The 140,467-nt window shown below is 45.9% G+C and overlaps 5 protein-coding genes, 1 long non-coding RNA gene, 1 other non-coding gene and 2 pseudogenes across 15 annotated transcripts in view; 7 read left to right on the top strand and 2 right to left on the bottom strand.

Annotated features, from left to right (window-relative positions):
* GARRE1 (granule associated Rac and RHOG effector 1) overlaps positions 1-512 on the top strand; it is an 85,896-nt gene extending 85,384 nt beyond the window's left edge. For 5 of the 6 annotated variants that reach the window (XR_008615533.1, XR_008615532.1, XR_008615536.1 and 2 more), the window contains 2 exons: positions 1-65; positions 429-512. The exon at positions 1-65 is cut by the window's left edge and continues 3,074 nt beyond it. The gene's annotated coding sequence lies outside the window, so the exon portion shown is untranslated. Of the gene's footprint in view, positions 341-428 lie in introns of those variants that run through there. The other variant, XM_055079045.1, reaches the window with a different exon arrangement.
* Positions 513-665: 153 nt separating this feature from the next.
* Positions 666-2,930, bottom strand: LOC114484045 (uncharacterized). The gene is made up of 3 exons (XR_003676529.2): positions 2,253-2,930; positions 1,525-1,653; positions 666-968 (listed from the first exon to the last, which is right to left on the bottom strand). It is a non-coding gene; the product is annotated as an uncharacterized lncRNA (long non-coding RNA).
* A 3,937-nt stretch (positions 2,931-6,867) lies between these two features.
* Positions 6,868-33,197, top strand: GPI (glucose-6-phosphate isomerase). Its single transcript, XM_024132824.2, has 18 exons — positions 6,868-7,077; positions 8,037-8,127; positions 8,464-8,532; positions 9,965-10,084; positions 15,119-15,202; positions 15,339-15,485; positions 16,302-16,373; positions 17,041-17,085; positions 18,379-18,432; positions 28,902-28,962; positions 29,386-29,429; positions 29,566-29,718; positions 30,558-30,687; positions 30,842-30,918; positions 32,098-32,226; positions 32,451-32,526; positions 32,602-32,668; positions 32,779-33,197. The coding sequence occupies exons 1-18, from the start codon at positions 6,956-6,958 to the stop codon at positions 32,912-32,914; spliced, it is 1,677 nt and encodes a 558-aa protein (XP_023988592.1). The 5' UTR covers positions 6,868-6,955; the 3' UTR covers positions 32,915-33,197.
* A 4,653-nt stretch (positions 33,198-37,850) lies between these two features.
* On the top strand, positions 37,851-61,460 carry PDCD2L (programmed cell death 2 like). 2 transcript variants are annotated; one of them, XM_007126435.4, is made up of 7 exons: positions 37,851-37,986; positions 38,100-38,266; positions 38,422-38,482; positions 39,788-40,161; positions 41,336-41,446; positions 45,458-45,606; positions 61,008-61,460. In XM_007126435.4, the coding sequence occupies exons 1-7, from the start codon at positions 37,879-37,881 to the stop codon at positions 61,136-61,138; spliced, it is 1,101 nt and encodes a 366-aa protein (XP_007126497.2). In that variant the 5' UTR covers positions 37,851-37,878; the 3' UTR covers positions 61,139-61,460. The 2 variants fall into 2 exon arrangements, with proteins under 2 accessions (XP_007126497.2, XP_023988596.1); XM_024132828.3 differs by having other exon boundaries at positions 37,866-37,986; positions 39,791-40,161.
* Positions 61,461-66,507: 5,047 nt separating this feature from the next.
* UBA2 (ubiquitin like modifier activating enzyme 2) lies at positions 66,508-98,012 on the top strand. Of its 3 annotated transcripts, none has more exons than XM_007126436.3 (17): positions 66,508-66,712; positions 68,571-68,654; positions 69,557-69,627; positions 70,831-70,895; positions 72,254-72,354; positions 73,919-74,040; positions 79,713-79,780; positions 80,231-80,352; positions 83,734-83,833; positions 84,737-84,903; positions 86,638-86,731; positions 86,825-86,937; positions 89,351-89,506; positions 90,917-91,013; positions 93,777-93,882; positions 95,457-95,593; positions 97,152-98,012. In XM_007126436.3, the coding sequence occupies exons 1-17, from the start codon at positions 66,575-66,577 to the stop codon at positions 97,331-97,333; spliced, it is 1,923 nt and encodes a 640-aa protein (XP_007126498.1). In that variant the 5' UTR covers positions 66,508-66,574; the 3' UTR covers positions 97,334-98,012. The 3 variants fall into 3 exon arrangements, with proteins under 3 accessions (XP_007126498.1, XP_028333482.1, XP_028333483.1); XM_028477681.2 differs by lacking the exon at positions 66,508-66,712 and adding an exon at positions 66,807-67,090; XM_028477682.1 differs by lacking the exons at positions 66,508-66,712; positions 68,571-68,654; positions 70,831-70,895.
* Positions 75,265-75,337, top strand: TRNAR-CCU (transfer RNA arginine (anticodon CCU)). Its single transcript has one exon. It is a non-coding gene; the product is annotated as a tRNA-Arg (tRNA).
* A 6,284-nt stretch (positions 98,013-104,296) lies between the features above and the next one.
* LOC112067316 (60S ribosomal protein L30-like) lies at positions 104,297-104,639 on the bottom strand (annotated as a pseudogene).
* Positions 104,640-106,837: 2,198 nt separating this feature from the next.
* On the top strand, positions 106,838-130,439 carry WTIP (WT1 interacting protein). Its single transcript, XM_024132710.3, has 8 exons — positions 106,838-107,516; positions 112,818-112,919; positions 125,195-125,262; positions 125,422-125,484; positions 125,651-125,781; positions 126,567-126,618; positions 127,321-127,389; positions 130,278-130,439. The coding sequence occupies exons 1-8, from the start codon at positions 106,838-106,840 to the stop codon at positions 130,416-130,418; spliced, it is 1,305 nt and encodes a 434-aa protein (XP_023988478.1). The 3' UTR covers positions 130,419-130,439.
* A 6,489-nt stretch (positions 130,440-136,928) lies between these two features.
* LOC112067302 (beclin-1-like) lies at positions 136,929-139,181 on the top strand (annotated as a pseudogene).
* Positions 139,182-140,467: the final 1,286 nt, after the last annotated feature.

Below are 140,467 nucleotides of genomic sequence, written 5' to 3'. Positions count from 1 at the left end.
CACTGGATGATGCCATCCTGCTAATGGAGAAGGAAAGATTGCAAAATGGGAACCACAAAAGGCAGGTGGGTTACAGGGGAATTTCAGCTCATTTTCATTTACAGCAAGACAGCATTTGATTGAAACTTTTTTCATGAACGTAGGATAATGGAGTAAGTGAGCATTAATATATAACCTACCCGTACAAGTACCACTCAGGCTTCTTTCTGCTGAGACGCCTAAAAGCTGAGCATGAGGACTTAGTCCTAGAGCCTTCTAAGTGCACCTCAGGACAAGGCTGCTTAGGAACAGCCATGTTGCATGGGTATGCCAAGGAAGACACTGGAAGTTCATATTAAAATGCTAGACAGAAAAACACATTTCATTCAAACGTGTTCCTATTTAACACTATTACCTGGTGCTGTTCCCTGACTTCTGATTCACAACAGTGGTGGAGACAGGAGTCCCGTAGCCCCAGCTCCATGCCAGGTGGGTGGGGATGGAAGCAGGACAGATGTTCACCAGAGCCCCAAGAAGGTCCTTGGAGGCTTTGGCTCAGCCGAGAAATGGAGGACGACACACAGGTAGGTGAGGTCCTTATGAAGACGGTGCCCCTCCTTTTCCACCTGGGGGATGCTGGGAGAGTGGGGCGTCCAGCTCTAGGAGCGTAGCTGAAACACTGCATTCCAGCCATGGTGCTGTGGAAGGACGTTCGTCTGTGCTCTGTGTGACCCCTCTCGTGATCTGCTTCCTGTTCTGGAGACAGCTCCTCAATTACCAAAAAGCCATGTATGTGGACAACATGACTGTCAGGCTCCCAACCATATGTGCGTGGGAGTCTGAGGAACCTCCAGGGACAGGCTCCTGGGAGTAACACAAACAGCTGGCCTTATGATTCCACAGGGGTCTGCTGACTGGGCACAGGCCTCTGCTTGTCTGTGAGGGGAACTGGATGTGGCTTATATTGGGACTGAGTTGGTGATGTGGACCTAGGTGAGGAGGAAGGATTGCTTCAGGAGTGTCATTCATTTCAACATTTACTATTGTCACCTAGGGGCGAGGCCCTTGCTAGGATGGGAGCCAGGGCTGCATAGAAGATGCAGTCTGTGACCGTAAAACTCAGTCTTTTAGGGAAGACAACCCCCTCTTTCCCAATCTTGGTAAGAGGTGCCACTATTCATCCACCCAGCGCTCAGGCAGAAATCCTAGAAGACATTCTTGATCATCTTTACTCTCCTCATTCACTTAAGCAGCAAGTCCTACAAGTGCATCTGCAAGCACATTTAAATTCCACCATGTTCTTACATCTCCACTGCCATCAACCTGGTCCTCCCCTAGCTCCTGCCTTTCCTTCTCAGGCCCCAGGGTGTCCCATACAACCCTGCTACCTCAAGGAAGCCTCCCACCCCCCACCCCCCACCCAATGCCCACCTGCCTGGGCCTCTCCAGTTCTGTTGGGCCAGAGCCCAACCTCCCCCCAGCTTTGTTTTCCACTACAGCACTTGGCACTCCGCTGGAATGTGTGTTTGTATGTGTCTCTCTCACCTGAACCAAGGCCTCAGTAGAGCAAGGAGCGAGTCTCCTTCATGACCACATGTGCAGGGTGCAGAACAGCTCGAAGCAACTCAAGACAAGCCAGACGAAACGAGGTGTTGCTAAGGCCGGAGGCAAATGCTAATACAGCGCAAAAAATAGAACTAGCCTTAAAATAAATCGGTTCTCACGTCGGGCTGAAAGAATACACTATGACCAGTGTTTGTACTAGAGCTGCAAGGAGGGACTGACGCTAGGAGCTACGGGTAGGGCTCTGTAGCTCAACTAAGTACAGAGTTTTCTGCTGGAAACCCATGCCCATGTGCGGTGGGGAAATTCTTTTTAAAAACCTAACAGTGGATTCAAAGGGAAAAGTCTGTGGCGACATCCCGAAGCGACACTACTCGGCCGAATAGGCGAACAGCACGAAGCACGCAGCACGAGCTCCGAGCCTCCTGGGGGCGCTGACTCCCCCGACCTAGGGTCTCCTAGTCTGCGCATGCGCAGTCCGCCCCAACCCGGAGTATGCGCACTTGTGCGCACACGTCCATCCCAGACATGCGGGCAGAGGCATCTGCGACTTCCGCGGTCTGCCCCCTGTTCCCGTCCCGGCGCGGGGACATGCGCACACTTGCACCCCCGGACGTGCAAGCCCACACGCAGACGCGTGCGCACCTCCGCCACCCTCACTACCTGAGCTAATCCCGCTTTCCCTGCGCGTAGACGCATGCGCGCCGCACCTCCGGAGAGTGGGCCCAGTGCCAGGAGATCCCCTTATCTCGGCGAACCGCGATTTCTTGCCCTTTCCTGGTCAGCGTGACTCAGCACCCTCGGTGGGTGCGCCTCCCCGGAGCAGCTCGCGAAAATCCATCGGCGTGTATCGCCCCACACCCGACCTCCTTCAGACTCCGGCCGTCGCCCTGTCCCCGAACCTCCCTTTGCCCTTGTCCTGGTGATCCCCTGGTCTCCAGGTCCTGCCTGACCCCTGTCCAGCGGCCCTGAATTGAGGCCTGACTTAAGTCTACCCTTCAATCCACTCCTCTCCCGGGTCATACTATTTTGCTGAGGGCACTTGAAGGTGCCTGACTGACTGGAGCAGTCTGTTGAACTTTCTGAGCCAGGTTTTCTTTCGGTTGTGATTGTCAGCCCTTGGCCTGGGCGCAGATAACCCTCCGAGAGCTTCACTTCCCCTGGATTCTGAACCCTATACTGTGCGGTTTGCAGACAGGGCTTAGCACAGCATGTGGTGCCGATTGTGGTGACGGTGGTAGAAAACACGTTTAACGTTTGTCAACATAAAATTATCTTAAGTTACTATTTTTCCAAATTACAGGCCCCACTCCACTCCCCCAAGATTTGGTTAGAGAGGCCACCCCACACTCCAATGTCTGATCCATTCCACACACTGCACCTTTCCTGGTGAGTTTCTCCCTACTGCCCTACACAGATCCTTAGATCCACTCCAAGGAGACCAGCGTTAATCCAGTGGTTGTATTCTCCTACCTCTGTCTTTGCCCATGCTGCTGTCCTTTCCGTTGGAGATGTCATTCTTGGCCATTTCCACTTGTAAAATTCTACCCTGTCAATCAGATTTAATATCACAAAGGCCTACTTGATGTTAGAACTGGGATAATGGGGAGGGCAGGAAGGGATTGCCTGCTCCTCCACTTTCCCTGTACCTTCTCAAGGCTGAAGAGTCAGGAAGTGGCAGGCAAGGACAGGGTTGTGATTAAGAACAGGGCTCAGGAATGGGGCAACTTTGAGTTAATTCTCTACTTAGTAGCAGAATGGCTATTTTCAGATTTCTTAACCTGTCTTAAATGGGGAGGACAACAGGATATCCCTCATGGGGCTATGAAGGTTACGTGGGAGAGAATTTAGCACAGAGCTCTGCACACAGTAAACTGGTGGGAGGAGTAAAGTATCCATGTTAGTAGTTGGATGATGAATGGCTCTCAATTAATAATGGCTTGCCTTTGAGCTACTCCTTTTTTTGCATTTTCTCTCCTTAGCTACTGTGAGTTATGGTCCTCCAGATAGGAACCTAGTTTTCTGCTAACATAGAAAATCCACATAACTGGAATTTCTTTTTTTTTTAATTGGAAAACTCTATAGTTCTTTTTAAAAATTAATTTATTTACTTATTTAATTTTGGCTGCATTGGATCTTCGTTGCTGCAGGCGGGCCTTCTCTAGTTGTGGTGAGCGGGGGCTACTCTTTGTTGCGGCGCACGGGCTTCTCATTGCGGTGGCTTCTCTTGTTGCGGAGCACAGGCTCTAGGCACGTGGGCTTCAGTAGTTGTGGCACGTGGGCTCAGTAGTTGTGGCTTGCAGGCTTTAGAGCGCAGACTCTGTAGTTGTGCACGGGTTTAGTTGCTCCGTGGCATGTGGGATCTTCCCGGACCAGGGCTCAAACCCGTGTCCCCTGCATTGGCAGGCGGATTCTTAACCACTGCACCACCAAGGGAAGCCCAAGTCCCTGGAATTTCAAAGTACAATGTTAAACTTAAAATATTATGGGGAAATCTGAGAATATCTGGGAAATCTGGAATAGTTGAAGCTACTGGGAATCAGAGAGGCCAAACTGCTGGAGGTGTACATTATAGAATGTTAAAAAGAAGATGAAACCTTCATAAAGGTAATCATCGGAGGCCTCGCCTCCTGCCTCTTCAGTGCCCAAGCTGCTCCTATGGGTTTTGGGTGGATGAGAGAGGACACTGGGGAGGACAGTGTGGCAGTGGGCAGGTGAACACCCATAACATTTTTGGAAACACTTGCAGTTGTAAATGACAGCTCAGCTCAGAACAACATCATGTCCCCTGCATTGGCAGGCGGATTCTTAACCACTGCACCACCAAGGGAAGCCCAAGTCCCTGGAATTTCAAAGTACAATGTTAAACTTAAAATATTATGGGGAAATCTGAGAATATCTGGGAAATCTGGAATAGTTGAAGCTACTGGGAATCAGAGAGGCCAAACTGCTGGAGGTGTACATTATAGAATGTTAAAAAGAAGATGAAACCTTCATAAAGGTAATCATCGGAGGCCTCGCCTCCTGCCTCTTCAGTGCCCAAGCTGCTCCTATGGGTTTTGGGTGGATGAGAGAGGACACTGGGGAGGACAGTGTGGCAGTGGGCAGGTGAACACCCATAACATTTTTGGAAACACTTGCAGTTGTAAATGACAGCTCAGCTCAGAACAACATCAACACCAAGGGAAATAACTGATTCGAATTGTGTTCCAGCTGCAGACAGAGGTGACCTGGCCCCAGGAACTTGGGCCCTATGAGGTTCACCCTGACATCTCTTTGGAGGTCACACTCTCCATTGTTTTCCTTGAGACCAGGGGCTGAACCTCGGGTCTGCCCTTTCTGAAAGGCAGCTTAACACTACAGAAAACTGAGTTTCTCCTGCTGCCTTTGGGTCCCAGGAAAGAACCCTGTTTGGCGGGCTTAGGTCATGTGTTCATCTCTGATGCAATCAGGGAGGCAGAGGAAGAAACCTAAGGGTGAGAGGTAGTGGTTTCAGACAAAGACAACAGATGAACAGATGTCCACTGTGATCACCAAAAAGAGCCTACTAGAAAAAGGGAGTCAGTGGCTACTGCTGGGCTAGAGTCATCTGAGGAATCATAGGGCAAGTGGATGATGGGGTAATGGCTACTGAGACTGGCCTTCCTATTGGATGAAGTTCTGTTCTGAAACACAGGATCGAGGGGTGGGAGTGCTGTTCTGTGCAGTCAGATGCTTGGGTGGGAAACTCTAGAGTGTTTCTCAGAAACTCTAGTAGACCAGATGCTGTTCAGCAACTGTCAGGGTTGTGCTGGGTATGGGAAGCCAAGTTAAATCTCAGAGTTGACAGTTGACCCAAAACTCTGGCTAAATAAGGGCCTTGTGGACAGGGCTGTTCCCTGCAAAGTCCTGTGACCATTCATTTCTTCAGTCTTTGGCCACTCTGTTTTTTCCTTCTTTATCTTTAGGAACTCAAATAATTTTGGGCTGAGAGAGAAAAGTCATTTGCAGAGGCCAGATGTGGCAGCGACTGCATGGAACTGGGAGGTGGGCCAGAGGAAGACCTAGGCCTGGGTCTGCAGCAGAACAGGGCACACTCCTAGATGGATGGCATTTCTGGGGGAACTGGGTGATGGAGAAGCTCAATTTGAGTGCCCAGTTCTTGGACCTCTTCTCTCTGACTATATTTACTCCGTCTCACCCAGACTCTCATCTAGGTTCATGACTTCAAGCGCTACCTATTCACTCATGTCCCCCGAGTTTTTCCTCTTGCTTGAACCGTCTCTCTTCATACTCCAGAGGTGAACACCGAACTTAACGCTTCCGCTTAGACGTCTAATAGGTTTGGAAAACTTAACATGTCAAAAAACAAGATCATGATCTTCCCCCTAAAACTTGTATTTCTCCAAGATGCAATGGCAATTCCATTTTTCCAGGAACTCGGGTAAAAAACTGGATGTCATCATTGACTGTTATTTTTCTTTCTCTTAATTCTTCACTCAGTATATCTAGATCACCACAGCCAACTCCTCCTACCTTGACACCTTCATTCCTGGCCTGCATTATTGCTGTAGCGTCCTATCTGTTGTCCTTACTTTCATGCCTACTGAACTGTTGGTCTGATCCTTTGTAAAACACGTCCGATGATGTCCCTCCTTTGCTTAAACCCTTCAATGGCTTCCCATCTCTCTCGGAATAAAAACCAAAGTCCTCACGATGACTTACTGCATTCCTTCCCTCTGTGACCTCATCTTCTATCACTCTCCCCTCATTCACTCCCCCCTGCAGCCACATTTGCCTCTTGCTGTTGCTGAAACATCTAAGCATGCTCTCCTCGGGAATTTTGCAGTTGCTCTTCCCTTTGCCTGAACACTTCTCCCCCAGATAGCCAATTGGCTTGCTTCCTCACCTTCTTCTGGCTTTTGCTCAAATGTCACCTCATGAGTGAGTTTTGCCTTGACCATTCTATTCAGAATTGCAACCCCTATTCCCAGCACCCTTTCCAGCTTTCCTTATCTCAGTAGCACTTACCGGCATCTGATATGCCATATATTTTACTTGTCACCCACATAGCCGCAGCACCTGTAACGTTGAAGTGTTGGAAGGATTTGGGTTAAGTGGGTGAATGAACGAACTAATGAAGCAGGCCTCTGTTCCTCAGTCACTTCCAGGCAGAGGTCGGCAGAGCAGCAGCCCAAGAGGCCGCCGGTGGCAAGGTGAGACGAGCTGAGGCCCCCGAGCCTCGGCTGCGGACCAGGTTGCCCCTCGGGCACGGACCGCAGAGAGGAGGGCGGGGGCGGGGACGGGGCGGAGCGGAGCCGGGGGCCTGCGCCATAAAGCTCGCTGCGCTCGCCCGTCCTCCGCCTGCCGCGCGCCACCCGCCCAGCTTCCTCCTCCGTGCTTGTCCCAGTACGTGTTCTCTGCCGTTCTCGCCATGGCCGCGCTCACCCAGAACCCGCAGTTCAAGAAGCTGCAGGCATGGTACCACGAGCACGGCTCTGACCTCAACTTGCGCCGCCTTTTCGAAGGAGACAAGGACCGCTTTAACCACTTCAGGTGCGCGCGCGGGGCCAGGGGCGGGGCGCGGACGTGCCGGACCCGGATGCGGCGCGCGGGGTCCGGCTGTGCAGGGCCTGGGCCAGGAGGGCTGGGCGGCGGTCCCCGGGTGCCCCCGGCTACGGATCTGGGCGCAGGCCCAGGCCGCGCTTCGTCCTTGACGCCTCCTTGAAGCAGGTTTCCGGGTGCTCGCCGGAGGTCTCGGGGCCCCGGCAGCTTCGTCATGAGGATTGGGCCTCTCTGCCGCTTCCCCTCCACGGGGACATTTCTCTCCCCACCCCCTCCACCAGTCCCTGCCGTTTGAAGCAGCCCATCCCTCCGCGGTTGTGAGCAAGGGCCCTCGCCGACGCAGCAGGCTCAGAAGGGCTGCCCCCTTCCACTCGGTCCTGGCCGAGAGTGTGCTCGGGACCTTCTGCGGGGCGCGGTCAGGGGGGGACCGGCCCGGGGGATTTGCGGGGAGCCGCGATGGAAGGGTGGAGAGGTGGGACCGTGATTCCTGCCCAGGAGGCTAGGTCCGGAGACCCGTGAACGACCAGGAAAGGAGAAAATCTTGGGGGTTGGGAATGGTCACTGGCGCAGGGGCTCGGGAGGGGAGGTCTGTGGCCCCAGACTGGAAGTCCCTGTCATCTGGGTCCTTCCCTGAGTAAGTTGAGTCGCAGAGTGGAAGCTCTGGGAGGGCATTGTCACTCCCTGGCCTAGGCAGGGGCAGAGCACCCAGCTCTGTCTTCCCATCCCCCAGCTCAGTTTTAGCAGAGGAAGGGCTTCTCTCCAGGGGTCTGCATCTTGCCCTGTGCTGCTGCTGCAGGTCAGCTTGGGGGGCGGACAGGTGACAGACGACACCACTGTGCTGGCCAGCTAAGGCTTGTTTGGATTTGGCACAGGGAGGATTATTTTTTTGGAAGCATCTGGTCAGGGATCAGGCTGGGGTGTGGTCAGCCGCTTCTGCCATCTTTCTGCAGCTTGAACCTCAACACCAACCATGGGCATATTCTGTTGGATTACTCCAAGAACCTTGTGACGGAGGCTGTGATGCAGATGCTGGTGGACCTGGTAATGTTCTGCTTGGGGAGGCTTGACCCGTGACCCAAGGTGTTGTGGACGAGCTGGGCTACTGGCGTCCTCAGGTCCTTGAGCATCTTTACTTCCCCCTCTTAGTGGATCTCAGTAGTTGCCCCTGTGCCCCTGCCCCTGGCTCAGGTTCTGACCGGCATCCCAGGGGACTCAGTGCCTGATGTCTGAGGAGACCCTTCCCAGGCAGTGGGGGAGGGCACCAGTCTGCAGCCATTTGTCAGCCCCACCGGGGGCTGCACCAAGCCTTGTGCTTGGGCCTTGGACTCTTGGTGGCCAACGTGGGTGGGACCAGGCCTCAGTGTATTCTCTTCTCAGGCCAAGTCCAGGGGTGTGGAGGCTGCCCGGGAACGCATGTTCAGTGGTGAGAAGATCAACTTCACCGAGGTGAGCAGGCAGACTCCGTATACCCTCCACAGCCTCTTCCTTCCCTTTGGGGTTCGTCTGACTGTTAGCAGCATCACCCTGTGTCCGTACCCCTCCTCTTAGGCAATGCTTTTGCTTAACCAGGGGCCTGAAGGCCTGTTTCCTCAAGCAAGTTGCACAGCCTTGGGGTGTGTCTTCCCCAAGACTGCAGTCTAGGTCTGGTGAGCGTGGAATGGCTCCCGGTGTCTGCCTGGGGACAGCACCTCTCAAGGCTGCAGGGAGAGGGCTTCTCAAGGCATGCTCAGAGAAGTTAACTCTGATCCTTGCTACAAGTTTTGTTAGTGAAAAGAAGACTCATGTCAAAATCAGCCTTCAGTGGGAGGAGTCAACAGGAAGCTGTGGCAAGGCCAGGCCTTGGCCCCCCTGTGCCTGAATCGCTGTGGAACCCTGTAGGCATAAGAATCACTGAGCACTCAGGGTGTCATCCTCATGATGTTATTATCCTCGTTTTACACACGAGGAACCTGTAACTCAGAGGTCAAGTCACTTATGCAGTGTCATTCTGTAAGTGGCAGAGCCACTATTCAAACACCCCTGTCTTTCACTGCTGGGCTAGGCTGAGAGACTGCAATCAAGGAGGGCTTCCTGGAGTGGTGCATTTGTCTACAGAATGTGGCACAGGAGTGAGGTTGGGCGGGGTGAAGGCAGTGTGGCACGAAGCCCTCCACCTTAGTGAGCCTCTCCCTGCGTTGGAGTCCTGAGATCATCCCTTCCTGTTCCCCTGGAGTCTCAGACCTGTTTCTTTCAAGGACTCCTCTGCTGCCTCCAGCTTGATGGGACTGTTGCTCTCACTTGATAAGGCCAGCTGCCTGGAGCCTATCACAGACTTAGGGTCTGGTTTGGTTTCCAGTAGTGGGTGTGATGGGATGCTTGGTGAGGGAAGCTTGAGTTGCCTGTTTTGCTCCACTTCCAAAGGGCCAGGGACACTTTTCAAAAGGTGCCAACAAACACCGTGTACTTTCACCAGGAAGATGCGACTGGGCTTCATGAGCCTTGGTCCTCTGTAGCCATTCATTGCTTGTCTCTGACCTGTGTTGTCACCAGTCTGCCTTTGCTCACTCTGTTCAGCTTTCCTTGACTTTTCACGCCCTGAACATCTGTGGGTCGTTGGGGCCTGTCCCAGGCCTGTGCCGGTCTCCGTCCCCTTGCGACTGTCTGCAGCACATAAGGGAGCGGCACATGCCTTGCCTTCCCTCTAGGACCTGGAGTGGCCCCTATTTCCATAGCACACAGTGGGTTTTGAGTATGAGACCATGGTACTAGCAGACCTTAGGGCCTGCGTGTCCAGTGGATAAAGTGCTGAGCTGACTCTTGGGGCCACACTGCATCATGCCCAGCTGGGAGTGTGGCTGCCCTGCGATGGAGGCCTTCACGCGCTGACTCTCGCCCCCAGGATCGGGCAGTGCTGCATGTGGCCCTTCGGAACCGGTCAAACACACCCATTTTGGTGGATGGCAAGGATGTGATGCCAGAGGTCAACAAGGTCCTGGAGAAGATGAAGTCTTTCTGCCAGGTATGCAGCTGCTGGGCTGGACTTCCCCTTGGCCGTGTGTGTGCTTGTATTTGGGAATCTGGGGATCCTGATGGGCCGCCCTTCCACGCTCCTTGGAGAGGACCCCAGCCCTCAATGCAGCCTGAGGTGGCAGTGGTCTCTGTGACAGCTAGCCATGGAGGCTCTGCTAAGGCAGGAATTTCCCTGACCCTGTTCTCAGGGAACCCACCACCGGCAGCAGTAGAGCAGCCTCCTTCCTGAGCTCTAACACCTGTGGGCTCACGGTGACAATCTGGCCAGGACAGAGTTCTGAAAAGAAAAGTGAGGCCCCTGAGGGATGGGATAGTCGTGGAGAGACTTGCTTTTTCTAACCTCTTTAATCATGTGCCCTTATCGCCTAGTCGAGAACTAGACGAGATTTAAAGCGGAAAATTTTCTTGACCACACCCCAGCCAACTCTCCAGAGGCAGCTTTTATAATGCTTACTGTTAAATCTTCCAAAAGTTTCCTGTGCATGTACTAGCATGTCTGTCATCTCTTCTTTGAAACACATACAGGCACACGTGTGCACACACATGCAGCTTGTCCCTGTGTCAGCGTTAATGCACACAACTGTGCTTCCTTTTCCTGTGTGGGGGTGTAGGGGTTGCCTCAGAGACCAGCTAGAGATTTCCCCACATCACCTGCCATTGCCTCAGTGTCTACCCCACGGTGATTCTGCAAGAGTTGGTGGATGTCCTCAAGCCTGGAGTACAAGGGTGATGTGTGTGGGCTGGACGGTTTGTGTGGGCGTGTGCGTGTCTGTACGTGTGGGTTATGCATGTCTGTACGTGCGCTCTGGGAGTGATAATCTAGGCTCTAGTCAGCTGGTCCCTGAGAGCAGTGTCCCCCACGTGTGGCTGGTCATCTTCAGACCTGAAACGGCAGGAGGTGATCTGGGCATCCAACCTAGACGCTAGGCAGGCAGGTGAGTGGGACTTTGCAGGGTGAGGAGGGCTTGGGATCCTGATGAGAATCTGGATTCCAGAATGTCCCTTAAGAGTGGTTGGCGCTTGTGCTGGGCTTTGGATGGGATGTAGGCTTGGGCATTTCCAGACATCTGCTGTGAGTGGCAGAACTGATGTGTCTCGGAAGCATGGTGCTGTTTTTGGTCAGCCCTTGTGTGCTCGGGCATGCCATGTGGAGAGTGTGTGGCACTGGTCGTCTGGGAAGCTGTTTCCAGGAAAGCCCTCCCTTATAGCTGGCTGCTGGATACCTGACTCAGACTGATGGCCTATTTATAGTTCAAAACAGCTGCTGAATAGCAGCAATTCCATGGTAAGGAACACTCCCCATGGCTGTGCTCTCAGAAGCTCACCAAGATTGGGTGAGGATGTTCACCATGACCTTGATTGTCATGGCAAAAACCGAAAACAGCCTGACCTCATTTATCAGAGGACTGACCAGTAAAGTCAGTGTATGTTCATAAACCGTAGTCCTGGGCACCATTGGGAATTAGGGAGCTACAGTTGCATTGACCTGCTGTGCTGTTCAGGATATACTGTGAAGTTGAGAAAGGAAGTTGCAGAACTGGTGTGTTTTTGTAAGAACGCCTATCTGGTTAAATAAAGGGTATGTGTAGTAATAGTAAAGATACACAAGTTTTCCCTCTAGGATGCTTTATTATAACAAAACTCATGGTGAGATTGATTGTTGAAAAGCTGAGTAACTTATTTTCTTTCTGTATTGATGAAAAATTGCTCATGGCAGGGTGATTACTTTATTATCTAAAAGAAATAAAGTTACTGGGTCTTACTGATTTTGGGAAAGCCGTGTATACTAGTTTCCTATCGGTGCGTAACAAATAACGCCAGAATTGAGCAGCTGAAAACAGCAGTCAGCGTTTCCGTTGACTGGTTCTGGCTCAGGTCTCGTAAGGTTGTAGTCAAGATGTTGGCTCAGGGTTACATTCATCTGAAGTCTGGATGGAGGATCTGCACTCAAGATGGCTCACTAGCAATTAGTGCTGACATTTGGGAGGCTTTAGTTCCTCACCTTGTGGACCTCTCTACAGGTTGAATGTCCTCATGACAAGGTAGCTGATTTTTCCCAGAGTGACTGATCCAAGAGAGAGCAAGGCAGAGTGCCTCAACATCTTTGAATACCTTGAGGTAGCATCAGAAGTTACTCTTTCATTTCTGTAATACCCCGTTGGTTGTACAGGTCAACTCTGATCAAAGTGGGAAGGGACTACACAAGGGCATGAATGCAGTGCCGGGAGGCGAGGATAGCTGGGAACCATCTTAGAATTTGGTTATCATAGTCTGCCTTCTGGCTCCCAGTGATTCATCATGTTCCTTCCACATGCAAAATACCCTGTTCTCTTTCTCTTAAGGCCATGTGCCATTACCATATCAGCTAGAAGTGAAGAACCTCATAATCTAAATTAGGTACAGATATATCTGTATTTTCTTTAATACAACTTAAATACAGTTCCTTTTGATCTGAAGATATGTGAATTAAGTAGACAAGTTATTTATCCCCTACACACCTAACATAAAATGGTGAGATAGGCATAGGATAACTGTTATAGGATAATTCCTTTTCAAAAAGGAAGGAAAGTGGAAGGCACACAGGAAACATTGGTCCAAAGCAGTTCTTAAATTGAGCAGGGCACGTGTTGGCAATTGCTTGGTTAGGACTCAAGGCCTAGGAATTGTTCCTCAAGGCTTTTGGCTTTGCCCTTAGTCATCCTTTTTACATGAAAGGTAGTCTGTGTTTGTAATTGCCTAGTTTTTTCAGCCTTCTTACTGCCTATAGAAATGTGGGTTTTTAAAGATCTCTTTTCTGGGACTTCCCTGGCGGTTGAGTGGTTAAGACTCTGCACTTCCAATGCAGGAGAGCGCAGGTTCGATCCCTGGTTGGGGAGCTAAGATCACACATATACACGCCATGGCCTAAAACATAAAAATTATTGAAGATCTCTTTTCCTTGTTTATTTTTATTATTATTATTTTTTTGACCATATGCTGCATGGCATGTGGGATCTTAGTTCCCAGACCAGGGATCAAGCCTGCGCCCTCTGGCATTGGCAGTGTGACTCTTAACCAGTGGACCACCAGGGAAGTCCCAAAGATCTCTTTTCCTTTTGTAATATCTCTGTCACTTTCAGTTCAAGCTGTTAGTGTTTCTGACAATTCAGTTATCTTAAAAACTTTGTGGGTCTCCTGTGAAGCTTACTGCGGGGTGGGGTTCACTCCATTCGACAAAAGCTATACCCACAAATTTTTTCAGGATAAGTCCTTTCCTACAATTGCTTCTAAGACCACAGAGACAGTACTTTTAAGCTTTTTGGAAGCCTTACCTTTAGCCCAAATGTTCTCTCTGTTACCACCTTAGTTCTTTCTGAGGTCTTAACAAAGGATTTTACAGCTACATTCTCTGCTTTACCTTTTGAAGCTTTTCTTACAGTGCCCTGGATTTGAACTTTGCCGAAGATCCATCTCCTAATTTTAGCATCAGTTATTTTCTGGAGAGGCTGGGAATTTTCAAATCCAACGATTCCTGGCTTCTGTTTGTTTGAAAGTTCTTCATTAAGCTGTATTTTATTGTAAGCAGTAAGAAGCCAGGTAGTTCCTATAACACAGCCTGAAAATCTCTGTAGCTAGATCATAATAGATATCTTTTACTTTCCCCATTAATGCAGGCAACAGTGTTATTAAATTTTCTCTCTCTACATAACAAGGATTCTTTTTCCTACGATTTTCAGTAGTATTTTTTTCCCATTTTTTAAAATCTATACCAGCAGCCCCCTCGAGGACTATTAAACCTCTGCTAACAGTCTCTTCCAATGCTTGTTAGGCTTTCACTAACTCTCCTCAAGGTTTTTTTAGCTTTTACCCATATTTTTATCTTTTTATTTTTTAAAAATATTTATTTATTTATTTTGGCTTTGCCGGGTCTTAGTTGCGGCACGTGGGATCTTTTTAGTTGCGGCATGCGGGATCTTAGTTGTGGCATGTGGACTTCTTAGTTGTGGCATGCGGACTCTTAGTTGCAGCATGCATGTGGGATCTAGTTCACCAACCAGGGATCGAACCCGGGCCCCCTGCATTGGGAGCACGGAGTCTTACCCATTGGACCAGGGAAGTGTCCCTACCCATATTTTTAGATTTTTGTTGTGGTAATAACTCTACTTGTGGTACCAAAGTCTGCATTAGTTATTTATCATTATATGACAAATTCCACCAAAACTTGGCTTAAAATAGCAGTAAACATTTACTGTCTCACACGGTTTCTATGGATCAGAAATTCAGGCTTAACTGGTTGGTCTTGGTTTGGGGGTCTCTCTTGAGGTTGTACTCAAGATGTCGGCCAGGGCTGTAGTTATCTGAAGGTTTGCTGGGTTCTCGAGGATTCTCTTCCAAGGCAGTTCCTATTCATGGATGGTGAGTTGGCATTGGCTGTTGCAAGAAGGCCTCTGTTCCTCACCACACTGGCTTCTTCATACAACTGAGTCTTCTCGTAACATAGCAGATGGCTTCCCCAGGAGTGAGCTATCCAAGAGAGCAAGGCAGAAGCTGCGTGGTCTTTCATGACCCAGCTTCCGAAGTCACGCTCCATCATTTTTGCAGTATCCTAATGGGTGCCTAGTGAGCCCTGTACAGCATGGGGGACCCTACAGGGATGTGAATACTGGGAGGCAAGAATCCCTGGGGTCCATGTGGAGCTTGGCTGCATGTCTGTCATTTCTGTCCCTGGCACAGACCAGTCACAGTAGTTGACATTTCACATCTCTTGGCCTCTGTCATGTTAGGTTCTGCTGAAAGTTCGCTCTTGTTTCGCAGATTCTGACAATGTTGCCGTGAGGTGGGGATGTCACCCCGCTTACTAATGATGAGAAAAAGGGTCTAGTTGGGGCTGAGTGTGGCAAGGATGTGACACTGTGTCTCAGTAGGCCTCTGATAGGGCCTGGAAGTCGGGACTGAGGTGTAAGGATACAGAAGTAATGATGCATTTGAGCAGCAGTTTATACTCAGGGGTCTGGGCTGATTACATCTCCCTGCTCTGTGCCAGCGTGTCCGGAGTGGTGAATGGAAGGGGTACTCAGGCAAGTCCATCACGGATGTCATCAACATCGGCATCGGCGGCTCTGACCTGGTAAGGAGGGGGCTACCGTGGGATAGGGGAGGAGGGGTCCCATCCAGGGCCTTGGTTTCTCCAGAGATGGGACCTGGCCGTTCTCACCTCTCGTGGGCCCTGGAATCTTGTTTTCTGATGCTGCGTCTCCCCACAGGGACCCCTCATGGTGACTGAGGCCCTCAAGCCATACTCTTCAGAAGGTCCCCGGGTCTGGTTTGTCTCCAACATCGATGGGACCCACATTGCCAAAACACTGGCCACCCTGAACCCTGAGTCTTCCATGTTCATCATCGCCTCCAAGGTACGGCCCTCAGACCCGGCCTGACTCCCAGCCCTGTGAGTGTTGGGGTGCAGGGTGGTGGATGCTTTGCTACTGCCCTGGCCGCTGGACCCTCCCAACTGCTCTGAACGAGCCATGCTTTGTGGATCGGGTGGGCACAGCTGCCCTCAGACTGTTCCTTATCTGGTGGCAAAAACAGTTTACCTGATGAAAGCCTGAACTGGTCCATATGAGCCTTCATCTTGGGCCCACCCACTCACTTCGCTGAATGCGCTCAGCCTGGGACCGTTCCCATCTTTGTCAGAGATCTGTCTCTAACGTCTGCTCCTTTCTGATCCCAGAGCCATGCCCAGATAATGTAAGCGTTTTGTTTTTTGTCATCTATGCCCTGTTTACTCGTATCCATGCACATTAAATATTAAGAATTCCATCTGAGTTCTGAGATACAGCCTAGTCTGGGCTGAAGGGAGCCCCAGGTGTGTCCACAGCTGCTCTTCTGGAGCATGCTCTGGCCTTTGGCCTGTGGTGGGGTGGCAGGGGCGGAGGGTGGGCTCTGGGCAGGTGGAGGTGTAGCTCCTACTAGCGTTTCCCCTTTCTCTGTCTGTGAAGTCCTGGAATCACAGGATGACGTTGCTACTTCCAGGCCCCTGCCCCAGACACAGCCACTGATCGTGGCTTTGTGGACCACGTGGGTGAAGGTGATGGGGAATAACTCACTGACCTGCATGCACTGCTCCGTGTGGTAACTGGGCACGCACACGGCCTCCGCTGCTGAGCTCTGGCTCTGGGCCGTACCGACCCTGGCTGGGGACCAACTCCTGTGCTCTCTGCCTGCAGACCTTCACCACCCAGGAGACCATCACCAACGCAGAGACAGCAAAGGAGTGGTTTCTTCTGTCGGCCAAGGATGTGAGTGCTGGGTGGGCAGTGTGCGGGCTGGGAAGGACAGGGTGGGCCTGCCTGTCAGCCTGTATGGCCACGCTTAGCCCTGTAGCCCTATTTCCCCTGAAGTTGGCAGCAGGAGGCAGCCTTTCTGGTTAAGATATTTGGCTTTGGGACTTCCCTGATGGTCCAGTGGGTAAGGCTCCGTGATCCCAATGCGTGGGGCCCCAGTTCGATCCCTGGTCAGGGAACTAGATCCCGCATGCATGCCGCAACGAAGATCCTGCGTGTTGCAACTAAGACCCCGTGCAGCCAAAATAAATAAATATTAAAAAAAAAAAAGATATTTGGCTTTGCCAGCCCAGACAAGCCAAATGTGGCAGACCCTGCTCTAACTGCTGAGGGCCCTTTCCTTAAGGCCACTGGCCCTATGGAATCCTCTCTACCCCTGGCCCCTCCAGCTTTACAGGGGAGGCACCCTGGGCCTTGTGTGCCTGTGAGGTAGGCTGGGCTGCCTGGCCTCTGACCCCTCTGTCCTCTCCATCTTGACATGGGGCTCCTCCGACAGCCTCAGAACCGAGGACTGGGAGCAGTGGGTCCCCCCCGGGGCCTTGGTTTCTCCAGAGACGGGAGGGTCACTGCCCCTGGGGGGCCCCCTGGATGGGTGTGGTGTAACTTGGCTCGTCTCTTGCAGCCTTCCGCAGTCTCGAAGCACTTTGTTGCCCTGTCTACCAACACTGTAAGTGCCCATGAGGGTTTCCATACTACCTTCCTGGGAGGGCCCAGGCCAGGTCAGCGTCACGGCCTTTCCGAATATATCAGCTGAGGTGTGTTCCACAGGTTCAGGGATCTTGGCTCAGCTGGTGGGGTAGAAGGGTTAGTTGCCTCTGACGGATGTGAGTTGCAAACCATCCTTACCTTTTCTGCAAGGCAGACAAACCTCTGCTGCTCCAGCAAGGGGCTTGCAGTCAGTGGGATCACATTAACCCCACCCATCTCCCGGGCCTGGCTGATGCCCACAACATTCCACACATGTGACCTCCCCTGACCTCTGCCACTGGCCTCTCCCCAGATGGGATATGCTGGGTACTGGTGGGGGATGCATCCCATTTCTCACATAAGGACGTTAAGCCCCAATGAAGGGATGTGGCTTGTCACCCAGTGATTGCCTGAGTCAGTGATGCCGGGATTAGAACACGGGACTAGAACATGGTTACCCACCTGCCAGTTCCTCCTGGCCCCAGGTTGTGCGAGGTAGGGTCGGGGACGTGTCAGCGGGCAGGGCGGGGCTGTGCTGCAGCGGTCTCGAGGAAGGCAGACCTGGCTGAGCACTGGCTGTGTGGTGGGCTTTGTGCTGGGCGGTCTGAGCCGGAACCACACCCGGGTCCTCCTGACTCCACTCCTTCCGTGTCACCCCCACCCCCACCCCCACCCTTGCCTGCAGTGCTCACTTGCCTGTGGGGGGAGACAGGAGGACATCTTAAGGCTGGCCAACCACAGTACCACTGTCCATCTCCTGCGGGTAGAGCTCAGATTGGTCAGTGGGGCGTCTCCTGTGGGGTCTAGGCAAGGGTTGCTGACCCTGTCTGCCCAGGGGATAGAATAGGATCGCTCATTCCCTGAAGGCTTCCTGGGGTGCGGTCACCATCCCAGTATTGGAAGAGCTGGGCAGGTGTCCGGGCTGTATGTTTCCTGGTCTGGGAGGTTGCCCCTGCCCGTGCTCTGTTTCCCAGAGGTCCCAGGGGGTCTGGTCCAGGAGGTGGTCTTGCAGAACAGTGTGTGGGCCAGGTCCTCAGGGTGGGTGTGCAGCCCCTCTCAGCAGGAGGGCTTTGTAAGCACTGGGCCACTGGTGTGCTGGACGTGAGCTGGCCTGGCATCTGGCTCTGGGGGTGGGTGGCTCCTGGTCCCGCCTGGACTCGCAGGTTGCTCCAGCACAGCCCCAGTGGTGGCACGACTCTTCCTGCCCTGGAGCTCCTGTTCCTGTGCCGCTAACCCAGGCTTCCTTCCTTCTCTTTCCCTTTGCCCTTTTTAGGCCAAAGTGAAGGAGTTTGGAATTGACCCTCAAAACATGTTCGAGTTCTGGGATGTAAGTAAAGGCAGTTCCCCGTGGTGGGTGAATCGTGTGTCCTTTTCCAAGTCAAGCCGCAGATGAGGGGCCTGTAAGGTCGGGTCAACATTTATTGAGCACCTGCTGCATGCCTGGCTTTGGGAAAGGCCAGGAGGCCCTCAGAGAGGCTTGTGGGGCAGGAACAGCTTTGCTCAGTCAGGATGAGGGCTCCACTCCCACCAAGGGCGGGCTTGCAAGGCCAGGGTGACATTCCCCTGGGTGCCTGCCGGCAGCACCCACTGTGGGGTAACCGGAGCCACCCCTGTCCCCCTCGCTAAGCTGAGGGTTGTGAGTTATTCTCAGTGATGACCTTTCTCTGAACTACAGCCACAATCTGTAAAGGCCAAAGGGCAGGGTGAGGCAGGAGGTATGACTGGGCAGGCCTGGAAAGGAGCTGCAGGGGCAGCTGGAGGGTGGCAGAGAGGAGGTGCCTGGGTGGGGCCCCGCTGGGCAGCTCGCAAAGCCAATGTTGCTGAGTGGCAGAGCTACAGGCCACTCTAGTGACAGGCGGTCACACAGACTCATCTCTGCTAGAGCCACAGCTGGTGCCAAGCAGTGAGCGGGAGCGTTCCTTGCAGCTTGCCTGAGTGCAGCCGTGCTGTGAGAAGGGCTCGGGTCGCAGAATGCAGGGAAGGCTTGGAGGGCAGAGATGCAGTGCAGGGTGTGGCATGGGTGCCTTGAATGCAGTGGGTGTGGCTCTAACACGTGACTTCGGCAGGTACCTAAGAGGGCATCGTCCAGTTGGGGATTTTCCCAGTGGGGCTGTTTCCAGGCCTTTATACTGGAAGCTCTACTTGGTGGCAGCATCTGAAGATGTAACTTCCTTTGAAAGCTCTAAAGGCCTGGAGTCTGAGAGAGAATTATGCCCTCACGCCCTAAGGCATCTTTTGTGTGTAATGAGTTAACTTCTTTCTGGAATGGGACTAGTTATGTACCATCCTTGGAAGAATTGAGAAGAGTCACTCAAATCCTTTTCTGCATCCTGTGGCTCAGATGAGGAACCCCGGTCGAGAGAGACTGTGCAGCTTCTAACAAATGTTGCATGCCTGATAAACGAAGGGAGGCACCATCCTCCTCCCCCCCGGGATCTGGAGCCTGAGCAGGTGGTGGTCAGGGACACGTGGGGGCTCCTGCTAGCCAAGGAGCCCAGCACAGCGGGGCTGTGTTTCAGCCTGGCTCGTCATTGCCTGTAACCACCCAGCCTGCAGAGATGAGTTGGGGCGTGGCTTAGAGACAGACCTGGGTCTCCCAGGTAAGGCCTAGGAATGACAGTTGGGCACAAGACCATGGGGCTGGGGCTGGCTAGTGAGGCCCGAGTGGCCAGGGTGGGCACAGTGGAGGCTTCTGCAGCCAGTCCAGACATACCTGGAAGGACCTGCCTGGGTCGCTAAGGATGTATATTGGTGAATTGGGAAGGTGACATCTGAGGAGCCAGGGACAGGAACAGGTGAAATTTCTGGACCCAGGGTCTCTCAGGTGAGAGAGGGGTCAGAGTAGATACAGGGAGGGATATTGCTTTGGCTCTGAGGTAAGATCTGAAGAGTCCAATATGGCGTAGGTGTGTGTAAGTGGTGAGACCTGGTAAGCTGTGGTCAGTTATGGGGCAGCCTTGTGTGTCAGGATCAGGCAGAGTCAGCACACATTATTGGAGAGCTAATTTTGGCCGGTGATGTCTGAAGAGGAGCCAGGACAGGTACAGGTGATATCTGAAGAGGAGGCACCAGGACAGGTAAAGGTACAGGTGAGGTCTGTGAATTCTGGAAGAATTCAGATATTTTTTTTATCAAGTGGAGTCTGAGGAGCCAAAATTAGGTACATGTTCTTTTTTTTTTTCCCTTATTTTTTTATTTTTGCCTGTGTTGGGTCTTCGTGGCTGCGCGCGGGCTTTCTCTAGTTGCAGCGAGCGGAGGCTACTCTTTGTTGTGGTGCTTGGGCTTCTCATTGCGGCGGCTTCTCTTGTTGTGGAGCACAGGCTCTGGGCGCGCAGGCTTCAGTAGTTGTGGCACGCGGGCTCAGTAGTTGTGGCTCGCGGGCTCTGGAGCGCAGACTCAGTAGTTGTGGCGCACGGGCTTAGTTGCTCCGTGGCATGTGGGATCTTCCCGGACCAGGGCTCGAACCCGTGTCCCCTGCATTGGCAGGCGGATTCTTAACCACTGCGCCACCAGGGAAGCCCAGGTACATGTTCTTAAACCTGGATCTGTGAGTTCAGGATAGGTGTATACATTGGGATCTCTGACTGGCTCTGAATAGTGAGCATCAGGTAGTGGGTGGCTGATCACTCAAGTGAGGCGTTTAGAACTCAGGATTAGGCAAACATAGGTAAGTCCCCTATGTAGGTCTCAGCATCCTGACCAGGTGTGATGGCCAGAGCTCAGGGTGTTGTAGAGGCCCCTGAGGTTCCATAACCAGCCCAAGACGTGGTCAGTGACATTGGGGTCTGGCTGGGTTGGGGTATGAGGTGCCCAGATGAGGAAGAGTTAGGAGTGTACCTGGTTATAAAAGGTAAGGACTGGGGAGTTGGGACAGGTGGAGAACAGACGGGTGAACCAACCTAGGAGCCATGTCACTAAGGTGCAGTGTGAGAGGCTTATGGTAGACAAAGGTCTAGAGACAAAGGTCTCTAGAAGTGTCAGAGGCCCAAGTCACTCAGACACTCTTTGGCACCAGTGGGCTCTCGCCAGGCTTCCCTCAGGCTGAGATGAGCAGCCAGGGATATGTCAGGTCTCTGGGAAGAGTCTGTTCAGGTTAGGTTTGTATAGTCGGGTCTGCCGGGATGGTCTGTAAAGCCACGTCTGCTTGAGGTCTCAGAAGCTGGAATCAGACAAGGTGTGTATAACTAGGTGTCTTAGGGGAGGCCTGAGGAGCCAAGATCAGGCACATCTGGACAGAAGTGTGTTGGTCAGGTAAGGACACTAAAACCAAAGGTAGGCAGAGACAGAGCTGAGTCTGACAGGTGGGACTAGAAATCCACGATCAGGTCCAGGTCAGAACTGTGTCCTCAGGTGTTGTCCAAGCAGAGGTGATGCTCAGGGCCATGGTCCTGGAGATGGTCCTGGGTCCCCTGGGAAAAGACTGAAAAGCTGGAGTCGGGCAGAGAGATGGAACGCTGCATCCGTCCATCTGGAAGGTTCATGAATTCTGGGTCTGTCTCAGGTACACAGAGCAGGTCTGTCAGGTAAGGTTTGAGGAGCTGAGGTGAGATACAGGTTTGTACTTTTGGTTCTTGAACAGGTAAGGGCTGAGCTGCTGAGGTCAGTCCCTGGTTTGTACTCCGGATTTGAGGAGCTGAGGTTCAGCACTGGTAGATAGAACTGAGTTTTTCAGGTAACAAAGGTGAGCCAGAAGTAGGTTGAAAAGCCATGTTTCGGTTCATTAAACTCTGTCCCACAGTTGAGGTCAGGCACAGGTAGGTAGAACAGATCTGTCACGTGAGCCCTGAGGAGCCAGGGTTGGGTTCATCTAGAAAGACCTGGATCTCTTAGATGATCTCTGAGAATAAGAAGTGAAGACAGGTGGATAGAGGTAGGTGTCTCAGGTGAGATCTTGGGAGCTGGGACTGGGCACAGTTGAGGAGATCTGCATCTCCCAGGTACGGTCAGGATAGGTAGGTGGAACTGCATCTCTGCCTGTCTTGTAGAGATGTCTTACGAAGTTGAAGAGTTGTGGCCAGGCACAGGCATGTGGAATTGAGTTTCTCAGGTAAGGTCTGTGGAGTCTGCATCTGGTACAGGTTTTATCCTTGGGTCTGTCAGGGTGAGTTAAGCACAGGTGGGTAGAGCAGGGTCTGTCAGGTAAAGTCTGTGGAGCAAGTTCAGGAAACTGGGTCTGTCCAGTGAAATCTCAAAAGTCACAGCCAAGTCCAGGTAAGAAGAACCAAATGTCTTAGATGCCCTTTGGCGAGCTGAGATGAGGTACATGTAAGCAGAGCTACACCATGTGCAGTTTGAGGACCCAAGGTCATGTACAGGTAGGCAGAGCTGGCCGTCCAGCTGCATTCTCAGAAGCCAGGCTCGGTCACAAGTAGGTAGAACTGACTTGCCACATGTGGTCTGAGGTAAGCAGAGCTGGTCCACTAGGTACAGTGTAAGGTGCCACGTTGGTAGAATTGGTCTTCTGGGTATCGTCTGAGGAGCCAGGGTCAAGCACAGGTAAGCAGAGCTGGTCCGCTAGGTACAGCACAAGGAGCCAGGGTCACGTACAGACAGGTAGGCAGAATTGGTCCGTTGGGAATGGTCTGAGGATCCAGAGTCAAACACAGGTGGGCAGAGCTCGTCTGCTAGGTATGGTCTGAGGACCCAGGGTCAAGTACAGGTAGGTAGAGCTGGCCCACTAGGTGCAGTCTCAGGACCCAGGGTCCTGTACAGGTAGGCAGAGCTGGTCTGCTAGGTATGGTCTGAGGAGCCAGGGTCATGTACAGGTGGGTAGAGCTGGTCCGCTAGGTATGGTCTGAGGATCCAGTGTTAAGCACAGGTAGGCAGAGCTGGTCTGTCAGGTATGGTCTGAGGGTCCAGAGTTGTGTACAGGTAGGCAGAGATGTCTGGTTAGGTATGGTCCGAGGATCCAGGGGCAAGCATAAGTAGGTAGAGTTGGTCCACTAGGTATAATCCGAGGATCCAGGGTCATGTACAGGTAGGCAGAGCTGGTCCACTAAGAATGGTCTGAGGACCCAGGGTCAAGCATAGGTAGGCAGAGCTGGTCTGTTAGGTACAGCATAAGAAGCCAGGCTCCTGTACAGCTAGGCAGAACTGTTCCGTTGGGTATAGTCTGCGGACCCAGAGTCAAGCACAGGTAGGCAGAGCTCGGCCACTAGTTATGGTCACAGGAGACAGAGTCGCGCACAGTTAAGCAGATTTGGTCTGCTAGGCACAGTCTAAGGACCTAGGGTCATGCCAGGTGGGCAGAGCTGGTCCACCAGGTGCAATCTCAGGATCTAGGGTCAAGTACAGGTAGGCTGAACTGGTCAGCTAGGTACAGCATAAGAAGCAGGGTCATGTACGTGTATACAGAGCTGGTCCACTAGCTATGGTCTGAGGATCCAAGGTCAAGCACAGGTAGGCAGAGCTAGTCTGCCAGGTATGGACCAAGGGGTCCAGGGTCATGTACAGGTAGGCAGAACTGTTCCTTTGGGTATGGTCTGAGGATCCAGGTCCAAGCACAGGTAGGCAGAGCTGGTCCACTAGGTACAGCACAAGGAGCCAGGTCATGTACAGGTAGGCACAGCTGCCCCCTCAGTGCAGTCTAAGGACCCAAGGTCAAGTACAGGTGGGCAGAACTGGTTTGTTGGGTATGGTCTCAGGACCCAGGGTCAAGTACAGGTAGGCAGAGCTGATCCACTAGGTATGGTCTGAGGATCCAGGGTAAAGCACAGGTAGGCAGAGCTGGCCCACTAGGTATGGTCCGAGGATCCAGGGTCATGTACAGGTAGGCAGAACTGCTCTTCCAGGTATGGTCTGAGGGTCCAGAGTTGTGTACAGGTAGGAGGAGCTGGTCCACTAGCTATGGTCCGAGGATCCAGGGTCAAGCACAGGTAGGCAGAGCTGGTCCACTAGGTATGATCTGAGGATCCAGGGTCATGTACAGGTAGGCAGAGCTGGTCCACTGGGTATGGACTGAGGACCCAGGGTCAAGCACAGGTAGGCAGAGCTATTCTGCTATTTAGGTTCTAAGGATCCAGGGTCATGTACAGGTAGGCAGAGCTGTCTGACAAGGTATGGTCCGAGGATCCAGGGTCAAGCACAGGTAGGCAGAGTTGGTCCAATAGGTAAGGTCTGAGGATCCAGGGTCAAGCACAGGTAGGCAGAGTTGGTCCAATAGGTATGATCTGAGGATCCACGGTCATGTACAGGTAGGCAGAGCTGTCTGACTAGGTGTGGTCCGAGGATCCAGGGTCAAGTACAGGTAGGCAGAGCTGTCTGACTCGGTATGGTCTGAGGATCCAGGGTCAAGTACAGGTAGGCAGAGCTGTCTGACTAGGTATGGTCCGAGGATCTAGGGTAAAGTACAGGTAAGCAGAGCTGTTTGGCTAGGTATCGTCCAGGGATCCAGGCTCAAGCACTGGTAGGCAGAGTTGGTCCACTAGGTATGGTCCGAGGATCCAGGGTCAAGTACAGGTAGGCAGAGCTGTCTGACTAGGTATGGTCCAAGGATCCAGGGTGAAGTACAGGTAGGCAGAGCTGTTTGGCTAGGTATCGTCCAAGGATCCAGGCTCAAGCACTGGTAGGCAGAGTTGGTCCACTAGGTATGGTCCGAGGATCCAGGGTCATGTACAGGTAGGCAGAGCTGTCTGACTAGGTATGGTCCGAGGATCCACGGTCAAGTACAGGTAGGCAGAGCTGGTCCACTAGGTATGATCCGAGGATCCAGGGTCAAGTACAGGTAGGCAGAGCTGGTCCACTAGGTATGATCCGAGGATCCAGGGTCAAGTACAGGTAGGCAGAGCTGGTCCACTAGGTATGATCCGAGGATCCAGGGTCATGTACAGGTAGGCAGAGCTGTCTGACTAGGTATGGTCCGAGGATCCACGGTCAAGTACAGGTAGGCAGAGCTGGTCCACTAGGTATGATCTGAGGATCCAGGGTCATGTACAGGTAGGCAGAGCTGTTTGGCTAGGTATTGTCCGAGGATCCAGGCTCAAGCACTGGTAGGCAGAGTTGGTCCACTAGGTGTGGTCTGAGGATCCAGGGTCATGTACAGGTAGGCAGAGCTGTCTGACTAGGTATGGTCCGAGGATCCAGGGTCAAGTACAGGTAGGCAGAGCTGGTCCACTAGGTATGATCTGAGGATCCACGGTCATGTACAGGTAGGCAGAGCTGTCTGACTAGGTATGGTCCGAGGATCCAGAGTCAAGTACAGGTAGGCAGAGTGGGTCCACTAAGTATGGTCTGAGGACCCAGGGTCGTGTACAGGTAGGCAGAGCTGGTCTGCCAGTGTGGACTGAGGGTCCAGGGTCATGTATGGGTAGGCAGAGCTGGCCCAGCAAATGTGGTCTGAGCAGCCTGGGTCAGAGGCAGGTAGGCAAAGCCTGTCTGCCAAGTATAGTCTTGAGGAAACCTAAGGAGTTACGGTTGAACACAGGTAGGTAGACTTAGCTCTTTCAGGTGCTGGATTCAGGCAAAGGTATGTACCCTTGGTCTTTTGGTGATGCCTGAAAGACCAGGGTTAAGCCTGGGTTGGTAGAGCGGCCTCAGTTCAGGCCCACGGCACTGGGATCTTCTGCAGGTAGGCGGGACTCTGCGGGGCTCATAGCAGATACGCAGCCTCTAAGTTAGACATGAGTAGGTGGATGTGGCTCCTCTCAAGCAAGGACTTCGGGGCCAGCTGTATGTATGCTTGGGTCTTGCACGTGAAATCATTGGAGCATGATTCTGGCTCAGATACATTGACCCAGGTCCTAGAAGTTAGGCCTGGGGTTAATCACAAGTAGGTAGAGCCACATCTCTTGGTGGGCTCTGCTGAGCACAGATACGCAGAGATGTTTGCATCTGATGAGGTCTGAGGCTCCTTACTGAGGTGTTGGTGCCCAGGTTAAGCAGGGGTTGATAGTGTTGGATCTGTTTGTGAGATGTGAAAAGCCAAGTCAGACACAGACGGTAGACCTGGCGGTCTCATGTTAGGCCTGGGAGCCGAGATCAGGCCCATGGAGAGAGAGCTGGATCCCTTGGGAAGGTGTGAGGAGTCTGAGTGTTGGGCTCAGGAAGGTGGGCCTGGGTCTGTCAGTTGAGATGTGAGGAATCAAGGTTAGGCGCAGACAGGTATGTGAAGCCCGGGTCATTAGCTGAGCTGTCTGGAGCCTGCCTCTGACAGGTGTATAACCCTGTGGTCTGAGGTACTGGAGTTGAACACAAGTAGGTAGAGTTAACCTCCCAGGTGAAGCCATTGTATCCATACCCAGGGCTGCTTTGTGGACCTGGCTTTGTCGGTGAGTCCGTGGATCAAGGTTACATGGGCAGAGGTATAAACGTGATCTTAGGTGGGTTTTGTCCCCCGGTTCAGGTACAAATTGGCATCCCCGGGCTTGTTAGATGAAATGAATGGGGCAGGATCTAGCTAGAAATACGTAATTGATATGATTGGTAAGACCTGAGAAGGTGGGTCAGGCACAGGTGGGATCCTCAGTGGTAGGATCAGGCACGGTCAAGTGGGTAGGGTGGACTCTCATTGAGGGAAAGGCAGAGTCATCGTAGGTATGTGTACCTGGGTCTACCTGGGGAGGTGTGCGGAGCCCTTGGGTTCAGGTAGGAGAGGTAGAATGAGCTGAGCCATGTCAGCCACCTGTTCTTAGCACCCTGGTCAGGTGCGATGGGAAGAGCTCAGGGTGTTGCAGAGGCTTGAGGATCTGTAACCAGTCCAAGGTGTGGTCTGTCACATTGGGATCTGGCTGGCAGGGTCTGAATTAATCAAGTGGGGAAAGAGATTGGATTATACCTGGTTGGAGAAGGTGAGGTCTGAGGCTCTGGGGCAGGTGAGGCATAGAACGTGGAACTGACTGCAGAGCTACATCTCTAAGGTGTGGTGTGAGAGACCCACTGCAGGTGAAGGTGAGGTCTAAGGACCTGTGTCCGCAGCTTGAGGTCTCAGAGGCTCAAATCAGACACTAGCTTTGCTGGGCTCTCCCAGAACAAAAGTGAAGTCTGAGAACCTGACCTCACTCAAGGTCAGCAGCCTGGAACCTGTTGGTCTGAGTGCTGGCTGTCTGCTCAGGCTAGTTTCTGGATTTGAGTCTGTTAGGTGAGATCTGAGAGCCAGTGTCAGGCATGGTGTGGTCTGTGGAACTGTGACAGTCAGGTAAAGTTCCCCCAAACCCAGACCCTTTCTAGGTAAAGAGCCCCATCATTCATCTTATTATCCAAGCCAGAAACATCTGGGCCACATTTGATTCTCTCATTCTTCCAATTCATCCTTTTTCATTGAACCTCCTGAATCAGTGGTCTGCATCCCTGCCGCCCCCATTCAGGGTAACATCATTCTTTGGATGACCACTCACCCAAAACCACCTAGGGGCTCCTAGGTGGTTTCCTGCTTCCATTCGCCCCTCACCTACAGACTTCTTGGTTTGCCAGCCTTGCCTCTCAGCTTCTACCCTTCAGTTCTCACTCCTTCCTTCATCTTCTAGATTGTGCTACACTTCTTCCTGCCCAGCCTGTCTCATCAGGCTTTCAGGATAGAATTAAGCCTTAATGCCCCAAGGCATCCATTGGATGTAATGAATTAGCATCTCTCTTTTGCCTCTAGAAGGGTGCTAGCCTTGGACCAACCTTGGTAGTACTGAGAGATTAAGTCACTCAAAGCATTTTCTGTGGGGCTTAATTCTCTCACTGTTGAGAAAGGCTGCTCTTGCTGCAGGACCTTTGCATATGCTGTTCTGGCTGCTGGAATCCTTCTCCTCCCTCTGTGCTTCCCCGGGTAACACTTACTCATTCTTCACATCCAGGCTCAAGCACCCTCAGAGTCCTTTTATTCTTGGTTTCCTTTCTCCCAAGCACTTTATCTCATTTTCACATTTATTGGCATGATTCTTTCATTTATACCTTTCTCCCCCGTGGATTGTTTGTATTGCCTATTCTAGGAACATGGTAGGTGTTCCATAAATAGTTGTTAGGAAGACGTGACTGGAGATCTGAGGATTCTGAAGGTAAAGTGGAGTCTGTCGTGTGGCATGAGAAGGCACAGTGTGAATGGTAGACCTCAGTGTGTCTTGGGCTGAGGCTGAAGATCAGTCAAGCCTAGGTATGAGCCCTTGGGCCTGTCAGTGTCCCCGGAGGCAGGGCTAGGCACAGATAGGAGGTGCTGGCTCTGTCAGTACAGCCTGAGGAGTCGGGAATGGGCACAGGTATGAGGCCCTGGATCTCTCATTGTCAGAGTGGCAAGGCCAGGCCCAGGTATGAGACATTGGGTTTATCAGTATCTGAGGAGCAGGGGCCAAGGCCAGGTAGGAGGTGCTGGGTCTTTCATTGTTCAAGGAAGTATGCGTGGGCACAGGTATGAGGCGCTGGGTCTCTTAGTGTTTAAAGAGGCTGGACACAGGTACGAGTCATTGGGTCTGTCCGTGTCCTTGGAGGCACAGCCAGACACCGGTATGGGATTCTGACTTGTCAGCGTCCAAGGAGGTGGGCTAGGCGCTGGGTCTGTTGGTGCCTGGGGAGGCCGGACCTGGCACAGGTATGAGGGCGCCGGGTCTGTCGGTGTCTGAGGAGGTGGGGTCAGCCACGGTAAGGTCTTTGGCTGAGTCTCGTGGCTCTGGTCGGTCCCTCGTATAGTCTGCCCTGTTGGTCGGCCCAACGGTTGCCGGCGCCTGGCCCGCTGTCTTGCTTCCCAGAGGTGGGTTGGCCCCAGGGCCGCGGAGCTTCACCTGTAGCAGAGCATGGTTCTCAGAGGGCAAGTTCCGTGGCAGGAGGGAGGGGGGCGGGGTGTGCCAGCCCTTCCTCAGCGCCTTTTCCTGTCTCTCCTAGTGGGTGGGAGGCCGCTACTCGCTGTGGTCAGCCATCGGACTCTCCATTGCCCTGCACGTGGGTGAGTGTGCATGTTTGTGTTTCTGTCTCGGGAGACTGTGTTGCAGTCTGAAGTCGGGCTGGGGGCTCGTGTCCCTGAATACCTTCCCGTTCCCACAGGCCGCTGGCCTCTCTGTCCTTGGCTGGAACATTTCTTTCAGGTCGGGTGGGAAGGGCCGAGTTTCCTCGCGGGTTTGCAGGTTGGCCTTCTCCCCGCCCCTCACAACTGCGGTCCTGCTCGCTCCTCCACGCCAGGTGGCCTTAGAGCTGCCTTTGTGCTCAGGGCTGACTCTGATTAGAGGGGCTTTCTAAAGGCCCAAGTCCTCCCAGATCCTGTTTCTTCTGGCTCCCCCTCCAGCCTTTCCCCGGTTCCAGAAGAAGCTGTGTCCACGTCCAGGAGGCATAGGGCATGACCATTTCTGTTGACGCTGCTTTTGTGTCGCAGGATTTGACAACTTCGAGCAGCTGCTCTCAGGGGCTCACTGGATGGTAAGTGCTGAGGCTTGTGTTCTCCGCCAGACGCTGGCCAGAAGCTTGTGGTTGGTCCAGCTCCCTCCCCCTCGCCCTCACTCCTTCCCTCCTAAGAAGCTGCTCAGCCCCCACCCCCACGCTGCTCTCATTTCAGGACCAGCACTTCCGCACGACGCCCCTGGAGAAGAATGCCCCCGTCCTGCTGGCTCTGCTGGGCGTCTGGTACATCAACTGCTTTGGGTGTGAGACACATGCCATGCTGCCCTATGACCAGTACCTGCACCGCTTTGCTGCCTACTTCCAGCAGGTACCAGCTGCCAGGCCAGGCCTTGGGTTGGGGGGCCCATGAGCCTGGGTGCCCAGGTTCCTGCTCCTCCAGGGGCCTTTTCCTCCATTACCCTTGGGCATGTCCAAGGCCCACCTGTGCTCCCCATCTCATGGAGAATCTTTGTAACCAGGATCTGTGTCAGTTGAGTTTGGCTACCATGGGAGGGGCGTGACTGGCTATCATGGTGCCCTGGCCAGTCAGGCTCTGGCTTGGCTCAGGGCATGTGCCTCAGCCAGGTCACTTCTTTCTTGGACATCACCCGACAGCGTGGGCCACAGCCTGGGACCCTCATGGTTTACACTGCCTTTGTCCCTCCAGAAAAGCAAGTTTACACCCGTCTGTGGTGACTCTTTGGGCTACTTACAGCCCTCTGCCCCTGGAATCTCCACAGCCCCCCTAGAATCTCCACAGCCCCCCTAGAGCAGCCCCTCTTCCAGTGGATCCTGTGACGGAAGGAGGGGCTGAGGCTCCCCAAGGCCCAGAGTCTAGTTGGGGTGACGGCTGTCAAAGGCTATACAGTCTGGATTCCAGCCTGCCTCTCCATTAAGAAATCAGTTGAAGATTTTGTGACCCGTTTCTGCTCTTAGGGAGGCCCTCCCTGGACCTTGGCTGGTCATGGGTCCTTCAGAGCGGTCGAAGCCAAAAAGCTTGTGAGCTGTGCCCTCCCAGGTGAGGGGACATAAAAGAATCATGCCTGGCCATGTCTCACAGGGCCAGGGCAGGGCAGGCGTGCCTGGTGCATCCCAGGCTGGTTTTGGGCATGTGCATGAAGGAGCAAGACTTGAAGATCGATGACTGGGTTTCTGGCCCCATTCCAGGGTGACATGGAGTCCAATGGGAAGTACATCACCAAGTCCGGTGCCCGTGTGGACCACCAGACGGGCCCCATTGTGTGGGGAGAGCCAGGGACCAATGGCCAGCATGCCTTCTACCAGCTCATCCACCAAGGTAGGGCCCATCTGGCCTGGGCAGGAGTGCTGCTGGGGACGGGGAGGGCACGCCAGCAAAGACTCCTCCGTGAGGTCAGCGTTCTCCTGTAGGCCACATGGGTGGTTCCCATGGGTGGGGATAGGCGCCTGGGTGACCACAGTGCCCTTCGCAGGTACCAAGATGATACCCTGTGACTTCCTCATCCCTGTTCAGACGCAGCACCCGATAAGGAAGGGTTTGCATCACAAGGTAAAAGCCCTCATCCTGACCCTCTTCATGCTGTCTTAGGCTCACATTACACCCAGACCTCTTAAGACTGAGGCATTAGTCAGCAGTACTGGTTTTCTGTTCCTGCCACCACAAACTTAGTGGCTTAAAGACAACACCCATTTATTATCGTGGTTTCTGTGGATCCCAAGCCCATCACGCTCTCCTGGGTCTCTGCTCAGGTTCTCACAGGCTGAAGTCAAGGTGTCGGCAGGACCGTGTTCCCTCTGGAGACTTCGGGGGGGGGGAAATCCTTTTCCTCATTCATTCAGATTGTTGGCAGAATCCATTTCTATATGGTTGTAGGACCAAGACCTGGTTTCTTTGCTGGCAGCTGGGGGTCGTTCTCAGCTTCTAGAAACCCCCTTGACTCTTGGTCTCAGAACCAGCAAGGCTGGGTTGAGTCCATCTGAAGCTTCGATTCTCTCCTGCATCTTCTTCTGTTGCATCTCCGTAGCTGGCTCACTTGCCGTCCTCTTCTGTTATTTTTAAGGGCTATGTGATTACATTGGGCCCACCTGGATAAGCTCCCTATCTTAAGGTCTGTAACCTTAGCACTGTCTGCAAAATCCCTTTTTGCCATGCGATATAATATACACAGGCGTTAACAGCAGGGGGCAAAGGTCAGGGAGCCAAGATCTTGCCTACCACAGCAGCAAAGGGGAAAACCACCCAACTCCTGACCTGACAAAAGTCCTTGAAGAGGACCGATCCTGCCTTATCTCGGGTGTGCAGAGTAGCATGGGTTACTGTGGGCACAAGCTTTGGACTCAGGAGTCCTGGGTTTGAATTCTGATTCTTCCCCTCTGTCCTTCTGGGATTCAGTGCTGTTGACTTGAGGAAACTGAGGCTCAACTGGAAAAGAGATGACACCTCTTCCCCCTCAGGATCTTAAAAAATAGATGTTGGTAAAGTTCTTAACAGGGCCCTCGGCAAGTAGTACATAGTCCTTGAAGGGTAGTTATCATCGTTACCTACTTTCCAGTGTCAACAGATGTGCTCTGTCGTCCCCCCTTGCTCCAAGTAAGCTCCAGAGGCGGGGCAAGCAGCCTGATCCCGACTGCTGAGACTAACCCTGACTGGGCAGTGCCAGGCAGTCTTGTCCATCTGCCTGAAGCTCAGACAGTGCTTCAAAATGGTACTCGATGTCTCTCTCGTCAGATCCTCCTGGCTAACTTCTTGGCCCAGACTGAGGCCCTGATGCGGGGGAAGTCGACAGAGGAGGCCCGGAAGGAGCTGCAGGCTGCAGGGAAGAGCCCAGGGGACTTTGAGAAGCTGTTGCCCCACAAGGTCAGCACTTCTCCTGAAGTGGGCTTTGCGTGGCATCCTGGCATTGGAAGGATAAAGTTGTGTGGCCAGGGCAGGGGCTCGTGGAGTGCCTTGCCTGTCTTGCACAGTAGGAGGGGCTGTCCTCACAGAGCTGCCCATCCCAGCCTCTGGGGCAGCATGTGCTTCCCTTATGAGGAGTTAGGAATCACGACTAACTGGGGGACATTTCTGGGTGTTTTCTGAAGGTCTTTGAAGGAAATCGCCCAACCAACTCCATTGTGTTCACTAAACTCACGCCATTCATTCTTGGAGCCTTGATTGGTAAGTGAGTGGGGAAGTCCCAGCTTCGGGTAGGTCGGACTGGGCTGGTAGAGCCCTAACGTGCTCCCTCCACAGCCATGTACGAGCACAAGATCTTCGTTCAGGGCATCATCTGGGACATCAACAGCTTTGACCAGTGGGGGTGAGTTGCCGGCTAAAGGGGAGGGTGGGGAATGGCTGTGAGTTGGCTGGTGGATTTCACTAGCAATGTTGGAAGCTTCCTCATACCATTCTTTCTCCTCGCCCTGGCAGAGTGGAGCTGGGAAAGCAGCTGGCTAAGAAAATTGAACCTGAGCTTGATGGCAGCAGCCCAGTGACTTCTCACGATTCTTCCACCAATGGGCTGATCAACTTCATCAAGCAGGAGCGTGAGGCCAGAAGCCAATAAGCTCGTGCCCGGCAGCAGTCCCTGTTGTGACTGGTCCTTCTTGTCCCTCCTGCCCAGAGTCTGCACTGCATGGTCCTGCCCAGAGCACCCTCTGGTTTCGGGCTTGGACCAGAAGCCCTTTGGGGGAAGCTGGTCTGGAATTGCCAGCCTCACCCTCTCCATGTCCAGGCCCCCTCTGTCTTACAGTTGGCTGAAGTGTTTCAGTGCAGCTGATTTTTCTGACCTATTGTTGTTTGTTCATTGTTCATATGCCAGGTAGAAAATAAAGATGCCACAAAGGAGATTGTAGGCTTAGCCTCTTCTTTGTCCTGAGATGGGGCTCTCTGCAGGAGTTAGGGTACCCAGTAGGAGGAGTGTTTGCCTTGACTGAGGCTTTGCTCTAATTGGTGAGCAGATCCAGAACGGAGGACGGTCCCTTGAGAAGAGAGTGGGTGGAGGGGGCATAATCCAGGTCACGAGGGCAGCTTGGCCTCTGTAATCGAATCTTTTCTACATCTTCTTAACACTCCTCACCCCTGTGGCTTTGGAGGGATTGTATACTTCTGTTCACTGGATAGTTTTTAAAACCACATTGAGATTTTGTCTGTTTTGGGTGAATTCCTGGCCCAGATCAAGGGTGACCACTAACTTCTGGCCAAATGCTCGGGTAATTCTTTCCTTTTATAAGATAGACAGTTGAAAAAAAGGATTTTTGAAGAAACTATCCTTTTATCTTCTATTTAAGGTACTTCTATTCAAGATACTAAATAATATTTCTGGCCAATTTAGCAGAAAAGGAATTTTATTTAAAGAGTTGATGGGCAGACTAGAGGCCGAGCTTTCCAGACCTACACCCTAGACCATGACACAGAATGATCTGGACTGGGAAACTGCTTCCCCTTTCACAAAGCCCTGCTGCCCTCAACCCTGTCACCAGGGCGGCCTTCACCCCATCTTCTCCTGGACTGCCTGCATTTGAGTTGTCCTCTAGCTTGGTCACATGCCTTCCTCAAAACAGGGAAAAGTCAGGACTTGTATTTTTTTTTTTTTTTTTTTGCGGTATGGTGGCCTCTCCCGTTGCGGGGCGCAGGCTCGGGACGCGCGGGCTCAGCGGCCATGGCTCACGGGCCCAGCCGCTTCGCGGCATGTGGGATCTTCCCGGACCGGGGCACGAACCCGTGTCCCCTGCATCGGCAGGCGGACTCTCAACCGCTGCGCCACCAGGGAAGCCCAGGACTTGTATTTTTTATTCCTATAAAGAGAAGACAAACTGCACCCATGAATGCTCAAAGAAAGGAATACCCTGACTGTAGAAAGTGACCATACAGGTGCAAATGTCCACTTAAAATAAATAATAGAAATTGTCAGCACTTCTCATCTTCCTATTGGTGAAGTGGAAATTGTTTTTTTTTAATTCCAAAAGTGAATGCCCACTTCTCTCCCACTTTTGCAGAGGTGATAGAAAGATGCTCTTCAACACTCAGGCTCTGTTGAAGCCCTTGCTGACCCACCTCCTTTCTTATATTTTTTGGGGGGTGGGCGCCTCACGGCATATGGGATCTCAGTTCCCCGACCAGGAATCAAACCTGTGCCCCCTGCAGTGGAAGCGTGGAGTCCTAACCACTGGACTGCCAGGGAAGTCCCCCACCTCCTTTCTTAATACAGCTGATGAAAAGTGAGCTATATTCCCATCAGAGGCACTTCCTCTATTACAAAAGAGCAAGCACACAAGTCTGTAAAGAGGAAAATTCTAGGTGGCAGACCTTTTCAGGCTAGCTTGTCTTCACATGAATGATCTTTTAGCAGTGGGCCCGGCGCACTGAGTTCCTCTTGGCCAGCTGCCAAGTCTCATGTCTTCCCTTAGGCGGGAGCACCTGGCATATGTCAGTTGGCCACGTGTCCCTTGGCCCTGCTTTGTTCTGCTCGTCACTGCCACTATCATCACTTACAGCTTCCACTTACCCTGTGGCTGCCAGTTGTTGCAAGTCTTGAGCAGTATATTAGAATTCTCCAGAGGAACAGAACCAATAGGATATGTCTATGTATCTCTATACAGATATATGAGGAGATTTAATATGGGAGCTGGCTCACATCATTATGGAGGCTGAGAAATCCCACGATATGCTGTCGGCAAGCTGGAGACTCGGGAAAGCCAGGGCTATAATTCAGTTTGAGTCCGAAGGCCTGAAAACTAAGAGACCACTGGTGGGAGGCCCAGAGTCTAAAGGCTTGAGAGCCAGGAGCTCTGATGTCCAAGGGCAGGAGAAGATGGATGTCCCAGCTCAAGAAGAGAGAGAATTCACCCTTTCTCCACCTTTTTGTTCTCTTCAAGCTCTCATCAGATTGGAAGATGCCCACCCACATTGCTGAGGGCAGATCTTTACTCCGTTTACTGATTCAAATGCTATTCTCTTCTGAAGCACCCTCACAGATAATTCTAGAAAAAATGTTTTACCAGCTATCTGGGCATCCCTTAGCCCGGTTAAGTTGACTCGTAAAATTAACCATCACAAGCAGCCCTTCAGGTAAGACTGAAGCAGCTTTCAACATCTTCATTCTGTACTTCCTCAAATACAAACTATCACAATTTGATGATTTGTGTGAGTCTGTCAGGAGGTCCAAACCCTACAAAATCATGAATTAAGTCAGACACTTCAAGTCTCACACATGCAACCACTCCTTACATTGTTCCAAGGACTCCACGATAATGTCAGTGTCAAATATGTTGTTAAATTGTTTCTGAAATTCCAGAATGGGGCAGCAGTTAACATCTTGAACATTCCTCTTAAGTAATAAGGCTTCATGCTGCAATCACACTTTGATCAAGAGGCTGTAATAGGTTATGTTAGGATGTAAACAGATGACATGTTGGAGAGAGCTCAGTAACTGTTGGAGGAAATCTTGCTGTGTTAGCAAGAATAAGATTTGTTTTTTTAAATTTTGGGCTGCACCACGGGGCATACAGGATTTTATTAGTACCCTAACCAAGGATCACACCGGTGCCCCCTACAGTGGATACGTGGCGTCTTAACCACTGGACTGCCAGGGAAGTCCCAAGAATAATTTTGTGTGTGTGTGTGTGGTACGCGGGCCTCTCACTGTTGTGGCCTCTCCCGTTGCAGAGCACAGGCTCCGGACGCACAGGCTCAGTGGCCATGGCTCACGGGCCCAGCCGCTCTGCCGCATGTGGGCTCTTCCCGGACCGGGGCATGAACCTGTGTCCCCTGCATCTGCAGGCAGATTCTCAACCACTGCGCCACCAGGGAAGTCCCCCAAGAAGAATTTTGAAGTTTGTTTCTTCTTGCAATAATTTAGAAATGTATCCTGGGAAACATTAGCTAAAATAACAAGTATCTACCAAGTCATCCAGCCTCTTTGGCTAGACCTGAAGTGAACAGCAAGATTGGACTTCACAGCACCTTTAAAAGCCATCAGATTGGCAGTGATAAATGAGAAGTAAACTGGTTTCACCTCCAGGTCCTCGCCGGGGCTGGAGCCAAACATCAGGAGGCACCTGTGTCCTCTTTTTAAAAAAAAAAAAAAAAAATTTATTTATTTAGGCTGTGCCAGGTCTTAGTTGCTGCATGCGAGATCTTCGTTGTGGCATGTGGGCTTCTTAGTTGCAGCATTTGGACTTCTTAGTTGTGGCATGTGAACTCTTTAGTTGCAGCATGCATGTGGGATCTAGTTCCCCCACCAGGGATTGAACCCGGGCCTCCTGCATTGGAAGCACAGAGTCTTACCCACTGGACCACAAGGGAAGTCACTTTCTTTTTCTTTTTTTTTTTTTACACACCATGGTATGAAGCCTGAAATAGTGCTTCTGCAACATGCTTTTTTAAGTCTGGTTTATTGAGGTATAATTTACATACAGTAAAATTCATCTTCCTTTGGTGTACAGTTCTGAGTTTTGACAAATGTATACAGTCATGTAACAAGCACAAGTGAGATATACAGCATTTTCATCACCCCAACAAGTTCCTGGCACCTTTTGTGGTCAACCTCTGCCCCCTAAACCCAAACCCTGGCAACCATCCATTTGATTACAAAAAGTTCACCTTTTCCAGAATGTGGCCTTTTGTGTCTGGCTTCTTTCACTTAGCACGATGTTTTTGAAATTCACCTATGTGTGCCGCAGGCATTTAAAAAACTTTATTACTGAAAATTTCGAACATATAAAAGTCAAATAGCATAAGAGACCACCCTGTGCCTGACACCACATTTGAACAATTATCAACCCAGGGCCCATTTTATTTCATCTACAGTCCCGCCCATCATGTAGCAAATCCCAGATATATCATTTCACCTATAGGCATTTCGATGTGTCTTCTCTAAAAATTTAGGGCTTTCCTGGCGGGGGGGGAGGGATAAATTGGTAGTTTGGGATTGACATATACACACTGCTATATATAAAATAGATAACTAAGAAGAACCTACTGTACAGAACAGGGAACCCTACTCAATACTCTGTAATGGCCTATATGGGAAAAGCATCTTTAAAAAAAAAAAAAAAGAAAGAAAGAAGAGAGCAGGGCTTCCCTGGTGGCGCAGTGGTTGAGAGTCCGCCTGCCGATGCAGGGGACACGGGTTCGTGCCCCGGTCCAGGAGGATCCCACATGCTGCGGAGCGGCTGGGCCCGTGGGCCATGGCCGCTGGGCCTGCGCGTCCGGAGCCTGCGCGTCCGGAGCCTGTGCTCCGCAACGGGAGAGGCCACAGCAGTGGGAAGCCCGCGTACTGCAAAAAAAAAAAAAAAAAAAAAAAAGAGTGGATATATGTATATGTATAACTGATTCACTTTGCTGTACACCTGAAACTAACAACATTGTAAATCAACTATACTCTAAAAAAAATTAAAAAAATAATAATAAAAATAAACGGTCTGAAGGGGGCGGGGCCGTCTCGCAGGCGTAGGCGGTGTGCGTGCACAGAGAGGCGCACCCTCTCGGCTGCCGTAGTTCGCCTCTTCACGTGGGCGCCTCGTCGTCATGGCGGCCGTTCGGAAGCCGGTGCTGCTCGGGCTTCGAGATACTGCAGTGCCCGGCTGCCCCACGGGGCTGGGCGCCTGGACCGCGAGCAAGCTGGGCGGCGTTCCGGTGAGGTGGGGCGCCGGAGCCGGGGTGGGCGGGTGCTGGTGAGGGCTACGGGGTGAGGGAGTGGGCGAGGTCTCGGGTAAGAGTCAGGGTCTGAGTGCCTCCCTTGCCCTCAGGACGCCCTGCCCGCCGTGGCAGCGCCGAGGCCGGTGTGTGAACTTTGCAGGCAGCCGCTTGCCCTGGTCGTGCAGGTGTACTGCCCGCTGGAAGGCTCCCCGTTTCATCGGCTCCTGCACGTGTTCGCTTGCCCCCGTCCGGGGTGCGCTAGCGGCAGGGCGCGCAGGTAGGCGGGGAAGTCCCGGATCTACCCACTGGACTTTATACCGAGTGGGCGGGAGCGGGGGTGGGGGACCAGCACCCGGCGCACCCGGAGGGGACTGGTCAGTCGTCTGGCAGTCGGCGATGGACCCTTCACCGCAGTTTTTCTTTACTCTGAAGTTGGAAGGTGTTCCGTTCCCAGTGCCTGCAAATGCGAGAGAAAGAGACGCAGGACGCTCAGGTAAAGCGCTTGTGACGGTCATATTATGATCTGCTGTAATTTGAGGGTATTTTCCAGAATTTCGTTTAAGACACACTTTAAGCCATGTTCTTTGAAGTACTTTGGAATGGTTTTTGCTTTTTTTTATGTTTATTTTTTATTTATTTACTTTTTCTTATTAGTCATCCATTTTATACACATCAGTGTATACATGTCAATCCCAATCTCCCAATTCATCACACCACAATTTGCTTTTTTTTTGAACCATAAAATGGTACTTCCTTAACGTCTTGTTAGTTGTTTTAGTTATGCACTGAAGGTATGGAAGCACATAGCTTACTGATTTTTCCGTTTGGGAAAAAGTATGGGTGTGTACATACACATCATTATATATGTGTGTGTTTATAGTAAATATACTTACTGTGATAAGTATATGTGTATGTAACAAACATTTAATACGACAAAACTCGAATTTATTAAATTAAAAAAATCAGGCAAGTTGGTAGCTACAGAACAAAATTCAGCTTCCCTTTGCCTGTGAATGCTGCTTTGTATATACACTGAATTCTTAATGTGCGCCAAGCACAGTAGTAGCAATACTGGGAATAAAAAGATGGTGTCTGCCTATATTTGTTAGGGTTCAATTGCAGATAATAGAAAAGCACTTTGACTTTTTAAAGCTGAGACAGACTTAAAATTAGGTTTTTACTAACTTATTTGGATAGCCTGGAGGAGATGACTCCAGGAGTGACCTCCGGAACCACACCTCAGAACTGGCCTGTCAAGGAGCTGCTAACCTCTCTTGCAGTCAGGAAGCTGAGATGTGTTCCGGTGAATGGAAGCTGCCCTTGTCAGACCTGTTGACTCCAGAGCCTTGCTCTGTCTCCATCTACAGATCAGCTACCTTTTGCTTCATGGCCCCTCTTTCCACTTCACTCTGTCTCAAGTTTGTGTCTCTCTCTAGACACAGACAGACCCCCCCCGCCCATCACACCTTGGACCCCAGGTGCTTAGGAGTCTGGGAAATGTAGTTCTTTCTTACCAGGTGCAATACATGAAGCACAACTGAAAGAGACGTTGAAGAAACCACTGTACTGCATTTGCCATGGTGCCCCTGAAAAGGAAACACAATATTTGTCACCTCCAACATGCTTTTGAGTAAACGGGGTCCAGGAAGTTAAATCAGAGTGTGCCAGAGTGGAGGGCGGGGGGTGCTGGTGTTAAGGCTCCCTCAGGAAGGTGAAGGGATGGGTGGCTCAGGAAGCCAAGGGAGTAGGTGAGATCACCCAAGTGTGCTTGAACCACATTCACTGGATATTTTTCCAGAAGCAGGAAGATGGCCTCACAGCTGAGGATTGGTGTGAAGGTGCAGATGACTGGGGAAGTGACGGTGAGGAGGTGCCTCCACCACAGGTTATCTCAGATTTTGGAAATGATTCCAGCAGTGCCGAAGACAGAGACTGGCCTGCCCAGCTCCAAGACCTCCGCCTGCAGGATACTGTCCCGGATGCTGCTCCTCCTGTGCCTCCTGGGGAAGGGATGGCCTTGCCTTCTGTGCTGCCGCAGTTCCGGCCCTACTACATCTGTGTTGTTGAGGAGGATGACTACGGGGACTTTGTCAGTCTAGATCATGCTCAGAGCCTTCTGAGGGAGTATCAACAGAGAGAGGGAACTGATATGGAACAGTTGCTTTGCCAAAGGTGAGAGTGTGTACTGCTGAGTGTGAGAGGTGATTTGATCAGGAAGCTGCCACAGTAGGTACCCTTTGGTTTTACCCTCGTATCTGGGGAAACTTTTTCAGGCAGCACTTGTGTGTGTAGGACCTTTCTGCTTCACGCCTCTCAGATGAGAAAGGGAGACAGACAAGGGGATCCTACCAGCCACGCTTGAGTTAGCTTGAAAACACTTTGTTCTGTTTATAGGGACCCTCAGGAAAGTGAACAAACAGAAGTTAGGGATACCAAGTATTTACACAAGATGTGTTTACTATCTCTTTAACTTTTCTGCTTTTAAATGTATAACAGAGACAGGTAAATTAGAAAAATGCCATTTGTTTATTGACTCTTGGCTGTGGCTCAAGAACTGGCCTAGGACCTCAGAGACCCTCTCAGAGCCTCCGTTCTCCCCTGTAAAATGGGAGTGATACTGATATCTGGGTGGTGTATCTCTTCACATGGTTTTTGGAGTTAAGTGAGAGAATAGGTCTTGAAAGGCTTTATAAACCAAAACCCTCTAAAGAAGTAAGAATAATCACTTTGCTATTATAATAGAATTACAATAGGATATTTGGAGAGTTGACCTGGTTCTTTACCAGAGCTGTATCATTTGTAAGCTTTTTCAGAATACTGTTGGAGTGTGTGAAGAAGTGTTGGTGTTTGAAAATAATCCATAATGGAGAAAGAAATGGAGAGAGTCATTGGACATAATGACTTTTTTTTTTTTTTTTTTTTTTGCGTTACGCGGGCCTCTCACTGTTGTGGCCTCTCCTGTTGCGGAGCACAGGCTTCGGACGCACAGGCTCAGCGGCCGTGGCTCACGGGCCCAGCCGCTCCGCGGCATGTGGGATCTTCCCGAACCGGGGCACGAACCCGTATCCCCTGCATCGGCAGGCGGACTCTCAACCACTGCGCCACCAGGGAAGCCCAAAATGACTTTTTAAATTGCAAATAATTATCCAGAGTTGAAAATGGCTAGGAAGCAGGGCTTGAAAGAAGGGTTGCGGGAGGTTACTGATATTCATTATAAAGTAGTAAATATATGATATTTACATTATGTGTATATATTTGGTAAAGTTTTTAAAAATTGTGTACTTTTCTAAATACTGTAATTCTCTGGATATATACAGGCAAAAGTATTTTTTGCTTCTCTTTTTAGTCTTTCTAGTGATGGTGATGAAAAATATGAGAAGACCATAATTAAAAGTGGAGATAAGATGTTTTACAAATTCATGAAGAGAATTGCTGCTTGTCAGGAGCAGATTTTGAGGTAAAGGCACATTTTTAAAAATTGTTTTTCTTGATTGTAAAAGTAATGTATATTAGTTTGGGAAACACAGGAAAGTATAACAAGAAAACCAAAATCTATAGTATTCCTCAAACCATGAAGCTAAGATTTTAGTTTATTAAGTTCACTTATTTTTTATGCATTTGGATGCACACATGTAAGTAGGTTTTGTGTATTTAAAAAAAAATAATTGGGGTCATATAATTTTTTTCTTTTCTTTCTTTAAAAAAAATATTCATTTATTTATTTAGGTTGCGCTGGGTCTTAGTTGTGGCCCACGGGATCTTTGTTGCAGCATGTTAAGTTGCAGCATGTGGGCTCTTAGTTGCAGCATGCGGGCTTCTTAGTTGCAGCATGTGGACTCTTAGTTGCAGCTTGCAAGCTTCTTAGTTGTGGCATGCAGACTCTTAGTTGCAGCATGCATGTGGGATCTTAGTTCCCTGACTAGGGATGGAACCCGGGCCCCCTGCATTGGGAGTGCAGAGTCTTACCCACTGGACCACCAGGGAAGTTCCTGTGGGATATTTTTATAATGGCAGTTCTTGGTGACCCTTGGATATGAGAGTAAAAGAAGGCTACAGAAGTGGTTTTGAGCTTCTGGCTTGTGAAATTGGGTGAGTGTTGATGCTATTCTTGAGATGGGGGTTTAGGAGGCTGTTATCTGGGGCGTGGGGTCTTGATTTTTCTTGAACTACAGAGTGTGTCCTTATCAGTTTGACTTCCATCTTTGTAATTAAATCTTTGTTAGTTATAATAGTTTTGATTTTATTTCCCATGTGCGTTCTGCTTTATAAGTTTCATACATTGAAAACATAATACTTTGTAGTAAGTAACAAGTGCTCATAGGATATTGAATCATAGGTCTTGGAAGTTCATTGCCCAGGTCTTCCATTTCTACCTGTGAGTCCATGGGCAAGTCACTTAACCTTTCTTATCCTTAGTGCCTCATCTCTAACGTGAGGATGATGATACAACTACCTATTTCATAGGATTCCTATGAGAATTAAATGAGGTGATGAGGCAAATACTCTGTAAAATATACATAAATACTGGCTGTTGTTTGAAATCCACTATGCTATGTTTTGGGGAAGCAGAGATCTGTTAGGATCTTTTTGTTTTTTGTTTTTTTTTTAATTGGCCGTGTTGCGTGGCTTGTGGGATCTTAATTCCCCAACCAGGGATCGAACCCGGGCCCTTGGCAGTGAAAGTGCAGAGTCCTAACCACTGGACCGCCAGGGAATTCCTTAGGATCTCTTAATAGCACTGGCATATTTATGTATTCTTCATCATTTTAGGACAAGGGTCTACTGAATCACCTAATTTCTGTAAATTCTTTGGCGGTAAGGACAGTATATAACTCTCACGCAAAACATAGTGCCCATGTATAGTAGGTATTTGGTGGAGCCAACACCTTTTCAAATGCGGTACGGTTGAAAAGAACCTTGGTTTAGGTCTTAGACGACTTGGCCTTGGGCAGGTGACTTTATCTTTATTTTCTCTTCTGTAAAATAGGCCTAATACCTACTTTACAGCATGTTTGGAAGGATTCAGTGAACATATTTATTCATCCAGCAGATATTTATTGAGTCTATTTTAGATGCTGCAGGTACAGCAGGAAATGACACAAAGTCCGTGTTTTTATAGCTTTAGCTTTCTATTGAGGGAGGTTAAAAATAAATAGACGTGTTGTATGATTTCCACAAGTGATAGATGAAGAAAATAAAACATAGCTATTATAAGTAGGATGTCAGAGAGGCCTCAGAGGAAATAACATACGCAGCAGGTTATAGTATATAAAAATAATGACATAGGGAAAACTTGGAAAAATGGGTCCAGATAAAGTGGACAGAGTAAAATCAAATGGTCTTTCTCCCCTAATACCTGATACGATGAATATAAAAGGTAAAAGTCAGCCAAAAATAAAATAGAAAAAAAACAAGTCTTAAAAAGAAAATCCCTTCCATCAGCATTGAAATAAGGAAAGGAACTTAATACCATAAAACTCAGAGTGGCAGCTCAGGATATAATATCACTAAATGTCTAATACAGTTCTGGGTACCTCACATATATTTAAATATTTATTTTTGTAATTAATTTACTTTTCACAGAGGAAGGTAGAGAAATTTCTGGAATGGTTTAGTGTGAGTTCTAACCATACAGCCTTCTTCTTTCACCTCTTCAAAATATACTGATTAGCCCACAAAATCCTGAGAATTGCAGTAATAATCTTGAATCTGGAAAGAAGCAAATAGGAAAAGAATCTGTATCTTCTGCTGTAGGGCTGTTGGCCAGAGAACTGGGTGTGGTGGGGTGATGATGCAGGGAATTAGGAATTGCCTCTCAGAAGCAAAAGCTGTTGACTAGTTACAGTAATGATAAAGAGGTCAAGGGCAATTTCTTCCCCATTAAAATGGGATCTCCCAACATGTAAGACATTTTACACTATCTGAGAAGTAAAAGTGAAACCCACGTGTTCTAGTAGATTGCACCTAGTCTTACAGAACCATATCCCCACCCCACTTCACCTACAGAAAAGTAGAAGAAATGAAAAATATGCTTGGAGAAGGGGAAAAGAGCAGACCTCTGATATGAGATAGACAGAAAATCAGTAAGAAAGCCCACACACTGTTTTGGAGAAAACAGGTGGTCTAAACAGAGTTGCCCCCTTCAGGCATGAGCTAGGTGAAAAGTGGCATGCCACTCCTGTAATCATATTATCAACAGTAAAATTAAAGAAATGAATAGTACAAACAAAAATGAGCCAAGAACCATATCTGGAAGAAAACATAATCTGAGAACACATAATTCCCAGCAGAGTTTTCAAGATATAGAAGAACTTTGTAAGAAAATACATTCAGTAAAACCCAAGAGCTCAAAGTTGAGAAAATGAAGTAACTGTGAGATGCCAAGGGAAATTGAATTGCTAAAGAAACCAAGCCACACATTACATATTGAATAAATTTAGAAATAATAAACTTGGTTGAAAATCGAAGTACTGACGTGGTGAAAAGAGTTGTGAAAATCTAGTGAATGCAGAAGAAAAAGACAAAGCAATTAGAGAGAAGGTGATATCTATGGAAGGTTGATAAATATAACTACTATAAGGATAATTGGTGTCCAAAATAGAGAACTCAACAAATGGATGAAAAACAATACTCAAAAGTGAAATAGATGAAATAGGAAATTTTCCCCAAAATGAAATAAGAACTGAATCTGCAAATATTAAAGTACAAGAGTGATTGAAGTGAGAGACCTTAACCTGGTGGTGGTTTTAAAAGTATTTTCGATTAAGGTCTTACCAAATAGCACAGGGAACTATATTCTGTATCCTGTGATAAACCATAATGGAAAAGTATATGAAAAAGAAAATAATATATATATATATATATGTATGTATGTGTAACTGAGTCCCTATGCTGTACAGCAGCAGTTAAACACAACTTTGTAAATCAACTATACTTTGATAAAATTAAAAAAAATAAAGTATGTCTGATAATTCCATCATTTTGGCTGTGGATCTCCTGGTATTCACTTTCTTTATGGGTCAATTTTTTCTGCTTCTTTGAATATCTAGTAACTTAAAAAAATTGTTTACTGGAAATTGTATGTTGAAGAACAGTAGATACTGAAGTTAATACTTATTCCTTAGGGGTGTATGCCGCTTCTTCTGTAAGGCCAGTACTGTGGCGGGCTGAGTCTTTTTAATCTGCAGTTGAGCTGAGTCTGGGCTTTGTTGCAGTCTTAGTTAGATTCAGTTCAACATTAGCTTTAGTGCCTTCATCTAGACTTGGTAACCAGTGATAAGAATTCAGATATCTTGCTGTGATATACAACCTTGCAGCTAGTTTTCTGGGCCTTTGGATTTTCTTTGCTCTCTGGTTTTGCTCCGGATACTCTCCAAGAAAGAAACAGAATTTGCAAAGCGTGGTCTTAGATGTTGGAATGTGACTTGTACGTGGCCCTGATTCACGGTTCTTTATTTCCTTGCTCTAGGTATTCCTGGAGTGGAGAACCACTTTTCTTGACCTGCCCTACATCAGAAGTCACTGAGCTCCCAGCCTGCAGTCACTGTGGAATCCGAAGGATATTTGAGTTTCAGCTTATGCCAGCGCTGGTCAGCATCCTCAGAAGTGCTAATTTAGGTAATAAGCCGTTTATTTATTTGAGTTTGTGGGTTTCTAGCACTAATTTGGAATTATTTTAAAAATGAAAGACCCTTGTTTCATTTTTGTTTCCTTATAAAATATAAGCATATTACAGAAAATTTGGGAAATTAGAATTATTATTATTTTTTAAATATTTATTTTATTTTAAAATTTTCTTTATTTTTTTTGGCTGCATCGGGTCTTAGTTGCGGCACGCGGGATCTCCGTCGAGGCGTGCGGGCTTCTCTCTAGTTTGGCATGCGAGTTTTCTCTCTCTAGTTGTGGAACGCGGGGTCCAGAGCATGTGGGCTCTGTAGTTTGCGGCACGTGGGCTCTCTTTTTGAGGCGCGTGAGCTCAGTAGTTGTGGCGTGCGGGCTTAGTTGCCCTACAGCGAAATTAGAATTATTTTAAGGAAACTTGTGTTGCTTACATTTGGGGCTGTTATAAATAAAGTTACTATCAGCATTTGTGTACAAGTCTTTATATGCACATAGGCTTTTCGGTAAGTATCTAGGAGAAAAATGGTTGAATTATATGGTAGGTGTGTGTTTATCTTTTTAAGACATTGCCAAACTGTTTTCCAAGGAGGTTGTGCCACTTATATCCCAACCAGCAATACATGAGAGTTGCACATCCTTGGCAACACTTGATATGGTCTGTCTTTTTCTTTTTAGCCAGTCTCACAGGTGTGTGGTGATGTCACATCATTTAAATTTGCATTTCTCTAACAACTAATGATTTTGAGCATATTTTCATGTGTTTATTTACCACTATATGTTTTCTTTGGTGAAGTATCTGTTCTAATCATTTTCTCTTTTTAAAAATTGGATAGTTTGTCTTCTTATTATTGAATTTTGAGAGTTTTGTATCTATTCTGGATACAAGTCCTTTAGTATATAATTTATAAATATTTTCTCCAAGTCTGTGGCTTGCCTTTTTTTATTTCTGTTTTTTTGGTATGGACTTTATTCTTTAGAAGCTTTCAATTTACAGAAAAATTAAGAAGTAGTACATTGAGTTCCGATATACCTCACACCCAGTTTCCCCTTTATTAACATTTTACATTAATATGGTATTTTTGTTACAATTAATGAACCAGTATTAATACATTATTAACTAAAATCCATAGTTTATTTAGATTTCCTTAATTTTTACCTGATATCCAAGAGCCTGTCCTGGATACCACAGTGCATTTAGTTGTTGTGTCTCTTGCCTGTGATGGATTTTCAGACTTCCTCATTTTTGAAGACCTTGACAGTTTTGGGGAGTACTGGTCACTTACTTTGTAAGATGCCCCTATATTGGAATTTGTCTGATTTTTTTTCTTATAATCAGAATGAGATTATGGGTTATTGAGAGGAAAATCACAGGGTAAACTGCCATTTTCTTCATGTCACACATGATATCAAGGGTGCATCTTTATACATTGACTGTTGATGTTAGCCTTGATCACCTGGTGTTTCAGGTTTCTCCACTTGAAAACAATTCCTTTTTCTCCCCCCAGTCAGAATAAAATGACTTGTCTTTTTATTCTCTAAACAGTGTCCTTTCAAAAAACAGTTTTTAATTTTGAAGGACAATTGATTAATTTTTTCTTGTATGGATCATGTTTTTAATGTCTTGTCTAAGAAATAATTGCCTAGCCCAAGGACACTAGTTTTTTCCTAGTTTTTATGTTTTACATTTAGATTTATGTCCATTTTGAGTTAACTTTTATACATCGTGTGAGGTATGGATCAACTTCATTCTTTTCCATGTGAATATCCAGTTGTTTCAGCACCATTTATTGATAAGGATATTCTTTCTCTGCTGAATTATCTTTTACCTTTGTTGAAAATTGGTTGTCCATATATGTGTTAATTTATTTGTGTACTCTCTATTCTGCATTGTGTTCCATTAATCTGTTTTTCTGTTTTGACACCGCTGCCATACTGTCTTGACTACTGTAGCTTTGTAGGATTTGTAATCTGGTAGTGTCAATCTTGCAGCTTTATTCTTCCTTTTTGAAGATATTTTGACTCTTCCAAGTCCTTTGCATTTCTTTGTTTTTAAGAATCAGCTTGTCAATTTCTTTAAACAGTAAAAGGCATTCTGGGGTTTTGATTGGGATTGCATTGATTCTCTGGATCAGTGTGGGGAGAATTGATATCTTAATGTTGAGTCTTCCAACTCATGTACGTAGTATGTCTTTCTATTTATTTAGGCTCTCTTTAATTTCTTGCAGCAGGGTCTTATACTTTTCAATGTATAGTTTTGCACATCTTTTTTCAGTTTTGTCTCTAAGTATTAAATGCTTTTTTATGCTGTTGTAAATGGCATTTAAAAAATTTCAATTTCTGATGTTTGCTGCTAGTATATTTACATATAATTGATTTTTTAAAAGATGCGTTGTAAAATATACATACTTAAAATTTACCATTTTATGGTCATGAAGAACCTAGGGGCAAGACGGCAATAAAGACGCAGACCTACTGGAGAATGGACTTGAGGACACGGGGAGGGGGAAGGGTAAGCTGGGATAAAGTGAGAGAGTGGCATGGACATATATACACTACCAAATGTAAAATCGATAGCTAGTGGGAAGCAGCCGCATAGCACAGGGAGATCAGCTCAGTGCTTTGTGACCACCTAGAGGGGTGGGATAGGGAGGGTGGGAGGGAAGGAGACACAAGAAGGAAGAGATATGGGGATATATGTATATGTATAGCTAATTCACTTTGTTATAAAGCAGAAACTAACACACCATTGTAAAGCAATTATACTCCAATAAAGATGTTAAAAAAAATTTACCATTTTAGCCATTTCTTTAAGTGTATAGTTTAGTGGCATTAAGTATATTCACAATGTTATGTAACCATCACCACTATCTATTTCCAAAACTTCTTTGTTATCCCAAACAGAAAATCTGTACCCAGTAAGAATTAACTACTCCCCCACTCCCAGAAAGGAATTAACCCCCCCCCCCACCTTCTCCCCCTCTAGTTGCTGGTAACCTCTATTCTATCTCTTTCTGTCTCTGTGAATTTACCTATTCCACCAGAAAGGAATTAACCCCCCCCCCCATTTTCTCTTCCTCTAGTTGCTGGTAACCTCTATTCTATCTCTTTCTGTCTCTGTGAATTTACCTATTCCAGATACCTCATATAAGTGGAATCATACAACATTTGTCCTTTAGTGTCTGGCTTATTTCACTTAGCATAATGTTTTCAGGGTTTGTCCATGCTGTAGCATGTATCAAAATTACCTTCCTTTTTTTAGTTCATTGTATGTATATACAAATTTTTTTAATTCTTTAACTTGATGGTGTTTCCATCCTTTAGCTATTGTGAGTAATGCTGCTGTGAACATTGGTATACAAATATCTGTTTGACTCCTATTTTTAGTTCTTTTGGGTATATCCTAGGAATGGCATTGCTGGGTCATTTTTAGAGCTGTAAACACATACATTGAAAACAAAGAAAAATCTCAAATCAATGACCTAACTGTTTACCTTTTAAGGAACTAGAAAAAGAAGACCAACCAACCAAAGCTCACAGAAGAAAGCAAGGAATAAAGGCTAGAGCAGAGATCTTAAAGGATAATATAAAAACAACAGAGACAAGTGTTCAAAACCAAATTTTTTGGTGTGGATTCTTTAGGATTTTCTACATATAAGATCAGACCATCTCTATTTACTAATATATATTATATATATATATACACACACATATTAGTATTTGCTAAATATAATGATTTTACATGGGATGGTGGCTGATTACATTTGATCTTTATGACCATTGAATATTCTTATGTGTATCTAAAGTACTTTTAGAACAGACATGAAAATATTCCATCTACTCATCGAATTCACAAAACATGTTTATTCATTGTACAATAATTTAAAAGGTTAGCGTGGTTTAATTTTAGAAGCAGAAATTCTGTCTCTTAAGATGATGAGTTGAACAAGGCACATGTTTGGCATAATCATATACAGTTGAGGAATAATGGCTTCTATCTCTTTGCACAACTGCCATAGTCACTCATGTATAATATCTGCAATGAGGGCATTTTTATGTCAGCATTATCTTTTTCCAGTTTACCAGTAATTACCTAAGGTACATCATATCCATTTTCTCTTTTATTTCAACAATCAGTAAACCTTTCTTCTGTGGTTATGGAAGTGTTCTTAACATGAACATACCTTGTCCCGTGACATATTTGTTTACCATGGCCTACTTCTCTTTTACAATCAGAAACAAGGAAAATTGTTTGCTTTTTGTATTCCCTACTGTATTTCAGATCTAACCTGATTTCTTAGGACCTTTATATATTTCTTTTGAATCACTTTAAACACATAAGAAGAGATCACTTTTTATCTTTACCTACATCATTAGGTGTATGGACATGTTTTACATGCTATTTTACACTGAAAATCATTTCAGGCTTTCATCTTGGAGTAGTTTTTCTAAGAGGTGACTTGTTCCTGGGACAAAATATAGCAACAACTAAAATCACTTGCCGGATTGTCTACTATTTTTGTTTCTTTAAATTTGTCAGTTTTGGGGGCTCCCCTGGTGGTCCAGTGGTTAAGACTCTGTGCTTAAGGGCACAGGTTTGATCCCTTAATGGGGAAGTTCTGCATGCTGTGGGGTGCAGCCAAAAAAAAAAAAAATTTGTCACTTTCTGGTAACTATCCTAGGAACTGGTGAGTTCTAGGTATTTTTTAAACAATTCTGATTAGAAAACATCAAGATGAAACACTGAATCTTGGTGGTCAGAAATTCTGTTATCATTACTCTAATATGAATATTTTGAGTTGCAGATAATTTGATTTTGATCTGTTAGTGTGGAAATGTAAGCATGGAGACAAAGACAAAAGAAAAACAAGCATTCTTGGGATTTCCCTGGTGGCACAGTGGTTAAGAATCCACCTGCCAATGCAGGGGACACGGGTTCGAGCCCTGGTCCGGGAAGATCCCACATGCTGTGGAGTAACTAAGCCTGTGTGCCACAACTACTGAGCCTGCACTCTAGAGCCTGTGTGACACAACTACTGAAGCCCACATGCCCTAGAGCCCACGTGCCACAACTACTGAAACCCGCACACAGATCCCACATGCTGTGGAGTAACTAAGCCTGTGTGCCACAACTACTGAGCCTGCACTCTAGAGCCTGTGTGACACAACTACTGAAGCCCACATGCCCTAGAGCCCACGTGCCACAACTACTGAAACCCGCACACTGTAAGGCCCACATGCTGCAACTACTGAAGCCTGCGTGCCCAGAGCCCATGCTCCGCAACAAGAAAAGCCACCTCAATGAGAAGCCCATGCACTTCAATGAAGAGTAGCCCCCTATCAGATTTCCCTGGTGGTGCAGTGGTTAAGAATCCGCCTGTCAACCCAGAGGACACGGGTTCAATCTGTGGTCTGGGAAGATCCCACATTCTGCGGAGTAACTAAGCCCATGCACCACAACTACTGAGCCTGTGCTCTGGAGCCTGCGAGCCACTACTACTGAACCCGCATGCCACAACTACTGAGCCTGCACTCTAGAGCCCGTGTGCCACAACTACTGAAGCCTGCGCACTTCAACTACTGAAGCCCGTGTGCCTAGAGCCTGTGCTCTGCAACAAGAGAAGCCACCACAATAAGAAGCCCGTGCACTGCAATGAAGAGTAGCCCCTGCTTGCCGCAACTAGAGAAAGCCCACGTGCAGCGATGAAGACCCAATGCAGCCAAAAAAATAAAAAATTAAATTAAAATAAAAGAAAGAGAAAAAAAAGAGTAGCCCCTACTCGCTGCAACTAGAGAAAGCCCACGCACAGAAACAAAGACCCAATGCAGCCAAAAATTAAAAATAAATTAATTAAATAAATTAAAAAGAAATAAATTTAAAAAAACAAGCATTCTTGGAAAAAAAGATCAGATCATCTGCAAAAGAGATAATTTTATTTTTTTATTTTAAAAATATTTATTTATTTTGGCTGTGCTGGGTCTCAGTTGCAGCACACAGGATCTTTGTTGCGACATGCGGGATCTTTAGTTGCGGCATGCAGGCTTCTTAGTTGCAGCATGCAGCCTTCTTAGTTGCGGCATGTGAACTCTTAGTTGTGGCATGCATGTGGGATCTAGGTCCCCGACCAGGCCTCCTGCTTTGGGAGCACGGAGTCTTACCCACTGGACCACCTGAGAAGTCCCCAATAGAGATAATTTTACTTCCTTCTTTCTGATTTGTATGCCTTTTATTTTTCTGGTCCAATCGCTCTATATAGAACTTCTGTATCAATTAGAAGTTACAAAAGTAGGCATCCTTTACTTGTTCCTGGTCTTAGGGGAATAGCTTTTAGTTTTTCACCATTGAGTATTAAGTTAGCTATGAGTTTTTCATATATATGGCCTTTTTCAGATTGAGGAATTTACCTTCTATTCCTAGTTTATGGAGTGATTTTTATCACTACAGAGTATTGAATTTTGTCAGATGCTTTTTTCTGCATCAGTTGAGATGATCATGGTAATTTTGTGGATTCTGTTAATGTGGTATATTATATTGATTTTGGTATGTTTAAACATCTTTCCATTCTTGGGATAAATCCCAGTGGATCATAGCATATAAACCTTTTTATAAGCTCCTAGATTTGGTTTGCTAGTATTTTGTTGAGGATTTTTACGTCCGTATAAGGGATATTGGTTTGTAGTTTTCTTTTAATATCTCTGTCTGGCTTTGGTATTAGGATAATACTAGCCTCAGAGAATGAGTAAGTAGTGCCTTCTATTCAATTTTTTGGGAGACTTAAAGAAGGATTGGTGTTTATTCTTCTTTAAATGTTTTGTAACATTTACTAGTTATATCCTCTAGTCCCTGGCTTTTCTTTATAAATTTATTTATTTTATTTATTTGTCTTTGGCTGTGTTGGGTCTTCGTTGCTGTGCACGGGCTTTCTCTAGTTGCGGTGAGTGGGGGCTACTCTTCATTGTGGTGCGCGGGCGTGGGATCTTCCCGGACCAGGGCTTGAACCTGTGTCCCCTGCATTGGCAGGCGGATTCTTAACCACTGCGCCACCAGGGAAGCCCCTTGGCTTTTCTTTACTGGGAGGGTTTTGATTACTCATTCAATTTCCTTGCTATAGATCTATTCAAATTTTCTGTTTCTTCTTGAGTCAGTTTTGGTAGATTGCATGTTTCTCGGAGTTTATCCATTTCTTTTAGGTTATTCAATTTGTTGGTATACAACTGTTCATATTATTCTCTTATAATCTTATATTTCTATAAAATTTGTCTTAATATTTCTACTTTAAAAATTTTTTTTTAAATTTTTGGCTGTGTTGGGTCTTCGTTGCTGCACGCAGCCTTTCTCTAGTTGCAGCGAGTGGGGGCTACTCTTTGTTGCGGTGTGTGGGCTTCTCATTGTGGTGGCTTCTCTTGTTGCAGAGCACGGGCTTCAGTAGTTGTGGCACATGGGCTCAGTAGTTGTGCCTCGAGGGCTCTAGAGCGCAGGCTCAGTAGTTGTGGCGCATGGGCTTAGTTGCTCCGCGGCATGTGGGTCTTCCCGGACCAGGGCTCGAACCCGTGTCCCTTGCATTGGCAGGCGGATTCTTAACCACTGCGCCACCAGGGAAGCCCCTAGCATTTCTTACAGGGCAAATCTACTGGTATGAACTCCCTCAGCTTTAAAAAAAAAAGAAAAAAAAAAGAAAATCTGGTAATATCTTAATTCTCCTTTAATTTTGAAAGATAGTTTTGACAGATACATAATTCTTTATTTACAGTCTTTCAGGACGAAATGTGTCATCCTATTGCCTCCTGGCTTTCATGGTTTCTGAGAAATCAACTGTTAAATCTTATTGAGACTATCTTGTATGTAACTAGTTACTGCTGTCTTGCTGCTTTCAAAGTTACCCTTTTGTCTTTGAGTTTTAACAGTTTGTCAATTTAACATTTGACTACCGTGTGTCTGGTGTGGATCTCTGAGTTTTTGCTGCTTGAAGTTTGTTGAGCCTCTTGGATATGGTGTTGGAGCTAGCTGCTAAGTGAAAGAAGGAAAATCTCTAAAACTTACCAGTGTCTTAATCGAGCTCTTACTAGATGATGAAGTGTTTCACTAGACTCTAGAGTTCCAAAATAGATAGTTTCAGATAGTTCTTCCAGCTCAGTAGCTGCTTTAGTGGAAGGTCAGATTCCTAGAGCTTCCTACTCTGCCATGTTCCTTGACATTATTTCCACAATTGATTTTTGTATACTGATCTTGTGCCCTGCAACTGTTCTATTGATTATTTTGTTGATTACATCAGGTTTTGAACATAGACAATCATGTCGTTTGGGGATGAAGACAGTTACTTTTTCCTTTCCTTAGCTGGCTGTCTTTTTTTTCTTTTTCTTTTCTTCTTCTTTTTTTTTGCCTACTGCACTGACTAGAAACTCAATACAGTGTTGAATATAAATATGAGAGCAGACATCCTTGTCATATTTCTCATCATAGGAGTAAAGCAGTCAGTCTTTAATCGTTAGGTAACTTAGTAACTTGTTAACTGTAGGTTTTTTTGTAAATTCTCTCATCAGGTTGAAGAAGTGCCTGTCTAATCCTATTTTTTTGCGATCTTTTTTTAAACAAATTTATTTAATTATTTATTTTTGGCTGCGTTGGGTCTTCATTGCTGTGCGTGGACTTTCTCTAGTTGTGGTGAGTGGGGGCTACTCTTCGTTGTGGTGTGCAGGCGTCTCATTGTGGTGGCTTCTTTTGTTGTGGAGCATGGGCTCTAGGTGCACAGGCCTCGGTAGCTGTGGCATGTGGGCTCAGAAGTTATGGCTCACGGGCTCTAGAGCGCAGGCTCAGTAGTTGTGGCACATGGGCTTAGTTGCTCCGTGGCATGTGGGATCTTCCCAGAGTAGGGCTTGAATTCATGAACCCTGCATTGGCAGGCAGATTCTTAACCACTGTGCCATCAGGGAAGTCCCTTTGAGTTCTTTTTAATAGCTGTGTATACAAGTATTATTTAAGTCATGTTAGCAAATTTTTGCATGGTAGGTATCTACCAGTTTCTGTTGCCATCAGCCACATAGGAGGTTGTTGATGTCCCAGCATCTGGTACAAAATTTTGGAAAAGTTTTGCAAATATTATTGTTAAAAACGTCATTTTGTAACCTAGCAATTCCACCCAAAAGAACTGAAAACATATGTACACCAAAACCTGTACACAAATGCTCGTATCAGCATTATTCAAAATACCCAAAAAGTGGAAGTAACTGAAATGTTCATCAACAAATCAGTGTACAAACAAAATGTGGTATCTCCAGTGAGTATTATTCTGCCATGAAAAGAAAGGAAGTACTACATGATAAATGTGCTACAAATAGTTGTGCCTTGAAAACATTGTGCTAAGTGAAAGAAGCCAGACACAAAAGGCTACAAATTATATGATTCCACTTATATGAAATGTCCATAATAGGCAAATCCATTGAAACAGAAGATTAGTGTTTGCTTGTACCTGGAGGCAGGAGGGAATGGGGAGTGACTGCTAACAGGTATGGGCCTGGGGTGTCTTTTTGGGGTGATGAAAATGTTCTGGAATCTGATAGTGGAGATGTTTGTATAACTGTGTGAATATGCTAAAAAACCAATGAACTGTAGCTTTAAAATGGTAAATTTTATAGCATGTGAATCATATTTTAATTAAGAAAGTTGCTCCGTGGCATGTGGGATCTTCCCAGAGTAGGGCTTGAATTCATGAACCCTGCATTGGCAGGCAGATTCTTAACCACTGTGCCATCAGGGAAGTCCCTTTGAGTTCTTTTTAATAGCTGTGTATACAAGTATTATTTAAGTCATGTTAGCAAATTTTTGCATGGTAGGTATCTACCAGTTTCTGTTGCCATCAGCCACATAGGAGGTTGTTGATGTCCCAGCATCTGGTACAAAATTTTGGAAAAGTTTTGCAAATATTATTGTTAAAAACGTCATTTTGTAACCTAGCAATTCCACCCAAAAGAACTGAAAACATATGTACACCAAAACCTGTACACAAATGCTCGTATCAGCATTATTCAAAATACCCAAAAAGTGGAAGTAACTGAAATGTTCATCAACAAATCAGTGTACAAACAAAATGTGGTATCTCCAGTGAGTATTATTCTGCCATGAAAAGAAAGGAAGTACTACATGATAAATGTGCTACAAATAGTTGTGCCTTGAAAACATTGTGCTAAGTGAAAGAAGCCAGACACAAAAGGCTACAAATTATATGATTCCACTTATATGAAATGTCCATAATAGGCAAATCCATTGAAACAGAAGATTAGTGTTTGCTTGTACCTGGAGGCAGGAGGGAATGGGGAGTGACTGCTAACAGGTATGGGCCTGGGGTGTCTTTTTGGGGTGATGAAAATGTTCTGGAATCTGATAGTGGAGATGTTTGTATAACTGTGTGAATATGCTAAAAAACCAATGAACTGTAGCTTTAAAATGGTAAATTTTATAGCATGTGAATCATATTTTAATTAAGAAAAACACCGTGTAAGCAGCTGCACAAACTCATAATGCCTTTGGTGATCCTTATAAGGATGACAGGAACAACAATTATGACAGCAAAGTGATAATTTATAGCAATTAGGTTTAATGGAGGAAAAAAATTTTTTTTTAATATTTATTTTTTGGCTCCGTAGGGTGTTAGTTGTGGCACTTGGGATCTTTGTTGCGGTGCATGGGCTTCTCTCTTGTGGCACGTGGGCTCAGTAGTTGTGGCATGCGGGCTTAGTTGCCCCACGGCATGTGGGATCTTAGTTCCCCGACCAGGGATCCAACTGGCATCCCCTGCATTGGAAGGTGGTTTCTTAACCACTGGACCACCAGGGAAGTCCCAATGTAGGTAATTAAGCCAACTTAAATAATGAACATTCATTCTTTAGGAAAAAACGTTAGTTTTATTTTGCCCTTTTATGTATTGATAATATGTAGTTGAAATTTTTCCTGTTGCATATGTTTTTTTAACCAGTATTTTTACAAATTAATGTTATTGACACCAATCCTGTGAGCCCTTAACTTTTTGAGATCTTCATATTTTTCTTGCTGAGGTATTTATTCTACCTCTTCCTTGTTTGTTACACATCTTCCTCTTTTTTTTTTTAACTAGTTTTGTGTTAGGTTTTCACAGTTCAGAAATGTATGGGTTTCTCTCAGTCTTTATTGTTGTTTTTTTCTTTTCTTTTAAAAATTCTAAGTCAAAAAGTCTATCTCCTAGTTGTTTTTCTAGGAGATTGGCTTTGTAAAATATTTAAATCATTACTCCATGCAATGTTAAGTTTACTTACATTGTTGTGACACGGATCTCCATAACTTTTTCATCTTTCAAATCTGAAGCTCTGTACCCATCAAACAACTCCCCACAACCTCTGGTAACCACCATTCTACTTTCTATTTCTATGAATTTGACTACTGTAGGTACTTCATATAAGTAGAATTATAGTATTTGCCCTTTTGTTATTGCCTTACTTCACTTAGCATAATGTCCTTAAGGTTCATCCATGGTATCATGTGTCAGAATTTCCTTCTTTCTTAAGGCTGAATAAATATTCTATCACATGGATATACCGATTTTGTTTATCTGTTCGTTGATGGACACTTGCTTCTACCTCTTGGCTATTGTGAATAATGGTGCAATAGACATGGGTATACAAATATCTCTTTGAGGTCCTGCTTTCACTTCTTTTGGTTATTTACCTAGAAGTGGAATTGCTGGATCATATGGTAATTCTATTTTATTTTATTTTTTCAAAGAACCACCATACAGTTTTCCACAGTGGCTGCACCATTTTATATTCCCAGTCAACAGTGCACAAGAGTTGCAATTCCTCCATATCCTCACCAACACGTATTTTCTGTGTTTTTCATAGTAGCCATCCTAATGGGTGTGAGGTGCTACCTGATGGTTTTGATTTGCATTTCCCTAATGATTAGTGATGTTGAGCATCTTTTCATATTAATGACTTAATAGTCATTTTCATATCACTTTATGTAAATGTCTATGCAAGTCCTTTGTCCATTTTTTAATCAGCTTATTTATTTATTTTTGTTGAGTTGTAGGAGCTGCTTATGTATTCTAGATGTTAACTCCTCATCAGATATGATTTGCAAATATTTTCTCCCATTCCACTGATTGTGTCCTGTGATGCACATAAGTTTTTAATTTTGATATAGTCCAATTTGTCTGTTTTTACTTTTGTTGCCTGTGTTTTGCTGTCATATGCAGGAAATCCTTATCATGTACTTCGTTTTAATTAATTTATTATTTATTTATTTATTTAATGGCTGCATTGGGTCTTCGTTGCTGCGTGCAGGCTTTCTCTAGTTGTGGCGAGCGGGGGCTACTCTTCGTTATGGTGCCTGGGCTTCTCGTTGCGGTGGCTTCTCTTGTTGCGGAGCACAGGCTCTAGGCACGTGGGCTTCAGTAGTTGTGGCTCGCGGGCTCCAGAGCGTAGGCTCAGTAGTTGTGGTGCATAGGCTTAGTTGCTCCATGGCCTGTGGGATCTTCCCAGAGCAGGGCTTGAACCCATGTCCCCTGCATTGGCAGGCAGATTCTTAACCACTGCGCCACCAGGGAAGTTCCTAGGTAATGGGTTCTTTATTCAAGAGGCCCTAGTTTCTAAAAGATCCTCTGAAATTAAGAGAATTGTATTCATTCCATATATTTCAATTTTGAATAGTATGCATTTGGCTCCTTTACTATAAGAGATAAGGAAATGTATACCCTACTCCATCTCCAAATATTTTAGTATAATTTTTGCTTTATCAAGGTTTATAAGTTTGTATTTTATAGGCATAATTCTCACAGCTGTTTAGCCTATGAATTCTTTATTTTGACTGTTCTCTCCTAGCTGGAATCTATCAAGTAATAGCCTCAAAGAGGGCTCATAGGTGTTGTTCTTACTTTAGAATGTGTGTGCTGGTCTGCCTTTATATTTGAAGGACAACTTATGTATAAAGTTCTTAAGCCCCACTTTCTTTCTTCAAAACTTTGTAATCGCCCATGCTGTCAACAGTGAGAGCTCTGCCAGTCCTTTTATCTGGTACGTCCTGTCATCTCCCATGGCTGCGTCTCACCGGGAAGTACGTTTTGGCATTGAATGTTGCTCTGTAGAAGTCTGAGGGTGGACTGATTTCCAACCCCCCCGCCACCGCCACCACCTTTGTAACTAACTTTATGCTAGGATGCCTGTAGAATTTTCTTTATTTATGAAGTCCGGGCACTGAACTAACATATGTCTTGCCGTCCCATTGTTCAGTAATCCTTTTATTGTGGGACAGAATAGGTCTTCCGACCTATATATTTAGTTTTTCTTCCTTTTTATTTCTGAGTAACTTTTCTATTGAATTTGTAGCTTTTCTATGGAAGCAACACCAGTTGCTTTGGTCACCTTTCTCCTCTCAAATGCATGCTTTTCCCTTTCCCTCTACATTCATTGAGATTCTCTCAAGCCTTTTTTTCTACCTGTAATTAAGTTTCACCTGTCTTTTCTGTTTCTTGTGGTTTCTGATGTTTTTCATTGGATGTGTAATGGGACTGTTTTGATCTCCATATGCTGTGTCTTTCTCCTCCCCATCCCTCATCCCCCAAATGTGGCAGGTCTCTGGGCTCATGTATAATACTTAGCTACTTGGTATTTTATTCTATCTAATTCCTTACACCTCCTTCTTTCCTCTCCTGGTGGTTACTAATACTGAGTTTCAGCCTTCTAATGCCCTCTGAAAACTGCCTGTTGCTCATTCTAGTTGGGAATTATCTCAAATTCACCACATTATTTTTTCAAAATCAGCTCTATTTTGGCCTTTCTTTGTACTGTCTTTGATTTTCTTTCCATTATTGCTGTCTACATTTTTAAAAAGTATTTCTCTTTTGCTGCTGCAAACCAGTTGCCCAGCTCCTCCTTTTGACTCTTGTTTTCCTATTCTGATTTCAACAGGAGTTCTTCTTGCTCATGTTCTCTTGATGACATTCTTCGTGGCTCCATCCATCAATAAACTTCTATAAATTCTTAGGATTTATTTTCTACTTTTTGCCTGTATCCTTTCTTGGAGGTAGTGTTCTGTCAGTGTGACATATTTTAAAATGATCTTCAATGTCAGATAGTCTAGACATTTGTAATGAAGACTAATTGAGATTTTTTTGGTTTATTTTCAAAGTAGATTTTACTGGGACTTCCCTGGTGGTCCAGTGGCTGGGACTCTGTGCTCCCAATGCAGGGGGCCTGGGTTCGGTCCCTGGTCAGGGAAGTAGATCCCACATGCCGCATCTAAGAGTTCGCATGCCACAACTAAAGATCTCACATGCCGCAACTAAGGCCCGATGGAGCCAAATAAATAAATAAACATTTTTTAAAAAAATAGTATATTTTACTGATAAATCTGTGTTTTTTTTGCAATCAGCAGTCACTTTTTGTAGGAATACTGCAACTGTATTGTGACTGAAAACTAGTGAGCACTGTTTTTGCTTTAAGTAATTATTTTTTCAGTGTGTAAGGTAGAATCACTCCCTGTGGCAACGCCAATTATCCTGATATTGAGCCATCTTTTTCCTTCCTTTGTATTATCTTCTAATTGCTTAACCTTTTTGTTTAACAGTTAACACTTAAGATGTGCCAGGCTCTGTTCTAAGTATCTTACATGTATTGGCTTATTTACTCCTCCTTACAGCAGTCTTATCATCATGATAAATATAGTCATTATAACATAGAGGTGAAATCACTTGCTCTGGGTGGTAGAGCTGGGGTTGAAACTCAAGCAATTTTGTTCCAGAGTCTGGGCTCTATCCACTAAGCAAACTTTGAATTATTTTTTTTTTGATGGGTGTACTATTTTATTAACATTTAAATTTCACCAAGAGTTCAAGTATATGCTAGCCATTTGTTCAGATTTTTGAAATAAAGACAAAATGGGCAAACAGCTTTGAGGGTGCGATGTATTTAACACTGCACAATATATTCACCAACTAGACAGTCGAAGGGGTGGTATGACTATACACTTAGGAGCACCAAGTACAGGAACAAGCCCTGGAATTGGAAGAACAACCTGCCATTCAGGACTGAACAGAGGTCTTTGATTGCTGACAGGATCTCCCCTTGACTTCAGACGGGAGACAAACCAAGGGAGTCTGTCAGTATACAAAAACCACCGCCTTTAGTAACAGGATGGACTTGCCAGAACCAATTCAGATTGTGGGGACCAGTCTGAAGTGAGCAGGGTTGGCTGGAGGCTGGAAATGTTGCAGCTGAAGGCCAGCATCGGCAGATGACAGGAGCCATGTTCTAAAAATCGCTGATTTCTACACAAGTTCCTAAGATGCTTTCCCCAAACAGGGCAAACTTTGAATATTGAGTGTATCGCATAAGTTTTCTCTTTGCTGGAATCCTGAATATGTTGTATTTTTCAGGCCTTTCTGTGGAATTCGGAACCATTTTAATATACACATGTGAGAAGAGTTGCTGGCCTCAAAATCATCAGACTCCCGTGGAAGAATTTTGTATTATCCAAGAGGACCCAGATGAATTATTATTTAAGTAGTGCATTTCCTTTTGTGTTTTTTTGTTGTTTGTTTTTATTTATTTTTGGCTGCGTTAGGTCTTTGTTGCTGCACGTGGACTTTCTCTAGTTTCGGAGAGCAGGGGCTACTCTTCATTGCAGTGCGCGGGCTTCTCATTGCGGTGGCTCCTCTTGTTGCGGAGCACGGGCTGTAGAGCACAGGCTCAGTAGTTGTGGCCCACGGGCTTAGTTGCTCTGCGGCATGTGGGATCTTCCTGGACCAGGGTGGATTCTTAACCGCTGTGCCACCTGGGAAGCCCTTTCCTTTTGTTCATGTAAATTAAAGCAAATTTTAATGTTTAAATTGTGTTTTTACCTCATTTTGACTCACAATTTATTAGCTCTTGTTTCTTGTTTCTTTTTGCTTTTTGGCACCCCTGATGGGTCTGGAGCCAGGACTAGAACCTCCCAGCTGTGGGCTGGTTAACCCTTCCAGGGTCAGTGGCCTGTGTCCACAGTGGCAGCTCAGAATGTGGCTCCTCTGTAGCCCAGAGGGCAGGTGATCCTATGTAAGCAGACCAGTGGGTTCTAGGAGGGAGAGCAGCTGGAAAGCCATGAGTGCAGCCAGCCACGTACTACCCCTGCAGCCTTGGCACTTTTGCTGTCCCTGGGTGCTGACAGAGCAGACTACTGGAACTGCTCCAGCTGCTTGAGGCTTCTGCCCTGTGACATGAGCTGTTTAGACCTGCCTGGTGTTCCCCCACCCTAGGCTCTCCGCCCTCACCTCCTGCCCCTAAAGCATCACAGGAAGGGGGCCCTTTCTCTTTTCTGGACACTGTCCTTCCATCCAGCTGTCTACCTCTCCAATCTCCCCTTTCTCCATTTAGTTTTTATGTTATCAGCTGCTTCCATTCTGCTACCCCTTGACAGCACCATGAAACCACCTCCACCAGCTGTGTACAGACCTGCTGTTTGCCTGCATAGATGAGGAAACTGGGTATTAACATAAACAATTTGATTGATTTATGTTAATACACATAAACTTTGGTAAATAACACATTAGGCCCATATTATCATGAGATGTGGTTCTCCTGGGCAGCGTGTGGCTGGTGAGAACCCTATCTGATGCTGCCCTGCCCTCTCCCCCTTTCCTGGGAGGGTGGGAGGCACCTGGGGGAAAGTGGCTGGCTGTGTAGAAGAAAGCGAAGGTGTTGGTCAGTGATATTTCAGGATCACTGGGTTTGCAGGGCCGAGGCTGAGTGTGGACCTGATTCCTCCCCTCTGTCATGCTGGAGAAGTGACCACCGGTTCCCCTGTGGCACTTCTGTTGTGGGTGGAGAATCCCTCAGACTGTCAGACCACTCACTCCAACTGGAGCAGAAAACATACTGCTGATATTTGCAGTTATATCAGTTTGGATTTATTTAAATGGCCAGAGAGTACCCTCCTTTGATGAGAGGATGGGGTAGAATTGTTGCTTTAAACTGTTGATACAGACATTTGCAGATATCTGAGCTAGGTGTAATGTGGCTGACTTTTAGGTGGAGACAACTTGTGCTTCCAACCACACGTTCTTTTTTTTTTTTTTTTTTTTTTTTTTTTGCAGTACGCAGGCCTCTCACTGCCATGGCCTCTCCCGTTGCGGAGCACGGGCTCCGGACGCGCAGGCCCAGAGGCCATGGCCCACGGGCCCAGCCGCCCTGCGGCATGTGGAATCCTCCCGGACCAGGGCACGAACCCGCGTCCCCTGCATCAGCAGGCGGACTCTCAAACACTGCGCCACCAGGGAAGCCCCACACATGTTCTTGAATCTAGTTTTACATGTTTGTATGAGGTCTTACCTAAAAAGAGTACAGATTAGCAGGGGCGTTCCCATGATCCCATAGAAATAATGTTTGTGACATATTGTTAAGGAAGCAAGATATGAGAAAACAAGTCTAGTGTGAACCCACTTAAATGTAAAACTCTTCATAGTGCTGTGTAAAAGATCTAGATCTGGAAATATAAACACCAGCAAGGCCCTGAGGAGTAGGATTAGGTGTGCAATTTTGTGAATGGTGCTTTTCAGTTTTTACTTCCTGCACTTGCATCCTATTTGAATTTGTTAAGGTGGGCAAGCATTTTATACTTTATACACACTGTTAAAAGATACACTGAGGCATAAGAATTTATTTGAGCAAAAATCAATTGGAACCAGGCAGCACCCAATCTAGCAGAAAGGAAGGAGCTTCAAGGAGCTAAACAAAATGACTTTTACAAGCAGAAAGGGACAGGAAAAAGAAAGATATATCAGCAAAAAAGGGGGTTGGTTATTGCCAAGTTACTTTCCTTTAGGGGACAGCAGGGGTCTCTCAGGTAGATTACCTAACCAGTGCTGATCCGGTGATTCCTGATTGATGGTTTAAGATTCTGTTTCTGGGAGAGCCGAAACTGTAATTAAGTCTCAGTCTGGTGACTTGGGGCTTAGCATAAGCGACTCCATTCTGAGCTTGTATCTTGTTTTTAACAACACACCAACCCACGAAGAAAAGCAAAACCTCAGGGTTAGGTGTCCAGCCCAGGCAAAGGGAAGAGGAGGGAGGCAGGAAAGAAGCAAAGGAAGGTGGCTCTATCCACTGTGTGTCTAGTGGGAGAAGGAAGGTCAGCATTTTGTTGAAGACCTCTGTTAGCTTTAGCTGCCACAGGGGGCCTTTATGAGAGCCAGTAGTAGGGAAGGAACATCAGCAGCTTACTATGCAAGGGTGCCTCCCACCCCAACCATGGTTGGGTGCCCTGGCCCTTCCTTTCTCTCATGGATCAGGGCAACAGACTGAGTACTTCGCAGATCAGGCTTGGTATGTGGTTGGTGAACCAAGCAACTGATGAGAAAGACCACAGAAGTCAAAAGCATTTTCCTCTGTTTTCCACTGTCAACCAACAAAACGAAGAAAGAAGATAAGAAAAGAGTATATTTGGTGTCGTAAGAATTGCAATTCGGAAGACACAGATTTGATTAAAACGGAAGGAGTGTTCCGGGGAAGAGAAAAAGTCAGGGGCTTATAAAGGCAAAAGCCACGAGACTGTACTCTGACACAAGAAAAGAAATACTCATCCTTAGGGATGGCGGTCACGGGTTGTTTTAGGTTAAGGATCTGATAAATAGATAGGCTGTCATGAGTTATATTAGGGTAAGGGTAATAAGTATCAAGTTTCTGGCAGATGTTCTGGATGCCTTCATTAGGACAGTAAGTGGTCAAAACGTCAGATTTCATCCAGGCTGAGCCATGCATAAATTACTTCGTCAGTGGCCTTCCAGCTCCATTTTAGAGAGCTCTCTTAGCAATACTCTATTTTGATTTTCCTTTCACACCATCTTTGCCTTTTTTCTTCTAAAAATTTTTTCTGATTTTATTTTTTTTATTTTTTATTTTTTGTGGTATGCGGGCCTCTCACTGTTGTGGCCTCTCCCATTGCGGCACAGGCTCCGGACGCACAGGCTCAGTGGCCATGGCTCACGGGCCCAGCCGCTCCGCGGCATGTGGGATCTTCCCGGACCGGGGCACGAACCCGTGTCCCCTGCATTGGCAGGCGGACTCTCAACCACTGCGCCACCAGGGAAGCCCATTTTTCCTGATTTTAAAAATTCACATTTTCTCTGAGGAGCATGAGCATCTGGGAAATACAGTAAAGTTTAGAGGAGAAATAAAAATTGTCCACAATTTCATCAGACACAGGTACACAAAAATATTAACCATGGTTATTTTCTTCCTGTTTAAAAAAAGTTTTTTTTAAACAAAATTTAATCATATGTGTGGTTTTGTATCTTTTTCTTTTCTTTTTCTTTCTTTTTTTTTTTTTTGCCTGCCGGGCTCTTCATTGTGGCTCGGGGGCTCCAGAGTGCATGTGCTCAGTAGTTGCAGGTGTGGGCTTAGTTTCTCCGTGGCATGTGGGATCTTACTTCCCTGATCAGGGATCGAACCCGCGTCCTCTGCATTGGAAGGCGGATTCTTAACCCCTGGAGCACCGGGGAAGTCCTTGTATCTTTTTCATTCAATATTATGAGTGTTTCCACCGTCAGTATTTTCCCAGCACGTATTTTGTAACTGAAACTGAGTCCCCTGGAAATCGAGTTCCTTTACTGAGTTTATGATAAATCTCTCTCTCCAAAACTTTATTCCCTTTCTTATCCCCTCTGATCTCAATCCTGTGCTAACTGAACACTAATCACCCAGAGTCAGATGTTGTTGATAATATCGTTAATGTACTAACCTTGCTATTATAGATGTCATCATTAAGGTATAAACTCATGTTGTTTCTCCAGAGGAAGATGAGCTAACAGACTCCTGAACCATGGACCACGTGGCCAGAAAATTGTAAACCAGAGACATCCTAACTCCCAAAACTACAATTAAGAAATGTCACAGAAATGTCACAAGATGATGATTAATCCCAGCCTCTTTGTTCTTCCCCTTGTGGACTTAAAAAATTATTCACAACCTAAAATAATTTAAAAGTTATGTTTTATTTGGCGAGAATTTTTAGGACTTCAAGCCCGGGAGGCAGCATCTCAAGTAACCCTGAAAAAACTGCTCTGAGGAGGCGGGGTGGGGGTGGGGGGGTGGGGAGGGAGATCCAGGTTATATAGAAGTTTTGCAACAAAGGGCAGGTAGTTGGAATATCAAAGGATTATTCTAAATTAAAGAAAACCAGATATCCCAAATTAAGGAATTTAGCGCTTTTCTGTGTATGGGAAGATGCAAGAGTCTGGGCTCACTGAAATCATTCCTCTGATATGCACCTCAGCTATCTGGGGCCAGTATCCTGTGTTTTCACATCCTCAGTTCCCCCAGGGCTCACGGTAGGGAGTGGCTGCAGTCTGATGGCTGCTAGATGGCAGGTATTCTTTCCTTCCTGAGTTTCCTTGGTGCTCACCAGCTCACGGATGGAGGGCTGCAATTGCTGATGACTATGACATCCTTTGTTTACTGATGTGGCAGGAAATATTCCATTCCTCACCCTTAAACAAAAACCCTAACTCAGAGACCAAGTTGAAGTGGATCTGAGGTTTGCTTCCCACTCCCTTGCTTGGCACCCTGCAGTAAGTCCTTACTTTGCGGCAAACTCCCCTTGTCAAAGTTTGACTTTCTTCACTTGGGGCATAAGAGGCCTTTGCTCGGTTACATATATGCTGCAAAGTATTTTTTTTAAATACACATCAGAAATCTAATAAATCTTAAGCCGGATAGCAGAACTACGCGCCTCGGTGCGAAGAGCTACCAGTCTGGAGTACAGCCGGAGGTGTGAAGTGTCTTCCGCTCACAGTCCAGCCCAGTCCCGGCCGCTCGCGGACTGGCCAGGTCCCCAGGCCTCGCCCATTCAGCGCCGACAGGCGGCCGCAGTGCGCAGGAACGGAAGCTAGGCCGCCCCTCCCCCACTCACTTCCGGCCGCGGCTCAGTTCTCCCGCCTCCGCCTGCGCCGAGGCTCGTGGTTGTCCCGCCATGGCACTGTCGCGGGGGCTTCCGCGGGAGCTGGCCGAGGCCGTGGCCGGGGGCCGGGTCCTGGTGGTGGGCGCGGGCGGCATCGGCTGCGAGCTCCTCAAAAACCTCGTGCTCACCGGTTTCTCCCACATCGACCTGGTGAGGGCCAGGCGTGCGCGCGGGCTGAATGGCGGGCCGTGGAGCCGGGGCCGGGGGATCGGGGCCCGGAGGTCCGGACCTGAGCTGTGGGTGCGGGGGCGGACCAAGAGGCCCTGGGGTCGTCTCTGCCCGCCTAGAGGGAGCTCTTCGGCGGCTACGGGGCGGGCGCCGCTGCACGCCGGTCCCGCTCCGCACGCTGAGGAGGCCAAGGGCCCGGGTCTTCCGGGCGTCCCGCGAAGAGCCGTCCCCCGCCTCCCAGGCAGCGCCAATTTGTGGCGGCTCTGGGGTGTGGAAGAGTCCTCGTGTCTTCGCTTCAGAGCAGTTCCCCAGCTTTAACCGGAGGCAGGAGAGGATTGTCTCGAGTCCCTTGGGGATGTTGTGAGTGTTCAATTCGAAGTCCCCCTTAACTCAAATAATATGCAGAGCAGAGGATGGCGGTGGTAATAACCAGGACCTACTGAGCGCTTGTCCCGAGCCCGGCGCTGTCCTGCGCGGTTTACTCGCCTTAACGCACTTGATCTTCACTACCATCATAGGCTTGTAAACGCTGTCTTCATCCCATTTTATTTTTTAACAGATAAGAGGAAAAGTGAGGTACGGTGGGGTTTAGTAACTTACCTAGGGCTACTTTGTGGCTCGCGCTCCTCTCTTCTGGGTACAATCTGCGTGACAGTCATTGTTATCACCGTAGATTATTTCGTTAAAGGTATTGGTTAGGATTTTAACTTTTGCCTTGTTGAACAGTGACGGGAAGCTACTGTAATTCTGAGTCAAGTCATTCTGTCAATGTAAACTTTTAGAGATTGGAGTTGTAACCTGAAATTTGGATGTGAGTTTATAGCATCTTAAGGTGTAGTGGAAACATGGAATTAAAAAAAAAAAAAAAGTAGAGGTGGCCGACTAAACTAATGAATGACTGGGGGGAAAAGCATTTACGCATTTTCCATTGGTTTCTATAGGGTTAGTCTTTCCATTCAGTTCTGTATCCCAAATATGAATGTGGCATAGCTAACACCTACTAATACTCCTTCAAAAGGATCATTTTGTAATAGACAAGACAGTGAATTGGGGCACCTGAAAAATAAATGCTGATCCTTTTTTATTTGGTTTAATTTTTGTAGTAAATTTAGAAAGCACAGATTAAAAATGTTAGGTGATTATATGTTTTGGTGATTTTCACCAAAACCATTAGGTTGTTTCACAGTTAGAACATTTGATTACTCTTCATGTAAATTTATTGAAATGGAGTGAAAATGGTTTTAGTTATAATTATTTCTTCTCTTATATTTACTTTGAAGCAGCAGTTAGATAAGACTTCAAACGTGAGACTTCTAACCTTGTGTAGAAGTTTCCCTCCACAGCCCTCAAGTAATGATTGTAAATGAAATTGTGTGTGGTAAAGACTTTTGAATTAAAGAAAGCAGCAAAAATTCAATATATCTATTTGCCAAGAATCATTTAAGAAAAAGAACAGGGCACAGTTAAATCTATTATGCTGGATTTGAAAGAGTAATCAGATTGATAGAGAAATGATGGAAATATAATGCATTTTCAGCATCATTTTGTCGTCTAAGGAATTTCCTAACATATTTGCCAGTATGATTAAACAAATGAACAAAAGCATCCTTTCTAAAATATTTTTGAGAAAGTTGTCTCTGAAATTAAATCTTGTTTTGTTTTAATACACATTAAATTATTTTTATCAATTTAACAACTTTAGTATATTGGTCAAAAAGCATTTTCTCCACTAACGTAGCAAATATCAAAAGTTCTGGGTTATGGATGCTGAGGATAGTGATACGTATTGCTCATACATACCAGGAAATTGGTGATTTATCTGGGGTTTATGCATTTGTAGATTGATCTGGATACTATTGATGTCAGCAACCTCAACAGGCAGTTTTTGTTTCAAAAGAAACATGTTGGAAGATCAAAGGCCCAGGTAACTTTGTATTTCTCATATCATTTCTATTTATTCATTTATATTTCTGCCCCTTGGTGGATCTTCTATTTATGGTATTAGGTTAATTTGGACTCTATAGTAGGAGGGAGAATATGGGGGAAGCCATCTCTTTTTAGCTGAGGGATTATGAAGAATAAGAAGATGTCTAGAGAAGGACAGAAGACTGTGCCATCCTTTCTTATCTACAGAGGAAATAAAAGTGCTCTACCCAATCCTGTAAATGGTGTCCCCTTCTTAAATTTCTGATCGTTTACTTAGAATGAGCCTTGTGTTCCTACATTCCCTAGAGCTTGGCTGCTCCTCTGTTTGTGGGCAAGAGAAGCTACAGCTTATGCCATTGTTCCCTTTAGAAGAAGACAGCCTTCCCTGAGGTTCTAGCCATCCTGATCATTCTTTAGTTCCCTGAATGTTCCATCTTGATTCAAGGTTTTAAAACATCTTTCTCTTTGCTTTTCTCCCAGCTTTTTGGGCAAACTTTCACTCTTCTTTTCATTTTTCAGATTTTCTCTAGGGGTGCTTTCCTAAATCTCTTAGACTAAATCATATCTTCCACTCATTACAGCCTCTACTTTTTCTATGTATCATTTATCATAGTTTGTAGTTAAATTTATCTGGATGGTTATTTGATTAATGTCACTTTTGCTCACCAAGTACCTTATATACAGTTTCTGATACATGGAAGATGCTTAGTAAATATTTGTTGAATGGATGAATGACACTTGGTTACTGCATTTGATATTTTTGCTGAAGCTTGCCTTTCATGTACAAGTGTATATAAGTAGGGGAAATAACTATTGTCTGCCATAGATAGATTTCATATTCAGATAGAAATGTTGTAGTAATTTAGTAAAATAGTAATTTAGTGTTGTTTGTTTTTCCAGGTTGCCAAAGAAAGTGTACTGCAGTTTTACCCGAAAGCTAATATCATAGCCTACCATGACAGCATCATGAAGTATGCTCTAATTATTATGTTGCAAAATTGTGTTTGCTGTGAAGTTTTAATTAAACCTTTAAAGTATAAGATACTTTTATTAGCTAAATATATGAACTCAGAGTCATTCTGCTTATTTAAAAATGATTTTTCTAGAATAATTAAAATGTAATAGGTTTTGTCCACATAAGTGACATTCTTTTAACAGTTCATATATATATGTGTGTGTGTGTGTGTGTGTATATATATATATAATTTGAATGATTTAGATAAGAGGTCATTTACTTTAATACTTTCAATAAATAAGTTACTTGGAAACCTAAAAGGACCTTATATTCTTGTTTTAAATAAAGAGATATTCTAAACTATAAGAAATCAATATACATGATTTCAGACTTTTCTAAATATATTGCTCTCATTCTGATCGATTTCAGCTGTGGCCTTTTTCAGTTTAAAAGGTTCCCTCTCAAAATAATTTGTTTATTGGGACTGTGACTTCTGTAATATAACACTGGGAATTGTGATGGGGCAGTAGTTTTGATGGTACATAAATATACTCTGATCTCAGTAAAGATAGAGTAAAAATATAATTTTGGAGGCGTTGGGGCAAAGGAACCCTGTGTCTAAAATGTCCTTTATCTATAGTTGTTGTCCACAAGTAAGTGGTTTTAAAAATAATGAGTTCTTGTTTGAGGCCTGGATTAGAGAAAGTCTTATGCTTTCTCAGGGAATTTGTGTTTCCAGCTTCCTTTTCATTCTCTGGATGTTTGCTCTACAAGCTTGCCTATAGCCCTAAAACCTCCTTACCCTGTGTTGCTTTCCCAGTGCTGCTAAAAGCAGGGACCCTAGGGGCCTGAACCCTGCCTGATCCTGACCATGTGAGGTGAAGCTACAGGCCAGGCAGATCCTGGGAATGTATTCTTTGTATGTTCCCAGGCACTTGCTGCCCCAAGAAGGCCTGGTGGGACTCTCGAAGTCATGCCAGTTTGAGATTCTGCTCTGTGCCCGAGGTAGCTGGCCAAAACGGATGTGTGGTTTAAATCTGTTTCTGGTGTTTGGGGAAAAATCAAACCTATCTATATTGTAGAGACCCCTAATGTCAGTTATTTTTGTACTTTTATTACTTTAATGTGCTTTTTAGGACCCTGTATTATACTGTGAAGCTCATGTGTAAGGCCGGTTGTTTTGGTGACCTTTTTTTTTTGTTGTTGTTTTACTTTGTAGCCCTGACTATAATGTGGAATTTTTTCGACAATTTATATTGGTTATGAATGCTTTAGATAACAGAGGTGAGATTATTTTAATACTTTTAATTCTAAGTATTTCCCTTCCTCCATAACAAGGTTGTTTACACAATTAGTGTTAATTAAAATATTTCCTTATGAGTTAGAACTTAAAAGACCTAAAGGGAAGTAAGATCAGGTTTAAGGCTTGCCGATTGATTGTAATTTTAACTAGAACTAGTGTGAATATAGGGGAAGTTAAAATCATTAAAGAGGATGATGCATAGGTTGCGTGCATGTATATTTGTTTCAGATTATCCCAGCACTTAAGCACAGTGTGACTTCCTTCGTGTATGTGGAGATCTAAGAAATATCAGTGCCCAAATTTCACCCAAAACCAATTGAGTCAAACTCTGTAAATGGGACCTAAAGATCATATTTTTTCACAGTTCCCCAGATGATCTAAAGGGCAATTAGGGCTGAAAACCACTGTTTTGAGAGTAAGGCAACAGGATGTCAAAGTGAGCATAGAAATCTGGTGCTGTAATATATCAGACTGGATCCTATTACGTGTACACATTTTGGACCATTTAAACTTTACACAAGTTGGTGATATTTCATGTAATCAAGTATCATATAGCCAGTTATTGTTAACAAATCTTTGTGTCTGGAATGTGGGGTGAAAATACTTAAAATACTCTTTCTGTAACTACTTCCACATGTAAAAGTCCATCTGTCAAATGAGTTTGTAACAATTTGGGGCCAGAAATATCAAAAGAAAAAACATAGAAAGTAGCATGAGAAAGAGGGTAACTCTTAACCAGACTCATCTTTTTTCCCCTCACCTTAAACTGCCTTAATAGTTCCAAGTTGGGACCTCCCTGGTGGTCCCATGGTTGAGACTCTGAGCTTCTACTGCAGGTGGCATGGGTTTGATCCTTGGTCGGGGAACTAATACCCTGCATGCCGTGTGGCCAAAAAAAAAAGATAAATAGTTCCAAAGTTGATATTCCACATTCTCCATTTACTTCCATGTATTACCTGATAATTTTATTGGAATAAGAGCAAGTTAAGGGGTTGGAAAACGTTGAAACAATGTTTTAGCCATATTTAATAGAAGTAGGTACAGCAATAGAAGAGGAAGATGGCACTTTGGTATTAAAAAGTAGTATATAGGGGTGCTTCTCCTACAGTAAAGTTGTGATATAAATTTCTTATCTTTGAAATTTTGCTGTTGAATGTCTCTTAAATGTCTATAACAGTTATATTACTCTGGTCATAGCTATAAGAAAGTTGTACATGAAATAAAAACAATAAAAAATGGTTTGGGTAAATTTCATCCTAATTAAAGGTAACTACATAATTTCTTTTTTCTTTTTTTCTTTTTTTTGGTAAACTCCTGTTAACTAGTATTTTTCTTCCAGCTGCCCGAAACCATGTTAATAGAATGTGTCTAGCAGCTGATGTCCCTCTTATTGAGAGTGGAACTGCTGGTTATCTTGGGCAAGTAACCACCATCAAAAAGGTAAAGTACTTTTTTGGTTTGGTTTGGTTTGGTTTGTTTTTTGCTTCCCAAATATTTATTTGGGACCTTAAGGAGGGAAGAAGTAAACTTTGGATATATATGACATGGGCTTGTCAGCATCCAGGATGTAAGGATTATTTTGTGCTCCTGTAAAACTTAGATGCTATAAAGGTACCAAAAAGAGTACAGGCAAAGATCTTTTAGCTCTGTGCTACTTTGTTTCATGTAGCTTATATATTAAAATCCTTAGGCTGGCAAGCATAATAAACTTGCCTTTTAAAATTCTTAGTAGCCATGAGACTACATGTCATGTTGTAGTTGATATATGGTAAACCAGCCTTCTAAAAAGTTACTTGTTATCTTAAGTCTGGATTTATAGATCTGAAGAGTACTTTGAAAAAAAATTTTGGAGTATTTGTGAGTATTAATATTTCAAATATTTAGATAAAACTAGAGAATAAGAACAAATACATGTGTGTTCATAACCCAGTTTTATACAGTCTCAGCATTGTTATTCATTTGCTGCTCAAATCTTTTTTCTTTGAATTCTTTTAAGAAATTAAACATAGATACATTTGAGGAATCATTTTGCAGGTTTTGAAACTAAACGGAATTACACTCTACTTGAAATTTGGTATTTTTGTCTGCTCTTTGGCAGTTTTTCCATATTGAAAATTGTGGCCGTGCTTCAGTTGTTTTTACTGTTTAATATTACTCTTCGAAAGCTTAATTTATATCATTCTACAAAGACTTATAAATATCAGTTTATGAGGGGTGACTGCTTGCCATATGGCTGCCCCCAGGAAAGCATATTGCAAGGACACCAGAAATGGCATTATGGAGAAAATACTGCATCTGCTGCAATTTATATTAAAATATTATTTGCAGGTTTGGGGTCTTTAACCATTCTTAGAAAGACTTTGCTCATTACCATGATCCTGAGACAGTAGTATGTGTTAAGACTGAGATTGAGAATTGCCAAGATAAAGAATATTCATTCTAAGTTTTAGAAAATTATCTCAGGTGCTGTGGACTTCTTTCAAGGATTCCTTACAGTATAACTTTAAACATAACCCTTTAGCAACGAAATGAAGAGTATTTGGTTTGGCAATACTTAGGATTTTTCCATGTATCTGGATAGATCTGGAAATTAATGCTTTAAATTCACTTAATCTTCAGGAGCTTATAAGGTAAATCTATAAATAATATTTAAATAACTTGAGTTTCACAACTTAGAGAGATAATTGGTTGGAAAGTTGTTATTTGTCTTTCTAGTAGTTTTCCCTGTCTGTTTAGTGTGATCAAGGTAAACTTGTATTTTCTCCTCACCGGGCCAGGAATCAGAGAAGTCCTGGCTTAGTCTTAGCTGTGACTATGATAGATTCAATTAACTTTTATGTTGTAGTTCCTTATCTGTAAAGTAAGGATTTTGGAGTCACTAATATTTTAAAATTTTCTTGACAGTTGGAATATAGATGAAGGAATGAAATGTTTATGATTATATTACAATATTGAGAAACCACCATGATGGGATAAATGTTTTTCTCATATCCTGACTTTGCAGGGTGTGACTGAGTGTTACGAATGTCATCCCAAACCAACCCAGAGAACTTTTCCTGGCTGTACAATTCGTAACACACCTTCAGAACCTATTCATTGCATCGTTTGGGCAAAATATTTGTTCAAGTAAGAGTATATATATTTCTGGGCATATTTTTAGTACTGATGATGGACAGTGGGGTCATTTTTATTTAAGTACCTTGGAGAAATTGTACTTACGATGATGAAGCTTAGTCTGACTGGAGACAGGCATGTAACTAAATGAATACAAATCTATGGAAATACTAAAACATACTTAGAAGTAACTCATTGGTTAAAAAAGAAATAATGGAAGTTGAAAATACTTTGTAATAATACTGAAAATACTACATGTGGAACTTGTAGGATACATTGAATGTGGTAGTTGGAAGAAAAGATACAGGCTTACATACATGAAGAGAGGTGAACATTAATGAGCAAAGGATCCAAGTTATGTTAGAAAAAGAACAACATAAAGTCAAAAAAATTAGAAGGGGGCTTCCCTGGTGGCGCAGTCGTTGAGAATCCACCTGCCGATGCAGGGGACACGGGTTCGTGCCCTGGTCCGGGAAGATCCCACATGCCGCAGAGCGGCTGGGCCCGTGAGCCATGGCCGCGGAGCCTGTGCTCCGCAACGGGAGAGGCCCACGTACCACAAAAAAAAAAAACACAACAAAACTAGAAGGAACGATATAATTGAGGTAAGAGCGAAAAATAAGTTGGCAGGTTTGATCATAAAAAGGAGAGGGGGATAGATAACTAAGTGGGGAATATAATCTCAACACAGATTAGAATAATAAGGGGAAAAAAGAGGATGATAATAAAAGATTATGCCAGTACATATTCCCCCCCACCCCCACCCCCAGCTGCGTTGGGTCTTTGTTGCGGCACGCAGGATCCTCTGCTGTGGCATGCAGGCTCTCTAGTTGTGGCCCGCATACTCAGGCTGCATGCGGGCTTAGTTCCCTGACCAAGGGTGGAACCCGGGTCCCCTGCATTGGAAGGTGGATTCTTAAGCACTAGACCACCAGGGAAGTCCCTATGTCAGTACATTTTAAAAACTTAATGATTGGATAAATTCATTTTTAAAACTTAGAAAACTGACTCAAAAAGAAATAAAAGGCTCCCTAGGGAAATTTAATCAGTGGTTTAAATTCCTCTGACTGATGCACCAAACCTATGTGAATTTATAAGTGATTTCCACTAAATTTGCAAGGAATATATCGTTCTAATCTTATATAAAGTCTCAGAGAAACTTTTTGAAAAAATGGAATACTTCATGTTTTGGGACTATCATGTCTTTGATAGCAAAACCAGTTAAGGCTGGGGACTTCTCTGGTGGTCCAGTGGGTAAGACTCTGCACTCCTAATGCAGGGGGCCCAGGTTCGAGCCTGGGTCAGGGAACTAGATCCCGCATGCATGCTGCAACTAAGTCCGCCTGCCGCAACTAAGACCAGGCACTGCATGCATGCGTAAATAAATAAATAACTTTTTTTTTTTAAAAGAGGGCATTTTGTTATTTATTTATTTACTTTTGGCTGCATCGGGTCTTCGTTGCTGTGCACAGGCTTTCTCTAGTTGCGGCGAGCGGGGGCTGCACTTTGTTGTGGTGTGCGGTCTTCTCATTGCAGTGGCTTCTCTTGTTGCGGAGCACGGGCTCTAGGCGCGTGGGCTTTAGTTGTTGTGGCTCGCAGGCTCAGTAGTTGTGGCTCGTGGGCTCTAGAGCACAGGCTCAGTAGTTGTGGTGCACAGGCTTCCTGGATCTGCGGGATGTGGGATCTTCCCGGACCAGGTCTCGAACCCGTGTCCCCTGCATTGGCAGGTGGGTTCGTAACCACTGCGCCACCAGGGATGTCCTACGTACATTATTTAAAAAACAAAACAAAACAGTTAAGGCCATTGTAAGAGGAAAATTGCGAGACATTCTCATTCATAAATGTAGATGAAAAAATCCTATATAAAACATTAGCATACAAATCTAGAATGGTATAAAACAAAAGTATACCGAAACCAAGCTGTATTTATTCCAGGAATGCAAGCATGGTTTAACACTAGAAAAATCTATAAATGGCATTTACTTCATTAAGAATTTAAAGAGAAACTATATAATCTTCATAGATGTCGAAAAAGCATTTGGTAAAATTTAGCAAACACCTTTTCATGACAAAAATTCTTAGTAAACTAGGAAGAGAACTTTATCAACCTGATAAAAAATATTTTCTAGAAATCTACAGCAAACATTAGTTTTCTTTACTTTTTGCCTAAGGTATAATCACTCAGAAAAGTATGCATATAATGGTGTAACAACAAAATTTCACAAGAAATACACTTGCAAGCTTTATTTACTTGGCAAACTCTTTTTTCTTTTTTAATAGACTTTTTAGAATAGTTTCAGATTTACAGACGATTGAGAAGATAGCACAGAGTTCCCACACCCAGTTTCCTCTGTTATTAACACCTTAGTATGATACATACATAACAGTGAGCCAATATTGATACATTATTTATTAACTAAAGTCCATAGTTTATTTAAATCTCCTTAGTTTTTGCCCAATGTCTTTTTTCTGTTCCAAGATACCCCATTATAGTTAGTTATGTCTTTAGGCCCACCTTAAGGGGGCTGTGACAGTTTCTCAAGACTTTCCTTGTTTTTGATGACCTTGTCAGTTTTGAAGAGTACTGGTCAGGTTTTTTTTGTGGCTGCATTGGGTCTTCGTTGCTGCGTGGAGGCTTTCTCTAGTTGCAGTGAGTGGGTGCTACTCTTCGTTGTGGTGCACAGGCTTCTCATTGCGGTGGCTTCTCTTGTTGCAGAGCATGGGCTCTAGGCACGCAGGCTCAGTAGTTGCGGGGCGCGGGCTCTAGGGTGCAGGCGCAGTAGTTGTGGCACACGGGCTTAGTTGCTCTATGGCATGTGGAATCTTCCCGGACCAGGGCTCGAACCCATGTCCCCTGCATTGGCAGGTGGCACACGGGCTTAGTTGCTCCATAGCACGTGGGATCTTCCCAGACCAGGGATTGAACCCGTGTCCCCCTGCATTGGCAGGTGGATTCTTAACCACTGCACCACCAGGGAAGTCCCCTGGTCAGGTATTTTTTTAGGATGCCCCACTGTTGGAATTTGTCTGATGTTTTTCTCTTGATAATACTTTGGTTATGGATTTTTGGAGAAAGACCACAGAGGTAAAGTGCCATTTTCATCATACCATATATGAAGGGTACATGTTATCAATATGATTTATGACTATTAATGTAGGCCTTGATTACTTTAAGGTAGTGTTTGTCTGTTTTCTCCACTGTAAAGTTACTCCCTCCCCTTTCTATATTGTTCTGTCTCTTCTCACCCGTTTATTGATATCAGTGTGGACTCATTGATATTGAATATAGTTTCGGTTATAATCTAATACTGTTTTATTTTGTTGCTCAAATTGTTCCAGCTTTGGCCACTGGGAGCTCTTCAGTTGGCTTTGTGCTCTTTGATATACTGCCATCAATGTGTGGGGGTTTTTTGGAGCAATTCCTTACTTTCTGGTACTACAAGATGCTCCATGCTCATCTTGTATGTTTCCTGCTTCAGCCCCAGAATTAGACATTTCTTCAAGGAGCCCTGGTTCCTTTAATTGAAGAATGATACTAGGAACCAAGGTGCAAGTGCTTAGGCATAGTTCTGGGGTGCCATTTCTTTTAGGCCCTCATAGCTGACAGAGCAAAAAATATATTTATACTAATTTGTGTATATAAAATATTGACATGATTCAATGTAATTCTAATTAAAATCTCATCGGGGATTTTATTGGAACTTGTTCAGCTGATTCTAAAATTTATATGGAAGAATAAAGCCTGAGTGGAACCAAAACATTCTTGGAGAAGAGTAAGTTGAGGTGACTTGCTCTAACAGATTTCAAGATTTAATATAAGGTAAAAATAATTTAGTGAGTTGCTGGTGCAGGGATAGAAAAACAGACTGTAACTGAGGTTGCACAGTAGATCCCAGATGAAAGAAGGGACTAAATAGAAGGGAAGGCAGTTCACTACCAATGTGGAAAAAAATAGTATTCTCTACTTCAAACGATATGTGTAAATTAACAATATATAGAAATTAAGTCCAAGTGGATTAATTATTCAGATGTGAAAGACAAAACTTTAAATTTTTCTAATATAGGAGAAAATCTTTATCTTTGGGGTTAAGGAACAATTTCTCAAGATACAAAAGTGCTAATTATAAAATAAAGGATTGATACATTCAAATTCATTTAGTGTCTCATCATCAAGAGACATTAAATGATGTATAAATAATAAGCTGTTATATGGGATGAAATAGCTGTAACATATAAGCAACTAAAACTGTGATCTGGAATATATTCCTGTAATCAATAGGAAAAAGACAACCTGACAAAATAATACTAACAGACATTTTTTCACTTAAAGGGAAACCCAAATAAGCAGTAAGCAAATGAAGATAGTGTTTAACTTTATGATTGACTTGCAAAATCACGAATAAAACCACAGTAACATACTATTTTATACTTGCTAGTTTGGCAGAACATTAAGTCCGGAGAGGAAGTAAGTCGATAGAAACTCTTGTGTGCTGTTGTGGGGCTGTATTTTGGGGCACAACCAGTGTGGAAAACAAATGGCCATTTTCTTGTAAAGTGTATCAGGAACTTTGAGATTTTTACTGTACAAAGGATTTCTTTAAGACAGCTTTATCATCAGACTTCCCTGGTGGTCCAGTGGTTAAGACTCCATACTTCCGATGCAGGGGGCACACGTTCGATCCCTGGTCGGGGAAGTTCCGCGTGTCGCAGCCAAAAAAAAAAAAAAAAGATAGCTTTTTAAGATAGCTTTATTATAAGTTATGTGCTTGAGGAATGGTTGGAAAGTTATTAAACAATTCTTAGGATAGCTTGCTTAACGAAAGAGAATTTCAGCTTAATACTTTTCTGTTATTTCTTATAAAAGAAAACTGTCTTATTCACTGCTGAGTTTCTTGCACCTAGACCAGTGCCTCGCACGTAACAGGTGTGTCAGTATTTGTTTAACAGCTAGCTGCAGGTATACTTCACAATTATTATTCTGGCAGTGGAATATTATCCATGTTGGAATGTAAAAGCTGCTCACCTGTCTCTTGATCAAAGATTTTAACATAGGAATTTGCAGAACCTAGCTGGCAGAAATGAATCTAGGTCTACTAAAATTTAGCCTTGCCTGTGTTGTGGTTGAAAAGAGGATGCAAGCTGTTCTTTGTTTTTTATTTAGTTAGTTAGTTTTGGCTGCGTTGGGTCTTCGTTGCTGCGTGCAGGCTTTCTCTAGTTGTGGCGAGCGGGGCTACTCTTTGTTGTGGTGCATGGGCTTCTCATTGCGATAGCTTCTCTTCTGGTGGAGCATGGGCTCTAGGCATGTGGGCTTCAGTAGTTGTGGCACACAGGCTCAGTAGTTGTGGCTCGTGGGCTCTAGAGCACAGGCTCAGTAGTGTGGGTGCACGAGCTTAGTTGCTCTGCAGCATGTGGGATCTTCCCGGACCAAGGCTCAAACCCGTGTCCCCTGCATTGGCAGGCGGATTCTTAACTACTGTGCCACCAGGGAAGTCCCTGCAAGCTGTTTTAAACAGATTGTTTTAATACTTTTAAGTTTATGGAACATAATTTGTCAATTGTTTATTTTTCATCCCTACTAAAGATTTGAGATAACTAAATTAGTTGTTTTTGAGAAAAGTAGGAAAAGTTAACCTTTGTTCAGAGTATTTTGTTGTACATAAATATTTACTACTCTTAAATTATAGCCAGTTGTTTGGGGAAGAAGATGCTGATCAAGAAGTGTCTCCTGACAGAGCTGACCCTGAAGCTTCCTGTGAGTAAACTAGTTGGGGTATATTTTCTTATTGGTGAGCACTGTCTTTATTTTGCTAATTTAATATTGATAGCTTTAGGCGGGGGGAAATAATTGCTGTTATGTGCTAGATAATATATTATGTGTTTAAGATGTGTTTTTAAAAATGGGTACTGCCATTTTACTTGTGAGGAAACACGGTGCAGGGAAATTTCACAAATCTAGTAAATAGAGCCAGGAGTTGTCCCCAGATCTGATTATAGGTCTGTACTTGGAACTGCTCTACATATGGCCTTCAGAAACTGAGGTGGAAAAAGATGGTGATGAGCACGTTATAATTCTGTCTCCTTGAACTCAGAATGTGTCAGATGCTGGTGACCTCCATGAGTGACTCTTTTTTCCCCTAAAGGTAGATGAGAGCTTAGTTCTACACTAACTGCAGTTGAAAATAAAATGGTGTTTGTTTTGTAGGGGAACCAATGGAAGCCGAAGCCAGAGCCAGAGCATCTAATGAAGATGGTGACATTAAACGTATTTCCACCAAGGAATGGGCTAAATCAACTGGATATGATCCAGTTAAACTTTTTACCAAGGTTAGGTTTACTTTTTTTTATAATTGTGGATAGATTTTTGTTACTCTGTTTGTTTTAAACTAGTACATGATTGAATTACACTTCTTTTTATGCCTACTGCTGTCTTAGTGAATTCATTGATGCAGGTGGGATAAACAGGTTTGAAATTTTAACATCAATACTAAATCAGTATAGCATCTTTATAGAAGGTAAAATACAGAGGCTTGCTTATTCGCTCTTGGTTGTCTTTCCTTAGCTCACTTTCACTGAACTTCTTGATTTTCTTTATATAACTGACTTTTGGTTCCTGCTGTTTCTCGTCTTATATCCCTTTGCCGCTCAAATCTTCTATTGAGAGTTTGGTTGACATGTTCTAAATTGCTCTTGAATCCCTAAGCCTGTGTTCTTGGGTGAATTCCTGTTCATTTTATATATTGTTTGCTCAGTATTTTTAGAGAAATCTGTAAGATTGCTTTAATTAGGTCTACCTAATTATGGCTCATCTAGACCCTCAGATCTGTGTTTTAAAAGTCTTTTCTCTTTTCCCTGCTTCTTTTCTTTTAATTAAAAAAATTTTTTTAATTGGAATATAGTTGATTTACAATGTTGTGTTAGTTTCAGATGTGCAGCAAAGTGAGTCAGTTATACATATACGAATATTCACTTTTTTTAAGATTCTTTTCCCATATAGGTCATTACAGAGTACTGAGTTCCCTGTGCTATACAGTAGGTTCTTATTAGCTCTTTTCTGTTTGAGAGAAATCCCTTTGAGTAAAGGCTAGCGCTTCCACCTGCTATTTTTCTGTCTTGTACCTTTTTCTTCAAATAGTATTTTCTCTCTACCCTGCATCTTGAGTCTCCTGGCTCCTCCTGTCTGCTTTCTGACATGCACACGTCCTGTTGTCCTAAGCAAATGGCCTACTGCTCCCTCCAGCTTCTATTTCATCTTTCCTCACTGACAATACATGTCACAGGTTGACTTTCTTAAACCTACTGCATTTATTTCCTCACTACAGCCTTTACCTTAGAAAATGGTTTTTATTTTGATTATACTTAAAATCAAATGCACTTAACTCTGATATGTATATCGACAGTGTTTTCCAAACTAGTATCCATATACCTATTTCCATTCCAACCTGAGCAACAGTTGAATGCCAGTATAATCTGAAGTACATCTCCATTCCGTTGTTCAACAGGTAACTTTAAGCATCTGCTGTGTGCCAGGAGCTACTTTAAGTAGTGAAAGGTAGAAAATAGGGTCCCAGTTCTTTTTAGGGAGGGAACTCAGCATCTAGAAGGGAAGTCAAACATTGAACAAGGAATTTCAAGTTCAGGGTGTTATGACGTTAAGTTCTGATGCATTGGAACCCTCTAATAATAAGTAAACTTAACCCCACTTATTATTAAACATCATTATTAGACCTAGTATGAGGGTTCAGAAGAGGCTGTCCAGAGGCTGTCAAGACTTCTTTAAAGTCTTGACATTTCAAGACTTTAAAGAAAAAGGGTGGGGATGAGTGTGCAGCATATAGAAAGAAAGTTTCAGGTTGAAGAACTGAAATAATTCCCATTAAACGGGAGAGTGGAAAGAGGACTGGAAAGGTAAGCTGAGGTTAGATCTGGCAGGACTTTCTAGGTCACGATAAGGATGTTATACCAAGACAGTGGGAATCCATTAAAGGGTAGTCTATAAGGTATAGAAAGTATGCAGTGCACTATTGTAGGACCTGGTGTTCCTCTAGTAACCAATATGGGACAGTGCCTTCTGGAGTTGTGCAATGCCAGAGTAATCTGAAGTACAGCCCATCTGCATTCCCAGTGGAGTGTGGAGGAAAAATTAGACTCAACAGGACTTTGTATGTATAAAGTGAGGAACGAAGAATAACACTACCTGGTTTCCTGCTGGGCAGCAGGTGAACAGAGGTGCCGTTCTCTGAGATAGGTAGGGTGGGAAACAGATGTGTGCGTGGGGGTTGGGGAAGAGGGGAAGGTGATAGAATTAATTTTGAGATTCCTCTGGGATATTAGAGAGATGACAGATAGTTCTATAGGTAAGTAGAGCAGTTTAGACTAGGGATTTGGTTGAGATTCATAGGTTTATAGAAAGAGACAGGGGTGAGAAGATAGGGACTTCCTGGGTGGTTCAGTGGTTAGAATCCACCTGCCAATGCGGGGGACACGGGTTCGAGCCCTGGTCCAGGAAGATCCCACATGCTGCGGAGCAACTAAGCCCATGCGCCACAACTACTGAGCCTGCGCTCTAGAGCCTGTGAGCCACAACTACTGAGCTCACGTGCTACCACTACTGAAGCTCGCGCGCCTAGAGCCTGTGCTCCGCAACAAGAGAAGCCACCGCAGCGAGAACCCTGCACACCACAATGAAGAGTCGCCCCCGCTCACCGCAACTAGAGAAAGCCCGCACACAGCAACGAAGACCCAACACAGCCAAAAATAAATAAATAAATAAATAAATAAATAAATAAATAAGTACATTTTTTAAAGAACTTACAGTACTCAGAGCTGTGTGGTTTTCACACTGAATTGTACTCCAATTAGTTGTATATTTGGCTGGTTTTCAAAGATTAAGGATGCTTAATAAATATTTATTGAATTGAGTATATTTTGATAGAAATAGGTCTTTTAACTTAGCCACATCTAAATTCATACCCGGTACATACAACAAACCTGTGGAATAAATCAGTCAACAATAGAAAATATAGCTAAGGTAAAACTATTAAAATCATCTGAAATTCTGCCACATAGAAGTGTGATTCATGTGATGGTCTCTCAGTCTACATGTGGTAATGTTTATGTTTTTATTTTCGAAATAGGAATTGTTTTTTGTGTTTGAGGTTATTTGCGGGGGGGCGGGAGCACATTTCAAAGATGTTGCAGATGGTTAAGAAATTCTGTTTTTGAGCCCTTTTTAAATGTGTGTGTTTTATTGGTATGTACCCACAAACTTGGAGATATTGCTAACTGGTACCTTTAGGCTCAATTCTTGTGGAGTTGGTGTGTATTCACTTAGTCCGCTTGAATGGTATGATTGTGCTTCTGACTGATCTGAGGAGCTAATTTAGGGGAGGTGACTTAGGACAGGGTCAGTCAGCACAGTTCAGAGTTCCCTTACTCTGCTTTCATCAGCATCTCTGATTTTAACTGTTTCACATACAGGGGTTTTGTGTAAAATTTCCTTTTACACAAAGGTTTAAGCCCCTTTGAGAATTGTTAATCTACTGGTATATAACATGTGTTCTTTAAATCAGATTTTATAGTGGAATGTTTAAAATAAATCAGCAGGGAAATTTTGTTTCATTTTATCAGCATAGGGACTATAGGGTTCATGGAATTTACCTTTCTTTCTTCCTTTCCTTCTTTCCTTCTTCCCTCTTTCTATCTTAGCTTTTTAAAGATGATATCAGGTATCTGTTGACAATGGACAAACTGTGGCGGAAAAGGAAACCTCCGGTTCCATTGGATTGGGCTGAAGTGCAAAGTCAAGGTAAAGGATACATTTTTGTCTTTGGGATACCTAAATTGGAAATTCTCTAACCTAAAGTCTTTAAATAGCCCTGTCATTTCTTGGTATACAGTGGTATACACCCATGGTAAGAAATTCAGACAGTTCAGCAAAGTATGAAGAAGGAAAATCACTGGAAATCTCATCACCTAGGGAAATAGTTACTGTTAATGTTTTAGGGAATGTCTTGGTGATAACTCCATGCACGTAGACGCAGGCGGTTGTATATGTACTTTCCATAAATGGAATCATACTATTTATATACTCTGACTTGCTCTTTTCAGTCAGTATTATTTAACTAGTCCCTTATCAGTTAACATTTAGTTGTTTCATATTTTCCCTGACATAAAGTGTTCCTTTAACTTAGGAACATATTTATAACTTTAAGTGCAAGAAAAACTATTGTAGTAGTGACTACCCCCTTACCCACTCTCCTTCAACACGTTGTGTCTCAGCTTGTTTTGCACAGCAGTGTTCAGCATAGTGGAACTTAAAAGGTACCAGGAGACTTAGGATGTCAGTTTGGAGCAGTTTTCTACAGTTATCTACAGTAACGGATACTTCACTTTATGGCCCAATTCAAGTATTGCTCTAATAGCTTCCACTTATGGAGTGCTAACTATGTTCTGGGCATAATGCTTATTATCTTATCTACATTATATTCTTGAATCCTCCAGTAATCTCCTATGAAGTTCTGAGACAGTCTTGCACCTTTCCCATACCAATATTGGCGATTTTCTTGTACACATAAGTGTATCATAGTGATAATTACTTTAATGGAATTTGTTTCATATTATTTGATTTTCATATCGTCGGGTATTGAATTGTTAAACAGAGTAGAGGAATGATGTTAATAGTGAAATTTCTAATATTTTTTTTCTTTAGGAGAAGAAACCAATGCATCAGATCAACAAAACGAACCCCAGTTAGGTCTGAGAGACCAGCAAGTTCTAGATGTAAAGAGCTATGCACGTCTTTTTTCAAAGAGCATTGAGACTTTGAGAGTTCATTTAGCAGAAAAGGGAGATGGAGCTGAGCTTATATGGGACAAGGTTTGTTTTGAAAATGTGTGGCAATTACTTGTATATCAAATGTATATTTTAGTTCTTGAGCTGTACCAGAACCTAGTAATTTGGGGATATTGTTTATTCTACCAGATTTTGAGGACATGTTGATTTTTGTTTGGATGTTTTCATCTCTAATTACTACATTGAACTATGAATTTTCTATATGTGAATTTAAGCAATATCACAGAACCTCATTTTAGATTCTCATGTGTTCATGGTTTATAAATGTGACTTTACTGGAGTAAAATGTTTATCTGACTTAAGCAAATAGGCTTAAGAGAACGTCTTACGTAATAGAGATTTGTTAATAGAAGTCATAATATCCTTTTGGAGACAATAGCTCATAGGCCTAATTTGGCCTTGAAAGTAATAAAATTGCCTTTTAACTCAAAGGTCTGAGAGACTTCTCAATTCAAAAATGAGATGTAATTTTTCTTACAAGTTAAAACAATGTTTAATACTATTTTGCAGTTAAATGTTACATTTTGAGATTTGGTGAGTTTACTTATTTTTAATTGTAGTCAATATTTTCTATGGCTGTAAATGATTTATCTGATAAAGTTTATATGTTCATATATTGGTAAAGATTTGCTGTGAGTTTTAAAGTAAGGAGAAAAGTTCAGTTTAAGAAAACTAAGGTAACTTTATGTGTAAATTTTGAGATGGGTTGAATCAGACATCTGAAATCTGGTAAATTTAGTTTTGGGGGAGTCTTATAAACATTAGTCTTTAGGGTTTGTGTGCTATAAGGAGTAACTTAAAAAAATTTTTTCATTGTTACTGTTACACTAGTGGTTTGGGAGGTTTTCATCTATACACAGGGGCTACATAACAAAACTTGGAACTGAATTGTTAGCCTCTGTGAGTAAACTCTGTAACTAATGGGTGTGATAAGCCAATTGCCTGGGGAAGTACCTGATGGACACTGTGTTGGGTACTCTTAAATAATCATATTTCGTCCTCGCCACAACCTTACAAGATGTTTATATAATTTTCCCTATTTAACAGATTAATGAATATTGGGTCAGGGAGGTTTATTTGCCTGTGGTTACATAGCCAGCCAAATAAGTATGTAAAGAACCCACATCCTATCAATGCTTTCTCTTTTATACTTTGGTGTTTCTGAATTATGGGCTACGATAGTTTCTTCTCAGTTCAAAGCAGGAAACCTTGCTGAAATCTAATTAGAGAGACTAGGATATAGGCTCAGGAAGAACGGAAATTGTAAAGGGAAAATTATTGTCCTGCCACATCTGAAAAGAAACAATATAGGACTGTGGAGTATGTGAAGGGAGTTTGGAGAAAGAAAGCCAAAAAGGGGTAGTTCAGCTGTTACTGAGGCTTCAATGAAATAGCTTTCTCAAAACAGCCTGTGTTCCCTGGGTTCTGTACTTGTCAAACAACCTTATTGTTGACTGATGGACCCAGGGAAGGATTGCCACCATCAATAAATGGAATTGGTATTCTGGTCTATACTCTTAGTCTCCAGTGCATTTGTTTAAGCAGGAGTGAATTCCTAGAACCTGCTGGCTCTTGGGAAGACCGCATTCCTGGATCACAGGAGCTGATGATGAGCCCCTGCCCCCTTCTCATCCAGAGAGGCCATCTGTTGTTCTATTTGACTTGTTATAAATGTGTGAAACTGCTGTTCTGAAAGAAATACTAGCCAAATTAGTAAATTTGTGGGGAGACTTGTTAAATTGTTTAAATTTTTGGCAGGATGACCCATCTGCAATGGATTTCGTCACCTCTGCTGCAAACCTCAGGATGCATATTTTCAGTATGAATATGAAGAGCAGATTTGATATCAAATGTAAGTTTTTTTGTACTTCAATTGTATCATCCAAAATTCTAAGGTTTTTTTTTTTAAACAGCTAAACTTTTTTTTTTTTTTTTTTTTTTCCAGCAATGGCAGGGAACATTATTCCTGCTATCGCTACTACTAATGCAGTGATTGCTGGGTTGATAGTATTGGAAGGATTGAAGATTTTATCAGGAAAAATAGACCAGTGTAGAACAGTGAGTGTTTCTTTTTGCAATTTTTAAATTAAAACAATAAGATTGGTTTAAAGCAATGGAAAAGTAATTATTCAAGTTACCTTGTGAGTTGCATGTTTAAGTAAGCTTCCTGGAAATTATAACAAAAAGGAAAACACATTTGCTTCTCTTATTTTTGTCACATTTGCAGAAGCTAGTTTGCTTCTAACATTTCTAGTTTTACTGATTTCTTGGAAAAACTCATTGTGTGGGTCCTTATATTAACTTTTCTCAATTGTTTTTCAGTTCCAAGAGTTCTCTGGTTTAAAATTCCATTTGGTTATTTTATAGTCCCCTGTTCTTCAGTCATTTTTTGTCAGTCTTTTTTATTTTAAACTTACATTTGATCATGTTACTGTCTGAAATCTTTATGGATGAGTTTACAGTCATCTGCTAGATCTCTCTCATAGTGTTTTGTTTGCTTATGTGATACATGATTTTTTAAAAAAACAATTAGTATTTGTTAAAACTATATCTGTGATAATTCTTTAAGGACCTATTGAAGGTGTGTTTCTTCAGAGAGGATTTTGTGTTTAATTTATTTATTTAGTTTTTAAAATTTTATTTATTCATTTATTTATGGCTGCGTTGGGTCTTCGTTGCTGTGTGCACGGGCTTTCTCTAGTTGCGGCAAGCGGGGGTCACTCCTCATTGCAGTGCGCAGGCCTCTCATTGTGGTGGTTTCTCTCTTGTTGCGGAGCACGGGCTCTAGGATCAGAGCTTGAACCCATGTCCCCTGCACTGGCAGGCAGATTCTTAACCATTGCGCCACCAGGGAAGCCACCCAGTGCCATTATTGATGCACACTTAAAATACCTTTTATTGTTTCCATGAAATTTCAGGGTGAGGGAATGTAGACTCATATGGTCAGTGAACCTGCCATCTAGGTTCAGTCTTCTACTTAAATTTTTATTTTGGTTGTCATGTTTTAAATTTATAAGAACTATATATTTTTTGATTTCTACCTTTTTATAGCAGCCTGAACAAGTGTCTACTTTGTTCTGTAACATCCTTTCCATTTCTTTGCTTTCTTATCTCTCTTCTTCGCTAATGATACCCATATGTCCGGGCTTCATTTGTTCGCATTTATAAATGAATGCCAGGATAGATTAATAATAGTGTTAGCCTGAGTATTAGTAGTGTTAGCAATTGTTTTTATTACTGTTGATTTCTGCCTTCCCAGTGAAGATCAAGATCAAATAAGTCTGTTCTCTCATTGTACCCTGCTTCCAGCCCTGACAGTACAAATGTATGTGCCTAGTATTTATTGTGGGGAGAGGCTACAGTAGGGCTCTTCCTAGCACTTAATGCCTGTTAGGGGATTTACTTCTTTAAGCTTCGGGCAATTGATGGGGTTCTTCTTTAGAGTTAATTCATCTTAGCAGATACCATACTACATGGTAATTCCATGATGAGAATTTGTGTATCAGCTTCCAGTGTTCTGACATTCGTAACTTCAGTGCAGTTTTTATTATTATTTCCCTTTGTTCGTATTATTTTTTTGTTTGGGTGTTAGGGAAATGGTAATAGTGCCAGACATACATTATTTTTCCTTTAATTATGTAAATGTTAATATCATAGTCATCTGAAAATTTGAAAAAAAGGCAGCTCATTTGTTCCATATATCTGCGAAAGCATTATCATTAATTAGAGAAATTAGTGTATTGGTCTTGTTAGAAGTTGGCTTAAAGTTGATAAGAATAACCACTAGGAAGGAGCCCCAAAACTGATTTAATGATGATAGCAGAGACAAGTATGGTTAGGCCCTTATTCATACTAAATTAGTTTGCAGAATAGTCTATAGAGTCTTCAGTACACGGAGATTTCTTTTCAGTAAGCTCAGGCTTATTTACAAGGTAGCTAATTTAAAAAGAAGGTTGGAAAAATCAGTCTCTTAAGAAGGTTTTGGGACTTCCCTGGTGGCGCATGGGTTAAGAATCTGCCTGCCAATGCAGGGAACGTGGGTTCGAGCCCTGGTCTGGGAAGATCCCACATGCCACGGAGCAGCTAAGCCCGTGTGCTACAACTACTGAGCCTATGCTCTAGAACTCGTGAGCCACAACTACTGAGCCCGCGTTCCACAACTACTGAAGCCCGCATGCCTAGAGCGCATGCTCTGCAACAAGAGAAGCCACCACAATGAGAAGCCCCTGCACCACAATGAAGAGTAGCCCCCACTCACCACAACTAGAGGAAGCCCGCACACAGCAGTGAAGACCCAACACAGCCATAAATAAATAAATAAATAAACAAATAAATAAGTACATACTCAAACTTTAAAAAAAAAAAAAGGTCTTGATTTTCCTTCTGGAAGGGAGTATTTAAGTGAACACTGTATGGTATATAAATTATGACTCAAATTTCTGATTTTTGCTTGTGTTTTTTTTTTCCAAAGATTTTTTTGAATAAACAACCAAACCCAAGAAAGAAGCTCCTTGTGCCTTGTGCACTGGATCCTCCCAACCCTAATTGTTATGTATGTGCCAGCAAGCCAGAGGTGACTGTGCGGCTGAATGTCCATAAAGTGACTGTTCTCACCTTACAAGATAAGGTAAGTGCAGGGCCTCGTTCTCTTCCTGGTTGTTCATTTTTCTTTTTACAAGAAAAAACAAGTCCCCTTTTGCCTTTTACAGTGTTACTGTGATAACAAACTAAAAGCCAGATAATTACCCTAACTACTGAGGTGTGTTGCTCTGATATCCTGGGTTGCTTTACCATCTGGGTCCTGTTGTCTTTCCTGTCTGTGGTTCCAGAATATGTGCTTCACATCCCAGAAGGGAATAGGCGTTTTTGGCTAGAATATGGAGCACAGGTGGTACATTGGTGGCACAGTATCTTAGTAAGCAAGTTCTTTGTTTCTCAGGCAGTGTGTAAATTCTGTATTTTTTTGGCACATAGGAGGTATCCTTACGTGATCTAGTGACGGTGCTGATTCTGGTATGTTAAGTTAGTCCCTGAGAAGATGCATCGTTTGCACACTTGGATTCACCTGTAGAGCTCTGGAGTGAGAAATGGAGGGTTAGGATATGGTCTGGTTCTATAGCTTGGTCCTTCAGTTCCTCCTAGTTTTTTTTAAATTAGGAAAGATTTTAAAAATGGCCTGAATGGGTTCCACTTCCCACTTTGGGGATCATTTCAGATAGTTCCTCTGATTATGTCCATCATAGTGTTACATATTTATATACTTCCTGACATGGGGGAGTAGACCTTCGTGGCCCTAATGGCTGCTTGAGAATGAATGGCCTTTCTCCCAGAAATGGTTACACAGGGCGGGTTGATTTGAGCTTATGTTTTGGATGGGGAAGCAGCAGGACTTGATATACTGGCCAGCAGAGAGGGTGGTTGCCCCATCTTCTTTCTTAGGAAAGAAACGATTATAGTTGGTATCTACTCATTCTTGAGCTAAAGGTAATTCCACTATTGGTAGGGTAGTTGGACCTTTAGAGAGTTCGTTCCTCCATTGTTTGTTTTTTTTGTTTATTTGTTTGTTTTATAGGATCAGGTAGGATTTAACAATATTATCACTCCTGATCCGTCTTGGAATTTAGAGATGGAACTTGGGAAGGGGAAGACTGTTTATCTGAGAATCAGACTGATGAGAAATTTTTCGTCTAAAACATCTGTCAGTATGGGTTTGGAATAGAGACTAAGATAAAATATGTCAAGTGTCTAGCTTAGTACCTAATCTGCTGGGAAGGACAAAATACCAAGAGACAGCCAAGGAGTTCTCAGTCCCCATCTGGAGGAAGTTTTACCTGATCTTTATCAGTGGTCAAACATGGGCATGAGATAATTATGTAGATTCCCATTGCTTTCCCGCTTGCCGTAAGGTACCTTAAAGAGCAACTTGGCTCATTTCCAATGGAAGGGGAAAGTTAAGAGCCTTTATGAAAAAAAAGTCTAGGCTTTTTATGGTCTTTAATTCCATATGTTAATATTTTGAATCTTTCTTTTCTTATAGATAGTGAAAGAAAAATTTGCTATGGTAGCACCAGATGTCCAAATTGAAGATGGAAAAGGAACAATCCTAATATCTTCAGAAGAGGGAGAGACAGAAGGTATTATACAATGCCTGTGTTCACTCCCCCTCATTTGGATGCAGACTGCCTGTGTGAAGGAGTGCACGTTAGTTTATCCATTCACTATATATGGTACTCAGTACCTCAGCTGACAGGGGTGATGTTTGTCCAAGAGTGGGGAAGCCTTGATAGCCTGCTCGTGATATAGAGCAGAGAGTATTGCTGAAATCAGTGCCCAGTTTTGGTTTTCTTGGCTTTCCTTTTCGGAAGTTTAAGCAGTTCATCCCTTTTGTTAATGTATTTGTTATATAAGGTGTAATGCATTAGATTCTGTTTAAGCTTTCTAAGTGAGAATTGTGTTGTGGTTATGCCTCCTTCAGACCACACTGGTCAATCTGATTGGACTTAGAAGTTCCCACACCTCATCTGTCCTGATGGGGAGTGTCAGGATTCTTTCTGGCTATAGCTCCTTGTTAAGAAATTTGGGGATATTAGGTCATGAGTAATTGGAGGTTGCGTTTTGGCTGGGTCATAGTCTAAGAGTCTAGTTGAATATTTAAGCCCCATTCTAGCCATCTGTTTCTTTTAAAGGCTAGGACCTTAAAAATGGAAACTGGTCAAGAATCTCAGTGGCTTAAATGTGGTCCTTTTCTACAAAATACTTGTGCTACTGAGGGTGAGAGAGCATTTATTCAGATATGTTTGGAGTCCTTCTGTATTGCAGGCATAGTCATAGATATTCGTAATTCAAAGATGAATAAGATAATTGTCCCTGGCTTGAAGTACTTACAGCCTAGAAGGAGAGGAGGGATTATCAACAAGTAGATTTAGTGCCGTCTAAGAAATACTATAGAGAAAAAGTGTACAAAGTTTGAATTGAAGCTTTGTAAAAGGAGGGGGTGTCACAGGAGAAAGAGGACTCATGGGCCAGTTCTTGAAGAAGAGCTGAGAGGGGAGAGTCTGCATTTGGGCAGAATGAACAGCATCTACAAAGTCATAAACTTATGAAGCAATATAAAAGCTTTAGGAATGGCCAGTTATTTTGTTTCACTGGAAGGTGGGGTGCTGTGGGGTTGGCAGTGACTGTGCAGCTGGAGGATTCGCTGTGTCATATGTGTAATGTCTGTTTGTCTTCCTCCTCCCCCAGTATCCTGCTCCCACCAGGGTTTGAGCAGGGAAGTAATGCAGTTACCTTGTAGTATAGTCTGCAGGGGGATGAGATAAGGATGTAAGAGTAGAGGCAGGGAGTCAGAAAAAAATGGAGGGAAGTGAGGGATTTTTACTAAGGCAGAAGCAAATGGCAGATTTGAGGTTTGCAGAGGCAGAATTTACAGCACAGGTGAAGAAGAGTAGCATAGTTAGGCTTGGACAGAACTGTTGCCAAGACCCTGGCTTCAGAGGTGATGCTAATTCACCAGGATAGAATGCTCAGTGACTGGTTCCCTTTTGAACATGTTGGGCTGAGGAGTTTTAGTGAGTGTGAAAGGGTTTGGGGATGGAAGTCTGAATAGAAACTATTGTTTTCCAGAGACATTCCAGGGAGACTAAAAAGGTAAAATAAATAAAAACTAAGACCGTAAAAGATTGTTAGATTATGTAAAAAATTACGTCAATTTAAACGTAAGTAGAATTTAAAATACAGTTTACTTAGTATGTGCCAGGCACAGTGGCTACAGGTCAACAGGTTATACACAGTCTGTAGACACAGAGCAGATACTCAGTAAAGCTGACTGAGTGTTGTGAGGGGAGAGTGTAAATTGGCAGCTAAATGAGGAAGCAGTTTTGTAAATGAAACTTGAGTGCTTTTACAGGTCAGGAGAGAGGAGCATTTGAACATACAGGAGAGAAAGGATAGTTAAGGCAGGATGGCCCTAGAATAGGTCGGAGGAGGTGGTGGCACCAAAAGTTTGGTTGGAGAGGTTGTTCTTCATTGGAGTATTTATAATCCATGTAGCAAAGGCTTATTGAGTGCTAGTAGATGCTAAGCATGGTGTGCTACATGCTGGGGATATTCAGATGAAGCAGAAATGAATGACATGTGGAAGAGAGAACTAAGTTGGAATGATTAGTTTTTGGAGACCCTGCTGTCTGTCCATTGAGAAATGATGAAAATTTATGTTGAAAAATTCATTGAAATAAGCAGTTTCCTTATACTTCTGAATTGTAAAATTTGCTAAAAGTAGTTTGTTGGCATTTCTGTGGATAACCTCTTTAGAAATAGAGTATATTTTGAACAATTCTAAAAGTTGTCACTGACTCCTGTAGGATTCCAGATTAATTTGGTTTCAAGGGGAAAAGGTTCTCAGAACTTCTCACAGTTTGGTTCCCTTGAGGTAATTTTGGTAGTTAAGTTTTCAGGGCTGAGTACCTAAGTGAGTAAAACTTTAGTGGACTAGTTTACTAGGGCTGCCATATCAAAATACACAGACAAGTGACTTAAATAACACATTTATTTTCTTCTATTTCTGTAGGCTAGAACTCTTAAGATCAAAGTGTTGGGAGGGTGGGGGGAGTCGATGGGTTTGGTTTCTCCTGAGGCCTCCCTCCTTGGCATCTTCTAAGGATACCAGTTAGATTGGATTAGGGTCCACTCCAACAGCCTCATTTTAACTTAATCACCTCTTTAAAAAGCACTGTCTCAAAGTATAGCCACATTCTGAGGCACTGGTGTTAGAGCTTCAGTGTACGAATTTTCGAGAGATAAGAGTTCAGCTTATAGCAGGGGGTTTACCTTTTAAAAATTAAGGTGACTGCTCCACGGACATATAACTAAAGCATCTAAATTTCTTTCAAATTTTCTAGCTAATAATCACAAGAAGTTATCAGAATTTGGAATTAGAAATGGGAGCCGACTTCAAGCAGACGACTTCCTTCAGGACTACACTTTATTGATCAACATCCTTCATAGGTAGGAACTATTAATATTTTAACTGTAAGAAGTTATTTGAATATACAAACTTAAGATAAAGTGGAGAGAAAATGTTTTCTTACCTTTAAACCTTGCTGTTCATTGGAAGCTGCACCATGTATATGCTCAAGTTGGCTGCTAAGTTCCCTGAGGTTTGACCTACAGAAAAATCTGAGAATCCAGAAAGGAAAGGGATAAGCAAGAAATGTTTAAGGGTTAACTAACTCATCAGTGGTGGCTGATCAGAAAGACCTAGAGAGGGTAGAAATCCAGGTGTTTGAATAGTTATAATCAGGGGTGCGTTCATTTTGATAATTGAACTAGAATAAAAAATTTGAATTAGTTTTAAAGATTGATTTGGAAGAAAGAAATATTTCTCCCATAAAACAAGTATTTCATTGTGATCTGGAACAGTAACAAGAGAGCATTAAAATTTATCCTATATAGATTCCTGAGTCGTGTATTTTTTTCTTTTTATTTGATTTTATATCCTGCCCACTTTATAAAAAAGCATCCAAAGTGCTTGCATTACAGGATATTTGCACATATGTAACACAATTTAAATACAGATGGTCCTCCACTTTGGTGCGTTTATCTGCTGAATGAGGTAACATGCTCGTTGATACCCTTAAACTGTACCCTGACTCTTTACTTTAGGTAGCATCTAACAAAATGCAAAGGCTGCCACCTGCATCCACGTGTTTTTTGCCAATGTTGCTATCTATATATCCAAACATTTAGAACTTGTGTAGTTGTTTAGAGAGTATTACATTATATATATACTTAGTTTATAAAAGCATAAAATGACAGGAAAAACTGAATGTGGGTTATTAGTATAAAATGAGACAATTGAGTGAAAGGTAGATATCGCTAGGGAGTGATATCTGGCCTCGATTAGACACCAGTTGGATGTTAGTGGTGTGCTTGTGTTCAGTTGTGAAAGGACATGTACAATAAAATGGAAATATATCACATGGTGTCTAAAAAAGGAGGCATAATTAGGGTTTTTTTTATCATATTTTTTAGCTCTCTGGGAACAGAACCCCCCCTTATAACATGTAAGTCTTTTGTTTGACTTTCATGCATTAAACTTTTATACATGTTTTTGGGAACTCATTACAAAAGTAGGGTGCTGCCTGTAAAGATGGGGAGAAAACCGAGAATCCATGTAACTCTGCCCCCAAACACTAAATTACTCTGGTCAAGATCAGAGTAGAGTGTATAGAATCTTTTCACCTAGTAGCTGAAGAAATAATGCCTAAGAATTACATCAGGCCTCACAGTTTTCAACTCGTTTTCTGCTTTAGCAATAAAAGTTACTTAACATTTTTTTTTAAAAACCCTTCCCTGAATTGAAAGTGCGATGTTATTAACCATTGGAATTAGAGTTTTGAGTTATCATAAAAATTTGTTATATAGTTTTTTTTAAACTCTTTGAAAATCAGAATCCAAATATTTGGTGTGTACGTAGTATACACTTTTTGAGCTTTGAGGACAGTTTCTGTCTGGTGTGCCTTTGCTTTTGTAAGTAGTATAGCAGTGGTCCAGTGTTATAGTACATGGTTCTCTTACAGTGAAGACCTAGGAAAGGATGTTGAATTTGAAGTTGTTGGTGATGCCCCAGAAAAAGTGGGGCCCAAGCAAGCTGAAGATGCTGCCAAAAGCATAACCAATGGCAGTGACGATGGAGCTCAGCCTTCCACATCCACAGGTGAGTCATGGCCCCGGCCAGCAGGTTGTTAATTTACCCACCAAGCACGACTATTTAGAACAAACTGATTATTTTATGAATGTTGACCATAAAGTAGAACTCCGCAGGACTACTAGAGGTGTGTGTTGGTTTGGCATTGTTTTAATGAAGCTTTGAATGTATGAACCATGAAGATATTTAAGACTGGGTAAAATTTTTATGGAAAATAGATACTTTATTTTTTTGTTCGTTTGTTTTTACGACTGGAAATGTCAGTTTACTGGTGTATAAAGATGGTTCATTCTTAGTAGCAGTAGTTTTGGATTTTTTATGCCTGTTCGTAGGGGCAGTAAATCAGTGCATCTAATTATTTTGAGTGAACAGATGCTTGGTAAGTATAGCATTTTAGCATTTCACAGTTTTCTCAGAACCAGTGTGACTTCAGTAAAGTGCACCAGAAGCTCTCTTTTTCTGGGTGTTCAGTGTTGGTGCTTTACTGTGCTCTACTGTAAAGGTTTACTACCTGCCTCACCCCACCCCAACACTCTCTCTCTCTCTCTCTCTCACACTCACACACACACACACACACACACACACACACACCCTACCTACCTACCTACCTCTTCATTTAGTGTCAGGAAACTAAAAGTTACTACTTTTTCACTTGTTTGTTTTCATTTCTTTGACCCTGTGTCTTTGGTGTTCCTTGGAATTTGGTGGTTCCTTGGTTCTCATGTTCTCTGAGAGTTTTAAAGATGGACTTTGAGGTAGTCCAGAGTGTGTGGGCCATGGTTCATGACCTTTTCCCCCCTCTGAAAATAGAAAGGTTCATCATCCTCCTTTAAGGAAAGGACTGGTAGTTTTTCAAAAATCATAGTTCGAAATGTGTATTTATTGATGCACTGCTGTGGGTAGGTTTTGGAGGCTCTAGCAATGAGTAAGGTAGGTGTTCTGCCTTTGATTTAGTAGAGTGGTGGGGGATGGGTGACAAAACCAACCGTGGTTTAGGGTTAAGAGCATACACTGTAGAGCCCCACTCTGCGGGTTTGAATCCTGACCTCATCCTCTGCTACTGTGTGACCGTGGGCAAGTCTCTGTGCCTCAGTTTCCTTTTCTGGAAAATGGATAATAATGTTATCTTCTTTATACGGTGGTTGTGATGATTAAATGAGTTGTATATGTAAAGGGCTCAGAACAGTTCCTGGCACGTTGTAAGTGCTATGTATATGTTGTTGTTTATTACTACCACTGCTGCGAATATTAGGATATTCACCCTCCTCTTTTCTGTTGGAGAAGTAGAAACAAGGAACTGTAACAATTCCTTTGAATTACATAATGCTTGTTAAAATTTTTGTTTTGGTTAAAATTTTTGTTTTGATTAAAAAAGAAAGAGGTGCTTGTAACAGAAAACATTTAAACACTACGGAAATATGTAATGTATAAAGCCAAGGTCCTAAGGGTAGCCATTCTAAAGTTTGGTGTATATTAGAAGAGTTAGTTTTTCACATACGTAAAATTTTAGTGAGCTGCTAGTAACCCCCCACTTTTAACCATTTTTTCCCCTTTTTTCTGAAATAAGCACAAGAGCAAGATGATGTGCTCATAGTTGATTCGGAGGAAGAAGGTCCCTCAAATAATGCCAACATCAGTGAAGAAGAAAGAAGTCGCAAGAGGAAATTAGATGAGAAAGAGAATGTCAGTGCAAAAAAGTCACGCACAGAGCAGACAGAGGAGCTTGATGATGTTATAGCATTAGATTGAACGGAAATGCCTCTGAACAGAACCCTCTTACTGCAGTAGGCCTTCTGGGCAGAACCAGGTTATTTGTTATGTCCTTTGTTCCAAAGGGAAAAAATTGGCACCGGTGACTTGAAGATGATTCTGCTCCCTTTGAAAGCATTCATTTTGCTAGAACTATTAGAAACATTGCAGTATGCTGTATGGAAAGTAGGAATATAGTTTTAAAACCCTTTGAACAAAGTGTGTGCATAACCAGTCATGAGATGGAACAACACAATGCATGTTGCCTTTTTAATGTAAATACCCTTAGGTATCATTTAACAGTTTTACAATATTGTGGTTTAGTAAAGTTGATACCTGGTTATAAATATTATGCCTTTATTTTTGGTTAGAAGAAGAATTATTTTTAGCCTAGATCTAACCATTTTCATACTCTTAATTGACTGAAACAGATTCAAAGAAGTATCAAGTGCTATGCATTGAAACTTGTTTTTAAATGTTAACTGGCACTATGTATATTAATGTAAAACAGTTGTTAATTTACTCAAGTTTTCAGCTTGTACTGCCTGGTATGTCTGTGTAAGAAGCCAATTTTGTGTATTGTTCCAGTTTCAGGTTATTTATATTTGATGTTTTGTAAAACTCAAATACGACTATACTGTACTTATGGACCAAATAAATGGCATCTGCATACTTGTTATACATGCCTGCACAGTTCACGTTTCTGCTGGGTTTATATGTTGTATTTGCTGCAGGCATGCTATATTCTTTGCTTTTAGAAAATTAACTCAGAAACGGACGTGGAGGTTACAAGACCTCTGCTGTTTACCGTAGGTGAGTATGTTCTGAAAGAAAGCTTTTAATGGCATTTGGATTGTAAACAGTTGGCCTTCTGTTGAGAACATTTAAGTGATATTTGCTCGGCCCCAGTAACTTGGAGCCTTCGATTTGAGACTCCACGGGGAAAGCTTTTCCTCTGCTCTGGGTTGTCCCCAGGTCATCCAAATCCCTTCTTGCATTGTACCATTCAGGACCCAACTCTGGCCAGCAGCTGTGGCCACACCAGTGCTGAAGGGGCAGCACTCAAATCTCTGTCTCGGACCTCGGAAGTCCTTGGCCTTTAGGCCGCTATCACACAGATGTGCCTGGAGTTTTTGGGTAACAGAAACCCATGAAGCTGTTTGCCCAGTTCTGTACCTCTGCCTTTGGTGTTTTTGGCCACAGTCAGCCAAATTTCAAGTTGATAATTCACTGTATTGTTCCACTTTGTGCAATTCTTACCCTGCCGTCCAGCTTACTCCTCATCAGCGTCATTTGTAAATTCATCATGTAATCAAAGCCTTCAGAAAAATCGTGGCGAACAAGACTCAGCCCGCAGGAGCATGCTGCTTGACGCCTCCAGGATGAACTGACTTCCATTCTTCAGATACGACAACTACAAGCAGGCTAGATTCCCACCCACAACTCTATGACCCTGTGAGGTTCACTTGGCCTCTAGATTTTTTTGGAGGTTTCATTTTCCTCCAGAAAAGTAAATTTCAAAATTACAGAGCTGTGTAACAGATAAAAATGAGATATTCTGGAATACCACCTCAGAAGCAAGTTTTGGTTAACTGTTTGGTCCCTGATGATCATCTCCCATTTTGAAATTTTGCATTCCGAAGAGCTCTCCAGAAAATTTGTACATTCTGGAGAAAATTTGAAAGTCTCTCCATTCCTTAAAACCTCACCCTTCACCCTGCCTTTTTAGACACAATTGTCAACAGTGTATTTCTGGCATTTTGTGATTTCTTTCGTTTTTTTCTTTCCCATTTGTATGTGGCATTAAATGCCCGTTGGATCTGTAGAGGTGTGTTTCTATCTTGGCAGAGCAGTGGCGTTCATCTTTGCAACAACTCTGTGACCACTTTTCCAGCAGTTTCTGTCCGTTTTCTACTTGTTTTTATAAAATCTGGGTTTACCAGCAAAGCAGGTCTGACTACAGTGTCTTGTTCAACTAGACTAAGATTCAAGCTGTTCCCATGTCCCTGGAGAGTGGAGATACTTTAGATCTGGCCTTGTATTCATGATTTTCCCACATGGGTCTTCTTAGTGGGCGGGGTGGAAGCAAGGCTCGACAAGGGTGTATCCCTGGCAGCTCCAGCCTGAAATACAGTCTGACAAACCATCTTCCAGCCTCATTGGGAGCAGTCTGGCGACTCAAGTTTACCTAGAGAGTCCATTGTCCCAAAGATCATTCCACGTACTTGGCATGTACCATGAAAGGATTCAGTGTTTTAATATAGAGCCTGAACCATTAACGAAATAACTGATCAGGCAAAGATCATCAGTGGATATCAAAACCTTTAGTAAAAGGCTCCTGAGGAACAGAACCTTTGCAGAGTGCTCAAATGTTGCTGTATAAAAAACTCGCGAAAGGGAAAATCTCGGTCTTGACAATGGACTGATCTGTCATCACTGTAATCAAGTGATCAAACGTAGCATCACTAATGGGACAACCTGGTATGTGCTTACTGATGAGATGTTGATTCAAAGAACACACCACCACCTAGCCCCCACCTCCAGAAGGTAACGAATATAGCGTCTAGACTTCCAACTGACAGGAAATAGAAGCGGTACAGGAACAAATTAAACATTAAGAGGAAATAATTGGACAAGTATAGAATGTGTGATATTCTAGAACTCAAGTGCAAAATAAATGACAATTCTTGTGACAATTGGAAATTTGAAAGTGGAATAAATTAGGTGATAATGGAATTATTTTCTTAGCTATGGTAATGTTCTTATATAGGCCATTGTCCTTATTTTTGTGACATTAGAGATGAAGCTCAGAATACCTACAACTTTTTTTTTTTTTTTTTTTTATGCGGTACGGGGGCCTCTCACTGTTGTGGCCTCTCCCGTTGCGGAGCACAGGCTCTGGACGCGCAGGCTCAGCGGGCATGGCTCACGGGCCCAGCCGCTCCGCGGCATGTGGGATCTTCCCGGACCGGGGCACGAACCCGTGTCCCCTGCATCAGCAGGCAGACTCTTCAACCACTGCGCCACCAGGGAAGCCCCCTACAACTTTTAAATGGCTCAGCAAATAATAACGGAAGAAAAAAAAGCAAAATTAACATTGAATATAGATGGATCCTATATACATTGTTCACTGTGCCATCTAACTTTTCTCTGAAAACTTTCATAGTAAAAGTGGAGATATATATTCTGTATTTTTCTTTAGTGCCTATGTCTCTTTCAAGTTTTGTACTGAGTATATCCTGTGATTGAAATCAGAAAGGTAATACAGATTATTAAAAATATCAGTTGGAATGAGAAAGTGTTACAGCGATTCCTGGGTTGGCATTGATGAAATCAGCTTTGCTCGTCCGTATTGCTAGGCTGAGACTTAGGAGGAAGTCTTTCATTTGAGCCTCCAGAGAACTAAGAAGAGGACCAAATTGTTCCCAGGAGATTAAAGGTCCACTTAGAAGCGGCCAGAAAACGTTTGGTTCATAGTCCATGTTCCTGTTCCTGAAAATTGCCCATTGATGGCACATATGTCTGAAGGGGACTAGCCCTATGGCCAAGGACCATGGGCAAATTTAAGCCTCTTGTGATACAGAAAGCAAAAACTATTACAAACCCAAATAAATTAGGGAAGAAAAAATGTTGGCACATGTTTCTAGTCATTGTGGCTTGTAGGTGTGGTGAAGATCTCTCATTTCCTTGCATCTTTTTAATTTTTTAAATTTTTTTATTTTTTTGCGGTACGCGGGCTTCTCACTGTTGTGGCCTCTCCCGTTGTGGAGCACAGGCTCCGGACGCGCAGGCTCAGCGGCCATGGCTCACGGGCCCAGCCGCTCCGCGGCATGTGGGATCCTCCCAGACCGGGGCACGAACCCGCGTCCCCTGCATCGGCAGGCGGACTCGCAACCACTGCGCCACTAGGGAAGCCCCTTGCATCTTAAAGTAGTGTTCCTGAGGACCAGGATCCATTTGATTGTTTTGCAAGATATATTTTGCGAAGTATTTTTATAGACACTTTCATACTGGGAATACATTATTTGCATTCTGCACACGGAACTTTTTTGAACTTCTCTCACTAAATAAAAAACTGCGTTGAACTATAGGGCTCCGATGCTGCTGTGTGCTTATATATATATATCTCTTATATATTCATTTTATTTATTTTTTTAATTTTTTTTGGCCAAGCAGCATGAGGGATCTTTGTTCCCCGAACAGGGATGGAACCCGGCCCCGGCAGTGAAAGCACAGAGTCCTAACCACTGGACCGCCAGGGAATTCCCTATAACAGTTTTAAGAAGTTTATTTTATTTTTTAATAAATTTATTTATTATTTTTGGCTGCATTGGGTCTTTGTTGCTGTGTGTGGGCTTTCTCTAGTTGTGGCGAGTGGGGGCTACTCTTCGTTGCGGTGCACGGGCTTCTCATTGCGGTGGCTTCTCTTGTTGCGGAGCACAGGCTCTAGGTGCGCGGGCTTCAGTAGTTGTGGCATGTGGGCTCAGTAGTTGTGGCTCGAACGCTCTAGAGCACAGGCTCAGTAGTTGGGGAGCACGGGTTTAGTTGCTCCGTGGCATGTGGGATCTTCCCCGACCAGGGATCGAACCCGTGTCCCTTGCATTGGCAGGTGGATTTTTAACCACTGCGCCACCAGAGAAGTCCCCAAGAATTATAAATCTTGCAGCAAATGATGACTTACTATACAGGGAAAGGCTGAGCAAAAATTTTACTAGAATGTACAGTGCTCCAAGAAGGTCCTCAAGATTTACTTTATAAATCTTCTGAAATTTACTTTCTCAGAAGATCTTAGAATGTAGGCATTGTACACACCATCATTCACTCATTCTATAAACATATTGCATCCCTACTCTGCACCTTGCTGCTCTTGGAAAACCTTGCCAAATTTGCCGGCCTGGTAGAAATCTTTGAAAGCAGTAAGAAACTAAGGGCTGGTGTGCACAAAAACCTAACTTCTCATCTTAAGGCAGCAATAGGTAGCAATGAGAATCTGAGGAACTGCAGCCTGTGTGTTGCCAAGCTTCCCAGTTGGTCCCAGTGGCAGCTTCCAGCAGCACTGAAAGTCATGAACACCAATCTCACGCTCAAAAATGTGATTCCAAAGGCTGTAGGAATCTGGGTATCCCCAAATAGCTCCTCCCCATGGAGATGCAGACTGGCTGTGTTCTTTGCCATGTAAAGTTTGTGCATAAATTCCCATTCCTGAGTGCAGGATAAGGTTTCAGGGCAGGAAAGTGAAGGTCCTTCCAAGATGGCCACTTGCTCCCTGATGGAGGAAGCAAGCTGTAATTGTCAGATCCTAACCCTAATTCTTAGATTGGGGAACCAACCATCCATGGCTTTAGTGGTCAACGCTCTGAAACTTCTGTGCCCCCAGAGAGGCCTAAGGGATAAACTAGGACCAGGGGAAGTTGGTGGACTCAATCTGGTAGAAAGAGCTGGCCTCAGAAAAGGGGATGAAAAAAATCCCTTTGGGCACAACTCCCAGTGGATTAGGCAGAACATGCACCTTGGGTCTGGTGCTGTGTGTTAATGGGAGGACTGGCCCCTAGGTGCTGAGCTGGGAGAGGTACGAGTGAGTGTGCTTTAGGTGAAAGATTACTTCTGCTCTCCCCAGGAAAAATTATTTTATAAAGGTAAAGACTGCTGCAAGCTGAGGGGAAGGAAAGAAATGCGGATCCCAGCGATTCTTCCATATGGTGTTTGACTGCATGCCATCCCCCTTCCCTCATAACCCAAGTTACTCAGTCCATATTTGATTGACATCTGAGTGTGTCCCAACACTGTGAGAAAACCACTGAATTTTGTCCATAATTGGGGTCCAGAAAATATGGACACTACAGACAGATAAGGGGGTCTCATTACAAGGTGAGACAATGGGCTCTCTTAAAAAAAAAAAAATCACCATTAGTGTAGACAGAGTCTGGGTAGGATCAGCATCTGGGGCCTTAGAAGGAAAGGATGGTGGTTCAGGGTTTGGTGTGAGACTAGATTGAACATGTCCCGTTCTAGCCTCCTGAGAGTTGGTCCGTTTGCCTAGACAAAGAAGATTCTGGTTGAAAGAATGATAGAACTAGAGGCCCAGCAGTTCTGTTGTGAAACTTCTTTCTCCGACAGTGGGACCCAGGCAGTGGTCATTGGGGCCAGCTCATACTAGCTTTCGAGTGCTGATTATACCCATTTCTTCCCAACTCTGTTCAGTGACACCATGTTGGTAGTTTAGAATTGACCATTTGTACAAATCAGGACTCCTGATTTGTACAAATCTCCCCCAGAGTGCTGGTTGTTCAGCTTTTACGCACACCCCTGGACTCAGGAAGAAAAAGGCCAGAGAGCACCCCATTGTGCTTCTCAGGCAGAAAGAGCCAGCGAACTGAGATCAAAACCCACTCTTTATTGAGGATACAAAAGGAGATGGGGTCTGGGACACATTCAGGTAATGTATTGATAAGAGCATGTGATTTTGAATCCTACTTTGTATCCACTTAATGGCACGATGGTAGGATTCCCCACATCATTAAATATTTTAAAGGTATTTATAAATAATTGCTTAATGAATTTCCCACTTCGTGGAAGTACTTTATTCTAATGTTGAACAGCGAATATTTTTTAAATTTTATTTATTTATTTATTTTTGGCTGCGTTGGGTCTTTGCTGCGCGGGCTTTCTCTAGTTGTGGCCTCTAGTTGTGGCGAGCGGTGCCTACTCTTTGTTGTGGTGTGCGGGCTTCTCATTGCGGTGGCTTCTCTTGTGGAGCACGGGCTCTAGGCGCGTGGACTTCAGTAGTTGTGGCTTGCGGGCTCTAGAGCGCAGGCTCAGTAGTTGTGGTGCACGGGCTTAGTTGCTCCGCGGCATCTGGGATCTTCCCGGACCAGGGCTGGAACCCGTGTCCCCTGCATTGGCAGGCGGATTCTTAACCACTGCACCACCAGGGAAGTCCCGAACAGCGAATATTTTATTTGCTTATTTAAACGAGTTCTGGCCAATTTTATTAAAGAATAATTTTGCATGCTTTTCACCAGTCTGTTTTGGCATGCTTTTAACGATATCAGAATCACCTAGATCAGTGATAGCCAGTGTGCGAACTCTCTAGTATTTTCTATCCGTTTTGCCCAATCCAATATTATTGCCACTGTAGTGATGGACACCTGTTTTCCATTTCAGTGGAGGATGACTGGTTTTGCTCTGCCTTGTCTGATCATTTTCGGAGTTGGCTTGTACCTCAGCCGTACTTTCCACTTTTCATAGTGATTAGAGGCCTAGAGTTGATGGACTCTGGCAACTTTTTCATCTTTGCTGCCACCATCTTCCTGTCTTAGGTGTGGGACCACCCCCAGCCAAGAACAGCTGCCAAGATTGCCAGAGAGAGAGAAAGCAAACAGATTTTAGGTTGTTTCTCTTCCTGTTTGTGGGTGGTTGTTATCCTATCTATCTATCTATCTATCTATCTACTATTAGAGTAAGTAATGTCCTTTAGCTGACCCTGGACTCCATTATATTATTTAAATCTTGAAAGCTCAAGTGGTCAGGAAAGGATGGAACGGTTATTTAAGAAGTACCTTTGAGGGCAGAGAGCTCCCTCTGAGCTCCTTTTCAGAAGGCTGGAGATCCTAGGTAGGACTGTTTAGATTACATAAGTAATGTGATAAACACTTTTGTGGGTACACTGTTGTCTGCATTGGGATTACTTGCCTAGAATAGATACTTGGAACATTACTGCTTTCAAGAGTGTTTTTGTTTGTTTGTGAGGATGTTAATAATACCAAACTGCTCTCTCTGACAGGATGTACCAACTTACACTCATTACCAGTAAAATATACACAAATATACGCCAAAGTCTTGCCAATATTTCCATTTCCAAATGGTAGATAATGTGATCAGTGAAATATAATACCTTACTGTTGATCTAATTTATTTTCCTTTCTCAGAGTGGAAGATCATTTTTCACCAGGTGGCTCCTCTGGATATTTGCTCCCTCCAAACCACTTGCCCCTACTTGTGCCTCCCCACCCCCCAGCCTGGGTTGTAGGGGTTGGAATTCTTCCAGCTCTGAGAGGTGGAAGGGGGGAAGAGTAGTTGGGTCGGACACTGCTCCCTTGACAGCTGAGAATGTGCCACAGTGAGCTCCTCAGCAATGTTGAGGCCAGAGCCCTGGTCAGTCTGCACCACGACCATTCCCCATCCAGGCTTCCTGTTCCCTGAGACACTGTGGGTGCCTTCCTGGAATTCTCTGAGGAGGGAGGTGCCTGGAAATAAGAGGACTCTTCCACTCAAGGTTGTTTTCCTGGATCCACAGGTCCTGACAGATAATGGTTTGCTTTTCTTTCCTACAAGCTGTTTGAAATGTATGACAAGGGCTTTGTAGCTTGTATTTTGGGGGACAAAGCCCTAGTCACCTCTCGTTCCCCTCCCCCACCATGTGGCCCCAAGGCCCTATCCCGTCCCAGGATTGGCGCCTCACCCAAGCCCCTGTGGGCAGGTGCTGGAAAAAGGAGGAGTCCTCACATCTCTTGGTGACTGCCCGTGGGTCACAACTGAGGCTTCCCCGCCCCCTGGCTTAGCCCGAGGCCTGTTTCCGGCCTCGCCTGGCCTTGGGCGCTTGTGAACGGCGACCAGCCTTGGGGACCAGTCTCCATCCAGCCCCAGCTCCTAGTACAAGGCGCCTTCCCCACCAGGCAGGTGGGGGCACCCGAAACCAGTGCGCAGCCACATGGCCCTGGGACACGCTAGGATCTCGGGGTCACGCTAGATGCTGGGGTCGCATCTGCTGGAGACGCGCAGTGGTCTCCAGTGTCCTGGGGCGGATGGGTGCAGCGTTTCTGCCCAAGGCCGAACTTGTCCGGCCCAGCGCCTGAAACCGTGGCGGCGCTGGGAAGTAAGATGGGGGTGGATGTGGGAAACGTTTGTCAACTGCTCATATTTCTCTGGCCGGGACTGGGGAAGCCGCCTCCAGCTCAGCCCGCGGGGATACGGGATCTTTCCAGAGGCCCGACGGTCGGGGCGCACAACGGAGCCCGGGCCCCCCCGCCCCGCCCCGCGGCGCCACAGCTGGCCGCTCCGCCACTCGAGCGCCAGCTCCAAGCCGCACGCCCCGGCGGCCCAGCGCAGGCTCCGCGCCCCTCCGAGCTCGCGGCGAAGCGCGGACACCGCGGCTCCGCCGCCGCCACTCCCCCCACATTCCAGAGGCCGCAGCGCCGTCTCCTTCCTCGCATTCCTGCCCCCACAAAGGAGTCCCTCCGCCCCCCGCACAGCCGCAGGGAGGAGGGGACGCGGCCCGGCGCCTCCGAGCGCACATTCCTCCGCCGCGCGCGCCACCGGGCGGAGCGCCGCGGCCCCCGGACCGCGCGTGTCCCGCAGAGCGACCCCGGCCCGGCGCCGGCCCCGCCCCACGCCCAGGGGTCCCGGGGCGGGCTCCGGGCTTCGGGCGGACGATGCGGCGGCGCGGCCGGAGCGGCGGCGGGAAGCGGAGGCGGAGGTGACGCGCCGGGGCCGGCGGGCCGGACCATGCAGCGCTCCCGGGCGGCCGCGGACGAGGCGGCTCTGCTCCTGGCCGGGCTGGCCCTGCGGGAGCTGGAGCCGGGCGGCGACTCTCCGGGCCGGGGTCGGCGGGGGCCGCGGCCCGGGCCGGGAGACGAGGCGGCGCAGGCGTTGGGCCGCAGAGGGCAGGGCAGCGGCGGCGGCGGCCCCGAGGCCGGGGTGGACGGACTGAGCCGCGGGGAGCGAGGCCCGCGGCGCGCGGCGGCCCCCGAGCTCAGCGCGCAGCCGGCGGGCAGCCCGCGGGCTAGCCTGGCGGGCTCCGACGGAGGCGGCGGCGGCGGCAGCGGCAGTGCCCGCTCCAGCGGAATCAGCCTGGGCTACGACCAGCGCCACGGCAGCCCGCGCTCGGGCCGCTCGGACCCGCGCCCGGGCCCCGGGCCGCCGTCGGTGGGCAGCGCGCGCTCCAGCGTGTCCAGCCTCGGCTCCCGCGGCTCGGCCGGCGCCTACCCCGACCTGCTCCTGCCCGGCGCCTGCTCCGCGCCGGCTCGCTCCCCGGAGCCCGCTGGGCCGGCCCCTTTCGCTCTGCCTTCGCTCCAGCTGCCCCCGGGCCGGGAGGGCGCCCCGAGCTCGGCGGAGCGGCGGCTGGAGGCGCTGACCCGAGAGCTGGAGCGGGCGCTGGAGGCGCGCACGGCGCGGGACTACTTCGGTGAGCAAGCGCGGCCGCGCGGGCCGCGCGGCCGGGCCTCCGCTGTCCTCGTCGGGGGTCGGGGACGACCTCCGGGTAGGCGGCCGGCTCGGCCGAGGAGAGCGCTGGGTGGGCCCGGGGCTGGGCTTCGGACGAGGGACCGGGCTGCAAAAAGCGTGTCTCCCTCCCATGGGGCTGGGGAGCTGGCGACGTTTGTTCCCGCAGACGGAGTGTGTGTGTGAACCTCCAGGTCTGGGGGCTTGTTTAGGACAGTGGCTTAGCCTCTGGGTCTCCGGGCCGGGAGTTCTGGCAAAGTCAGTGGATGCGTTGCCCCTAATTTAGAGAAAAAGTCACGTTAATAGGCAGAAAAAGCTATTTTTGAATAATTTTTTCTTAACCCTTGGCACTTGCCTCAGCTTATCGTACTCGATGCTTTGTGATCAGCCGGTCAGCCGAAGCTGTGTGTTTCCCTTCCCCCAGCAGTACGGGTTGTGAACGGGGCCGGGAGGTGGTGTGGCCTGGATACCACCGGAGCCCGCCTGACCTGAGGCTTTGATAATGGTAGTGGCTGGAAGTAGAGTCTTTGAGGGAGGAGAAGCCCACGCTGGGCGGGAGGGAGGGAGGCTAAGCTGGTCATACTGGGCTGTCCTCGCTCTCGGCTGTGCTGTGTATATGGGATGTTTCCGAAGGGAATCTTGCTTCACATCATTTGCAAAGACCACCAGTCTCTGACAGCCTCCCTTTCTCAGTCTGACCTTGGCCCTTTGATCCCAAGTCCTTTGGACAACTTGAGGCTTGAGGTTCTGAGAGGAGGCCTGGGGAGGGGCTTCCCTCCCTCCCTTAGTGATAAGCAGGCACCTGGCTTTGGAGGGGGGGGTGGTTATCATGTCTGGGACTGAGGCTGTCCTGGAGTTTGTATTTCATGGTTCATTCCAGCTAGCAGCTCAGGACTGCCCTGAACTGGATCTTGAGAGGGAAGGAGGTTGTATGGGACAGGCAATAGGGGCATTGCAGACCGAGGGAAGAATGTGGGCAAAAGGAGACAAGTAAGGATGTGTACGGTTCCGTTATGCTCCCTGGGGTTGCAGCCCAGGAGGGGTCAGGTGGTCAAGTGAGTGTGTAGGCCAAAGGGTTGTCCTGCCTTTGGGAGGGGACCTGCTCATCTAGGAGCATCACGGTGAGAATTTGTGGTCTGGTAGGTTCTGTGGCTGCTGCCAGACTGCCTGGGAGCAGGGAGGGAGTAGGAAGCCATTGCCTCTCATGCCAGGCAGGTACCAGGAGCAGAAGCTGGGCTGCCTTCTGAAGAGAATGAGATTCCAGCGCTCTCTCCCGGGGAGACCGCCCCTTTTCCTGTCCCCACTCGCTGCAGGGCCTGGGCAGGGGTGTGTTCTCTGGGCCTCGGGAGCTACTCCTGAATCTTTGTGTGAAGACCAGGGCAGGTAGTGGGAGAAGTGAAGGGGCTGATGGGTGATCCTTTCTAATGGGACCTGCTGCTCCCACTGAAGCCACGTGGGAGTGGGAGGTGAGTGATGATAGATCTTTGGGTTTTGTTTTTTTTTAAGAGAAGCCAGATCTAGGTAACATTTTCCTGATTTTTTAAAAATATGAGCAGCTATTTGCTTGAACTGCTGATATCTTACTGCCGATATTCCACATTTTGGAGCTGTGAAAGTGGCAGTTTCATACAGATCAACCTGAATAATACAACATTTTACAAAAGGAAGTCTGCAGGTAGCATGAGCTCAAGAGATCTCTGATAAACCTCACCCTTGGAGTGTTTTTTCCTCTCTGTCCATCCCTTCTTCTTGGCGCTGGCACCCGCTCACCTCCTGGCTGCTCTCTGTCTTTCATGGACATCTCTCCTGACCAAGTTCTGCTGCCATGAGCCAGCCAACAGCCTCAGGCCTCCAGAACCTCATTAACTTTGGTGACCTCTCTGCCTTCTCTTCAGCCACCCACCCCCAAGGCCACATCCTGGATTTGCCTTGCTTCAGCTGTCTTCAGTTCTGGCTGCAGCTTGCGTCTCACCACTACCTCTGATTCCTGTAATTGCTGTTTGCCCTGCAGAACCCTGGCTCCAAGTCAGTGCTGCAGCCCCCTTTTCTGTTGCTATATTAGGCTGCAGAGTGATGGTCTTTAACCTTGGTTCTCTTCTGGGCACCACCCATCACTCTTAGCCTTGGTCAGTTCCCTCTTTCAGTCCCTCAACAGCCTGCCTCTCTCCTCGGCCCTGCCCGTGCTTTCTACTTTGCTGAGAATAATGGAGTCAGCAGTTGCAGTCTTGGCTTCCTGTCCCTTCCCTGAAGGCTCTCAAGTCCATGTCCAAGTCTGAGGATGAAGGTCCTTCCATCTCCAACCTCTACCTCCTCCATCTACAGCTTTCCTCTTTCCACTGGCCCTTTTCTTTTGTTTATAAATATGTATAAGGGTCTTTCATTAGGCAACAACAACAAAAATAAGAAAAAACAACAAACCCAAACCTATATGGCCCCAAGGTCTCATCCGCCCTTTCATCCCGTCTTCTCATCCCATTGTCTGGTTGACATCATCTTTGCTTATCCGCTTTCGATCTCCCCTCAGCCGTCTCTGTCTCCTCCCACTGGACTGACCCAGCTCTTGCTCAGCACCCTGGCGATGCCCCAGCCTCAGCCCCAAACCCCAGAGGGCATTTACCAGGTCTTGTTGGTCTGGATCTTAACTGCATCCCAAAGGTGGAGTCAACTCTCCTCCGAAACAGTCTACTCCCTGGATTTTGGAGGCACCTCATGGTCCTGGTTGTCCTTCTTCAGTGTATTTTCATTAAAGTGGTGCAAGCTCATATTTAGCAAAAAATCAAACAGAACCGAAAAACAAATAATACAAGGTCATAACTTCCCTTCTGGCCCATCCTTCTGTTCTGCTTCCAATAGGCAGCCGACTTTTGCTCCTTGCATCGTGTTTTCTGGTAACTTAGTCAAATGACAAGGTCAGATTTTCAAAGTTGATGGACAAGAGTGAAGGTGTGAGGGTGGGTCATCTTCACTTTAGAAAGATAAGTCTGGCTGCAATTTTGGGGATGGATTATCGGGGGCCAGGGTGGGATGCTGTGAGGAAGCTGTTGAAACAGCAAGTGGGATGAGAATTGATGACGCTGAATCGGGCCAGTGGGAGTGAGGGGAGGGAATGAAGTCCAGAGTAGGGAACAGAGGAACCTGATTCAGAGTTGGAGGTGAGAAAGACAGGGTAGACCTGGATGCTTCCTGAAACCTGGCTATGCGAAAGTGCCGTTTTCTGAGCAGGAACCCAGAGCTCTCTTCTGGACCTGAGGTGGTCTGGGGCCATCTGGGAGGTGGATTAGTGGCTCAGGAGAGGGATCCAGGCTGGGCAGCGTGCCAGGAGCCTCGGCAGGGGTGAGCATGTGGGAGCAGGTGGCACTGGGGTAAAGCCACTTGTGGAGACCTGTAGACGTGGTGTGTTTGGCTTTCACATTCTCAAAACATTTAAGTTAACAATTTCAGTATGGAAAGATTTCATGCACAAATCTAGATTTCTAGCTTTTCTTGAAAAATCTGAATCTTTAGAAGTGCTGGCCCTGCATTCCTCCCCGGTAGCCATCAGTGGAGCTGAGGCGTGTCTGACCTCAGGCGGCCATGGCTCTCTTCTCCATTCACCTGGGTGCCCACCAGCCACGTTTACGTTCTTGCCTGGTTTGAGGGCATCTGAACTGTCTCTCCCTCCCCTGGGGAGACTGAGGCATGGGAGACCCAGGACTGAGCAAGGGAATACCCAGTAGAACTGGGAAGAGAGAAGAACTAGAAAGCCAGGTGCGGGTCATATTCTGGAGACCTGAGAGGAGGAGAGGGCCCCCTTTAGCAAGATCAGAAGAGAAAGTCCGTAAATCTGCACCGTTAGGAGATGACAGGATGTGACTAAGCTTTCTTTCTTGACTGAGGGGAGGGGGAAAATGGGGTGGCTGATGGGTGAGGGAAGTTTTTTTTAAGGTGGGAGACGCTCAGCCATGGTAAATGTTAAGGAGAGAGATCTGGTGGAAAGCAGGAAGGAGAGGGTGAGGGCAGCATGTCCTGAAGCAGCCAGAAGACTTAGGGTCCAGGGGGCAGGTGGGCCCCGTCTCCATGCCCTTTGTGGCATGGGAGACCTTTGGTGAGTCTGTGAGAGGACCTCTGATGTCTGGGCTGGCCACCTGCAGTCTCCACGGTCTCCAGGAGGGCTGGCTAGAGAGTTCCCTAAGGCTAGTGCTGGTCTTTGCCCTGGCATTGCTGGTCACCCCTCTCCTTACCACCCCTCCCCTGCCTGCCAAGCACCCCACCCTGGGGTGGTCCCCAAGACCACCCAGTTATTCCCTGCAGAGCAACTTCCCTCTCTTATTTCCTTTAGACCTTTGCTCAGATATCACCTTGTCACTGGGGCCTTCTCTGACCATCCTCTTTAAAAATCACACACTCAGACATATTCTTTTTTTTTTTTTTTTTTTTTTTTTGCGGTACGCGGGCCTCTCATCATTGTGGCCTCTCCCGTTGCGGAGCACAGGCTCCGGACGCGCAGGCTCAGCGGCCATGGCTCACGGGCCCAGCCGCTCCGCGGCATGCAGGATCCTCCCGGACCAGGGCACGAACCCGTGTCCCCTGCATCGGCAGGCGGGCTCTCAACCACTGCCCCACCAGGGAAGCCCAAAGACATATTCTTAATCAGCCTTGTTTTCCTCCATAGCACTTGTTTCTACCTGAGATGTGGTTTACCTGTTGTCCATCTCTCTCCACTGGAATACAGGCTCCTTGAGGGGGGGATTTGTTTGGTGCGTTGCAGAATCTCTGGCACCTCAACTATGCGGGGTGTCAGTGTCCATGTGTTGACTGAACAAGAGAATAAATTGACCTTATTGTACAGATGAAGGAGGTGTGGCTGGGAGGGTCAGGGCCTCTGCCCTGGTTGTGTCTATGTGGTCTTCATTCTTTTTGGTTCATAGACAGCAGAAAGGATTTTCCCTCTGTCCACGAGCAGATCAAGGTGAAGGGGCTTAGACCAACTTTCCAGGTATAAACATGTCATTGTAATTTTGATGGTGTGGACAGTGTCCGTTAGCTCTGACTTGCCACGTGCTCTACTAAACTCTTTGAATCCTCAAACAACAGCAGCAAACCCTAAGTAGTGCTACCCTTCCTGTCCCCATGTTAGCCGTTAGTAATGGAGCGATGGAGGCCTATGGAATTTCCTAGCCCAAGATCACGTGGCTGGGCAGCATTAGGACTGGGAGTCAGATGCGTGTCCATTCAAGTCCACGGTCCTGGTGCTAATCGCTGCTCTCTCCTGCCTCTTCTTCCATAGGTATTTGCATCAAGTGTGGGCTTGGCATCTATGGAGCGAGGCAGGCGTGCCAGGCAATGGGGAGCCTGTATCACACCGATTGCTTCACCTGCAACTCCTGTGGTAGGTAACCTCTCCCCCGTCCCTCTTGCACTGTGGATCCCCTTGCACCTAAGTCCCAGGCAGATGGACCACCCAGCTCTGGCCCAGGCTGGAGTGTGGAGGAGGCTGAGTTGTGGCCCCTTGGCTTCTGGCCTAGTCTGCGTGAGAGGCCCAGGCTCCTGGGGAGATCTGCTGGGCCCTGGGGAGGGAGGCGTGAGGCCAGGGGGGGAGCCTTTTGCTGGCCACAGGGAAAGGCTGCCCTTCCAGCCCTTGGCTTTGGAACCTCTGTCCTGGGCAGGGTACTGATGTCTCTCGGTTGCCTGGGTGGGGCTTGTGGAGCCAGAGATGTGCCTTCTGCCTTCCTGGATATGGGGCTAATATTTTTTTCCCTGCAATACATTCTTTGTCCTAATTTTACACACTGTATAAAATATAAATGCTATAATTTAACCTAGACAAAGTTATAAAAAGAAAAAAGTAACTATAATCCAACCAACCTAATAAGTCTGCACTCTTGATCTTCTTTCTTACTGTTCTTTCATGCTTTACCCTGAGAAGACATCTTTTATTTATATACGCAAAACATTTTAATACAAAACATTTTATTTTATAAAAGTGTAATAATATGACTTTGTTATAAAGCAGAAACTAACACACCAGTGTAAAGTAATTATACTCCAATAAAGATGTTAAAAGAAAAAAAAGTGTAATATGTACACAGTGTTAAGTCAGATAGTCCTGAGAAGCTATTTTTGCAATAGCAAAAAACCATTTATCTTTCTACCCCGGTCTTGTTCCCCAGGGGCAGCCACTTAGTATTTTTTAGCAACTTCATCTGGTAGGCACCTCCACGTTCTAACAGCATACACTGCTGTTTCTTGATTATCAGTTTTAGAAATGATTTACTTATGTTTGCTGTGGTAGATGAGGAATAGGCTTTTATGCTGACTGTTCTCCCGGCTCCCCTTCCGTCTTCTCAGAGTAGTCATCGTAAGTTGTGATTAAGTCAATAAACCAGGTTTATGTTACTATAATATATGACTATGTAAATATTATTCGCTGCAGAACCAAGAATTATACTGGGGTTATATCTCCTTTTTCTATAGTCATTTACTTTTCCTGGAATTTTCTTTTTTAACCATTTTTTCTCCTTGCATTGTCTTGACTTATCATATCCTTCAGTTTCCTGTCGCCACTTCAGTTGCCCCATTTTAGTAGGCATTCTTTTGAGTTCCCCCTTGGAGCCCCTGGCCTCTCCTTAGTCTGAGCCAGTTGCTCTCTGGACCCCTGTGGAGTGTTCATTCTGTGCCTTCCCATGTATATTGGTTGGATTGAATCCACTGTCTCCTAGAAGCTTTCAGCTGCAGATTACAGAAAAGCTGCTGAGGAGGCTTAAACTCTAAGAATATTTCTTGACTCATTGAACTGGGAGCCCAGAGATAGGGCTGGCTTCAGGCTGGGATTGATCTAGTGGCTTAGGCCCTGTGAATAGCTTGGCTGTGTTTCCCTTGGGTTTGGCTTTATCCTTAGGGCAACTTCTCTTATGGTAGTGAAATGTCTGAGGCAGCTTGAGACTTCCATTGGGACACCACTGGTCTGGAGGAAGAGGGGCCATTTCTTCTGGTCATGTTTTTGGGGTGGGGAAACTTCTTTTCCAGAAAACATCTAGCAAACATCTTCCTGTATATCATTGGCCAGATCATCTCACACATCCATTCCTGAACCAAGCCCCCTGTGGCTGGGGGGAGTGCTATGATTTGATTGACTTACTTGCCTGAGTCTCTGAACCATTATAAGGGAAGAAGAATTAGCTTTTTACTAATCAAGCCCATCCATGGATAGGGGAGTGGATTCAGGTTTCCCTTAAACACGCCAGGCTGTCTGAGGTAAGGTTGGTTACTGAACACAACTTGGAGAAGTAGGGAGGAATCGAAGCTGTGAAACAACCTAAACTGTCCAGTGTTTTGCTGTAGTTGTCTAAGCAGGGCAATGTGGGAGGTAAATTTTCTGAATTCTGTTGTGTCTAAAATGCCTTTATTCAACCCTCACAATTTGTAGTTTGACTGGGAATAGATTTTCAATTTGGAAATAATTTTTACTAAGCATTTTGAAGTCATAGGTTTATCTTCCAGAAGCCACGGTTACTGCTCAATTCTGACGCCATTCTGATTCTCATTTTTGTGTGTGTGATCTGTTTTTTTCCTTTTGGGAGATCTCAGGAAGAGGGCTATCATTGAGCAAATCCTGTAATAGCCTCTGGAAAGGGCTGTGAACTGCACAGTTGCAGGGGTTGCCACTTACATAGATGCAACAGGAATGGTGCTCCTGAAATTGTGCATTGCAGCTACTTGGCTTAGGATACTTGATTTATGTTTGGTGTAGGCTTTGTGCCATTGGTTATGCTGCATACACACAGAGCCCCATTAGACTGCAGACTTGCCCTTCGGTTCTGGGAATTTTTCTTGTATTCTTATTTATTCCCTTCTTCTTTCCACTGGTACTGAGTTCAGCAGTGTATGAACCAGGATAATATATTATGACCAAGTTGAGCTTACCTGAAGAATACTAGTGGAGTCACAATAGAAAATTCGTTAATGTAACTCACCTCATTAACAAACTAAAGAAAAACTATATAATCACCTCAATAGGAGTAGAACAAGCAGTCAATAAAATCTGACATTCAGATTTTAGCAAACTGGAAATAAAAAGGAACTTTCTCAACCTGATAAAAGTTGGTTACTAAAAATCTATGCAAACATCATACTCAGTGGTGAAATATCAGAAAAATGGACCTTTAAAAGAGGAAAGGACAATGACGCCTGCAATCATGTCTTCTATTCAGCATTGTACTGGAGGTCCTAGTCATTGCAGTAAGACAAGAAAAATAAATATAGCATAATCATGTAAATATTCATATACTGTTGAACATGGGTATATAAAATGGTGTTGAGATGTCAGTTTTTTCCAAATTGATCTATAATGCATTGTAATTCCAGTTAAGCAGGTTTGCGTGAATTTGACAAGTTAATTCTAAAATTTAAATGGAAGAGCAAAAGGCTAAGAATAATCAAGATGATCTTGAAGAAGAGTAGGTTGGGCAAACTTCCACTACCAGGTGTCAGTATATATTGTATAGTTACATTAATTAATTTCATGTGGTACTGGGGCAAGGATAGACAAATAGACCAGTGGAACAGAATGGAGAGTTTAGAAACAGACCCATGTCTGTGTGAAAACTTGATGGGTGATAGAGACAGCGTTGCAGATGGTTCTGGGAAAAGTGGTTATCCATGTAAAATAATGAAATTAAATCCAGGTGTATCGAAGACCTAAATGGGTAAAGAAAAACTTGACAATTTTAGAAATAAATATAGAAACATATCTTTACCAATCTTCTGGTTAAGAAAAAATTTTTTTTCACACAAAAACTGCCAAACTTAAAAGAGGGGATTGACAGACTTGGCTACATTTGAATTAAAAACCTCTATTCGTTAAAAGACACTGTGAAGCATATGGGAAAATAAACCGTATACTGCCACAAACATAACTGCCAAGGATCATTTTTGTTTGTTTGTTTACAGCATTGCTTTTTTTAAAATTTTTATTTTTATTGGGCTATAGGGGATGGGTTGGGAAATATCTCTGCAAGTTATTCCCTACTAGGGAAATGTCCATTCTAATTTTCCTGGGATAGCTTTCGGAGCTTTTTCTTTATCTTGGAGCTGCTGCTCTTGCTGGCAGTAGCCTCTTCAGGTCCACTGCTGAGTGGCTTCTCCTTGGAACAGAATTTCCTCTTTTTCTTGGGGACCCTCTTGTTTTCTGACTCTTCAGGGTCACTAACTGGTTCCTCTTTAGGGAAGGATTTCTTCCTTTTGGTAAGACTTCCACTGCCAGCTGTCTCTTCAAGATCACTACTAACCAGCTCCTCCTTGGAAAAAGATTTCTTTTTTTTGGGTTTGGAGGAGACACATGGGTCTTCCATTCCATTCTCCTGAGAAGCCTCCCAGGGCTTCTGCTTTTTCTTCTTTTTGGGTCTTTCGCTTGTCTCCTCACATTCCTCCGGGGTACAGCATTGCTTTTAATGTCGTGTCTAAGAAATCTTTGTAGTTTCATGTTTTGGACATCTGTTTTTATTTTTTAAGGATATTAAACCTACCTGTTCTGTATTCTGTATCTAATTATCCCAATAGCTGATGACTTTTGAAGTCCTACTTCTATTGTTTATTGTTGCTCCTCACTCTCGGTGATGATACCTTGTTTCCTCATGTGTTTTGTAATTCCTGATTGTGGAAGTCTGTGGGAATTCATTGAGGTGTATGTTGAAGGTGCATTTCCCTAGGGGATGTTTGAAAACTTTATTTTATGTTATTTGTTTATTTGGCCTCTCTGTGTGGCATGTGGGATCTTAGTTCCCCAGCCAGGGATTGAACCCGTGCCCCCTGCAGTGGAAGTGCGGAGTCTTAACCACTGCATCACCAGGGAAGTCCCTGAAAACTTTTTATTAAGGAAAAAACTTGAACAGGGGCAAATATATTTTTTCTTTTATGAGTACTCTTATTACTTATGGACTTGTATTCATGTAATGTATTCCAATACCATCATTATTCTTTTTGATGCTCAGATTGCCAGAGGAAGTCCCTTCCAGTTGACTCCTGTACCCTTTTGACATGTCCCCATTGTTCTTTGAGCACTTCTTTACTCTGGCACAAGATATATTCGGTTTACCTTTGTTTTTGTTTTTAATTTAGTACAATTTACATATAGTGCAGCAGACAGATCTTAAGTATATAGTTCGTATATAGTTCAAAGATTTTGGATAAATGTGTACATTTATATTACTCACACCCCTAACAAGGTTATAGAAAATTTTAAACACCCGAGAAACTTCCATCTTCCCTTTTTTTCAGTTAATCCCCGTATGTTCTCCCATCACATCCACTCAACCAGTGTTCTGACTTCTACCGTCATAGATTAGTTTTGTCTGTTCTAGAACTTCATATAAATGCAACCATAATAGTATGTACTATTTTCTTTCTCTTTTTTTAAAAAAAAAAAATTATTTATTTTTTCATTTTGGCTGCGTTGGGTCTTCGTTGCTGCGTGGGGGCTTTCTCTAGTTGCAGCGAGCAGGGGCTACTCTTCGTTGCGGTGCATGGGCTTCTCATTGCGGTGGCTTCTCTTGTGGCGGAGCAGGGGCTCTAGGCACTCGGGCTTCAGTAGTTGCAGCACATGGGCTCAGTAGTTGTGGCTCACGGGCTCTGGAGCACAGGCTTAGTAGTTGTGGCACATGGGCTTAGTTGCTCTGCAGCATGTGGGTTCTTCCCGGACCAGGGCTCGAACCCGTGTCCCGTGCATTTGCAGGAGGACTCTCAACCACTGCGCCACAGGGGAAGCCCTGCCTTTTTTTTTTTTTTTTTTTTTTTATCTATGTTGTTATATGTATCAGTAGCTCACTCCTTTTTATTGCTGAGTAGCATTTTTATTGTATGAATATACCACAATTTGTTTATCCATTTATCTGTTGATAGATACTAGGTTGTGCTATGAACATTCTTGTACAGGTCATTTGTGGACAAATGTTTTCATTTCTCTTGGGTAAATTCCAAGGAATGGAATTTCTGGGTCATAGGCTAAGTGTACGTTTAACTTCATAAGACTGCCAAACTATTTTCCAAAGGAGCTGTATCATTTTATACTCCCACTAGAAATGTAAGAGAGTTGGGTTATTCTACATATTTGCCAACAACTGGTATTTTAGCCTTTTTAATTTTAGCCATTCTAATGGGTTTGAAGTGGTATCTCACTGTGGTTTTAATTTGCATTTCCCAGACAACTAATGAGGTTTGAGCATCTTTTTCTTCTGTTTTTTGGCCATTTATATCTTCTTTTGTGAAGTCTGTTCAAGTCTTTTGCCCAGTTTTTTTTTTTTTAATAATTTTTAATTTAATTCTTACTCCCTTTTTATTTAAAAAATTTTTTGGCCTTGCCATGAAGCACGTGGGATCTTAGTTCCCTGACCAGGGATTGAACCTGCAGGCCCTGCACTGGAAGCGTGGAGTCTCAACCACTGGACTGCCTGGGAAGTCCCTCTTTTGCCCAGTTTTTAAATTGGGAGTTGTCTTTTATTATTTAGTTATAGGAATATATATGGTAAAAGTTCTTTTCAGATGTTTTGTGAATATTGTCTTCCGGTTTTTTTTGTTTGTTTTACGGTTATTATTTTTGTGACTTAAAATTTTTTGTCCCCTGTTAGGTCATGAAGATAGTCTCCTTTGTTTTTTTCTAGAAGCTTTAGGTTTCTCATGTTTAGGTTGATAACCATTTCATGTTAATTTTTTTTTTTTTTTTTTTTTTTTTTTTTTTTTTTTTGCGGTACGCGGGCCTCTCACTGCTGTGGCCTCTCCTGTTGCGGAGCACAGGCTCCGGACGCGCAGGCTCAGCGGCCATGGCTCACGGGCCCAGCCGCTCCGCGGCATGTGGGATCTTCCCGGACCAGGGCACGAACCCGCGTCCCCTGCATCGGCAGGCGGACTCTCAACCACTGCGCCACCAGGGAAGCCCCTCATGTTAATTTTTATGTATGGTATGAGGTAAGGAATTGAGTCTTATTCTTTTTTCCATATGAATATATAGTTGTTCCAGCACCATGTGCTGAAAAGACTTTGCTTTCCCACTTGTATGTTTGTTGAAATATTTATGGGTCTATTTTTGCCCTCCATTCTGTTCCACTGATCTTTTTGTCTCTCCTTACCTCAATATTACATTGTCTTGATTTCTGTAAGTCTTAAAATAGGTAGTGTAAGTTTTCTAGTTTTGTTGATCTTTTCCAAGATTATTTTGGCTATTCTAGGTTCTTTGTATTTCTATATAAATTTAAAAATTGGCACATCAGTTTCCACAAAAAAAATAGAGTTCAGAGAACTTGATTGGGCGGCATTGAGTGTGTAGATCAATTTGGGGAGAGTTTATATGAGAACGTTTGAAGCCATGAAGATGGTTGTCGGAACTGTGCAGGGTCCAAGATTTTTCCCTACATGCAAGCTGACTAGTTAGCCTGCCAGTGTTTCACGGGTGCTGGCTGAAGACATGACCTTCCTGGGACAGATACAGCACTGCAGGCAGCGTGAGCTTCATGTTCACATCCGTTCTGTGTGCCCTCCTTGGTCCCACAGTGGTGACGTGGATGCCAGCTGTGTGCTGCACACGCAGTGGGTCTCTGTGTCATGGCTGAGGAACCCTGAGCTTAGGGAACCCCAGGATTTTATAATGGGCTGCCAGCAAAGCTGTCTGACTCTTATCCCAGAGAGGCACATTATCTTTATTTGTACTGAACAGCAAACCAACCTGCCTTCTGCTTCAGAGGGAGATGCTATCTCTGTCTTCTAAGCAGTTTGCTCCACAGACATCCTTGGAAAGATAATTCAGAATGAAAGCTGCAAGCTGTTTGAAAGATGTGCAGAAATGGAAGGGATCCAATGGAGAACTGTCTTCCAGCAGTGGTATATCTCTCTATTTATGTAGCTCTTTTAAAATTTCTCTCAGCAAAGTTTGGTTTTGCTGAGTAAAGTCAGACACATCTTTGATTAAATTTATCCCTTAGTATTTTATGGGATTTTGGGGATGCTGTTATAAATGCATTTTTAAAATTGTAAGTTTAGGAGACTTCCCTGGTGGCACGGTGGTTAAGACTCCACGCTCCCAATGCAGGGGGCCCGGTTTGATCCCTGCCCAGGGAACTAGATCCCACGTGCATGCTGCAACTAAGAGTTCACATGCCACAACTAAGGAGCCTGCGTGCTGCAAGTAAGGAGCTGGTGAGCCGCAGCTGAGCAGCCTGCGAGCTGCAACTAAAGGAGCCCGCCTCCTGCAACTAAGACCTGGCACAACCAAATAAATAGATACTAAAAAAAAAAAAGGAATACTGAAAGTGCTAGTAAAACGTATTCAAAATAATAAAAATAAAAATTGTAAGTTTATTTTACAATCACTTGTTGCTAGAATATAAAAATACTTTTGGTTTTCATATATTGACCACCTATTCTACAGTTTTGCTAAACCTACTTATTAGTTCTAGCAGTTTTTTCATAGATTCCTTATGATTTTCTGTATAACACAATCATGTCATTTGTGTTTATAGTTTTTCCTTTCCTGTCTTAATGCACTGCCTAGCACATCTAGTATACTGTTGAATCCTGAGGGGAAAAGCATTTACTATTTCACTATTATGTCTGATGTGAGCTGTGGGGCTTTCATAGGTGCCCTTCATCAGGTGGGGGAGGTTCCCTCTTGCTCCTGGTTAGGTGTTGTCATCTCCTGACTCTAATGGGAATGCCTCTCATAGGTCTGCTGGGGCTGTGGTTTTGACAAGGATGCCTTTTTCTTTTAAAGTTTTTGTTCAATTTGTTTAAACCAAAAAAACCCCACATCACTAATTTCTCCCATCCCCAGCCCCCTGTGTCTTGCTACCAGCAAACTTTTCTCTGTATTTATGAGCTTGTTTTTTTTTTTTTTTTTAAAGATTCCACATATAAGAGAGATCATACAGCATTTGTGTTTCTTTGTCTGACTTATTTCACTTAGCATAATGCCTTCAAGGTCCAATCAATGTTGTTGCAAATGCCAAGATATAATTTTCATTCTTTTTATGGCTGAATAATATTCTGGTGTGTGTGTGTGTGTGTGTTGTGTAATTTTTTTATCCATTCATCCATCAATGGACACTTAGATTGTTTCCATCTCTTCATTATTGTAAATAATGATGCAGTGAACATAGAGGTGCAGATATCTTTGTGAGTTAGTGTTTTTGTTTTCTTTAGATAAATACCCAGAAAGGGCATTGCTGGGTCATATGTTAGTTCTATTTTTAATTTTTTGAGGAACCTCCATACCGTTTTCCACAGAGGTTGCACCAATTTACATTCCCACCAACAGTGAAAGAGGGTTCCCTTTTCTCTAAATCCTAACCAACACTTGTTATGTCTTGTCTTATTGATAATAGCCATTCTAACAGATGTGAGGTCCTTTGTTGTTAATTAATCGACCATATATGTGTGGGTTTATTTCTGGGCTTGCTATTCTGATCCAGTTCTATTCTTCTTTCTCAAGATTGCTTTGGCTATTTAGGGTCTTTTGTGGTTCCATGTAAGTTTTAGGATTATTTGTTCTAAAAATAACCATTGGAATTTTTTTTTTAACATCTTAATTGGAGTATAATTGCTTTACAATGTTGTGTTAGTTTCTGCTGTATAACAAAATGAATCAACTATATGCATATGTATATCCCCATATCCCCTCCCTCTTGTGTCTCCCTCCCACCCTCCTTATCCCACCCCTCTAGGTGGTCACAAAGCACTGAGCTGATCTCACTGTGCTATGCGGCTGCTTCCCACTAGCTATCTGTTTTACATTTGGTTTACATTTGGTAGTGTATATATGTCCATGCCACTCTCTCACTTCGTCCCAGCTTACCCTTCCCCCTCCACGTGTCCTCAAGTCCATTCTGTACGTCTGTGTCTTTATTCCTGTCCTGCCCCTAGGTTCATGAGAACTTTTTTTTTTTTTTAGATTCCATATATAGTTGTTAGCATATGGTATTTGTTTTTCTCTTTCTGACTTACTTCACTCTGTATGACAGACTCTAGGTGCATCCATCTCACTGCAAATAACTCAATTTCGTTTCTTTTTATGGCTGAGTAATATTCCATTGTATATATGTGCCACATCTTCTTTATCCATTCATCTGTCGATGGACACCTAGGTTGCTTCCATGTCCTGGCTATTGTAAATAGTGCTGCAGTGAACCTTGTGGTACATGACTTATTTTGAGTTATGGTTTTCTCAGGGTATATGCCCAGTAGTGGGATTGATGGGTCATATGGTAGTTCTGTTTTTAGTTTAGTTTTCTTTTTTTTTAAAAAAAAAATAAATTTATTTATTTATTTATTTTTGGCCACGTCAGGTCTTGTTGCTGCCCGCGGGCTCTCTCTAGTTGCAGTGAGCGGGGGCTACTTTTCATTGTGGTGTGAGGGCTTCTCACTGCCGTGGCTTCTCTTGTTGTGGAGCACGGGCTGTAGGCGCACAGGCTTCAGTAGTTGTGGCTCGCGGGCTCTAGGTGCACGGGCTTCAGTAGTTGTGGCACACGGGCTTAGGTGCTCTGCGGCATGTGGGATCTTCCCAGACCAGGGCTTGAACCCATGTCCCCTGCATTGGCAGGCGGATTCTTAACCACTGCACCACCAGGGAAGTCCCCTGTTTTTAGTTTTTTAAGAAACCTCCATACTGTTCTCCATAGAGGCTGTATCAATTTACATTCCCACCAACAGTAAAACCATTGGAATTTTGATAGGGATTGTGTTGAATCTATAGATTGCTTTGGGTAGTGTGGACATTCTAACAATACTGATTCTTGCAGTCCATAAGCATAGAATATCTTTGCATTTATTTGTGTCTTCTTCGGTTTCTTTCGTTAATGTCTTGTAGTTTTCAATATACAGGTCTTTCACCTCCTTGGTTAAATTTATTCCTAGGTATTTTATTTTTTTTGATGCAATTGTAAATAGACTGTTTTCTTATTTTTCTCTTTCTGATAGTTCATTTTTAGTTAAAGAAACAGCAGATTTTTGTGTATTGATTTTGTATTCTGCAACTTTACTGAATTCATTTGTTTAGTTCTAATAGTTTTTGATAGAGTCTTTAGGGTTTTCTCTATATATTATGTCATCTGCAAATAGTGACAGTTTTACTTCTTCCTTTCCAATTTGGATGCCTTTTATTTCCTTTTCTTGCCTAATTGCTCTGGCTAGGACTTCCAATACCATGTTGAATAAAAGTGGTGAGAGTGGACATCCTTGTCTTGTTCCTGATCCTAGAGGAAAAGCTTTTAGCTTTTCACCATTGTTTATGATATCAGCTGTGGGCTTGTTGTGTATGGCCTTTATTATGTTGAGGTATGTTCCCTCTATACCCGCTTTGTTGAGAGTTTTTATTATGAAAGTATGTTGAATTTCATTAAATGCTTTTTATTTCTATATCTATTGAGATGATCATAGGATTTTTTTTTTTTTTTTTCCTGTGGTACGCGGGCCTCTCACTGTTGGGGCCTCTCCCGTTGCGGAGCACAGGCTCCCGACGCGCAGGCTCAGCGGCCATGGCTCACGGGCCCAGCCGCTCCACGGCATGTGGGATCTTCCCAGACCGGGGCACGAACCCGTGTCCCTTGCATCGGCAGGTGGACTCTCAACCACTGCGCCACCAGGGAATCCCCGATCATAGGATTTTTATCCTTCATTTTGTTAATATGATGTATCACACTGACTCATTTGCCGATTTGGAACTATCCTGGCATCCTTGGAATAAAGGATACCTTTTTTTATATTGGGCTCCTTCACCTGGTGAGAGTTGTACTTCTAACGTTTCTAGATTAAGAAGTTCATTCTTGGGCTTCCCTGGTGGCACAGTGGTTGAGAGTCCGCCTGCTGATGCAGGGGACATGGGTTCGTGCCCTGGTCCGGGAAGATCCCACATGCCGCGGAGCGGCTGGGCCCGTGGGCCATGGCCGCTGGGCCTGCGCGTCCGGAGCCTGTGCTCCGCAACGGGAGAGGCCACAGCAGTGAGAGGCCCGCATACCGCAAAAAAAAAAAAAAAAAAAAAAAGAAATTCATTCTTGGGCTTCCCTGGTGGCACAGTGGTTAAGAACCTGCCTGCTAATGCAGGGGACATGGGTTCGAGCCCCGGGAAGATTCCACATGCCACAGAACAGCTAAGCCTGTGAGCCACGACTACTGAGGCCCATGCTCCTAGAGCCTGTGGTCCGCAACAAGAGAAGCCACTGCGATGAGAGAGGCCCGTGCACCACAACGAAGAGTAGCCCCCGCTCGCCACCACTAGAGAAAGGCCTGTGCACAGCAACGAAGACCCAACGCAGCCAAAAATAAAATAAAGAAAAAGTAAAAAAAAAGAAAAAAAGAAATTCATTCTGCAGAGTCTGCTCTGAATTCCACTGAACTTAAAGCAAATTTTTTTTTTTTAATTATCAGAACTTCAGTTTACATTTGAGAAACAGGTCTTCATACGTTTGCTTTGACAACCTCTTACCACAGTTTTGTCAACAACATATTCTATTTAATTTAAAAAAATATTTATTAGTGTAATGATAATAACATAACAGAGGGAAATTTAAAAATGTGTCTGCAATCCGCTTCTCATCTGTTGGAGGAGGGTGCTGAGAAATGGCGGCAGGAGCGTCGTCCCTGGCTCCAGCATTCCAGGGACCCCCTTGTCAACCCTCACCCTTGCAGGGAGACGACTTCGCGGGAAGGCGTTCTACAATGTGGGTGAGAAAGTGTACTGCCAGGAGGACTTCCTGGTGAGTCAAAGCTGTGCCCTGGCTGGTGCCATGGGTGGGAGCAGGGGCGGGGACCCTCCTTCTGATTCATGTGGTGACCTGAGGCCAGGAAGCAGATGCTGGCTGGGCAGCGAGTGCCCCTTTGTCACATAACATCCTGGATCCTGTGTCCCCTCCCAGTACTCCGGGTTCCAGCAAACGGCTGACAAGTGTAGCGTGTGTGGACACCTCATCATGGAGATGGTGAGAACCTCCCCCAGGCTCCTGGAGCCCCTCTGACATGCGCAGAGTCAAGGACCCCACCCTTTCACCTGTTGGAGACCTGCCAGGGGCTCAGAGCCAGAGTGTCTTCTGGGGGCTGTGCTGAGCCTTCCACCTACACTGACCCTTCAGTGCCTCCCGCCCCCAGATCCTGCAGGCCCTTGGGAAGTCCTACCACCCGGGCTGCTTCCGGTGCTCGGTGTGCAACGAGTGCCTGGACGGGGTGCCCTTCACTGTGGACGTGGAGAACAACATCTACTGTGTCCGAGATTATCACACGTGAGTAGCCGGCGCTATGGAGCAGTGTGACTCCCATGGTTCCCCTGCCTCTCCCCAGGAGTATTTTTCTGGCCTGCCTGTCTGTGCCCTCCATTCTTGGCCTGCTCACTTCTGGCCTCCGCTGTGTGCTCAGTGGTTGGGGCGAGGTGCAGATCTCTGCTGGAGCCTTCTGTCTCAGTCCTCTCCTCCCCCTGCCTTTGCCTGCACCCCCTCGTCCTAGTGCTGGGGACTCTGGGCTGCCCCATCTAGCTTCTGTCCCGCTGCTCTAGTGGCCAGGCCAGGACTCTTCTGCCTGGAATGGGGGCTTGGGGTCTCTGCAGAGTCTCTTTCTTCCTGTCCGGTACCCATGTGACCAGGTGATCCATCCTCCCTTGCTGTGGCTCCAGGCTCAGCCCTCGGACCTCTGGTCCTGTGCTGCTGCCTTGCGTGGGGTGGGTGCTGGGCATCGGTTCCTGGTACTCAGTGTGGAGCCAGGCTTTGCAGGGGTCTCAGCTAGAGGAGGCCCAAGCCTGGACATGAGGGGGCAATGACTGGCAGGAAGCATGAGGGAGAGGCCAGGGCAGAACCTGAAGAAGCCATCCTGGAGGAGGTGATGGGGTGGAGGTGAATTGGGGCACCACATAAAAGGCCAGTGCCAAGAAGGCATGGCATAGGATGCTCCTACCCCAACATATCCGCACAAGAAGAGGGGGCCACGTCATGGGGCTACCATGGGTGGACCTGTCCTCGTGCCCTTGGCCTCTGGTCACTCAGCTGGTCACTTCTGGTTTCCTTTATTCCTCCAGGGTTTTTGCACCAAAATGTGCCTCCTGTGCCCGTCCTATCCTCCCTGCACAGGTAGGCACCACTCACCTGGAGATGGTCAGGCGCCTGGCCCCGCCCGGCCCTGCTGGTCCTGCCTGGGTTGGCCCCAGGTCTTGGGCCCCAGTGGGAGGGATGAGCAGGCGCTCCTGCCCCCTGTCCCTCTGGGCTGAGGGACATGTGTCGTGCCCAGTGCACGTACGGTGCAGGTGTCCCCGCATGAGTTAGAGGGAAATGGTGGCCCCTGCTGCTTGGTTGCCCCACTGCCCCCTCAGCTCCATTGCCCGTCGATGTCAGGACTGGCCCCGGGCTCTGTGAGCTCACAGCTGAGGCGGTGGGGGAGCAGACGAGAGAAGGACGCGGTCTGTGCAGGAGACATCCTCGGGTGGTGCACCTCTCTCCGGCACTGGGTCTTCCGCACATGCTGGCCCTGGGGAAGCAGGCCTGGCACTGGTCTTTCCTGACTCCAAAGAACTGAAAAGAACACGTACGCACACACTGACACCCACGTGATGGCTCTCCTCAGCAAGTGTGCGTGCTCTCGGCTGCAGCCGTGGGAGGAGGCCTACGGCACACGCACATCCATTTGGGTGCACCCACTGATGCCTGTTCTGGCCCCGTGGGAGCACCCACGTCAGAGCTCACACGGGTGTGGATGCACAGCCCCTATGACAGGAGCGCGTTGTGTAGTTATGTGCCCACCACGCGGTTCGCCTCAAGCCCTGTCTCTTCCTCCAGGGCTGTGAGACAACCATCCGTGTGGTGTCTATGGACAGAGACTACCACGTGGAATGCTATCACTGTGAGGTGAGCCTGGGTCCCCCCAGAAGGCTGGTGGCCAGGGTAGTGCCCCTCTCACACAGGCCTCCTTCTCCCTAGGTACTCTGTGGGCTCACCTCCTCTTTTATGGTTCTACCCCATTCTGCCTGTCCTCCCCCAGTGAGCTCTCTCTCCCTCCCCTTCAGGATATGGTTTCTCTCAGCTTGTTTCTCATTCAGTCAAATATTTCCCGAGGATGTACAGTGTTGGGGTGTTGTTGATGTACAGAGAATAAAGAAAGTCTCTGTCCTCCAGAGAGACAAGTACTCAGGCAGTATTTATACTGGGTCATCATTGCTATCAAGGGGAGTTTTCAGAGCACATAGCAGGCCTTGGAAAATTCAAGGAAGGCTTTCTGGGGGAGGAGACACCCAAGCTGAGATTTGAAAGATGAATAAGAGTTAGCCAAGGAGCAGGGAGAAGGGCATTTTCAGGCAGTGGAAGCAGAATGTGCTAAGCTGTGAAGGTGAGTGTGTTGTTTTGTTTCACTGGAGAAGTCGGCAGGAGCTGGGGACGAAAGGCCACTTGAGCTGAGGAGCATGGACTTATCCTGAGGGCAACGGAGAAGGATCAAAAAAGGATGACACGATGTCACTGAGATTTTAGAAAGGGCACTCACGCAGAGAATGAATGGAGGAAGAGGGAGTAGGGGCTGGGGTTCCCTGAGGAGGCAGGTAGAGTCAAGGTTGTGGCCCTGGGTTCCAGCAAGTAGACTGAGTTTAGTGTTGGTTAGATGGTACAGGGACTGGATTTGGTCAGTGATTGGACGTGGGAGTTGAGGGGTTGGAAGGTGTCCATTACGACCCTAGGAGAGAGTGAGGGTGAGAGGAGGAAGTCATTAGATGATCTCACTTTTGGTAGCTGGAGACACCTGAACGGAACTATCCAGGCAGCAGCCGGATGTGCTGGAGTATAAAGACTCTGGTACAGATGTAGGAGTTTGGGAGTCATTGGCATACATAGCTCTTTCCTCTCTGATACTCTGCCCTGTGGTTTCTAGTTGCCTTTGCCTCCCCAAATTCTCAATTCAGGGAGACCAATGGGCAGCCTGGAAAAATCTCTCCAGGAAGTAACCTCGGCAATTGTAGGGCTCTCCTTATTTCCCTTCTCTCAGAGATCACTGGCCTGCCTTGCCTGTTGTTCAGAGTCTGAGAATCATCGTTTCATATATTTTGCCCAGTTTGCCATTGTTAAAGGTAGGGTGGGAAATCCAGTCCTTGTTACTGTCATGGCCGGAAGCAGGAGTCCCATCGTGGGCATGTACATGGCTACTGAAGCCAGGGGAGTAAATGAGGTCTTCCAGGAAGAGCTGTAGAGGAAGGAGCGGGGGCTCAGGATAGCCCAGGGAGCTCCAACATTCCGGGGATGCATTCAGGCAGAGCAGCCACACAGGAGGCCTAGAATGACCGACCTACCGACCCGAGAGGTAGGAGAAAAACCAAGTGTTGGGTTTCAGAGCCCCCAGGGAAGAGCAGGTGTGTCAGTGAGAAACCTTCAGTAGGAATCTAGGGTCCATCTGGAACCAGGTTGCCTTGATGGGGGCAAGTGGCCCAAAGGGAATAGGAATCCTGCCGGAGGACCAGGGAAGGGGGATCGGGAGCGCAGAGGGGCCACAGTTCCTCCAGCAACCGTAGGAGGGCATCCTGCTCTGCAGTCCTGGGGACTGCAGTGTCCCCTTGGGATCGCTAAGCTCAGTCCTTAAGGAAAGGCTGATGCTGAGAGTCCAGGAGCAGGTCAAGCTGCAGGCAGATTACAACCAGCGCCTCGGGGCTGTGAGACATGGTGCTGTCCCCAGGGGAGACCCTTGGATGGGAACGGGGGCTGTGGCCAGACAGGACATGGAGGACACCTGGGACCTGAGTTGCTTGGGACATGAAGCTCCATCACAACAGCCCAGCTCCATCACCTGTGTGGGGCGGGGTACATGTTGGTCTCAGGGCCTTTGGGTAACAAGTGTCAAAGCTTCCAGGTTGGAGTTCAGCCCTGGGTGCAGTGAGATTGTGACCAAAGGGGCCTCCTTGGGGTGGGGGCCGGGGGAAGGAAGGAAAAAGTTGTCCAGTAGGTCTTGCCTGGTGCCCCACTGTCGCTTGCAGCACACCATCCTCCACGGCTGCCCTTCACATTTTCTGCCTGTTAGAGGTCAAACACGAATCACATAGCTTGTTAAACAGAGAAAATTAGCCTATAAAATATCCTGCAATGGTAAAAATGGTAAGATAAGGGACATAAAGCAAAACTCCTTGTTGAATTGATGTCTTCAGGTCTTCTGTTCCGCTATCTCTTAAGGCCACTGAGGTCAGTCATTTGACCTTCCCCCCTTCCCAGGGTCACCAGTGACCCCCATGTGGGGATCCAGGAGATGATTCTCAGTTGTCACTGTCCTAAGCTCGCAGCAACTTTCCTAGACTCTGCCTCCTAGACGCCCTCTTCACTGTGCCCTTAGGACAGGCTGTTTTTGGTTTTCCTCTTTCATCTTCCCCTAAAATCTTGGTTCTGCTCCTCTTCTTTCCTCTCTTAAAGTTGGAGCTTCCACAGCTCAGCTGTTTGTTCTCATCTCTTTTCTAGTTATCTGCACTCCCTGGGAGAAACTCCTGTTGTTTTGTTGTTAAAAAAGATCACATTTTTATGCTGATGCCCCCATTTACTGCCCAGCCGTCTCTCCCAGACTCCAGCCTAGTGTCCAACTACCTCCCTCCTGGCTGGCTCTTTTGGATGTGTAAGACGCTCTCCAGTTCGGGGTGTCCAGCACTGGGCTCCTGACCCCCTTCCCCCAAAGAGTAAAGGCCAGAGTCCTCCGGAAGGTGGGCAGGGTCCTACAGATCTCTGATGCACCCCTCCCTTGCTTACTCTGGCGCCGGGGCTGTGTTCTTCCCTAGGACTGCGGGCTGCAGCTGAGCGGGGAGGATGGACGCCGCTGCTACCCCCTGGAGGGCCACCTGCTGTGCCGCCGCTGCCACCTGCGGCGCCTCCGGCCAGGCCCACTTCCCTCACCTGCTGTGCACGTCACCGAGCTCTGAGCTGCGGGCGGGTAGCCCGACCCTGGGGGCGCCTCACCTGCTGTGCACGTCACCGAGCTCTGAGCTGGGGGCGGGTAGCCCGACCCTGGGGGCGTGTGTTTGTGTCTGCGTGCACACGCGCGCGTTTTTTTTTGCTCAGGAGCGCGTGTTTTCCTGCGCACGCACGTGTTTTTGCGCGAGTATATTTTTGCGCACGCGCCGGCGATGGGTGACCCAGGTCAGTGTCGGAGCTCTGTGTTAGGGTGGGCGCGGCCGCCGGCACCCACCCCACCCCTACTCCCACCAGCCACCGAGCTGCTGTCCGAGGGGCCGGCCCCGCGGCGAAGTTACTAATATTTATTCACCGTCTGTGCCAACTCAAACGGCTTCCTTTCTTTCGGGCCCTGGCCGCCTCCCGCCCCCACCCCATCACCCGCCTTCTGTTTCGGGACCCCCTGTGCCCCGTGGCCTCGGGGGCAGACTCCCAGACCGGCTCTGGGTCACGGGGCTGAAGGTGGCCGTTACCATGTGCAGGGGCGCGGGGTACGCGGCCGCCGTCCTCCGACTGGCCTCGGGGCGGGAGCCAGTTTCCCTGTGTAGAAGGGGTCTGGGACCCCCTTCAGGAAAGCTCCGGGGAGGCGGGGGTTGGCGGAGGGCACGCGTGTTTGTCTCATAAGCGCCTGGCTCGCTGGTGAGTGGGAAGGGTTCGCTGTTTGGGAGGGCTCGTAGAAGGGGGTGGGGGGTGAGGAATGACACCCTTAGGGAGGGGGGCCTGCGAAGGAGCCCTCCCTTCGGCCATTGTGGTCGCTGCGGGTTTTGGCCACCGGGATTCCAATGGGCGTTTTCAGCCTTCATCCCGCCCCATCCCTGGCTCCTTGTTCCCAAACCCTCCCGTCCTCGGCCTCGGGAAAAGAACACCTCGTGCAGAATTCCAGCCACAGGTCTCGGTCTAGAGAGACCGCGAGGGGGCGCCCTGCCCATCTGTTACAGGAAAGCACTGTGTATCAGGCTCCACAACAAAAGCATATGATTTGACTTAAATTAAGTTTTTCCTTTGAGAATATTTTCATTTTCTTTAAAAGAATATAGTTTTCTTCTAAAAACTTGGCCCACGGTTGTTATTTCTTAGGAAAGTTACAAGAAACTCAAAAATGTGCAATTTGTGTATCATATATAGCTAGTGTTCAAGTGGTAAAACATTGTAGTTTAACTACTTTTGTATAAATTCCTCTAAAATCCCAAAATATGTGTTTGCCTTTCAGACTTTAGGCTAGCGTGGGGTTTTGTTTATGTCAGTGTCTTGAGAGCGGTTACCTAATGAAATGTGGTATGTGGAAATGTAGATGTTTTTCTTTTCCTCTGAAAGACACATCAGCATTGTGAAGCTTCTCACTGATGGCTTATGTTGGATTTGCACTTGTGGGTGGCCCCTGCGGCGAGAGACCTCCTAATCACAATAACCATCACGGTGGTTTTTACGGAGTGTGTGTGTGTGTGTGTGTGTGTGTGTGTGTGTGCGCGTGTGTGTGTGTGCGCGCGCGCGGTACGCGGGCTTCTCACTATGGCGGCCTCTCCCGTTGCGGAGCACAGGCTCCGGACGCGCAGGCTCAGCGGCCATGGCTCACGGGCCCAGCCGCTTCGCGGCATGTGGGATCTTCCCGGACCGGGGCACGAACCCGTGTCCCCTGCATCGGCAGGCGGACTCTCAACCACTGCGCCACCAGGGAAGCCCTTACGGAATATTTTAAGTCCGTTTGTTCCTATGAGAACTGAACCACCTCGACTACTGCTCTTGCTCTCCGTTCCCCCAGCTGTTAAACGTTAAGATCCTTCATCTGCGGGAGCCAGGCCGTAGGTACTACAACGTTGTCAGGACTGCTCATTGGGATGCGTAGGAGGGAAAGTGGCAGCCGGCGGGTCCAGCTGGGCTAAGGCCTGGAGCCGGGGGGCCCTCTAGTGGGCTGAGGAAGGAAGTACATGGTTAGTTTGGTGATCGTTGACCAAATATTTTGACGCAGAGGTTGCCCTGAGATAGGGGAAGCGTGTGTCCCCTGAGGAAGGGACTTAACAGGATCAAGGTGGCTTCTTGGAGGAGGTGATCCCAGTGGGGCAGGAGACAGTAAATTCCAGGAATGGGAGGTTCTTTCTGGCTTTCTCTTCCTCTTGAGCTGGGCTGCTTTGCTTTCTAGCCAATTATTGCAAAGCTTTCTTCTGATTGCTTCCAGTGTTGAAGCCTGCTTTGGCCTTGGTTTCTCCTTGTTGCAAATTCAGCTCTACTCTTTTCTCTTTCTTTGTGTCTGCTGTGGAGGTGGTCCCTGATCTTCCTGCCTTGGGAACCACCATCACTCTCCACACCTGCTCCATCCTGGTTACCATGCTCCCCCATCCAGCTGGACTGAGTCATCACAGCCTGGATCTTCCTTTGAATTTATGTGCCAAACTTTATCAAAAGTTAGAGCCAAGGGAATGCATGACCCTGGGGGGCAGTGGCTTTATCTCTGGCCACACTTTGCCCTTTCTCTTTGGGCTCCATGACCCTCTATTGCCTTCTCCCAGGGCTGGTGACCGCCACCATCCCTCTAACCCCAGAGCCTTTGCACATGCCGTTCGCTCTGCCTCGACCCACCCCCCTGCCCGATGCTTTAATTCCTGGTCGGATCCTTCCGATCTCAGCTACACAAATAAGCCAGGCTCCTAGTTATTACACTTCACCGAACACCCAGAATTTGGGGCCCCAATCTCTAAGCTCTTTTCCAAAAACAGCATCTTCCAGTCCATTGTCAGGAATTATGCTGACATGATGGTTGTTGAGACTGAGGAAGCAGTGTGAGAGCCAGACCTCAAGCCAGGTAGATTACCCATGAGCCTCCACTGCTGGGTGCCAAACCCACCTGCCCCTAGGATGTCTCCCCTGATGTTGACACCTGGTGACACCTCTAACTGTGCTTTTGTTAACTGCTGTACTTTCATGTACTGAGAGAAGAAGAGAACTTCATGTCCATCTCCTCACTAGAGGGTGGGCACTCCAGGCCAGGGTCTGTCTGGGTTGTTCACTCTTGTCTCCACAGTGCCTGGCCTATGGTTGGTACTGTAACCTGAGGCAGACCCTGCCCTGGCCTTTAGAGTCTCAACTTAAGACCCCTCTCCTTCACTGGTTTGCAAGTCCAAGTACAGCCTCAGTTGCCCAATGAAGGAGCCACAGGTGGGATAAAGGCCCAAGAATGGGTTTACACAAATACTGTACGTGCTGCACATCAAGTGTGTGCCCCAGGTAGTACACACACAGGTGTGCCTTTGTGGATACCCTTGAGTATTGGGTTTCCTGCCATGCGTGCTCGTGTGTGTGTATGAGAGAGAGAGAGAGGGGGAGAGAGGGAGAGATAGGGAGGTTATTTGAGATGGGGGAGAAAGGGAGGAAGAGGAGAGATGGAGATTGGGAGGGAGACGAGAAGGGGCATGAGATTGCAAGAGACATTGAGAGAGCTAGATATTGTGAGGGGTAACGAGAGATTTTGAGAAAGACATTGTGTGTAAAAGAGAATGACTGCTTGGCAGAGATGGTGGGGGATTGATCAGGAGAGACTGGGAGAGGGAGAGATGGTGAGAGAGGCATTGTAAGAGATTGAGAGGGAGGCTGAGAGACTGAGAATGGTGGAGAGAAAGATTGAGAAAGAAATTGAGAGATGGAATGAACAAGAGGGAGAGAGAGATTAACTGAGTGAGGCCAACAGAACCTAGGGTCCTTTTCCCATAAGGCAGGGGGCCCCCAGGGCCAGGTAATTTGGAAATATTTGGATGGCCTGGCCCACAAACAGGAAAGGTTCACCTCTTGTAAGTGACAAAGGCTGTGATGTGTGTGCACGTGTATGATGTTAGGCTGGGATGGTGGGCTCTTGGAGGTGGGTCTTGAACATGGGGTGCCTGCATAGTCATAGGATAGGAGGAGATGGTACTGACCCCTCCTGGTCAGTACTGATCCCTCCTGGTCCGTGCTTCCTACCCCTTTGGCCAGGACACACAGATGGGAGCTTGCTGAACTGAAGATACCCTTGAGTGCCTCTGTGAGCTTGCTGTGGAGGGGCTAGAAGGGGATGGGCAGTTGGGGCCGTGATTTATGGGAGGTGCTGGGCATAGGAATCCACACCACAGATGCCTGGAGAGCGAGCAAGGTGGGCCAATCCTGGGAGCCGTCAGCGGTTGAGTGCGGTGATGTGTGGGGCTGTGCTCACCATCATCTCCTCCCAGCTTCACTCCCATCCCTGAGGCTGGTCTTCTAGTTAGCAGATGCCCCGGGAGGAGGGCGAAGGGCTAAGAGTAGGCTCAGCCTGTGGGGGCTCCAGGAGGGCCTTGGGTTGGGATCTGAGGACAGCTCTGGGGATGGGGGCAGCGCCCAGGTTGCTGGTGACCTTCCACCCAGCAGTTCTGGAGGACCTGCCCCTGCATGGTGTGGGCATGGGATCTGCATGCCCCCGGAGTGGGTGTGGTGGGTACCTGGCTGGGAGAGGGGTGTGTGTGCACGTGCTCTGGGGACTCAGTGACTGCTGTGGGAGGGGCACCATGAGCAGGCGTGGGTTGGGGGGGGGTCTGAGATGGGAGGGGCCCCATGACCTGGGGTGGAGACAGGGAGGCTCTTCTTCAGCCATCCCGGGAGGAATTCTGTGTGGCACTGTCTCCTGGCGTAGCAGACTAGTCTGAGGCTACAAGCACTCACCAGGCCCCTGGTTCCTGGAGACAGAGAGCCCAGGAAGTGTCTAGGAGCCTGGAGACCTGGGGGAACACAGTTGGAGTGGAGGGTGCCTGCCCGCTCCCATCTTCCTGCTCTGGCCCTGAGGACACTGCTGGGCTGCCCTCCCTAAGTCTGGGTGTTTGTGTCACAGGTGGGCCCTTTCCTGTCCTGCTGGGAGGCTCACCCTGGAGGGCAGAGGGGGCCTGGGAGGCTCTCCAAGGACATCAGGGCCCTCAGGTCTCCCTGGGCTGGGGGGACTATGGCCCTGAAACATCTGGCACTTGGGTGGGAAGCGCTCAGCAGTGGTGTTGGTGTGCCTGTCACATATTCACTTGTCTGTCCCTAACTGCTCACCTGTCACTCCCATCATCCCATACCAGTGCACACTCTCCTCTACCTGTGCTGCGCAGGTATGCCTGCCTGTGTCACATACACCTGCCACTGGTTACATGACTGTCCCACAGAATCCACCTTACCTCCCTGAAGATACCTGCCACACAGCAGTCACAGGCACCTGTGTGACCCAGCTGGCTTACTCCCTTCTCTGTGACAGTGCCTTGGCCATCCGTGCCCTGTCCACAGTTGGTCTTGCAGACGCTGAGGGTGGAGCTCAAGCTCAGGGAGAGGCATTTCACTGGCCTGACGTTTACTCAGCCCCCTTCAGCCCCAGATTGCTTTGGGAACTCCCACTTCCACCTGAGCAGCAGTGCTAGTGAGGATTTCCAGGCCTCTTCAGCTGGGCCCTCTGCCTGGTCCACGGCCTGGTGTGGCCACATTCCTGAGCTGTGTGGGTCTCAGCCAGGAGCTGCTGACCTCCCAGCCAGGTGGGGCCTTTGGAGTCTCAGCCTGTCCCGAGCCAGCCCTTCCCGTTGCCCTGCTCAGCTTGGTTCAGCTCTCTCCTTTCACGCAGCCCGCTCCGGTCTCCCACGACACCTGGGTCAACTGTGACCCTGGGGATGGGGGAATCCCTGACTCTGGAGCGAGGGGCTCCCTCCAGCGTGGGAACAAGTTCTCACGGGGGTGGAGGGAGTCCCACTGCCAGAGAGGTGTGTCTTCAGAGAGGCAGAGGGCTGTGTCCATGATGGAGGAGGTCAAACTGAGCAGCCCTGTACCCTGCAGCCCGGGAGGCGGAGAGGCTGCTCACCGTGTGTTGTGTGGGAGCCGTGCGTGTGGGTGAGGGGCCGCAGAGTCTAAGGGAAGGTCACAGGAGCCCAGCCTGGGGGTGTCTCACGGTGAGGGGTCAGTGGGGAAGACTGTATTTAGCTCTGATACGGACTGACCCTCCCTCCCACCTTCTCTTCTTTAAAAAATATATATCTATATTTAAAGACTTTGTTATACTTGGTCTGGTTGGAAGAAAAAGAACAATACCTCATTGGCTTTGGGCCTGAGCACCTGGGTGGATGTCTTCCATTTTCCTGGAGGGTAGGGCAGGTTCATGTGGGTGCATAAATAGAACATTCTGTTTTGCCCTTTGGAGATGCCTGCCGTGTGGAGATATGAGTTTGGAGCTCAGGGGAGAAGTCAGGGCAGGAGATACACATTTTGGAGCCATGTGTTTATAGAGGTATTTGAAGTCATGGATGGGATCATGTGGAAGGAGGATGAGATCAGGAAAGAGAAGAGGCTCAGGCCTGAGCCCTGGGGCGTTCCCGCATTTGTCCCTCAGCAAGGGGGAGGGGGAAGGGGCATTGGTGAGGCGGGCCGGCAGGGGGAGGGGGTGGATTAAGGTGGCATCAGAGAAGCCCTGGGGGAAAAGGGCTGAGAGGAGGACAGGGACTGCCGTAGGGGTTTCGGACCTTGAACAAAGCTGTTTCAGAGCAGCAGTGGGGGAAAAAAGGTCGGAGCTCATAGAGAGGAGGGGAGGGAAGGAAGAAGAGGCATCAAGAGCAGCCAGCTCTTTCAAGTGTATCGGGCAGAGGTACAGCAGCTGGAGGGGCTGGGGTCAGGGTGAGTTCTTTTAGGACGCTGAGGCCTGTCTGAGGCTCCCTGCCCATGTCTGTAAGAGCATGTACACTCCACGTGGGCATTCCCAGGGTTGTCTTCCGCACCGGACCCTGGTCCTCATGGGGACGGGGGTGTCTGTGACTGCAGTGGTCACAGCTGTGTCCACTTGGAGCCCAGCGTCCAGGTCCTCCGGTGCTGGTGAATGTTGGTTAAGTGGTTGAGTGAAGGGGTCAATATTGTAAAGCGCTTAGAACACTAACAGGTGCATAATAAATGCTCAGTAAAAATGAGTTGCTGTTAGCTGCGGACCGGGAAGTAGCTGAAGACGGGGTGACGGCAGTTCAGGAGGCCTTGCTCCGGGGCCGACGGGAAGCCACGGTGCCCGGCTGTAGACTGGACCAGGTTGGCGGCTCTAGGTGCCGAGGGATGGAGGGGTTGGAGATGCCCAGCGGCACCGTGCAGGTCAGCTTCGTGTGCCAATACTGCAGCTAGCCCCCGAAACTGGACCGTGTCACCGTCCCGGAGCCCACAGCTCCATTACTACCCCGAGCCCAGGTGAAACCAGGAGAGATGCAGGAGGAAGGGGCTAACTCAGGAAAGGAGCCTTATCCAACCCCATCAGGATGGTGTCTCTCACACATTCATCCCCCCAGCCTGGATGATGTCTGCAGAAAGCGCCAACAGCTTCACTCTGATCGGGAGGCATCTGACGCAGCACCGGGGAGAACATTAGCTGAAGCGTGAAAGTCACCGGAGGCCTTTCTGACATCCTGTCGGGTCAGACAGGCGTGGCTCACCGCTGGGTAAGGGAGGCACAGACTCTTTTAGGCCAGCTGGACACTCAGCTCGGCGTCACTGAAGATGAGTGTCAGAGCTGCAAACGATGTTTGGAGATCTCAGAGCGAATGAAGGAGGGGAGGGGCAATGAACAGCTACAGAGGGACTGAAGGAGCTGGCACTGGGGGAGGAGAGGCTGACCAGGAGCTGGAAGAAAAGAACCATGAGACAGTGACAGAAAATCTTAAGGATGTCCAGGTTGAGGCTGAGACTGGATCCAGAGGCAGCTCAGTATCAGAGGGAATACAGTGAATTTAAACGACAACAGCTGGAAGGATGTAGAAAACCAGATATGTTATATTCCTGGGGAGTGGAACAAGGTGAATGCTGCTGGGGGCTGGACGGTGTTGCTACCCGTGCCCTGGCCAGTAGGACGGGTTTGAAGCTTTAGAGGTTTCGGCGTATTCCCGGTGGAGTCTGGAGTCTCAGACATATCTAAGGAGCTGCTGTTGTACTGGCCTGGGGGCTCCGTTTTTTCTGGAACAGCAGGTTTGACTATGCAGTGGGGCTTTCCTGGGCTGTGTGCAGCCGTTCAAAGAAGGGGCTGAAAAAGATGAGGCATCCATTTATGTCTTCCTTACAGGGTGGATGTGGAGAAAGGCAAGAAGGAAGACATAGGAGGCAGCGGTGGCTCCTATTCTACTGAAACCCAGTTCAGCTCTGAGGAACAGCGGACAAAAGCTCTCAAGTTCACGCTGTTGAATCTTAAGTGGGGCCGTGCTTGGGTATCCTCACAGTTTTATAATAAATGAACTCCTTTTTTTCCTTAGGAAGATACTTGCCTAAAAGACTTAAATTTTTTGTTTTGTTTGCAAAAAAAAATGTTTTAAATTAGATTCAGGTGATATCAAACAACACATGTTTACAATACCAAAAAAGACAAAATGCAGAGAAGCCACTTTATTTTAAAATATCCTTTGATAGTTTCCAGAGCTACAGCAGCCCCTGTGTAGGGACCGGCCCTTTTCATAGTTTTGACTCTTAACCCCATACCTTCCTTTTCCTCTTTCCCTTCAAAATGACTAACTTAAGTTTGCTTTTCTTTTTTTAAACCTCAGTTGAATTGAAACCAATGTGTTTTCACTGGATTTTATCTCTCTCAACTTCCTGCACTCAAAATATGAAATGGAAATTTTTGTCTCCATCGAGATGATGAAATGTATGAGCCACATGTTGGATAATGTGAGAAAATGACATATAAGCTTTGCCTGGCCACCATATGTTGTGGTCAGAAGCTTGAAATTTAACATGCCTCTCTCGGTTCTAGTACTGAATGCCCACTCTGCCCTGTGTTAGAGATATGAAATGGTGTTGGGTACTGTTTGGATACATACTATTATGTGTAATAAAAGATTTGCTGTAGTCTGAAAAACAAAAGTGAGTTACTGTTATCACTAAGGTGAGTCAGTATAGAGTAAGGCATTTCTACAGTTTGTACATGAGTCCCTGTGTGGGACAGTGTCTGTGTCACTTCAGCAATGGTGTGTATGACTCTGCACGTACATCCTATGTCTGTGAGACCTGCCACTCTAAGGCTAGGGGGACATGTGACTCAGAGACCAGGCATGGTGTGTGAGGACCGCCAGGCTTCTGCTTTTGTGGCCCCAGCTAGTCTGGTTTTGAGGGCACATCAGCATCCCTGACTCAGGTCAGCTCCCTCCTGAGAAGGGGCCACTGAGGCAACCGTAGACCCTCTGCACATTGCCCCAGGGCCATGTCCACGTTGGAGGTGGACGTTCAGGACCAGGGCCCTCTGACCAGCCCTCTCTGCAAGTCCCACCCTGGGTCACATGGCCGTTCTGTGTCTCTTCCCCTCCTTTGTCTGCTTCGGGATCCTCATCTCACCCCTTGGTGCTGCTCTGAACCTTCTTTGCCTGGTCCTGGTTGTCTCCCTTCCAGCTCTGCTCAGGGCTGGGCCACGACCCTCCCTCATCCTTCATCAAGAGGAAGTGTGGGCTCAGTTCCTCTTTCTCCTTCTCTAACAGAAACTCATTGGCCTGCAGCAGCCCTGGCCTCCTCCTTGCCATGATCACAGGGAGAGTGATTCGAAAGCATTTTCAAGCTGTTCCCACCCTAAAGATGCTCCCTAGACCCAGAGCCCTTTCCTCTTCCTCTCTTGCCCTCCTTTTTAAAATTTTATATTGAGAAATATATTATGGCCAGTGAGGCTAGAAAACACAGGTTCAGTTTGAAGGAAAGAAGAACACATGCCAGTGGATCTATTGATAACTTCCTAGCTGGAGAAGTAGAACATAACTAGCACCCTCCATGTGCCCTGCTCTGAACACATCTCCCTTGGTTACCCTCTGAGGTGAAGCTCTCATGCTGAATCATGTGTCAGTCATTCCTTTACTTCTCTATATTGTTTTACCACCTATTCATGTATGCTTAAACAATTTGTGGTTTACTATTGAGTGCTTTGGGGTTTTACATTGATTGAATCATCCTAAATGTTTTCTTCTGTGTTTACTTCCTCTGCTCACCCTTACATTTTAGCATTTCATCCATGTTTATGTATTGGTATAGTCATTCATTTTGATTACTGGGTAATAGTCCATTG

Source organism: Physeter macrocephalus, chromosome 17 (assembly GCF_002837175.3).
Source record: "Physeter macrocephalus isolate SW-GA chromosome 17, ASM283717v5, whole genome shotgun sequence".
NCBI lineage: Eukaryota > Metazoa > Chordata > Mammalia > Artiodactyla > Physeteridae > Physeter > Physeter macrocephalus.
The sequence above is the reverse complement of the archived record's forward strand: the minus strand, read 5'-3'. Positions and strand labels throughout refer to the sequence as shown.

Coding starts and splice junctions, on each gene's coding strand:
- PDCD2L (XM_007126435.4), top strand. CDS start 37,879: ATGGCGGCCGTTCGGAAGCCGGTGCTGCTCGGGCTTCGAGATACTGCA. Junction 38,483..39,787: donor AAGAGACGCAGGACGCTCAG/GTAAAGCGCTTG, acceptor ATATTTTTCCAG/AAGCAGGAAGATGGCCTCAC. Junction 40,162..41,335: donor GAACAGTTGCTTTGCCAAAG/GTGAGAGTGTGT, acceptor TTCTCTTTTTAG/TCTTTCTAGTGATGGTGATG.
- WTIP (XM_024132710.3), top strand. CDS start 106,838: ATGCAGCGCTCCCGGGCGGCCGCGGACGAGGCGGCTCTGCTCCTGGCC. Junction 107,517..112,817: donor CACGGCGCGGGACTACTTCG/GTGAGCAAGCGC, acceptor CTTCTTCCATAG/GTATTTGCATCAAGTGTGGG. Junction 125,485..125,650: donor GACACCTCATCATGGAGATG/GTGAGAACCTCC, acceptor TCCCGCCCCCAG/ATCCTGCAGGCCCTTGGGAA.
- GPI (XM_024132824.2), top strand. CDS start 6,956: ATGGCCGCGCTCACCCAGAACCCGCAGTTCAAGAAGCTGCAGGCATGG. Junction 15,203..15,338: donor GCATCGGCGGCTCTGACCTG/GTAAGGAGGGGG, acceptor GTCTCCCCACAG/GGACCCCTCATGGTGACTGA. Junction 28,963..29,385: donor CTCCATTGCCCTGCACGTGG/GTGAGTGTGCAT, acceptor TTTGTGTCGCAG/GATTTGACAACTTCGAGCAG.
- UBA2 (XM_007126436.3), top strand. CDS start 66,575: ATGGCACTGTCGCGGGGGCTTCCGCGGGAGCTGGCCGAGGCCGTGGCC. Junction 70,896..72,253: donor GAATGCTTTAGATAACAGAG/GTGAGATTATTT, acceptor TTTTTCTTCCAG/CTGCCCGAAACCATGTTAAT. Junction 79,781..80,230: donor AGCTGACCCTGAAGCTTCCT/GTGAGTAAACTA, acceptor TTTGTTTTGTAG/GGGAACCAATGGAAGCCGAA.